The following is a 135316-nucleotide window of genomic DNA, read 5'->3' as shown; positions in this document are numbered from 1 at the left end:
TTGGCTGCCAGGCACTTGGAGGCACGAGCTGGCACAGAGGATTCTGCTGGGCTTGTGCTGGGAAGGCACAGAACAAGCCCTCTGGAAGCTCCAGCGTGCAGCACTTATTAATTTGTCTGTCTCCAGCAGCGGGGAACCTGCTGAGGAGCCTCAGACAGGCGCTGGGGCTCAGCCACCAGGGTGCATTTGATAGCACCACCAGTTAATTAAGGAGGAATTAGAGAACAGCCAGGGAAATCCTGCTGCAGGAAGAGGCAGGAAGCCCAACTGCTTCTCCTCTCCCACCAACCTCTGCAGCTTAGTCTGCTCTCTGATTGCCTCCAGTGTAACCTGTGGAGGGAGCCGGTGCTGGGCTCCTGCTCTTCCCTTGGAGCAATGCTTCCTGCGGCAACCTCACAGCAGCACACCTGAGCTCCCGATCATGGAATCATTAAGGCTGGCAAAGCCCTCTAGAGTCATCAAGGCCAACCATCAACCCACCCCCCCTGTGCCCACATGTTGCAGAACTGCAGGGGTTGGAAGGCACCTCTGGAGACTGAGCCCAGCCCCCCTGCCAGAGCAGGGCACCCAGGGCAGGGCACCCAGAACACAGCCAGGTGGGGCTGGAAAGTCTGCAGAGAAGGAGACTCCACAACCCCCCCTGGGCAGCCTGCTCCAGGCCTCCAGCAGCCTCACACCAAAGAAGTTTTTCCTCATGTTGAGGTGGAACCTCCTGGGTTCCAGTTTGTGTCCTACCCCAGGACAGCACTGCAAAGATCCTGGCCCCTGCTTCGTGCCCCCCACCCTCCAGCTGTTTCTAGGCATTGAGCAGAGCTCCTCTCGGCCTCTCCTGAGAGGTGCTGCTCAGAGGTGGCTCTCCCCTGGCACCAGGGAAGGAAAGCTGCAGTGCTGAGGTGTCTGTAGCCACAGTGGTTCCCAGGAGTGCTTTGCTGAGAGTTCCTCAGTGTTTGCTAAACCATTTCCTTTGTTTTCCCCCTGGAGCTGCTGTGTTTGCCCACACACACTTGCTGGGCAGGGCAGCAGGGCTCTCCTCACGTGGCTCTTCTGTCTTGTTTCCCAGGGATGTTTGCTTTTTGGGTATCTACAAAGCAGGGGTTTCTAGCAGCATCTCCTGCATACTGCTGCTGCCTCCAGAGCTGTGGGCACCCAGAATGTGTCCTCAATTAGATGTGTGCCCTGAGAGTCACTGCTTGCTGTTCCATTTGGGCTGAGCTGGGGGTGAGAATGTGACATGGCAGAGAGGTAGAGGTTGGAAGGGACCTCTGAAGATCATCTGGTCCAATCCCAGCCTGCCAGGGCAGGGTCACCCAGGGGAAATCACCCAGGAACACATCCAGGTGGGTTTGGAATGCCTCCAGAGACAGAGGCTCCACAGCCTCTCTGGGAGCCTGCTCTAGGCCTCTGGCACCCTCAAAGAGGAATTCTTTTTCCTTATGTTTATGTGGAGCCTCCAGGGTTCCAGCTTGGGTTCCACTGCCCCTGCTCCTGTCCCTGGACACAACTGAGAGGAGTCTGGCCCCATCCTCCTGACACCTCTGTAGGTATTTACAAACCCTGAGCCCCCTCCTGCAGCCTCCCCTTCTCCAGGCTGATCAACCCCAGCTCTCCCAGCAGTGCTTCTTGCTTTCTAGGCAGCAAAGTTTCCAACCCTGCTGTCTAAAACTTGTCCAAGCAGCAAAATGAGTTTCTGCAGCCTGGTTTGCTCTGTGGCCCTGCAATCCATCCAAACTCCTGCTCCCTGTCTCCCCTTCACTCCCAAATGGGTTTCTCCTGCTGTGCAGAAAGCTGCTGCCTTTTGTTTTACTCTAGTCAAGCCTGGTGCCTCCTTTGCAGACAAGTGGTCTGAAACCAAACCCATCTGGGTGCTGGCAGAGCACCAGGGCCCCCTGGGCAGGGAAAGCACATCCTGGACAAATGCTCCATGTCACAACCAGGGACTGAGCCACTTTGTCTTGAGAAGCTCCCTGTGGCTTAAGCACATATTAATGGCACCAAAACCCCCCTCAAGCAGCCCTGAGCTCTGTTGCTAGGCTGCAAAGTGACACTTCTCAGGGTGCCCACACTGCAGTGCCCCCTGTGCCCCACGTCTCTGGGGACCTTCTGTGCTGCTGAGACCCCCCCCCCCCCCAGCCTGGTCCACTCAGCCTCAGACCCCCCCAGCTCCAGGGCACCTTCCACAGCAGGGAAACTGCTGCTGAATGCAGACAGCTGCCTTGGGAGAGGGAGCAAAGGACAAAGGCTGGGGACGGGAGGGAGGGGGTGGTGGGAGGGAAAGGTTACACAATGGGGCAGCAGCAAGAGGAGAGGCTGCAGGGGGAGCTGAGGGCACCGAACCACTTCTGGTGAGCTGCAGCAAGAGCACTTTGCACTTATCTGCTCTCTTGCACCTCAGGCTCTCACAGCTCTGCAGAAATATTAGCTAATTACACCTCCTGTGTTAATTAACCACACTTTGCTGGATGAGAACTGGGTCTGGAGAGCAGCTGCCTGTTTTCCAGACGCTGCCATGGCCTCATTGTGCTTTCTTGCAGCGAGGAGGACTCTGATGGGAAGGATGCAGCAGTGTCCTGGTGTGGTGGTGCCTTCTGCTCCCACCTTGTCAGCACCAGGCTGGAGGTGCTGGGGCTTGGCTGCTGGGCAGCCTTTTTCTGCTGGGATAGAGCAGATCCCAAAGTGCTCAACTCCATGGTTTGCTTTCCACCCATTTGGCCTCTTAGCAGCTTTGGTAATGCAGCAAAAACCTGGAAAATAGGCAAAAAAAGAGGTGTAACCTGAGAGTGGGGCAGGTCCCTGAGGGCTGGGAAGCAGCTGGGATAATGTTGGGCCCAGGGCTGTGGCAGGAGCTGCAGAGCTGTTGGTGCAGCCACAGGAAAGCTCCAGGAGAAATCAAGGATGGCACAAGGAAGCCACTCTTTGAGGAGCCCTGCTCTGCCTCCACAGAGGACCCTGCCTCCTCATGCTCCCCAGAGTGCTCCTGCTAGGAGCTTTGGTACCTCTGGGGCTTCCCTTGCCCTCCTCTCAGAGAAAGTGGAGGTCCTGTGTGGCTCAGCCCAGCTGGAGCAGGAGCAGAGCCCTGCAGCTGGATGGGAACATCCCTCCAGGTGATCTCTTGATCCCAAGTTGATGCTCTGAAGATATTTAATGAGATCAAAACTGGATGCAGGGTAAGGGCCTGGAGCAGGTGGTTAGGAGGTCATTTGTAGGAGGTCATTCTGAGTCTGGTGACTTCTCTCTCTCCAAGCTCGAGGCTTGGGATGCAATGATGTGAGCTCTCCCCAGCTCGGGGTTCTCCCTGCTGCACCTCCAAATGTCAGGTGAAGCAATGGGATCCAGCAGCTCTGCACTGCCCTGCAGGTCTGCTCTTGCCTCCAGCCATGCTGTGACCTCATTTGAGCGCCCTGGGTTTGGCCCCTGGATGTGACACAGAGCCCTGCTCCTTCCCTCTTGCGCTCTGCCCTTGGCAATAATTACTCTTCCTCCCCAAACAGTGTTTTCCTCTTTCTGAGAGTTTGCCCTCATTCCCATTTCCAGGCTGGAAGTGCTGCTTTCAGTGTGATTTGTAATTGCAGGGCTGGAGGGCAGAAGCAATCAAAGCACAGGGTGTGAACTGCAACTTGCAATGTGGTGGTGGGGGGAAAGAGGCAGAAAATCACCTTGCCACTCTCCAGTGACTTCTGGGCTAACCTGGGCTCCATCAGAAGTCCAAGTTTCAGTTCTTGTGATCAGAACAAATCCCAGAGGGCTGGGGGAGTACATGACTCAGGGAATGGTTTGGGTTGGAAGGGACCTTAAAGCTCATCCAGTTCCAACCCCCTGCCTCGGGCAGGGACAGCTCCCCCTGGAGCAGCTCGCTCAAGGGCCACATCAAGTTTGACCTTGAATGTCTCCAGGGGTGGGGCCTCAACCACACCTCTGGGCAACTTGTTTAGGATTTCCCTCCCCCCCTCACTGTGAAGAGCTTCCTCCTGATGTCCAACCTAAGTCCACCCTGCTCCAGTTTACAATTCGATGATCTTTCGAATCCCTTCAACCCGAACGAGTCCACGACTAAGGCTTCAGGATCAAACCTCTCCAAACCTGCTGTGTGGTGGGAGCAGAGGGCAGCTGGGGGGAGGATGGAGGGACCTGGGATTATTGCTAATAGAGGGGATCAATGGTATGAAATGTATCATCCCTCTTCATTTGCTCATCATGTGGAAATCAATACCCTGCCCGGCTCGGGGGCCGCCGCAGGCTGAGCTCCTTCGTTACGGCACAAACCTGCTGGCTGTACAGCAAGGGCTGCATGCCTCCCACCCTGTGACAAATAGGCTACCTGTCAGGGCTGCTGATAGCCTCCTGGGCTCCTCACCCCGGAGCAGCTGCGCCACAGGAAATCATTGCTGCCTGCAGCGGTGATTTGTCCTGCAGGTCCTCTGCTCTCCTGCGCTGCCCTGGGGCCGTTTGTCACTGCAGAGCAGGGGAGGAGGCTGCTGCCCTGGAACCCTGCACCTCCATGGAGGGCAAGTGTGGAAGGGAGAGAGCTTTAAATAGTTACTGAGGAATGAAAGCTTGCTAAGCACTGGGGTAGAAGGGCATCCACGGAAGTCACTGCACCAGACTCCTGCTCAGCAGAACACACAAGGGCTGGGACGTGCCTGGGACGTCGCAGAGCTGAAGGGCAGCGCCAGGACAAGAGCAAACGGCTCCAGGCTCTGCCAGAGGAGGCTCAGGTTGGATATTAGGAACAATTTCTTCCCAGAAAGGGTTCCCAGGCACTGGCACAGGCTGCCCAGGGAGGTGGTGGAGTCACCATCCCTGGAGGTGTATAAAGATGTTTGGAGGAAGGGCTTAGGGATGTGGTTTAGTAGCAGCAGCAGCAGTGGGACTGTGAGCTCCAGGGTGGACTTCTTGGTCTCAAAGGACTCTTCCAACCTCTGTAGTGGGGAAGGGCCCTGTGGGAGTCAGGATTAGGTGAGTGTGGGTCTGCCAGGGAATGAATTGGAGCTCCAGCAGCAGGGCACAGACCCCCACAGCTGGCAACATCTGGACACCTACAGAACAGGAACTGTAAATCCACTGTGCCCTTTGCATGCTGCTTCCACCCCTGTAGGAAGGTTCTGCTGTCCTCACTGCTGCCCAAGGCCTCATCCCCTCCTGCTTATCTGGGAAGTGGGGGGGGGAAGTGTTTGTTAAAGCTGATGTATTGAAAGGAGGGAAACAACTTCTGCCCCAAGCCCTTTTGAAGGGAGAGGATGAAACCTGCTCAGGGCTGGGCTGGGATTTGGGCACTGAAAGCTTCAACTTTTTTTGCTAGCAGCAACTTCTTCCCTGCTTTAATTGCTCTCCAGAAGCAAAGCTTCTGCAGGAGAGGGCTCCTGCAGTCCTGGCTGTCTCCCCATCACTCTTATCTGCTTGCAAATGAGTTTGTTCCCTGGAGAGATGTCTCTGGGCTATGGACAAGGCACAAAACAGGGAGACAAAGAACTGTCTTGTCCATCACTTGTCTTCCCTGCTCCTGCTTTGTGTGAGGGGAGGCCAGGACCTGCATTTCCAATGAGCACATTCCAGGCCTGCTGTCAGGAGGCTCTGCTCCTGGTGGCTTCCAGAGCCTGCTGCCTGCAGAGGTGCAGCTCTGGCTGCTCAGATGCTGACTTCTTTAGCCCAAGTTAATTACTTTTATTCCATAAAACTGACCACAGCAAAGGTTTGAGAACTGCACTTCCTTGATAAGGATTCACTTGTAATACCTTGCTGCTCTCCCACTTCTAATTATGCCTATCAGGCCATGCTGATAATTAGCCCTGTGTGCAAGGCAAGCACTGGTGTGGTGCTCAGGAACCAGATGGGAATCTCTCCCTGTTGAGGCTGGAGGGACCTCCAACCCTCCTGCACTGAGCAAGGACATCCCCAACTAGATCAGGCTGCACAGGGCCACACTGAGTCGTGCTCAGAGGGCTGCAGAACCTCCCCTATGGGCACAGGCTGAGGGAGTTGTGGCTGTTCAGCCTGGAGAAGAGAAGGCTGCAGGGAGACCTCAGAGCAGCTTCCAGTACCTGGAGGGCTCCAGGAGAGCTGGGCAGGGACTTTGGACAAGGGCTGGGAGTGCCAGGCTGAGGAACAATGGCTTTGAGCTGGGAGAGAGGAGACTGAGACTGGAGAGGAGGAAGAAATTCTTTTGAGTGAGGGTGGGGAGACTCTGGCACAGGCTGCCCAGGGAGGCTGTGGCTACCCCCTCCCTGGAAGCGTTCAGGGCCAGGCTGGATGAGGCCTTGAGCCACCTGGGCTGGTGGGAGGTGTCCCTGCCCATGGCAGGGGCTTGGAGCTGGCTGAACTGGACTCTGGAAGCCATTTGTTGCTGGGTGTGCAGCAGAGGCTGCATCCTGGATTACTGCAGGCTTTGGGGTGACTTTCCAGGGGCATTGAAGCTTTTTACTCTGCTCCTGGTGTTAGGTCTCTGTACCCCTTACAATCAACCTGCTAGCACTGTGGTTCAGAAAAGACAAACCCAAACAAGGCCCCAAAACACTCAGCCAAATAAGAAGAATCATCTCATTGAAGAACTGTGGGAACTAAGTGCAGCAGGAGAAGCAGAGACAATAAAGCCCTGACTGCAAAGCCTGGGTGATGCCTTATCACAGGGCTGCAGGCTGGAGTTGGAAATGGACTGAAATAAATACGTGGAGGATAGAAGAGTCACAAGATGCTGTGCACAGCCTGGGCTCCTGCCAGAGCACAGCAGGCAAGGCAGGCAGAGTTGCCTGAGCTCAGCACCCAAGAGCGTGGCCAAGCTGCAGCCCACTCGGCTCTGCCCATGGTGTGCAGCTCGGCTGAGCAGGGCTGAGCTGGGCTGGGAGACCCTGCGGGTCCCAGCGCTTTGGGTTTGCTCTCCCTTGGATGCCCTGTGTGGAAGGTGGCAGCAACCCTCTCTGCTCCTTGTCCCCCAAGGCTGAGGAGGGCTCTCTGTGCCCCTGGATCCCTCTCCCCCAGCATTTGCTGTCACTGGGTCCAACGGCTGCAGGCTTATGAGGAACAGCTGAGGACCTGGGGTGGTTTAGCCTCAGCAGAGGAGGCTGAGGGGAGACCTGATCACTCTCTACAACTCCCTGAAGGGAGGCTGGAGCCAGGTGGGAGCTGATCTCTTCTCACATGCAACAAGTGCCAGAGCAAGAGGAAATGGCCTCAGGCCGTGCCAGGGGAGGCTTAGGTTGGCCCCAGCAAGGGCTCCCAGGCACCGGCCCAGGCTGCCCAGGGTGGAGTCCCCACCCCGGAGGTGTTCCAGAGCTGTGTGGATGTGGTGCTGAGCGATGTGGCTCCGTGGCTTAGCAGCAGTGGTTCTGAGCTCCGGGTTGGACTTGATGCTCTCAAAGGTCTCTTCCAAGCTCAGCAGCTCCACGGTTCTGTGGTGCTGCAACAGCAGCAGGAGCTGCCTGTGGGGCTGCAGTCTCACCTGGGCTGTGTGTAGCCCCTGTGTTCCTTCGCACGTCTGTGCTGCTCTGCACTGCCCTTTCATCCAAGCGAAGCCTGGGTATCCATCCTCCAGCTATTAAGATCAATCTCTGCTGAGAACGGAAGGCACAGCAAAACTAATTAAATAACATCCAAGAGCTTGGGCGCTGCCATTTGTTACCATCCCCGGACGCATTAGCCTGTGAGCGATGGCTCCTTCAGGCTCACGGCAGGGGGCTCACAAGCAGCTCATTTCTCCTGTGATGGAAGCTCCCCTTCAACACAGCAGTCAGGAGAGAGCAAGCTTGTGGATGGAGCCCCACAGACTGGACCCACCCCAGCGAGGCCAGGGTCTGAGCAGGGATGTGCCGCGGGAAGAGGCTGATCTACAAACCCCGAGGGCACACAAGGTGCGGGGGACGCAGCCTGTCCCTGCCAGAGCCCAAATGTGGTGTCCTGAGCTGCTCTGACCTGCTCCCATCAAACCTCTTTGCCACTGCCACTAACTCTTAGAGGAACAAAACCCAAAGGAAGAGAAGGGGCAGCTGTGGGGGGAGCTGTGTGCTACAAATGAGCAATTCCATGCAGAAACCTCCTGGATTTCACAGGGGGTAATGGCTTAAACGAAGTGGAAAGCAAGGCATGAAGTGGAGATTTGCTGTGCTGGCTAATGCAATTAACCTCGACTGAAATAATTAGGCCTCCAAAGTGGTGCTGCGAGAGCACCACAGCCGAAAGGACAGGTGGAAGCTGGACCCACATCAGCTGTGGCCACCTCCCTGGGCAGCCTGTGCCAACCCTGACCAATTTTCCCTCTTCTCCAACCTAAGCCTCCCCTGGCACAACTTCAGGACATTTCCTCTCCTTCTGCCACCTGATCCTAGGGGGAAGAGACCAACCCCCAGCTCACTCCAGCCTCCTTTCAGAGAGCTGTAGAGCGCAAGGAGGTCTCCCCTCAGCCTCCTCTTCTCCAGACTGAACCCCCTCAGCTCCTCCTCCAGGCTGAACACCCTCAGCTCCCTCAGCTGCTTCTTCCCAACCCTGTTCTCCAGACCCTTCCCCAGCTTTGCTGCTGAACCTCTCCCTGCACAGGTTGCTAGCAGAGTTCTGCAGAACAAGAGGCAGCAGAGGCAGCTCTCCACTGCCCAGCAAGCCCCAGCCCCAGCCCCTGCACTCCCTCTTTACTTCTGCAGCAGGATATCAGACCCAGGCAGAAGCAAACGGGGTTCTGACCCAGGAGTGAGTTTGAGCTCATTTAGATCTCAACAGGTTCTTGTTCCTGGTTTATCTCTGGCTGCAGAGGTGCACAAGTAATAAGCTGAGGCTGTTAAAATCTTTGGTAGCAGCAGATAATACAAATCTGCTATCTTTGGCATCTGGTTCCGAGCCCTGCTAGGCTGAGATTAAACAGCAGCAAGAGCCCAGAGGGAAAGTCCAGGTTTGGGGACAGCAAAAGCAAGCAGCCAACCAAAACCAGTTTAGCCAAAAGGGGCTGCAAGAGAAGTGTCTAATCAGCATCTGCAGCCCCAGGAAGGTTCTTCACATTTAATGGGGACAAGGAAATAGAACTGAACTACAACAGTTCCCCTGGGACACAGCCCATAGACCAATGCTTTGCCTTTGCCTCTGTGCTGAGCTCACTGCTCTGGCAGCTGCAGGAGCATCAGAGGGTGTTCAGCACCCACAGCTACACAGTGAGAGATCTGCAGGCTCCCAGGAGCCATGGCAGGGGGATGGATGCTCCATCTCGAGGGCTCCTCCTGATGCTGTGGTGAGCACAAGCCCTGAGGCACTCCAGGGTGCTCAGGCTGGAGAGGAGCAGAGAGAGAGGAGAAGCTTATTGAGGGTGGGGGGCAGGAAGGGGCCAGGCTCGTTTCAGTGGTGTCCTGTGACAGCACAAGGGGCAATGGACATAAACTGGAACCCAGGAGGTTCCACTTCAACAGGAGGAGAAACTTCTTTGGTGTGAGGGTGCTGGAGGCCTGGAGCAGGCTGCCCAGAGAGGTTGTGGAGTTCCTGCTCTGGAGGCTTTCCAGCCTCACCTGGATGCATTCCTGGGTGACCTGCCCTGGGTGGCCCTGCTCTGGCAGGGGGCTTGGCCTCAGTGAGGTCTCTTCCAACCCCTGCAACTCTGTGATTCAGAGCCTCAGGGCTGCTCTGTGCCTACAGAGGAGCAGGCTCCTGTCCCAGCTGGAGCAAGCACCCAGCCAAACCCATCACAAAGGGTTTGAACTCTTTGCTTGAGCTCTGCCTCCAGAGCAGTGCCCCCTTCACTAATTTACATTCTGGCCAAGCCCTGTGGTGATGATGATGATGATGATGATGATGATGATGATGGAGACATTTAATGACTGCAAGTGACCACAGCCCTGCCTGCCTCCTTTGCTCCCCTCTGGCTCACACAGCCACCACTTTGCTGCAGTTTGTTAAGCAGGAGCTTTCCCATCCCTCACTGCTGTGAGCACAGCACAGGGGGAGGGTTATGGATGCTTTGCTGCCCTCAGATGAGTGCCAGGAGTTTCCTAAAGACAAAGTTGGATAAATAGGAGCCATCCAGAAATGAAAGCAGTATTTCACAGCAAACAAAGCCCAGGTGCTGGGGCACTCAGAGCAATTTTTGCAGCATTAAAAGCTCACCAATTGCACAGAGAGGATGAAGGAGTGGGGAGATCAATTCCCAATTACAAATGACTAATCCTCACTTCTTATGCCAGGACATATCTGCCACGTGCAGGCCAGCACAGCACAAGGCTTTGGCTTTGTTTTCTGATAAACCTTCTGCTGACAGCACAAGGCTTGGGCTCTGCTGAGCCCCAGTGCAACCCCCAGGCACAGGGGTTGAGCAGCCTGGGCTGGTGGGAGGCAGCCCTGCCCGTGGCACAGGGGGTTGGAACTGGATGAGCTCTAAGGTCCCTTCCAACCCAAACCATTCCCTGGTTCAGCAGCCCAGGCCAGGGAGGAGGATGATCTTTGGCTGATGGCTTCTGCTCAGAAACTTACCCCTGGGGCAGGGTAGATTAAGGCTGGACATCAGGAGGAAGCTCTTCACAATGAGGGTGGTGAGACACTGGCACAGGCTGCCCAGAGGTGTGGTTGAGGTCCCACCCCTGGAACCAAGCAAGGTCAACCTTGAGCGACCTGCTCTGGTTGGAGGTGTCCCTGCTGCCTGCAGGGGGCTTGGGCAAGATGCCCTTGGAGGATCCCTTCTGACCTGAGACATTCTGTGATTCTGAGCTTTACTCAGGGCAGTGAGCCACAGGCTCCTGAGGAGGCCCTGGGGACACTCACTGTCTCCTGAGCCCCTCTGGCCTCCCCCTCCCTCAGCCTGACGCCACCAGCTGGTTGGGAATGCTGGCAAATGAATGCTGTCAGCACCAATTGCCGAGGGGGGGAGGTTTATGCAGTCGTGCAGCCCAAGTGTCCAAATCCTCCCTGCTGACATGTGCAGGGGGGGAGTGAGACAGCTCCCACCTGTTCAGCTCTTCTGCAGCTCGCTGGGGTAGCTCTATTTTTAGCTGCAGCTGCAGCTGAAGGAATAAACTTGTAAAGTCCACCAGAAGGCACCAGCCAAAGGAGGTCACTCTTTCAGCTGCAGATCTGTCTGGTTCAGTAAAGATGGTGCAGGTTTTCTTCAGCAGAATGAGTGCCTCTCAGGGTGCAAGATACAGACCTGCAGCAACGGGCAAGGCTGCTCTCCGTTTCCAGCCTCGTCATTAGCGTTTTGCCGTCATTAACCTTCACAGGAGACACTGCCTGCAGGGAAAAGAAAACAAAAGAGGTCTCTTTGCTGGGCATTGGCAGCTCTGCTTCTGGGCAGGGGTGTGGGAAGCAGGCTAGGGAATCCTGCAGGCATGAAGCATGTGTGGTTCTGAGATGGGAGGTCTAGATGGGAATCAGCCTGGATTGAGGCTTAGGGATTTAAAGCTGTTCTTGGGTGTTCACTCCAGCTGGGAAGCAATCAGCTCCTGGCCTGTCAGAGGAGGGGCTGGCCAGCTCCGTGGGTCTGTCCCACCGCTGCTGCAGGCAGAGACCTCTCCAGCACCTGCCCCGAGGCTGGGAAGTGACTCTTGCTGGCAGGGAAGGCTCTGACCTCTTTCCTCTCCTTCCTTACACTTTCCCTCTGGTCAGGGCTTTATAGATGCTGCTTGTGCACTTTTTGTCCATGCAACACGTCCCCATCTGCCACTGGCACCCTGCTGGACATGCTGGGGCAGCAGGAGCTGAGCACATTTCCCCTGGCCAAGGTTCCAGAGTAGCTGCTTGTGCACTTTCTGCCTGTGGACGTGTCCCCATCTGCCCCTGGTGACAAGCTGGGGGAGCAGGAGCTGAGCACATTTCCCCTGGCCAAGGTTCCCGAGATGCTGCTTGTGCATTTTTTCACCCATGCACACGTCCCCATCTGCCCCTGGCACCCTGCTGGCCGTGCTGGGGGGTGGGAGCTGGGCTGGGCCGGTCTCTGGGAGGCCGGGCTGGGCTGGGAGCGCCGGAGGGGCAGGCAGAGCGCTCCGGCTGCCAGGAAATCGGCTCCGCGTTTATTTGGGGCTCTGTAGTACACAAATCACTTTAATAACCATCTTCATCTGCAGGCTGCAGCGGTGGCAGTCGTACTGCCTGTTCCCTGTTGAATGCCAGTTAGTGGGGAATGCTGTTATTAACATTTAGCAGGAGCTCCAGGTCACCTTGATATAATGGAGCTAACACACATCCTAATGGCTGCTTAATTAGATTTACCGGGGAGGGGGGAGGCCGTGCGAGGAGGCTGCATTCCTGCTCGCACTGCTCCACAGGGGGCCTGCATTCACACCAATGCAGATGAAAGTCTGCCAGCCTTAGACACAGGTGAGGGGGAAGGGGTTTTTTGCCTTGCCCAGGATCATCTGGGGGGTTGGGTGGAGGTGTTTGCCGCTGCAGGGGGCAGGATGCTGCCCGTGGGACGAGGCCGTTTCTGCCTGCAGCAAGGCCTTGGGGTTACTCCTCGAGGGGTCCTTTGCTGGGAGGGTGACTCAATCTTTGAGCACCTTGCTGTGAGGCTCCTGCTGGACCAGCAGTGGAGAGCCTGCCCCTGTGCCTTAGCAGGGCTGAGGCAGGGGGGAAGGAATCCCTCTGGTTTTCCAGTGGCAATTTCTGGCTGTTATGGCAAACTGGTCCCTGGATTAGAGAGCAAACAGCTCATGTCCATCTCCCATCAATTCTGATCCCTTCATGAGGCTATGGGAAGCTCTGAGGAGCATTTTGTACAGCTGCCAGCTGCTGCTTCACACAAAATAAAACATGGAAACATATTGCTGTAAAAGAGATGACACTTCCCTCCCTGGATTTATTAAGAAGACCCCCAGAGTAAAGGGCTGTAAAATCTGATCAAGTCAGCAGCTCCAGCCCTGTAATTGAGATCCATTATTTCCTATTGACTGCTGTGCAGGGCTTCATTTTCTCTAGCATCAACACATTCCTCTCCTGCCTGCTACAGAGCTGCTGGGGGCTTCAGCAGGGAACAAGGCTGATGGCAAACCCAGCGCTGGGATCCCATCCTAGGGCCAAGGTGTCTCTCCTCAACTGCTTCCCCTGAGTGCTCAGCTTCACCCTGATCCACTCCCACTCCTCAAATTGCTTCCTTTGCAGGGAGCAGTTTTGCACACAGGCTGTGGCTCTGCTGAGGAGCTGAGACTAAGAGAGAGGTGTTTGGGTCTCCCCCTCCTCCCAGCTGATTTAATTCTTCTCACCTGCCCCACTTGATGGGAATTGTCTGGTGGACTGAAGCAGGAGGATTTGGGTTCCCTTTGGGAACTGTGTGTTGGGCTGAAGCAGGAGCATTTGGGTTCCCTTTGGGACCTGTGTGTTGGGCTGAAGCAGGAGCATTTGGGTTCCCTTTGGGAACTGTGTGTTGGGCTGAAGCAGGAGCATTTGGGTTCCCTTTGGGAACTGTGTGTTGGGCTGAAGCAGGAGCATTTGGGTTCCCTTTGGGGACTGTGTGTTGGGCTGAAGCAGGAGCATTTGGGTTCCCTTTGGGGACTGTGTGTTGGGCTGAAGCAGGAGCATTTGGGTTCCCTTTGGGAACTGTGTGTTGGGCTGAAGCAGGAGGATTTGAGTTCCCTTTGGGAACTGTGTGTTGGGCTGAAGCAGGAGCATTTGGGTTCCCTTTGGGGACTGTGTGTTGGGCTGAAGCAGGAGCATTTGGGTTCCCTTTGGGAACTGTCTGTTGGGCTGAAGCAGGAGCATTTGGGTTCCCTTTGGGGACTGTGTGTTGGGCTGAAGCAGGAGGATTTGAGTTCCCTTTGGGAACTGTGTGTTGGGCTGAAGCAGGAGCATTTGGGTTCCCTTTGGGAACTGTGTTGGGCTGAAGCAGGAGCATTTGGGTTCCCTTTGGGAACTGTGTGTTGGGCTGAAGCAGGAGCATTTGGGTTCCCTTTGGGGACTGTGTGTTGGGCTGAAGCAGGAGGATTTGAGTTCCCTTTGGGGACTGTGTGTTGGGCTGAAGCAGGAGCATTTGAGTTCCCTTTGGGGACTGTGTGTTGGGCTGAAGCAGGAGCATTTGGGTTCCCTTTGGGGACTGTGTGTTGGGCTGAAGCAGGAGCATTTGGGTTCCCTTTGGGACCTGTGTGTTGGGCTGAAGCAGGAGCATTTGGGTTCCCTTTGGGGACTGTGTGTTGGGCTGAAGCAGGAGGATTTGAGTTCCCTTTGGGGACTGTGTGTTGGGCTGAAGCAGGAGCATTTGAGTTCCCTTTGGGGACTGTGTGTTGGGCTGAAGCAGGAGCATTTGGGTTCCCTTTGGGGACTGTGTGTTGGGCTGAAGCAGGAGCATTTGAGTTCCCTTTGGGGACTGTGTGTTGGGCTGAAGCAGGAGCATTTGAGTTCCCTTTGGGAACTGTGTGTTGGGCTGAAGCAGGAGGATTTGGGTTCCCTTTGGGGACTGTGTGTTGGGCTGAAGCAGGAGCATTTGGGTTCCCTTTGGGAACTGTGTGTTGGGCTGAAGCAGGAGCATTTGGGTTCCCCTTCTGCTGAAAGAAAACAGAAAGAAGCTGTCCCCAGGAAATGCAGCACAAGAGCTGGCTTTGGGAGCACTTCTCCAACCAGCAGCCCAGGATCCCACTGGGAATCATGGAATAATGGAATAGTTTGGGTTGGAAGAAGCCTCTAACATCACCCAGTCCAACCAGCAACCCAACCCCACCATGGACACCAAACCGTGGCCCGCAGTGCCGTGGGCACGTGGTTCTTGCACAGCTCCAGGCATGGGGACTCCATCACCTCCCTGGGCAGCCTGTGGCAGTCCCTGACCACTCTTGCAGCTCAGAAATTGTTCTTCATCTCCAACCCAGCCCTCCCCTGGCACAATTTCAGATCATTTCCTCTCATTTTGCATATTCCAGCTCTAGAAACACTTTTGTCTCCCTTCTCTTGGTTGCTGCTCATCACCAGCCTGGGGGGGTTGTGTTCCACCACCCACCTCAGAGCCCCACAGGTGGTGGTTCTGCTGCACCCTCTGCAGCTCTGCCCAGCTTTTGGGCTGGCCTTGTGTCCCTGGCAGCCTTCTCCTGCTTCCCAGGGCAGTGCCAGGCAAAGCAGCCACTTGTCCTTCTTATTATTTAAAGCTTGGCTGTGCCATTGACCTCCTGCCCCTTCCTCCTGCAAATCATTTGCTTTTCCTGATGTTTCAGTCTTAACTTGAGCCATTTGCTCTCTTTTTCTCCTTCTCCTTATTTTTTCCCCTCCTCTCCTTATCTCACCTCAGGAAGCAGAGGGATTACCTCATTCCCACCACCTCAGAAATAAATCCTCATTATGGATTTGTACCTGGGGAGGACAAAACTGATTTCCACTCCCAGCCAGTTCAGAACAGATATGTGAAGGTAATTGCTCAGTCCAGGGACATTTCACACATCTAATAACCATAAAGAGAGCTTTCATTAGTGCTGAGCTGGAGGCTGGGACTACTGAGAAGATATTTATGGGGCAGACATGACTGCAGGAAACTAGAAGGTGGGCATCAGATTTATGAGTTTGCTTCCAGGTGGAGCAGAGGGGAAGGACCTTTTGCAGAGAGATCCAGACAGGCTGGCTCCATGGGCTGGAGACTCAGCAAGGTCAGCTGTTGAGTGCTGCACTTGGGCCACGACAACCCCATGCAGCACTACAGGCTTGGGGCAGAGTGGATGGAGAGCTGCTTGGTGGATGAGGACTGATGGTTGGCTGACCACGAGCCAGCAGAGTGCTCAGGTGGCCAGGAAGCGCCACAGCATCCTGGCTTGGATCAGCAAGAGTGTGGCCAGCAGGTCTAGGGATGTGACTGCCCGCTCCACCCAGCACTGGTGAGGCCACACCTTCAATTCTGGGGTCAGTTTTGGGTCCCTGACTCCAAGAAGGTCACTGAGGGGCTGGAGCAGGTCCAGAGAAGGACAACAAAGCTGGGGAAGGGCCTTGAAAACAAATCTCATGAGGAGCAGCTGAGGGAACTGTGAGAGTGGTCAGGGCAGGCTGCCCAGGGAGGTGGTGGAGTCCCCATCCCTGGAGGTGTTCAAGGAAGGTGAGGCCATGGCACCTGGGGCTGTGGTTTAGTGGCCATGGTGGTGGTGGGTTGAGGGTTGGGCTGGATGCTCTTAGAGGCTTCTCCACCCAAACCATTTCTATCACAGTATCACAGTGTCACAGTGTCACCAGGGTTGGAAGAGACCTCAAAGATCATCGAGTCCAACCTGGCACCACAGATCTCAGGACCAGACCATGGCACCAAGTGCCACATCCAATCCCCTCTTGAACCCCTCCAGGGATGGGGACTCCACCACCTCCCTGGGCAGCACATCCCAATGGCAAACAACTCTCTCAGTGAAGAACTTTCTCCTCACCTCCAGCCTAAACCTCCCCTGGCACAGCTTGAGACTCTGTCCTCTTGTTCTGGTGCTGGTTGCCTGGGACAAGAGACCAACCCTCACCTGGCTACAACCTCCTTTCAGGTAGTTGTAGAGGGCAATGAGGTCTCCCCTGAGCCTCCTTCTCTCCAGGCTAAGCAACCCCAGCTCCCTCAGCCTCTCCTCACAGGGCTGTGCTCCAGACCCCTCCCCAGCCTTGTTGCCCTTCTCTGGACACCTTCAAGTCTCTCAATGTCCTTCCTAAACTGAGTGGCCCAGAGCTGGACACAGGACTCAAGGTGTGGCCTAACCAGTGCTGGGCACAGGGCAGAATGACCTCCCTGCTCCTGCTGGCCACACTGTTCCTAATGCAGGCCAGGATGTCATTGGCCCTCTTGGCCACCTGGGCACACTGCTGGCTCATGTTTAGGTAGCTGTCAATCAGCACCCCCAGGTCCCTCTCTGTTTGGGAGCTCTCAGCCACTCTGACCCCAGCCTGTAGCTCTGCATGGGGTTGTTGTGGCCAAAGTGCAGCCCCTGGCACTTGGCCTTGTTGAATGCCATCCTGTTGGCCTCTGCCCATCTGCCCAGCCGGTCGAGGTCCCCCTGCAGAGCCCTTCTGTGGATGGGGACCTCTTTGGCCACAAGCAGGGTGGGATGGAGGAACCCAGAAACTCCAGGCCTGGCAGCCTGACCTCAGTGCCAGGGAAAATGATGGAGCAGATTATCCTGGCAGCAACAACTGCACCTGAAGGATGGCCAGCTCTATGATTCCTGCTTTGCTATTGTCAGTGAGGCAGCTCAGCAGCTCTGCTCCTGGTTCCAGCTGCAGGTTCCAGGCCAGACCCAGCAGAAAGCACCTGGCTGGTCCCCGCTGAGCTCCTCGCTGAGTCTGCTCTGGGGAAAGACTTTAGTCCTATTTTTGTGGTTGTTTGGGTTGTAATTTTCCTGTTTAAAAGGTCCCTGGGAGGGAGGGCAGATGATGGTGCCATGAATGCTCCTTCGTGGTCTCTTTCTTTTACCAGTGGCCGTCAGGGCACAGCCCCAGCCCAGCCTGCCGTCCCTGCAAACCCACGTAGTCCAGCTCCACCTGGGGGCAGACGGTCAGAAAGCTTCAGCGACCGACTCCGCCGTGGCTGGAGCTGGGACTGGGACCTAGATGGGGACGTGGGACCTAGATGGGGACGTGGGACTGCGGGAGAACTGAGTTTTGGGGAGGAGAGAGGTTGGGGGAGAGCTGAGGCTGGGGGAGAAGAGAGGGAGGCTGAGTGTGACCACTGCTGGCAGTGATGGGCTCAGGGTTTTGTCACGGGCTGACAGCAGAGCAGTCTCACCGCATGCTGAGGGTTCTGCAGCAGCTGAGCAGAACTTGTGGTTCTCTTTCTGGTGTCACTTGGCTCTGCTGGTTTAGCTGGGCTGCAGAACCTCCCCTGTGGGCACAGGCTGGGAGGGTTGTGGCTGTTCAGCCTGGAGAAGAGAAGGCTGCAGGTAGACCTCAGAGCAGCCTTCCAGTACCTGAAGGGGCTCAAGGAGAGCTGGGCAGGGACTTTGGACAAGGGCTGGGAGTGACAGGATGAGGGATGATGGCTTTGAGCTGGGAGAGAGGAGATTGAGACTGGAGATGAGGAAGAAATTCTTTAGAGTGAGGGTGGGGAGAGACTGGCACAGGTTGCCCGGGGAGGCTGTGGATGTCTCCTCCCTGGAGGTGTTCAAGGCCAGGCTGGATGAGGGGGTTGGAACTGGATGATGCTTAAAGTCCCTTCCAACCCAAACCATCCCATGGTCTCAAGCTGCTTTGCTTCTGGTGGTCTCCTACCCCAGAGACAAGCCCCAGTGTGGACTCTGCTGCAGTGCCACAGGTGCCCAGGAAGGGAAAGGCCACACAGACATCACGACCTGCCTGTGGGGCCCCAGCCAGCTCAGCAGCTCTGCAATTAAAGGCCACCTTCTGCTGATAGCTTCCTAATGGGGAATGGTTGAAGGAGAATTAAAAGAAGCAGGGGAGCAGGACACAATTAAAAGCAGCAGCTCTGAACTGGAGCCATGAATTGGCCATGCCTGAGCCCAGTCATGGTTGAGCAGAGCTATTCCACTCAGTGCTGGATTAACTCATCAGCAGAGAGCCCAGAATCTGATTCAATTTGAAAGGCTACAAAATTATATTTCTCAGCTGATTTTCCAGGTGGCAGGATTAGATGTGGAGCTTTTAGTTTTGCCACTACTTCCTTTTAACTTAATTTGACAGGAATGGCTCCCTGCACAAGGCAATATTTGATGGGCACTGCAGCAGGGCTAATGGAAACGTCAGGGAAATGGCAAAGCAGGAGGGGGGAGCTTGTTTTCCTCTCTCTGGGAAGGCTCTGGGCTGGATAAACCATGGAGGAAAAGTTCCTGGAAGAGCAGAAACCAGGGAAAGGTGCAGCTCTGGTGGGATCCTGGGTGGCCCACCAGAGCAGCACCCCTCTCTGGGGAGGTTTTGAGGGCCAGGCTGGATGGGGCTCTGAGCACCCTGCTCTAGTGTGAGGTGTCCCTGCCCATGGCAGGGGGGTTGGAGCTGGATGACCTTTGAGGTCCCTCCCAACCCTGGCAATTCTGTGAGACGAGGAGAGGCCAAGAGCTGCAGCAGCATCTTCCACGGTGGGCCACGGGCAGGAGGTTTTGCCCAGGTATGGTCACAGCCATGGCAGCTGGAGGGGAAGGAAGGGTGGTGGACAGGGAGAGGGGTGGCCACAGGGCCTGGGAGCTGCCCTTCCTCCTGGCTTTGCTGATTAAGGAGCTCCTTTTTTGGCAATCTGAGCAGGAATTAAAATGTGGTTGGGAGGGAGACTGGGGGGGGAGGGGGGACACAGGCGAACAGCTTGTTCCCAGCTGGCTCAGCACTTTCCTGTTTGCAATTCCACCTACCAGAGCTCAAAAAAGGCTCCTTGAAGGTGGCTGGGTGCTGAGCTGACAGGTTCCAGTGGGCCCCAGTGCCTGGCAGACTCTGATGCCTTTGCCTGGGCTCCATCCTGGGCAGCTCTGCTCATCCCTCTGGGAAGGCAGTGGTGCTCCCAGGGCGCATCCCGCTGGAGAGCGGCAACGGAGCAGAGGTGGAGGCAGGACAGAGCTCTGCCCAGGCTGCTTTGGGAGTGGTTGTCTGAGTGCTGAAGCCAATGAGCCCTTCTGGCAGATGGTTTTGCCTTAGGAGTTCAGTTCCTGGTGGTAGTTGAAGCACCCACAGGTGTGGGAAATGAAACAAATTCCGTGCAGACACTGCCGGCGATCCGGGCTGGGGGCCACAGGGCCCCCACCAGCCCTGCTTCGTGACCTCCAGACAGCCTTTGGCTTGCTCATGCTCCGTGGGCACATCAGATCCCACCCAGAGACCTAGTTCTCAGGTAAACACAAATGCATGACAGCCACCAGCTGGCAGAGAGCAACCTGCAGGCAGAACACGAGGCAGCATTTGGGGCACCTACTCTCTTTTGGGAAACCATTCTGCCTCTGGGACAGTTCCAGCCCCAGGTAACTTGATCCCTGCACACAAACCCCACTGCTCTTTCCTGCCAGCCCCTCAGCAGAGCACTTTGCCTGGCAAATGGTTTGGAAATCTGCAAGCCATGTGCTTACCAGAGGCAGCTTTCCCCAACCTGAGATTTTCTCCCTGTGAATGCAACTAGGTCTCAGTGTCCCTGATTAGCTTCTTGTGATGAATTCCATCTGCCTGCCTGGGATCCACACAGACCTAAAAACCCTCAGCCCCAGCCGTGCAGCTCACTGTTTTCATGCTGAGCTCTGTTCATGATGGGAAATCACTTAGAAAACAGGAAGCTCTTCCCTGTTCCACTCAATTTCTTGGGCTTATTTGCCATGAAATGTCACCTTCCCAGATGAAAGGCTGGCATTTATCACAATTAAGGGAGGCTCTGGCACATCCCTTTAAGTGAATCCAGGGTGCTTTTGATATTGAAGCTGCAGAGGGGTTTTGTTGCTGCAACAAAGCTCCCTTGCAATCTATAACCCTCATCAAGCACACACAGGTTCCTGGGCAGTGGCTGCGTGATTCCTTCCAGCACTGCTGGCTGCAGAGAGCTGCTGCCTGTGGCCCCAGGATTTGGCCCTGGCAGAGCCCAGGCGGGGCTGCAGCTGTGGGTTCATTGCTTCGGTGGTGCTGCATCAGGATTGTTCTTTGCAGCCCTTTCCATCCCGACTCGAGCAGCCCTGCGGCCACGGGAGGGCGGCACCGCCGCAAGCTGCGGCAAGGCTGCTCCCAGCGTGCCCACAAAGCTGCTCTGGCTGGGCAAGAAAACTTCTGAGCAGGAGGGAAAGGGAGGAACCCTCAGAGGGCCCTTCACGGCACTCAGGGCACTCAGGAAAGCCTTTTGGCCGCCGTGCCCAGGTTCTGCTGCTTGCGTTCAGGGTTGGTGGAGCAGAAGAGAGCTGGCTGGGGCTGTCTCGCTTGGAGAAGAGGAGGCTGAGGAGGGATCTCATCAGTGCTTACGACCAGCTAAGGGGTGGGGGTCAGGAGGATGGGGTCAGACTCTCCTCAGAGGTGTCCAGTGACAGGACAAGAGGTAATGGGCACAAACCTGAACAGGAGAAGTTCCATCTAAGCATGAGGAAGAACTTCGTTACTTTGAGAGCAGAGCACTGCAGCAGGCTGCCCACAGAGGCTGTGGCTGCCTCCTCCCTGGAGGTGTTCAAGGCCAGGCTGGATGAGACCTTGAGCAATTTGGGCTGGTGGGAAGTGTCCCTTCCCATGGCAGGGGGTTGGAACTGGAGGATCTTGAAGGTCCCTCCCAGCCCAAACCATTCTTTTGATTCTATGAAAAAGCAAATTGTGGATGTGGAGCTCTGGGGGCCTGAGGAGCTGGGTTTTGCTCTCTGGCTCCAGGATGCTCCAGCAGCAGCTCAGGAGCCCCCAGGGATGGGGTTTAAGGACATCCACACACAGTGCTCCTGCTTTAGATAAATAAAGTGAAAAATGATGTAAATGAGATGGAATCTGCAGTTTCTGGCCAGGTGCTGTTGTGCTCAGCAGAGCTCAGTACCCAGCTGATGTTTAACCTGAATTCTTGCCCAGGTAAATGGGACTTTGCCTGGGCAAGGGGTGTGTGAGGGTAAGGCCAGGCCAGATTCAGGGATGTTTTTCTCAGCTAAAGATAATTTGAGTTTGCTCAGTCGAAGCTCAGTCAGCAGCAGAGCAAGGGAGCTCTCTCCCAAGGTTTGTTTGGACAGCTCAGATGAGCTGTTTCTGAGAAAGGTCTCTGCAAGCAGCTGGGGCAGGGTGGGTGCAGCAGTAGGCTGAGGAAGACCCAAGCCCAGGGATGTGTGGCCATGGAAGGAGGAGAAAGAGAGCTAGGAGTCCTCAAGGCTAGGCAGAGAACTAAAACAGAGCAACATGGAGCAAGATGTGGGGGACACATTTGACTGAACCAGCCCAAGCCTGATCAAACAAGCCCCAAAGTGGAATTGCTTTATGAGCTTTCCCTTGGCATTGATCGCTGAGGACTTTCATCTGCAGCTGCGTGGGAAGAGCTCAGGCTGCAAATGTGACTCCCCTAGGATGGGACTTTGAGCAATGGGTTAAAGGCCTGTGTTTGAACCTCTGAAGAAGGACCCAAACATGTTGATTACACAATGGGTTACAGAGAATCATGTTACAGCAGAGATGGACACGATTAGAGGGCTGAGAGGAGCACTTGGCCTAAAATAGTCCACAGAAGGGCTGAAGTGTGTAAATTTGCAGTAAGCAAAACCTGCTGTGTGCAGCTGAGAGCAGAGGGGAGGTCAAGGCCAGGCTGGGAGACAGCCTCAGCAGGTCTGCAACTGAGAAGCTATTAAAATACCCAAGGGCACTGGTGTGGGGTCAGGTAATACCTTGAACAGGCACTGGAAGAGGCTGCCCAGGAAGGTGGTGGAGTCCCCATCCCTGGAGGTGTTCTGGAAACCTGTGGCCACAGCCCTTGGGGGCCTGGTTTGGTAGCCATGGTGGTGTTGGGTTGCTGGTTGAGAGTGGATGACCTTTGAGGGCTTGTCCAGCCAGAACAACTCCGTGATTCTGTGTCCCCTCCTTCCAGGGGTGTGTGTTACAAACCTTGGCATGCTTGAGTGCAGGGCTTGCAGCGTGCCCTGAGTAAGTACATGAGGCATAATGTAATAAGTGAGTGTGAGATTCACTGTGCTGTTGCTCCAGCTTCTCCGGTGGGTGCTCAGGAGCTGCGCTCGCTAACGAGCTCCATTAACTCCGCAGCGCGCAGGGCTCCGGCTGCCGGCTGCCGGCCGCGGCGGCACCGCCTCGGGAAGCCTCCCACCGCCTCCAGCCCGATCCCTCTTTTCCTGCTGTGGGGGTGAGGAATTGGCTCTCTCCGGCTTTAAGGAGGCAATTACTGCTCTTTGCCAGTAATTAAGGAGCAGAGGCACAGCCACCTGCCCCATCAAAGGGCAGGGTTCAGAGTCACCTCACAAACCCAGGCTGCTGTGGCACAAGCCCCAACGGCCATCCGAGGTCTGCTGCTCCAGACCAAGCTTTGGCTTTGCTGTTCCCTTTGAGACTCTTTCCTCTGGAATAATGTGAATTGGTTTTGTAAGATCCTAGAAGCACAGAGCCCAGCTCCCTCAGCTGCTCCTCCCCAGCCCTGTTCTCCAGACCCTTCCCCAGCTCTGTTGCCCTTCTCTGGACCTGCTCCAGCCTCTCAATGGCCTTCATAGTATCATAGAATCCGTCAGGGGTGGAAGGGACCACAAGGATCATTCAGTTCCAACCCCCCTGCCATGGGCAGGGACACCTCACACTAGATCAGCCTGGCCAGAGCCTCATCCAGCCTGGGCTTAAACACCCCCAGGGACGGGGCCCCAACCATCTCCCTGGACAACCCATTCCAGGGCTTCACCACTCACATGGGGAAGAACTTCCTCCTCACCTCCAGCCTGAATCTCCCCACCTCCAGCTTCAGTCCATTCCCCCTAGTCTTATCACTGCCTGAGATCCTGAGCAGTCCCTCCCCAGCCTTCTTGTAGCCCCCTTCAGATACTGGAAGGCCACAATGAGGTCACCTCAGAGCCTTCTCTTCTCCAGACTGAACAGCCCCAAGTGGAGTGAGGGGCACCAAATCGACCCCATATGGGACATGTGGCCTCACCAAGTGCCCAGGACAGGGCACAATCACTTCCTTGGTCCTGCTGACCACACTGCTCCTGATCCAGACCAGGATGCTGGTGGCTTTCTTAGCCTCCTGGGCACAGACTGGCTCATGTTCATCTGCTGTCACCCAGCACCCCCAGGTCCTTTTCTGCTGGGCAGCTTTCCAGCCACTCTGCCCCAAGCCTGGAGCATTCATGGGGTTGTTCACCCCTCAGAAGCCTGCTGCTTCCTGAGGACAGCCAAAGGGAAAGGATCAGCCTGGCAGGGACACACTGCTGCAGCTGCTGCAAGCGTGGTCAGGAATGGCTGGGGGGGGTGGTACCCAGCCCCAAACAGCAAAGTGGGGACGGGGCTGCAATGCTGCAGCAAGCAGGGCTGTACCTTGTGGTTTGGTCTGCATGGATCAGGGGGAGCTGGTGCAGGTGTCAGGGGTGGGTTTTTTCCTCCTTCTCCTGCTGATTGCTGTTTCCAGAAGCAGATCAGGGTTTAGTCACTTGCAGGTTTATTTTTTTTGCCAGGTAGCCAGGGGAAAATGTGCTCCTTGACTTTGATGAATGTCTCTCTCCACCCTCATAAAGCATTTTTACAAACTCTTTTTTATAGCTGCTGAACCACTCAGTGTTTAGGAAGAGCTTGGTGGTTGGAATCAGGATAGAACCAGTTTGTGTCTGGCAGCTCTTGCTGCAGAGTGGAGTCAAGGTTCTCACTTCCCTACAACATCCCTCAAGTCTCCTGGATTTTTTCCATGGGCTGAGCTTGGGTCAGGATTTTGATGTGGCTTTGAGCTGTGGGTTTGCCCTTGAACCCTCTGGCAGCCCCCAGCAATGGGCTCAGGAAGCAGTGCTGGGGTGGGGGTAAATCAGCCTCCCCAGAAGCCTGGCAGGGGCTGCAGTGGCTTCCCTGGCGTGGCTGGGAGGTGATAAATCCTGTCCTGTCCTTTGGAGAGAGGGGGAGAACAATCACATCTGGGTTAGAACTTTGTTAGTGTCCAGGATGGCAGGTGAATTCCAAATGGGAATCCAGCTGGGGAATACAGAATCAGAGAACTGCTCTGCTTGGAAAAGGCCTCATCCAGTCCAGCCAGCAACCCAACCCCGCCAGGGCCCCAGGTGCCGTGGCCACAGGTTTCCTGAGCACCTCCAGGAATGGGGGCTCCACCACCTCCCTGGGCAGCCTGTGCTTGCTGCCGTCCCACGGTGTGATCGGGTCCTGGCTGAGGGTCACAGCTGGAGGGTGGCCCCCAGCTCGGTCTGGCAGCGTGGGAGGGAGGCAGGGAGCAGGGCTCAGCAGGAGCAGCACAGCTGCTGGAGCTGCTCCCTGCTCTTTCCAGCGGCTGTTTTGGGAACCAATTGCTTGAGTGTGAGTCAGCGACCCCCTGGCCCCGGGCCCGTGCTCGGTCATCCGACGGAAGCGGCTTTTCCACGGAGGAGGATTCCCACCAGTCCCAACAACAGCGGCGGCAGTTGCCGGGTTACCGGAGCCTCCCCGCGGCTGCTGCTCCCTCTGAGTGGGCGCTCCGAGGAGCCACAGTCCGGGAGGTGACGCTGGCTGCCTCAGCTCTGATTCACTGCCCACACCCTCCCCCCAGCGCCACAGAAACCTCCGGCCTGTGAGTGAGCCTCTCTGCCAGCCCTCCCGGCCCCACACCACTCCGTGCCCCGCTGCAGAGCCCTCCTGAGCCCCCGTGCAGAGCAGAGGGGCGATGGGGGGCAGATGAGGGGTGATGGGGGCTGATGGGGGCTGATGAGGGGTGATAGAGGTGGATGAGGGGTGATGGGGCGTGATGGGGGCGGATGAGGGGTGATGGGGGCAGATGAGGGGTGATGGAGGTGGATGAGGGGTGATGGGGGTGGGTGAGGGGTGATGAGGGGTGATGGGGGCAGATGAGGGGTGATGGGGGCTGATGAGGGGTGATGGGGGTGGATGAGGGGTGATGGGGGTGGGTGAGGGGTGACGAGGGGTGATGGGGGCAGATGAGGGGTGATGGGGGCTGATGAGGAGTGATGGGGGTGGATGAGGGGTGATGGGGGCTGATGAGGAGTGATGGGGGTGGGTGAGGGGTGATGGGGGGTGATGGGGGTGGATGAGGTGTGATGGGGGTGGGTGAGGGGTGATGGGGGGTGGATGAGGGGTGATGGGGGGTGACAGGGGCAGATGAGGGGTGATGGGGGGTGATGAGGGGTAATGGGGTGGATGAGGGGTGATGGGGGGTGACAGGGGCAGATGAGGGGTGATGGGGGTGGATGAGGGGTGATGGGGGGTGATGAGGGGTGATGGGGGGTGATGGGGGCGGATGAGGGCAGATGAGGGGACTGGAACATCTCAGATGAGGGAGGGCTGAGAGAATTGGGGCTTTTATGTCTGGAAAAGAACAGCCTGAGGGGAGAGCTCATCAATGCTGATCAATACTTCAAGGTGGGTGTCAGGAGGATGGGGCCAGGCTTTTTTCAGGGGTGCCCAGTGACAGAACAAGGGTAATGGGGACAGATTTGATCATCAGAAGCTCCACCTGGACATGAGGAGAAACTCCTTTAATTTAAGGGTGAGAGAGAGCACTGGGAGGCTTGAAGGCTTTTTCAGGTCTGGCTGTTAAGATTCTGGTCACAGCCTGACTCTTATTTTCTAGCAAAGATATATGGCAGCTGTGCCAGCTCCTGTTGGCTACAGCATTTCAGAGGCTTTTCTTCTCATAAACAGCCTTGGCTGTCACTTCCAAGTGACACTGCAGCATCATTTTGCTGCATGTGAGGCATTTGTGCTTTGAAAGCTCAGATCAGCTTCTTTCCACTAACCCCAGCCTAACCCAGCCATAAATCCTTCCAGCCTTACAGCTCCTCACTCACATTTAACACCTTTTATAGCAGAGGTTTTCCTTCTGCAGCAGACTTTGTGTGTTTTCCTGGGAGCAGTGGGACCAGCCTGAGCTGGTGCTGAGCTGGGTTTGCCTGCCTGGGCACCACTGCACTCACACTCCTTAGAATCATGGAATTGTTTGGGATGGAAAAGGCCTCTGAGAGCATCCAGTCCAACCAACAACCCAACCCCACCATGGCCACCAAACCCTGGCCCCAAGTGCCATGGCCACAGGTTCTTGAACACCTCCAGGGATGGGGACTCCACCACCTCCCTGGGCAGCCTCTGCCAGTCCCTGACCACTCTGGCAGCAAAGAAAATTTTCTTCATCTCCAACCTAACCCTGCCCCCTGACACAATCTCAGGACATTTCCTCTCCTTCTGTCACCTGAGACCAAGGACAAGAGCCCAACCTCCATCTCACTGCAACCTCCCTTCAGGGAGCTGTAGAGAGCAATGAGATCTTCCCTCAGCCTCCCCTTCTCCACACTAAATACCCTCAGGTCCCTCAGCTGCTCCTCCCCAGCCCTGTTTCCCAGTCCCTTTCCCAGCTTTTCTGCCCTTCTCTGGACCTGCTCCAGCCCCTCAGTGTGAGTGAATCTTGTGTCTGGTGGAGGCTGAATAGGTCCTGCTGCCTCCAGAGCAAGGCTGCACCACCTCCATCCCAGACACTCTCCAAGCTTGGGCCTTCCCAGGCTGTAGTGGGAGGCAGGGTTTTGCCCAGGCCCTTGGTGTGCCATGGCAGTGCCCCAAAGCTGGTTGGGTCTGGCACCAGCTGGGTGTTGTTGCTGCTGGAGTTTCGCCACGCAAGCAGAAAATCTTTCAGCTTCCTGCTCGGCAGCGAGCAGAGCTTGGGAGCTGCCAGCCTCCAGCATCTCCCCTTGTGCTGTCCAGGGTGGGGGGCAAGCCAGGGAGGAGCTGGCCTTGCTCTGGACCAGCAGACACTTGCCCATGAGTGCCAGCTTCCCTGGGTGCACCCAAGGTTTGCAGAGGAGAGTCTGTACCTTGGGGCAAAACAGCTGCAAGCCTGGCCAGGGAGTCAATGTTTAACCTGCCCCATTGCTCAATGGCATGGAAGGGAAGCTTGCCCAGGAGATATTGCCCTTGGCTTGGAGCACCCTGTCCCTCCACACACAAACACTGCCATGTGGGGTCTGGCCCAGCTCCACGTTGGACTCTGCTCCTGCTGTGTGGATCTGGTTCCAGCAGGAACCAGAAGGTCACAGCACTGCATGTTCAGACCCTGGGGAACATCTCCAGCTCTGAACACGGCAGACAGGCTGAGCTGTTCCAACAATATCTTCTCATCAGAGACACAGAAGGGTAGGGGATGGAAGGGGCCTCTGGAGATCATCAAGTCCAAGCCCCCTGCCAAGGCAGGGTCAGCTAGAGAAGGTCACACAGGAGCACCCCCAGGTGTGTTTGAATGCCTCCAGAGATGGCAAACCCACCACCTCTCTGGGCAGCCTGCCCCAGGGCTCCATCACACTGCAACTGGAGTTGTTTCTCCTCATGTTTAGATGGAACTTCTGATGTTCAAGTTTGTGTCTGTTGCCCCTTCCACTCTCACTGGGCACCACTGAAGACAGCCTGGTCTCATTCTGACACCCACCCTTGAAGTACTGACCAGCATTGGTGAGATCCCACTCAGCCTGCTCTACTCCAGACTAAACAGCTCCAATTCTCTCAGCCTGTCCCCATCAGAGATGTTTCAGTCCCCTCAGCATCTTTGTAGCCCTTTGCTGTCCCTGTCCTTGAACCAGAGCAGTTTTCTGGAGGGATGGAGCTGGGTGTTTGATGGGGGGACAGAGATCATGGGACCTCTGTGCTGTCTGCTGTAACTGACCCCTGTGTTGCTCTGGGCTACACGTGAGCTGCTCCTCACCTTCCCTGGTCTGTCAAACCAGAGCTTGGGAAAAAGGCTTCTACTCAGTTTTGGTCCTGGCTTTCTGTGACTTCTACTCATCTCTGGTCCTGCATTTCTGTGGCTTCCACTTACTTCTGGCCCTGGGTTTCTGTATCTCTCCGCAGCAGCAGGGAGCCCATCGGCATGCTCTGGGCACAGCCGCCGAGCTGGAGGCGCCCAGCAGCCGCTCCTGCGCTCCTCTCTGCGGCAGAGCATCAGTGAAGGTAGATAAAATTAGCTGCTCAGACGCATGTTCCTCAGGATGCCGGGACAGAGGGACACCCAGTACAGCCAGCTTGACTCACGGAGAAGAATTAATGGAAACGCCCGGCTCCTGGAGGGAGGAAATTCCCTGCACAGCCTTTTCCTCCGTTTGTTGCGTGGGGAGGCTGACAATGGCCCCGCGTCTGGCGGCAGCGCTGCCGGGCGGCCGCAGGAATGCGGCACCCGCGGCACGACAGACAGCGAGTCTGCGGCACCCAGCGCGCAGGAAGGGCCAGGCACGCCCCGGGGACCTGCCCCGCACCTCTCCTGCACGGATCCTGGATGGAGTGAGGGGCAAGGCATGGCGTGGCACCTCTCCTGCACGGATCCGGCCGTGCCTTGCTCAGCCCCAACCTCTGCAAGCCTTGGGGTGAGCAGGCTCTGGGCGGGTGTGAGGAGCCACAGGTCGTGGTGTGGGTAGTGCCCTGCTGGCAGCCTTGTCTGTGTCCTGCCAGGAGTCCACCCCTCCCCAAGCAACACGGAGTGCTGGAGCCTAAGTCCTTCCCCCAGCCCAGAGCTGGTTTGGGATTGAGGACCAAGAGGGCGACAAGACTGTGACAAAGCACGTCTGGCCCTGGCACAGAAGGAGCATCGATGGCCAGAGCAGGGCAAAAGGGGGAGCAAAGCCCCAGCAGCAGGGTGAGGGCTGTGGAAAGCAGCAGTGCACCACAAAGCTGATTTGGTACCCATGGGGGGCTCTGAGAGCATCCTCTGGCAGCAGGGCTGTTGGATGCCCTCACATAACACACCCCAGAGGAGCAGGGGGTTGGTGGTTGCATCACCCTGCTCAGCTGTTTGCAGTGTCACAGGAGAAATGGCTCTGATGGGAAAACCTGCTGGGGGGGTGTCAGCAGGAGGGGAAGCAGCAGTGACCCAACCATGGAACAGCCCTGTGTGGCCTTTTTTGGACACAGCAGTTTGTGTCACTGGGGATGGCTCCGTGGGGATGTGTCAGGAGTGGGACACTGCTCTGCAACAGGTCAAATGCTGGGGAGCAGGGAGCTGCCTCTGGAGCAAACCCCACTCCAGCAGATCTCTCTGAGCAAGGGCAGCTCTGAAAAGCCTTTGGAGGCTCTTTCTAAAGGGTCCATCCTAGACCAGCTGTGACCCCAGGTCTCTCTAGGGTAGCCTCCTGGGAGCAGAGACCACCCTGCCCCACCATCCCTGCCCCAGCAAGGTCTCTGCAGCTGATGCTGAGTGTGGAAGTGCTGGGGAACCCAGGATGGGGACACCCTAAAGTGCCCTCCTGCTGCCTGCCAGCTGGTTCTCTCATCCTCTGGGCCACGGAGAAGGCTCCAGATGCCTCCTCCACCTCCTCCTGCTCTCGGGACGCTGGAGCTGTGCTAGGTGGCCACACGCTGGGCATCACATCCGTGGGGGCAGAGAACCAGAGAATTGTTTTGGCTGGAAAAGCCAAGTCCAACCTTCGACCTAAGACCACCATGGCCACTAAACCACATCCCCAAGTGCCCCTGGTGCTCTCAGGGAACGCTTGGCTGTGCCTCACCACGCTACAAATCATTGCAACTCTCCTTCCCTGAAGTGATCTGAAGGATTCTTCCTGCTGTCCCTGACTTGCAGGCACTGTGCAGCTTTTACTGTAGGCAGCCACCCCCCCGCCCCCTGCAGCTGCTTTATCTTTCTTCTGAACCCTTTCTTCTGAACTCTTTTATCTTTGTTGCTCTAAGCAGAGTCATGGGAATGTTGTGGGGTTTGTTGGTGGCTTTTTCCCTGAACCAGCAGGTTATTAGAGGCCATTTGTATAAATAACTGCTCTTGGCTATTTTTAGGCATTTTCAACACAGTCCCTCATGATAGTATGGCACAACCTGCAGAAAAACTCACTCCAAGCCCACTGCCAAAGTGTCCATAACTCACTCCTGGTTCTTTGGGGCCAAGCCTGAGTTCTGGGACGTGCCAGCTGAACCCACCACCCGCTGCAGGATCGGATGTTAGGAAGAACTTCTTCCCCATGAGGGTGGTGAGAGCCTGGCACAGGTTGCCCAGGGAGGTGGTGGAAGCCTCCTGCCTGGAGGTGTTTGCAGCCAGGCTGGATGTGGCTGTGAGCAACCTGCTGCAGTGTGAGGTGTCCCTGCCCATGGCAGTGGGGTTGGAACTGGATGATGCTTTGGGTCCCCTCCGGCCCTAACAACTCAAGGATTCTGTTTGCTAAGCTGGAGCAAGAGCTGGAATTCTCCTCTGTGGCTTTGGAGGAACTGACATCTGGGTTTGATCTGCACTACACTTGGTGGGGATGTCAGAATCACCACACACCAAACACTGGTGCTGCTGGGGCTGGCAGGTGGGGCTGTGGGGAAGCCAAGGCCACTGCAGGCTGGAAGCACAGGGAGTTAAGGAGAGGTGCAGGCAGTCTGCTCTTAAACCAGAATGAAACTATATGAAATTACCCCCCCAAAAAAAACCCCTCCCACGTGTAACCCCACTCCTGCAGGAGGATTGAGCATTTCAGACAAGAGAATTTCTATTTACTCCATAATTTATTCCATTCCAAATCACCATAGGCAATAAATTATCACTGCTATCATCATAAGGCTCTCATCAGGTATTAACCACCAAGCAGCTGTCTCAGAGCTGTTGTCACCTATACAAACACAGACTCTACTTAGGACATTTCTCTTTTTCTGTGGTTCTTTTGGTTTTTTTTTTTTTAGTGGTAATGGGAAGTGAACAAATAATATTGAGGAACTTCACAGTAAATTCAGGGAACTAGGTCATTATTATTGCTTCTGTGCAACCAGTCTCTCCTGCACACATACAGCTTGAGAAGGAAAAGGCAGAGTTGCATGGTGGTGCCTCTAGAGCAGTCCCTGAAGCTTGGGCTCTCTGCACCCCCGTGGTGCATTGAAGGCGTTCTAACAAACGCAGAGTGGTCTCTGCTCAGTCTCCAGAGCCTCCCTCCCAGCCGCCACCGTGGGGCCTGGCGAGGGCTTTGGGGAGTCAAGTTTGGAAAGGCGAAGCCCGCAGGCAAAGCCAGCAGACACCGAGTCCACCAGAAGGTCTCAAGTCATGCTCAGGCGCGGGGCGGGGATGTCCCCATGGCTCAGTCCCACTGCTGCCCTGAGCAGCCTGGCTGCATCCCCCTGGGAGCTGCTCACCCACCGCGATGCCACCGCCGGTGGGTGCCGCCGCGGTTTGCTGGGTGCTCGGCCGGGCTGCAGCCCCGGGGAGGGCTTGCCGTGTGCCCTGTCCCACCGGCAGCTTGCCGGGCAGCAGCTGGTGCCGTGCGTGGCAGAAGGTCCCAAAGTGTTCTCCTCCATCGCCGCTCCCCGGCCGGCTCAGTGGACTTTAATGAAGTATTTCCGAAGCGTCAGGAACTGCAGCAGTTTGTCTTTCCTCCTCTGCTTTAGAGCCATCAGCGCTCTGGTTTTCTCCTCCAGGTCCTGGTCGGTGGCGAGGATGATCTTGGCTCTTTCCTCAGCTTTCTTGTCCCCGGAGTTTTTGAAGAGCTTCTGCAGGGACTCTTGGTTGACGCTTTCGAAGATGTTGGGCACAGCTTTCTTGCGCAGGGCGGTGTCGAAGCGGTAGCCGTGGACCGAAGGGCTGACGCGCAGGGAGCTGGACATGGCTGGAGCTCCGCAGCAGCTTCTCTTCGCTTTCATCTATGTGAGGTGCCGCCGGGTCGCCTCGGTCTGAGCAGAGGGATCTGTGCTGTGCCGGCTCCCCGGGCCGGTATTTATGGGCAGTCCGGAGGAAAAGCCTTCAGGCTCAAGTTACAGCGCTGAGCTCACGCTGATGTCAACACCCAGCGCTCGCAGGGCAGTTTAACAGTTGAGCTGCCAACCTGCCTCTGCCGTGTGCAGCCCAGAACAGAAGTTTTCTGGCTCTGCCATGGCAATAGTTTCCCAGAGTCACTGAATTAAGCAGGTTGGAACAGACCTTCGAGATCGCCAAGTCCAACCTATCTATTTATCATCTATTCACCTAAACCATGGCACTAGGCTCCTCATCCAGTCTTACTTCAAACACCTCCAGTGATGGTGACTCCACCAGCTCCCTGGGCAGCACATTGCAGTGGCCTGCCTCTCTTTCTGTGAAGAATTTCTTCCTAACATCCAGCCTGAACCTTTCATTTGACCTGCTGCACAACAGGCTTTGTGCAACTTCAAACCTCACCACACTACTTGGAGGAGGTGCAGCTCAAAGCCTGCTCCTTGCTCTGCTGCCTGTGGAAAAGCTCTGAACCTGGAACAGGCAATAAAAGAAAACAGTTCAAGTGCAGGTGGGAGCCAGCACAGCACTGCCAGGAGCTGCTGGCTGGAGCCTGTGCCTGCAGACTGCACTTGGCTGTGTCTTGGTCAGGCAGAAGTTACCCAGGGAGGTGGTGGAGTCCCCATTCCTGGAGGTGTTCCAGAAACCTGCAGCCATGGCACTTGGGGCCATGGCTTAGTGGTCATGGTGGGGTTGGGTTGTTGGGGGGACTGCATGATCTTGAAGGTCTCTTCCAATCAAAACAATTCTGTGATTCTGGAAGTGCAGCCAAAGCTGCTCAGGGCTGGGCATGGGATTCTTGCTGCTGCTTCCCAGCTCGCACACCTCACGCCCTGTGCTCACAAAGCTCTGCCAGGTGGTTACCAAAGGCAAACTTCTGCCTCTGCTGTCCTTTTCCTTTAATTTCCAGCTCACTGGTGCAGCAACTCTGCTCCAGAAGAGGTTGTGCTCTCCACCCCACCCTTGGCCAACGCCAAGCCCTTGGGCTGGGAGGCTTTGCCCTTAGTCATATGGATTAGTTGTAGGTAACCCTGTGAGGAGCAGGGACTTGGGCTCCATGATCCTTATGGGACACAGACACAGTGGTCCTTACGGAGCCTGCTGAGCCCCTGGGCTGTCCTGCTGGGCTTAGACATCTGCTGCTCCTGAGCGCAGCTAAGCCTGGCCCCGAGTGGCAGTGGGCAGAGTCCCTGGGGCTGGGGAGCCAGAGATAAGAGTGGTTTGGGTAAAGGCTCAGAGGCAGCCGGATGCTGCAGGGGCAGTGTTTGGAGAGCCAGCAGCTTGTTTATGGGATGTGTTTCTGACCCTTATTACTCATCCCCACTCCACAGCTCAGAAACAGAAACTGTTTGAACCAACCACCCCAGGGCTTTCCCGGAGGGCTGGGGAGGTTGGTGGTGTTCTCCTGCACTTCACTCTGGGGCTTTGTTTCCTGTGTGCTAAAGACTCCTCAGCCTTTGGCCTGGATATTTTTATTGCTGTTATTGTTTTCTCCCTCACATGTTTCCCTGCCACTTCTGCATTGCTCTCATGGTGTGGGCGTTTTTCTGTTAGGAGTCTGTCCAGACCTCTGCTGTGTGTGCTGCTGTTAGGTGCTTTGGTGTACAAACAACTGCTTTGCAACCCCCCTGTGATCCTCCTCCTGACAGCAAGGCTTAAAAGCCTCTCATTTTCTCTAGTCTTGCTGAACTGGTGAGAATTATGCATCAGCTGCTCTTTGCTCAACATTTGCAGGGCTGGCAAAGTCCACCCTGGAATGAGGAGGCTTTTGATGTGGCTGCCTCCTGTGTCTCTGTCTGTGAAAGAGCCTCATTTTTATACAGACACCCTTGGACATGGAGGGCAACCAATCTGGGGAAGGGTCTGGAGAACAGGGCTGAGGAGGAGCAGCTGAGGGAGCTGGTGGGGGTTCAGTGTGAAGAGGAAGCTGAGGGAGACCTCAGTGCTCTCTACAGCTCCCTGAGAGGAGACTGGAGCCAGCTGTGTGTTGGTGTCCTCTCTAGTATTAGCTGACAGAGCAAGAGGAAATGGCCTGAAATTGTGCCAGGAGAGGCTTAGGTTGGAGAGGAGGGAAAATGTCTTTGCTGCCAGAGTGGTCAGGGACTGGCAGAGGCTGCCCAGGGAGGTGGTGGAGTCCCCATCCCTGGAGGTGTCCAAGAACCATACAGCCATGGCACCTGGGGCCATGGTTTAGTGGCCATGGTGGGGTTGGGTTGCTGCTTGGACTGGATGATCTCAGAAGGCCTCTCCAACCCAAACCATTCTATGACTCTATGAGGTCCAGGGGGAGCAGGGGGAGCAGGGAGCACACTCACCCCCCCCTGCATGGGATGCTTGCAGCTGCCTGGAGCACTGCGTGAGGGGAAAACCTGCCTGGGACAACGCACACCTGCCCGGCAGAGCCGCTTTGCTTCAGCGGACAGATCATAGGGCTTCAGAGTACTGAGGGCAAGAAAACATGGCCAGAGCACCTGCCATGATCTCCTGTCTGCAGGGAATGAGCCCTGCTTTTGCTCCCCCTGGCTGCAAGCGCGGGCCGAGCCTTGCTCACAGCGGCAGGTTGGCACGGCTCGGCTGGCGCTCGGAGCTGCTGCAGGTATTTGCAGAGCCATGGGCTGGGGGAATACATTAGCAATATTTGTGGAAGGCACAGAGCTCAGAAAAGGATCTGCCATGGAAACCGAGGCTCAGGCTGATGCTTTAGGAGGAAGACATCAGGGAGCTGCCAAGATGAAGCATGCCTTTGCCTGTGAGCTCATCCTGCACCCAGCAGTAACAAATGGCTTTGCCCCTTCAAGCTTCTCTGCCCACTTTGTATAAATTTAGTTGCACTCAGCTCTGCCTGAGAGCTGGAGCAGGGCTCATCTGCCTTTTCCCAGTCATTTTTGTTTAGATCACTCTTTTAATGCCTCCTTCCCAGCAAGCCCTCAGAAGAATTATTCATGGCTTGGACTGGAGCAAAACTTCAGAGGAGAAGTTGATTTCTGTCGTGGCTCTCCTGCTATTATTGGTTAATTGCTTTGGGAGACACAAATGCTCTGTCCCACCCACCACTGGCAGCATTCATTTCTATCCAGCACATCCCAGCCTGCACTCTGCTTCTCACCATGGGATGGAATCAGAGCCTCCAGCTGCAGGGACCCTGCTCTTGGGGGGACAGGCCCAGTTCTGGGGTGTGGGGACCCTTCTGAGGCACCTTCTAGTGCTGCTTGCTGAGCACCCCACAAGCACAGAAGCATGGAATGGGGTGGGTTGGAAGGGACCTGTAAAGAGCAGGGACATCTGCAGCTAGAGCAGGCTGCTCAGGGCCCCAGACAACCTGACCTGGAATGGTTCCAACATCTCAACCCAGGCTGTGGCCACAAAAGTTTTGGAGATGAAGCACTTGGGATTTGTTCTAAGCTAAACCAAACCTCTTGGCATCAGAGCAAACAGTGCCCAGAGGGAAAGACTGGGGAAGATGGAGGGAAGGACTGGGGAAGATGGAGGGAAGGACTGGGGAAGATGGAGGGAAGGACTGGGGAAGATGGAGGGAAGGACTGGGGAAGATGGAGGGATGGACTGGGGAATATGGAGGGAAGGACTGGGGAAGATGGAGGGATGGACTGGGGAAGATGGAGGGATGGACTGGGGAGGGGTGGAGGGAAGATCTGGGGAAGGATGGAGGGAAGGATTGGAGAAGGATGGAGAGAAAGACTGGGGAGGGCTGGAGGGAAGGGCTGGGGAGAGCTGGTGACTGGGCAGCCAGGACTGTGTTCTGCTGACAAGGCCAAGCCTGTTTAAACAGACCCAGAGGCATCTCTGGCTGAGTGCATCCCACCTGCCCTCTTGTAGGGGAGAGGCAGGTAAAGCAGGGAAGAGGGGGAAGCCCCCAGCCCTGAGAGCAGGAGGTGGAGGGGAGGCCAGGCTGCCTCCCACCGCAGGGGCAGCTGGAGGAGCTGCTTGTCCTGCAAACCCTGGCCGGGAACGCGGTCAGCATGTGTGTAACCATCCAAAAGCTCTCCAAAGAAGGCCATCTGGGATGCCTTTGCATTTTGCTGGGGCATGTTTTGCATAGCTTTCCTTTCACTAGCCTGCCTCAGCCTGCAAGCCTTGGAGCTTCCCTTGGCGCTGGGAGATGCAGCAGTGGCCCAGGAGAGCATCGGCGCTGCAGAGACCTTCCAGCCAGCTGGGAAATACTGCGAGACTGGGACTTGGGAAGGGCACCCAGCAGGAGAGGAAAGTTAAATGGTTGCCTTAAGGATGTATATATATATGTGTGTGTGTGTGTGTGTGTGCTTTGTCTTGAGTTTGTTCAGTGGAAAAACTAAGAATGTGAAATGTCCAGGAGCCTCAGGGCCTCTTCCCAGCCTTTCCCTCCCTACGTGGGCTTGACCTCTGGCTCACTCACAGCCTTTGAGTCTCCAGCTGGAGCATCCCTGCCCTTCCCTGGTGCCAAAAACACACACAAAATGCTGCTCCTTGAGTTTGCTCTTTGCTGGGAACTGTATCCAAGGTGGAGTGCTCTGCAGCAGGCACAGCTGCAGGGGGGCTGGAAGGTCAGAGGAACCAGCTCATCATTCCTGCTGGGATCCACATTCCTGGGCAGCTGCCAGACACCCAGGTCCTGCCCTGCCTCTCCAAACTGCCCCCAGCCTCTTTCCCCGGAGCACAGGCTCCACCTGGGCTCTTCTGTTTGGGTGGTGGGTTTGGGGTGTTGCTGGGGTGGTGGTTTCCTCAGCAGAGCATCTGGGAGCACTTGTCCCAGGCCTCACGGCAGGATGTGGTGCCCTTTGCCTGCGAAGCACAAGAGCCTGGCTTGGCCATGTGTGGTTCCCTGGGACTTGTCCTGTGGTCCCCAGCTCAGCTGTGCAGTGCAGTGGGAAGTGTTTGCTCTGCTGCACCTCAGTTACTGGGAAGGCATTTCTCAGGCAGTCCTGCTCCCAGCCTCTTGCCTACCTCCAGGGGAAAAGCTCCTGGCTTTCAGGCAACGCCAGCAAATTCCAGCTGGAAAGTCTTTAAAGGTGGGGAGGGAAGCACTGTGTCTGTTCAATGCTTTTCTTTATCCTGCCTGGGAAAGCTAAATTAGAGAACAGAGTCACAGAATTCCTTGGGTTGGAAAAGGCCTCTAAAAGCATCCAGTCCAACCAGCAACCCAACCCCACCATGGCCCCCAAACCATGGCCCCAAGTGCCATGGCCACAGGTTTCCTGAACACCTCCAGGGACGGGGACTCCACCACTGCCTCTGCCAGCCCCTGACCACTCTGACAGCAAAGAAATTTTTCCTCCTCTCCAACCTAAGCCTCCCCTGGCACAGTTTTAGGCCTTTCCTCTCCTTCTATCACCTGATCCTAAGTAAAAGACACCAACCCCCACCTCACTCCCACCTCCTTTCAGAGAGCTGTAGAGAGCAATGATGTCTCCCTTCTGCCTCCTCTCTTCCAGAGTAAACCACCCCTGGTTCCCTCAGCTGCTCCTCCCCAGCCCTGTTCTCCAGACCCTTCCCCAGCTTCATCACCTTTCTCTAGACCTGCTCCAGCACAGGACTGCTGTCCCCACTTAGGCTCCACATCCCCAGCCCCTGTGAGCAGAAGCATCTGGTGCAGAGGTGACCATGTGCTCAGCTCAGCTCTGCTCGCCCTGGGGCTGCTCCCAGAGGGTTCTGCCCCTCAGAATTGCCAGAAGTTTCTGTTTCTGTTGTGCTTCTCAGTGGGCATGATTTACTCCCTGTGACTGGCTATCCATTATGTCCTGCCCTGCGTTATTAGCTCGGTGATCACACAGTTAGCAGAGAATTTATGGGAAGTGAGGAGCCATCCATTATCAGGAGCACCATGGATTTACTCTTATATGGTCTCCCTGCACAGAGCCCTGCTGGGCTCCTGCTCACAGCCAGCCAGCTCCAGAGGCTTCCTGGGGCTAGTGCTGCAAAGCTCCGAGGCCACAGCTCCTCTCCTTCAAGCCACCCCAAGCTGCACCCATGGTGTCCCCGAGCAGGGGTGGACTTGCCCGCAGGGACAGCTCAAGGTTCTGCTCTCCCTCTGCACCCCAACCTGTTCTACCAACTCCTCCTACTGAGCCCCCATGGGAATTTGTTATTTAGATTGGAGAGGAGGAAACATTTCTGTGCTGCAGGAGTGCTCAGGGACTGGCAGAGGCTGCCCAGGGAGGTGGTGGAGTCCCCGTGCCTGGAGGTGTTCAGGAACCCTGTGGCCATGGCACCTGGGGCCATGGTTTGGGGGCCATGGTGGGGTTGGGTTGCTGCTTGGACTGGAGGATCCCAGAAGGCTTTTCCAACTCAAACACTTCCCTGATTCTGCTGCTGAGGCTTCCCAAGCTGCCTTGCTGAGGGAAACCCAAAGCCTGGTGCTCCCCACTTGCAGTGAGAGACAGTGCCTGGAGAGGCTGGTGGCAGGGTGCCAGCCGGAGCACGCAGAGCAGCCAGCGCCAAGCTGGCAGCAGAGCAGCTGTGAGCTGTGTCTGGCAGGGGTGTGACAGCTGGCAGATGATGCCCTCAGAGCATGTGGGCAGCACAGCAGTGAGCTGGTTTGCTGGGACCCAGCTGGTCACTGGAGAGGCCTGGGGTGACCCCACAGGCAGGCTGCTGCGTGAGGTGGGTGCCATGTGCCAGCATCCTGAGCTGGCACCTAGCCCTCGGGACTGCAGAGCGGCTCACCACGTCCTGCTGTGCCCATGGGAGGCAGGGAAAGTATCTTCATGTCCTGACTTCAGCATCTTCCTCTGGGGTCAGCCAGGCTGGGCACGGCAATGAAAGTTTAGACTTCCAAGCACGAACAGCCTCGCTCTCTCCCTGCTGAGCTTCCTGTTTGATCTTCCGGAGGGTCCCCGAGTACCCCTGGCGGGAGAAGGGCGAGGGCAGCGCTGTCTCCAGCTGTCAGACAGCTCATTGTCTGCTGCCGAGGGGACGGGCTCACGGGAAATCCTGCCCCGGGGCTGGGGCGCGGGGCTGCCCAGGGTCATTGTCGCAGCCCAGCCCACGGGCGACAGGACCAGACACACGTGCTCCAGTGCCCCCCTCGGCAGCCCTCTAATCTCTGCCGAGCTGCTTCCTCTGCTGCAGAAGGGCTGGCAGACAGGATGTGTGCCTTTGTGCTGCCGCAGCTTCGGGGGCCTGCGGTGCCCCCCAGCGCTCCTGGAGACACAGCGGCTCCAGCCGGGGGCTGGGGAGGGGCCAGCGCCAGTAACGCATCCCTGAACCAGTACAGCATCCCTGCTGGTACCAGTACAGCATCCCTGCACCAGTACAGCATCCCTGAACCAGTACAGCATCCCTGCACCAGTACAGCATCCCTGAACCAGTACAACATCCCTGCTGGCACCAGTACAGCATCCCTGCTGGTACCAGTACAGCATCCCTGAACCAGTACAGCATCCCTGCACCAGTACAGCATCCCTGAACCAGTACAGCATCCCTGCACCAGTACAGCATCCCTACACCAGTACAGCATCCCTGCTGGTACCAGTACAGCATCCCTGCTGGCACCAGTACAGCATCCCTGAACCAGTACAGCATCCCTGAACCAGTACAGCATCCCTGCAGGTACCAGTACAACATCCCTGCTGGCACCAGTACAGCATCCCTGCTGGTACCAGTACAGCATCCCTGCACCAGTACAGCATCCCTGAACCAGTACAGCATCCCTGCACCAGTACAGCATCCCTGAACCAGTACAGCATCCCTGCACCAGTACAGCATCCCTGAACCAGTACAGCATCCCTGCTGGCACCAGTACAGCATCCCTGCACCAGTACAGCATCCCTGAACCAGTACAGCATCCCTGCTGGTACCAGTACAGCATCCCTGCACCAGTACAGCATCCCTGAACCAGTACAGCATCCCTGCTGGTACCAGTACAGCATCCCTGCACCAGTACAGCATCCCTGAACCAGTACAGCATCCCTGCACCAGTACAGCATCCCTGAACCAGTACAGCATCCCTGCTGGTACCAGTACAGCATCCCTGAACCAGTACAGCATCCCTGCAGGTACCAGTACAACATCCCTGCTGGTACCAGTACAGCATCCCTGCTGGCACCAGTACAGCATCCCTGAACCAGTACAGCATCCCTGAACCAGTACAGCATCCCTGCAGGTACCAGTACAACATCCCTGCTGGCACCAGTACAGCATCCCTGAACCAGTACAGCATCCCTGCTGACACCAGTACAGCATCCCTGCTGACACCAGTACAGCATCCCTGCTGGTACCAGTACAGCATCCCTGCACCAGTACAGCATCCCTGAACCAGTACAGCATCCCTGCACCAGTACAACATCCCTGCTGGCACCAGTACAGCATCCCTGCTGACACCAGTACAGCATCCCTGCTGACACCAGTACAGCATCCCTACACCAGTACAGCATCCCTGCAGGTACCAGTACAGCATCCCTGCTGACACCAGTACAGCATCCCTGCTGACACCAGTACAGCATCCCTACACCAGTACAGCATCCCTGCAGGTACCAGTACAGCATCCCTGCTGGTACCAGTACAGCATCCCTGCTGGTACCAGTACAACATCCCTGCAGGTACCAGTACAGCATCCCTGCAGGTACCAGTACAGCATCCCTGCAGGTACCAGTACAGCATCCCTGCTGACACCAGTACAGCATCCCTACACCAGTACAGCATCCCTGCTGGTACCAGTACAGCATCCCTGCAGGTACCAGTACAGCATCCCTGCTGACACCAGTACAGCGTCCCTACACCAGTACAACATCCCTGCAGGTACCAGTGCAGCATCCCTGCAGGTACCAGTGCAGCATCCCTGCTGGTACCAGTGCAGCATCCCTGCTGGTACAGCATCCCTTGAGGTGTTCAGGTAACCTGTGGCCATGGCACTTGGGGCCATTTTTTAGTGGCTGTGGTGTGGCTTGGTGGTGCTGGTCTGGAAGGTCTCTTCCAACCCAAACAGTTCTGTGGTCCTGGTGCAAATGTCCAGGCAGCTCCACTCCAGTGTGCTCAGCCTGGAATCTGCTTGTGAGCTGCATCTGCTGCTATGAGGCATCAGCTGGGCAGCAGTAAGGCTCTTTGCCAGCTCAGGGACATGGGCAGTGAGCAGTCCCTCACACCTCCGAGGCACAGTGCTAGAAAAGCAGTTGCCTATCACCAGTGCCTTCACCAGGGTGGCTCTGCAGCCTCAGGCCCTGCAGGACTCTGCCTGCACCCTGCCTGAGCTCTGCCCACAGCAGTGGTGGCCAAGCTGCAGGGGCTGGTGGCTGCCTACAGCTTTTTGGGGGTGGGTTTGGCATGCTGAGGTCCTGCTGCTGCTTGCCCCAGGGGCTGGCCATGCCCCTGCTGTCTGGGGGCCAGGCATGGTTTGGGGACCTGTGCAGTCACCAGAGCCAGGCTCAGGCTGTCCCCAGAGCCTCTGTGGCAAGGAGCTGAACTCCTGGCAGGAGCTGCTGGCCCCAGCCAGCCGTGGTGGCAGCACAGACGTCAGCTCCCCTCCCAGCAGCAATCTGGGGCTGTAAAGCCTATCTCTGGGGCACAGGTGGGGCACAGGCTGGGCACAGGCTGGGCACAGGCTGGCGTCACCTGTCCCAGTTGAGCTCCGTGCCAGGCAGAGCTGGAGCTAGGAAGACCTCACCACCACCAAAGCACAGAGCACAGCAGGACATGGACCTGTTCCAGGCTTCCTGAGCATCAGCCCTCAGAGCTCTGCTCTCAGACCTGCTCCTGCTTATCTCCTGCAGCGAAGCCTTCTGGGTGTTGCCCAGCCCTCAGGCCGCCCTGCTCCAAGTGCCCGATGCCTTGTTTACAAGGAAACCTTCTCTTGTCCTCCACATCTGCCCTTGAGTCCCTGCAGAGCTCAGCACTGCTTTATGGCTCTCTGAGTTGGGTTATTGAGCCAGGCAGAGCCAGGCAGAGCCAGGCAGTCCCAGCCAAAGAGAACCAGTGCAGAGCTGCAAGTTCGTTAGACATCAGAAGCTCCATCTGACATCAGAAGCTCCATCTGACATCAGAAGCTCCGTCTAGACATGAGGAGGAGATCTTTAGGGCTGCTGGAGGCCTGGAGCAGGCTGCCCAGAGAGGTGGTGGAGTCTCCATCGCTGCAGACATTCCAGCCCCACCTGGATGTGATGCTCTGGCAGGGGCCGGACTCGATGACCTCCAGAGGTCCCTTCCAACCTCTACCATTCTGTGATTCTGTGACTGGGCTTCATGTGGGAGGGGAGGGAGAGGGGCAGGAGGTGATGCTGGTGGCTGTGCCTAGGGATGGGAACCTGGGGGGGCTCTGATCTGAATCCTCCTCAGTGTCTGCAGTGCTCCAAGCTGCTCATTTTTGCTCCACAGAAGCGTGAAGGAGCAAAAGCTGAGCAGTGAGGGATGGGAGGGTGGAGCAGATCCTGCCCCTGTGGCGGGCAGAGAAGAGGCAACTGGGATCCTAGAGTCATAGAGCTGCTTTGGTTGGGAAAGGCCTCCAAGCTCATGCAGCCCAACCAGCAGCTGAAGCCCACCATGGCCACCTAAGCATGGCCCCAGGCGCCATGGCCCCAGGGTTCACAGTATAACAGTCTCACAGTATAACCAAGGCTGGAAGAGACCCCAAGGATCATCAAGTCCAACCTGTTCCAACAGACCTCACGACTAGACCATGGCACCAAGTGCCACGTCCAGTCTCCCCTTGAACACCTCCAGGGACGGTGACTCCACCACCTCCCTGGGCAGCACATCCCAATGACGAACGACTCGCTCAGTGAAGAACTTTTTCCTCACCTCGAGTCTAAACCTCCCCTGGCACAGCTTGAGACTGTGTCCCCTTGTTCTGGTGCTGGTTGCCTGGGAGAAGAGACCAACCCCCTCCTGTCTACAACCACCTTTCAGGTAGTTGTAGAGGGCAATGAGGTCACCTCTGATCCTTCTCTTCTCCAGGCTAAGCAACCCCAGCTCCCTCAGCCTCTCCTCACAGGGCTGTGCTCAAGGCCTCTCCCCAGCCTTGTTGCCCTTCTCTGGACACCTTCAAGTGACTCGATGTCCTTCCTAAACTGAGGGGCCCAGAACTGGACACAGGACTCAAGGTGTGGCCTAACCAATGCAGAGTACAGGGCACAATGACCTCCCTGCTCCTGCTGGCCACACTATTCCTAATACAGGCCAGGATGCCATTGGCCCTCTTGGCCACCTGGGCACACTGCTGGCTCATGTTTAGGCGGGTGTCAATCAGCACCCCCAGGTCCCTCTCTGTTTGACAGCTCTCCAGAGCTCCAGGTTCTGGAGCCTGTGGCTGCTGACTCAAGGTCTGGCTGCCGTCACGGCTGGGGGCGGTCACCGCTGCTGCTTCAGTCACCGGTCGCTGCTGGGATGGTGGCCAAACCTCGGCCAGCTCCGTGCAGGAGGGGCTGGAGGAGCTGCTGATGCACTGGGGGCCCTGTGCAGGCTGTGCTGACGTGGGGCAGGAGCACGGCTCTGCCACCTTGCCCCCGGGGAAACGGCCTGGGGCTGACGTCAGCCCGAGCTGGCCACCGAGCTGGGCTGCAGGAGCCTGCTCCTGGCAGGGAGCTGACTCAGCTCTGACCACCAGGAGCTCCACAGGAGGAGCATTTCCCACAGCTCTTTAGGCAAATCTTAACAGAGGAAGTAAACAAAACCCAGCAGAAATCTGGCCCCAAAGCCCTGCCCTTCCCCAGGCACTGCAGCAGCAGCCAGGGAAGAGAGGAGCTGCTGGAGAGGGGCTTTGGACAGGGGCTTGTAGGCACAGAGCAATGGCTCTGAGCTGGGGGAGGGGAGACTGAGACTGGAGATGGGCAAGGAATGGAGAGTGAGGGTGGGAGAGCCTGGCACAGGCTGCCCAGGGAGGCTGTGGCTGCCTCCTGCCTGCAGGGTTCCAGGCCGGGCTGGATGAGGCCCTGAGCAGCCTGGGCTGGGGGAGGTGTCCCTGCCCGTGGCAGGGGGCTGGCACTGGATGAGCTTTGAGGTCCTCTCCAACCCAACCCCTGCTGTGATTCCATGAGCTGGATGCACAGAGGGGATGCTGCCTGCCCCCCTGGCAGGCAGGGCTGCACCCACCAGCCTGGGGGAGGCCGGAAGGGAAGGGAAGGGAAGGGAAGGGAAGGGAAGGGAAGGGAAGGGAAGGGAAGGGAAGGGAAGGGAAGGGAAGGGAAGGGAAGGGAAGGGAAGGGAAGGGAAGGGAAGGGAAGGGAAGGGAAGGGAAGGGAAGGGAAGGGAAGGGAAGGGAAGGGAAGGGAAGGGAAGGGAAGGGAAGGGAAGGGAAGGGAAGGGAAGGGAAGGGAAGGGAAGGGAAGGGAAGGGAAGGGAAGGGAAGGGAAGGGAAGGGAAGGGAAGGGAAGGGAAGGGAAGGGAGCTGCCCCAGGGAGGGGTGCTCAGTGGGGTGACCAATGTCCCTTGCCCTCATGCCACCATCCACCCCTGAGCCAGCCTGTCTCCCAGGTGCTGTGTGTGGCCAGCATGGGGGCAAACCCCCAGCTTTTGTTCAGGCAATTGGTTGGGTACAAAAGCTCTGCCTGGCTTTGCTGGCAGGCCCTGGCCATGCCCAGCCCTGCCCCAGCCTGCCTGTCTGCTCCTGGGGCCCCCTGCTGCCCTGGGGCTCCTCAGGGAAACAGTTTCCTCAGGGATGTCTTCTCCTCCCCAGGGGCCAGGGGGTCCTCTCTCTTGGGGAAATGTCTTTGATCAGTAGAAATGAAAGGAGGGAAATATTTTCCATTTGTGGCAGGATAAAAATGGCTGAGGCCAGGCATGATTGATGGATGGATGGATGGATGGATGGATGGATGGATGGATGGATGGATGGATGAGAGAAACCCCCGAGCAGCACCAGTGCGGCTGGGGAGGCTTCCTGCTGCTCTTGCCTGCAGTAACCAGAGAGCAGATTGGCAGCAGAGCCCAGCAGGAGCCAGCCTCTCACTGCCATGACAGCACTGCCTCCACTGCTTCCCCTTCCTGGGATGCCTTTGTTTTTTTCACAGGATCACAGAGTTGTTTGGGTTGGGAAAGGCCTCCAGGAGCATCCAGCCCAGCCCCACCGTGGCCACCAAACCCTGGCCCCAGGTGCCACGGCCACAGCTTGCTTGGACCCCTCCAGGCACTCCACCACCTCCCTGGCAGCCTCTGCCAAGCCCTGAGCACTCCTGCAGCAAAGGCATTTTTCTTCCCCTCCAACCTAAGCCTTCCCTGGCACAGTTCAGGCCATTTGCTCACCTGATGCTAGGGAGCAGAGCCCAACCCCCACCCCGGCTCCAGCCCCCTCTCAGGGAGCTGCAGAGAGCAAGGAGGTCTCCCTCAGCCTTTTCTTCCCCAGGCTCAACACCCCTAGCTCCTCAGCTGCTCCTCCCCAGCCCTCTTCTCCAGACCCTCCCCCAGCTTTGTTGCCCTTCCCTGGCCACACTCCAGCCCCTCAGTGTCCTTCTTGGAGTGAGAGGCCCAAAAGTGAGCCCAGGACTCGAGCATGGCACAGGTGTGCTCATAAGAAAAGGTCTGCAGGAGTGGGGGTCTGCCCCCCCCCAGCATCACCCCCTGGAGTCTGACCTTGGGAGTCCAGCAGAGCCACAGGAAGAAGCAGGCCAGAGGAAGGGGCTGCTGGTCTGCTGCAGATCCTGGTGTCAGACACTCCAGGCAGCACCAGCTGGGTGAGAGCCATTCCCTGGGTGTTCATCCATGCACAGAGCAGCCATGATTTATTTCTTGGGAGCCTCACAGCTCATCACAATGCACTTTCTGCCTGGTATTTGTTATTCAAATGGCTGTAGCACGTTGTCATAAAGCAGGCACCTGCTGTGCTCCTCTGCAAGGCAGCACAGAAGGCAACCCCAGCCCCAGGCAGCTCCTGCTCCAAGCCTGGGGGCTCTACCACCGCCCCTCCTGGCTGCTCTGCCAGCCCAGGAGCTGCTCTGCCAGCCCAGGAGCTGCTCTGGCTGTGGGTGCAAGGGCAGCAGAGCCAAGCAGGCTGGCAGGGGGAACAGGACAGGGAACCCACAGCTGCCCTTCCCCAGGTGCACAGGGACCACATCTGCTCCCTTCATCCCATTAAGGATGTCCAGAGTGGGGAATCGAGGCCACTGCTGCTGGGTTGAGGGCTGGGCTGGATGGTCTTGAAGGTCAATCCCAGCCAAATAGATTCTGTGCCTCTGTGGCTCTGAGGCTCTGTGACTCTGTGGCCCTGTGGCTCTGTGTCTCTGTGTCTCTGTGTCTCTGTGTCTCTGTGTCTCTGTGTTTCTGTGTCTCTGTGGCTCTGTGGTTCTGTGGCTCTGTGGCTCTATGGTTCTGTGGTTCTGTGGCTCTGTGCCTCTGTAGTTCTGTGGTTCTGTGGTTCTGTGGCTCTGAGGCTCTGTGGTTCTGTGGCTCTGTGCCTCTGTGGTTCTGTGGTTCTGTGGCTTTGTGGTTCTGTGGCTCTGTGGCTCTGTGCCTCTGTGTTTCTGTGGCTCTGTGTTTCTGTGGCTCTGTGGCTCTGTGGCTCTGAGGCTCTGAGGCTCTGTGGTTCTGTGGCTCTGTGGCTTTGTGGTTCTGTGGCTCTGTGGCTCTGTGGTTCTGTGGCTCTGTGGCTCTGTGGTTCTGTGGCTCTGAGGCTCTGTGGTTCTGTGGCTCTGTGGCTCTGTGGTTCTGTGGCTCTGTGGCTTTGTGGTTCTGTGGCTCTGTGGCTCTGTGGTTCTGTGTTTCTGTGGCTCTGTGGCTCTGTGTGTCTGTGGCTCTGTGGCTCTGTGGCTCTGTGGTTCTGTGTTTCTGTGTTTTTGTGGCTCTGTGCCTCTGTGGTTCTGTGCCTCTGTGTTTCTGTGGCTCTGTGGCTCTGTGTGTCTGTGGCTCTGTGGCTCTGTGGCTCTGAGGCTCTGAGGCTCTGTGCCTCTGTGGTTCTGTGCCTCTGTGGCTCTGTGGCTCTGTGGTTCTGTGGCTCTGTGGCTCTGTGGCTCTGTGGCTCTATGGTTCTGTGGTTCTGTGGCTCTGTGGCTTTGTGGTTCTGTGGCTCTGTGGCTTTGTGGTTCTGTGGCTCTGTGCCTCTGTGGCTCTGTGTTTTTGTGGCTCTGTGGCTCTATGGCTTTGTGGTTCTGAGGCTCTGTGGCTCTGTGGCTCTGTGTTTCTGTGGCTCTGTGTTTTTGTGGCTCTGTGGCTCTATGGCTTTGTGGTTCTGAGGCTCTGTGGCTCTGTGATTCTGTTTCCTGCTGCTGTTCCTAGGCACTAAAAGCTGTTTCCAGCTGGTGATGTACTTTCGCTGCAGGGCAGGGGGGGTCATGATGTTACCCCTTCATTTGGGGGGGTGTCCTAAAGCTGCTGACCCAGTCCCATGTCCTGCCATGCTCTGTGTCTCTGCTGGACACCTGATGAGCAGGGAAGTGTCCCAGAAACCCACAGCACTCTGCCCAGGGAGACGCTGGAGCAGCTGGCAGGGCTGGGCACAGGGCTGCAGGCACTGCTGCTGCAGGCTCTGGGATCTTCACAAACCTGAAAGCAGGTCAGAGACCTTTGTCAGGACCTGCCTTTGGCTTGTTGACAAACTCTGCTTGCCCCATCAAAGCTGCTTTTATCTTCATGTTTTGGTCTCTTGTTTCCTTCTATTGCCAAACAGCAGCAGCAGAGCGAGGGTCGATGAACCCTGGCTCTGCATCAGGGCTGGGGAGGAAGCCCTTGGAATGGTAGAGGCTGGAAGGGACCTCTGGAGACCATCCAGTCCCAGCCCCCTGCCAAAGCAGAATCACTCAGGGCAGGTCACAGAGGAACATCTCCAGGAGGGGGTTGAAAGTCTCTGGAGAAAGCCTCCACAGCCTCCCCGGGCAGCCTGCTGCAGGGCTCAGCACCCTCACACAAAGAAGTTTCTCCTCCTGTCGAGGTAGAGCCTCCTGGGCTCCAGTTTGTGTGGGTTTGTGTCACAGGACACCACTGAACAGAGCCTGGCCCCTGCTTCTTGACACCCACCCTGCAGATATCTGCAAACATTGACAGGATCTCTGCTCCAGAGGAGCAGGCAGTGCTCGCAGTCCCAAGGGGTTTCCTCCCCAGAGGTCCCTCTGGGTGTCCCCCCAGCTGGCTGGTGATGGAGAGTGGGCATGCAGCCTGCATGGCTGGAGGGGAGCAGAGCAGGAGAGGGATCCTTGTGCCTGGTCTAAACCAGTTCTAAATGTGATCAAAAGCTAAAGCACAGGAAAACCCCAGAGCCTGGCTGGAGGTCACAGGGGGAGCAGAAACAAACCCATCCCTTCCCTGCCAGAGGGGCTGGTGGGGCTGGTGGGCAGGTCCCAGGGACACCTGGAGAAAGAGAATTGCCGGTAGGACAGGATGATGCAAGCTGCAGAGCCGAGACAATGCTGGCAGCACATCAGTGGCTGCCTCGGGGCTCCGCGTCCGGAGCGTCCCCAGCCCCGCGGTGCCGGTGGCCAAGGCCAGCCCAGCCCCGTGCTCAGCAGCCCTGTGGTGATGACTTGCCAGGCTGCCCCTGCCTCCCCTGGCACTCAGCAGCTCCCTTCTCCTCCTGTGCTGCCAGGAGCACTTTTTTGTCCCGCCTGAGTCACGTCCTTTAGCCCTGCCTGGGCTGCTGCCCCTCCTGCCAAGGCACTGCTGAAGCCCTCTGCCCATCTTGTGCCTCTGCCCATCGAGTGCCAGAGGGACAGGGTGCTCTGGGCATGCACCCAAGGCACCAGCAGGTCTTGGGCAAATGGCAGCGCTGGCAAGGAAGTGTCTGCAGTTCTGTCCTCACTGCAGCCTCCTCTCAGGGAGCTGTAGAGAGCAAGGAGGTCTCCCTCAGCCTCCTCTTCTCCGGCTCCCTCAGCTGCTCCTCACCAGCTCTGTCCTCCAGACCCTTCCCCAGCTTCATTGCTCTTCTCTGGAGCTGCTCCAGCCCCTCAATGTCCTTCCTGGAGTGAGGTGCCCAGAACTGACCCCAGCACTCGAGGTGTGGCCTCACCAGTGCCCAGCACAGGGACACCATCGCTGCTCTGAGCAATCCTGGCACAGACCTGAGCAATCCTGGCACAGAACAGAGCACGTGGGGGGCAGCAGCAGCCACGCTTCAGGCTGGAGCAGGCAATGGCTGGGATGGGACCTGCAGGGCTCTGACGGCAGCCAGGGCATCCTGAGATGGGGCTTCAGACCTCCTGGGCACTTAAGGAAGGTTGATTATGAAACATTTTATAGCTTCTGAGGAGCTCATAAGGCAGCCAGGCCCTGGGTAATGGGGGGATTTTAATTAGCTGGCTATTGATGGACATAATAAGTGTGCAGCAAACCACAAAGGGAAACCTGTGGCTGGAGGGGAGAGGGAGATTGATCTGCAGGCAGCATGTTAAATAACTGGAATCGTTCAGAGCCTCCTCTGGCCCTGCTGCCAGGAGCACAGCCAAGTATGATAAACAGGGTCGGGGCTGGGAAGTGTCTGGAATCCAAATGTTTGTGCTCTTGTTCGATTTCAGATATTCAGGAGGACAAAAGCAGCAGCGGGAGCCGCAGCAGAGCACTTGGCCGTGTCTGCCCCGGGGCCCTGGGGAGCAGCGCCGGCAGCCCAGCGCCGGCCGGCAGCCGGCAGTGCCCGCAGGCGTCTCAGTGCTGGAAGGTGACCCGGGTGAGACCCGGGCCGGAGGAGCAGGGAACCAGAGGCTGAAGCAATCGAGGAGCAGGACGGAAAGTCTGAGCAAGCGGCGTGGGTGGGCTGGCGGCCGCGGGCTGGGCACGGCACCGGCAGCAGGGCACGGCAGCGGCAGCAGGGCACGGCAGCGGCAGCAGGGCACGGCACCGACAGCAGGGCACGGCAGCAGGGCACGGCAGCGGCAGCAGGGCACGGCACCGGCAGCAGGGCACGGCAGCGGCAGCAGGGCACGGCAGCGGCAGCAGGGCACGGCACCGACAGCAGGGCACGGCAGCAGGGCACGGCAGCGGCAGCAGGGCACGGCAGCAGGGCACGGCACCGGCAGCAGGGCACGGCACCGGCAGCAGGGCACGGCAGCAGGGCACGGCAGCGGCAGCAGGGCACGGCAGCGGCAGCAGGGCACGGCAGCGGCAGCAGGGCACGGCAGCAGGGCACGGCACCGGCAGCAGGGCACGGCACCGGCAGCAGGGCCCGGCAGCAGGGCACGGCAGCAGGGCACGGCACCGGCAGCAGGGCACGGCAGCAGGGCACGGCAGCGGCAGCAGGGCGCGGGCAGGGCGGGCTGGGGACCACACCAGGGAGCAGGCAGGGCGACAGGGATGGGGTGCTGGGCGCTGCTGGGGGCCTGCAGCCAGGGCACCTTCCCTGGGTGCTGCTGCGAGCTGCAGCTGAGAGCTGGAAACGCTTCTGTGCACCCTAGGTGCTGAGCTTGGCTGCAGCAGGAGGGCAGAGGCTGAGCTGGGTCTGGGGACAGCCCCTGCAGAGCAGGAGGGGGATTTTGTCATTAGGTACAAAAGAGGCTTGCCCGGGCTGCAGAGGGAGAGGTGGCTCTTGGGCAGCTCTTTGTGTGGACGCCTCAGGAGCCAAGGGCAGCCCACGGAGCTCCTGAGAAGTTTGATGGCATCTAGAGTGTCCCGGGGCAGGGTCTCCTTCCCAGGGGGCTTCCTTCTCCACCACATGGCTCAGAGCCTCGGACTCGATGGTGAAAATAGTAACAAAAGAGGTTGAGGAGGGGTTGAGGAGGGGTTGAGAAGGTGGAGCCCCCAGAGCCGCGCTGGGAGTGCCGCGGCCGGGCGGCTCCCGAGCCGTAGGCGGCAATGGAAAGCTGCAGTCATCAGAGCTGCGGGGCAGGGCCTCTGTTTGCAGTGATAGAGAGAGTTTTCCCTGAGGGTGGTGCTAGTCCGGGGCTGGAGCTGCTGGGCTGCTTGTGGCTGAGGGCTGTGACAGCCCTCCCGGGTGTGCATCAGCTCCCAGCTGCCCCAGGAGATGCTGCTGGCCAGGGAGATGCTGCAAAATCCTGCTCAGGAACCAGCTGAGCTCTGCTGCAGGTGTCTGGGGGTCCCCTGCTCAGGAACCAGCTGAGCTCTGCTGCAGGTGTCTGGGGGTCCCCTGCTCAGGAACCAGCTGAGCTCTGCTGCAGGTGTCTGGGGGTGCCCTGCTCAGGAACCAGCTGAGCTCTGCTGCAGGTGTCTGGGGGTCCCCTGCTCAGGAACCAGCTGAGCTCTGCTGCAGGTGTCTGGGGGTCCCCTGCTCAGGAACCAGCTGAGCTCTGCTGCAGGTGTCTGGGGGTCCCCTGCTCAGGAACCAGCTGAGCTCTGCTGCAGGTGTCTGGGGGTCCCCTGCTCAGGAACCAGCTGAGCTCTGCTGCAGGTGTCTGGGGGTCCCCTGCTCAGGAACCAGCTGAGCTCTGCTGCAGGTGTCTGGGGGTCCCCTGCTCAGGAACCAGCTGAGCTCTGCTGCAGGTGTCTGGGGGTGCCCTGCTCAGGAACCAGCTAAGCTCTGCTGCAGGTGTCTGGGGGTCCCCTGCTCAGGAACCAGCTAAGCTCTGCTGAAGGTGTCTGGGGGTCCCCTGCTCAGGAACCAGCTGAGCTCTGCTGAAGGTGTCTGGGGGTCCCCTGCTCAGGAACCAGCTAAGCTCTGCTGCAGGTGTCTGGGGGTGCCCTGCTCAGGAACCAGCTGAGCTCTGCTGAAGGTGTCTGGGGGTCCCCTGCTCAGGAACCAGCTGAGCTCTGCTGAAGGTGTCTGGGGGTGCCCTGCTCAGGAACCAGCTAAGCTCTGCTGCAGTTGTCTGGGGGTGCCCTGCTCAGGAACCAGCTGAGCTCTGCTGCAGCTGTCTGGGGGTCCCCTGCTCAGGAACCAGCTGAGCTCTGCTGCAGGTGTCTGGGGGTGCCCTGCTCAGGAACCAGCTGAGCTCTGCTGCAGGTGTCTGGGGGTGCCCTGCTCAGGAACCAGCTGAGCTCTGCTGCAGGTGTCTGGGGGTGCCCTGCTCAGGAACCAGCTGAGCTCTGCTGCAGGTGTCCCCTACTCAGGAACCAGCTGAGCTCTGCTGCAGGTGTCTGGGGGTGCCCTGCTCAGGAACCAGCTGAGCTCTGCTGCAGGTGTCTGGGGGTCCCCTGCTCAGGAACCAGCTGAGCTCTGCTGCAGGTGTCTGGGGGTGCCCTGCTCAGGAACCAGCTGAGCTCAGGCCTGGTTGTCCCAGGCAGGTCTGGCAGTGCCTGTGGCACAGCAATCTTTCAGCAGTTCAGAAGGGCTGTGCCACCCCACGTGTCCCCCCCAGAGCCTGCCAGAATGCATCCCCCAGCCCGGAGCAGGGCCTGTGGTGCTGTGTGGCTGTGGGCAGCGCCTTGCAGCGCGGCTCCTGCTGGCAGCGCCCCAGAGCACTGCCAGGCCCGGTGCTGTTCCCAGCCAGGCTGAGGCATTCTGAGGTGCAGGCATCGATTATTTCCCTGCAGCGTGCTGCCACCTGAGACCTCCCATGTCTGCCTCCTGTCAGCAGCAGCAGCCAGCAGAGCTTTGGAAACAGAGAGAAATCAAAGCTCCTGTCCCGGCCTGCCAGCACGGGCGATGGGGAGGGTCTGAGCATCACCATGCCTCCTGCCTGGCTGCTGGGACTGTGCCAGCAGCCTCCCTGAAGCCAAACTTAAAGGAGCTGAAGCTGATTCATGCCTGAGCCACTCCCAGAGCGTTTGGTAAGAGGGACCTCAGGCGTGGGGAGCGCTCGCTGTGCCCTGTGCCACCCTGGCGATGCCATGGGCTGCCTGGTTCTGTGCAGCTTTTGGGGCACCTCCTTCATCCCCTGAAAGCTGTGTGCTGAAGGGCTGTGTGCCCACCAAGGCAGGGCTGTGTGCCCACCAAAGCAGGGCTGTGTGCCCACCAAGGCAGGGTTGTGTGCCCACCAAGGCAGTGCTGTGTGCCCATCAATGCAGGGTTGTGTGCCCACCAAAGCAGGGCTGTGTGCCCATCAATGCAGGGCTGTGTGCCCATCAATGCAGGGTTGTGTGCCCACCAAAGCAGGGCTGTGTGCCCACCAAGGCAGGGCTGTGTGCCCACCAAGGCAGGGCTGTGTACCCATCAATGCAGGGTTGTGTGCCCACCAAGGCAGGGTTATGTGCCCACCAAAGCAGGGCTGTGTGCCCACCAAGGCAGGGCTGTGTGCCCATCAATGTAGGGTTGTGTGCCCACCAAAGCAGGGTTGTGTGCCCACCAAGGCAGGGCTGTGTGCCCATCAATGCAGGGTTGTGTGCCCACCAAAGCAGGGTTGTGTGCCCATCAAGGCAGGGCTGTGTGCCCACCAAAAGCAGGGCTGTGTGTCCACCAAGGCAGGGTTGTGTGCCCATCAATGCAGGGCTGTGTGCCCACCAAAGCAAGGTTATGTGCCCACCAAAGCAGGGTTGTGTGCCCATCAAGGCAGGGCTGTGTGTCCACCAAGGCAGGGTTGTGTGCCCATCAATGCAGGGCTGTGTGCCCACCAATGCAGGGTTGTGTGCCCACCAAAGCAGGGCTGTGTGCCCACCAAGGCAGGGCTGTGTGCCCATCAAGGCAGGGCACCTCTTGGCTCTCCAGAGCCCTCCAGCATCTCTTCTGCTTTCCCAGGTCCCCTTTTCTCTCCTGGGCACCATGAATCCATCCTTCCTTGGGAGTGTTCAGTCTGGAGCAGAGGAGGCTGGAGCTGGGGGTGGGGTGGGGTTGGATTCTTCTCCATAGGCTCAGGGGATAGAAGGAGAGGAAATGGCCTGGAGTTGTGCCACGGGAGGCTTAGGTTGGATGTTGGGGAAAATTTCTTTGCTGCAGGAGTGGTCAGGGACTGGCAGAGGCTGCCCAGGGAGGTGGTGGAGTCCCCATGCCTGGAGGTGTTCAAGGAACCTGTGGCCATGGCACCTGGGGCCATGGTTTGGTGGCTGTGGCGGTGCTGAGCTGGTGCTGGACTCAATGACCTTGGAAGCCTTTTCCAACCCAAACAGCTCCATGGTTCTATGATTCTGCTGGCCTGAGGCAGGGGCAGAGGGTGTGGGGAAAGGACCCTGGGGCTTCAGGAGGGCTTGCAGCAGGAACAGAGCCCTGCTGGGGCCCTTTTACCCCTTCCTAGCACCAGCATCACTCCTGATCACACTGCACAGGGAGTGCCCTCTGCAGTGCCAGCCTGCACCAGCTCCCTGCCAGTCCTGGTGGTGTTTTTCCTTTAGCTGAACTGTTTGGGTTGGGTTGGTTTGGGGTTGGCTTTTTTTTTCCCCCCCTCTCAAAGTTTTGCTGCTTTCCTGAAATGGTCTGAAATGTGTTAGAGCAAGAGAATCAGCAGGATGAGATCTTGCCTGCATCAAATATGCAGCAGCTGCTGAGAAACGGAGCTGAAGTGGAAGGAGGGCTGCCAGGCAGAGATTTAGAGGTGCTGACACCTTCCCTGAGGTTGTTTACTGAAGACATCTCCTCCCAAGCCCCAGTTTTAAGAAGTTGCCTTTCAAAAGAGGGCACAAAATAAAACTTAGCAAGGAGCTTGAATAATTCAAGCTGCTGTGTGCCGAGGGCTCCTTTGTTGGTGGTGGTGTTGTTGCCCTCATGGGAAGGGAGCCTCATTTCAAAGGGCCTTGACTCTCTCTGATGGTGCAGGAGAGGTGGCACTGCCAGAGCTATTTTTGCACCCAGACACTGATTGGGTGTGAAACCTGTCTCGGGTGGCAGTGCCAGCAAAACACCCAGCCATATGGCCTGCTTTCCCTCAAGATGCTGATTCCCAGGGATTTGGGGGTGCTCTGGCTGTGAAAGGGCATCTTGGGGCACCTGGCTCTTGGCACAAAGCTCTGCCCACCCACCCCGGCACGGTGGGGGTGAGAAGAGCTCAGTGCTACAGCCCCAGGCCAGGGAGTGATGCCAGGGAGCAGGCAGCAGCCCTGGCAGCTGTGATGAGCTGCAGGGAGGCTTCCTTGCTGCCCTTGCTTCATCTGCTGCAGTGTCTGGGTTGTGGGAACCTTTGTGTTACCTCCTGGGCTGAGCCCAGCACTAGGCTGGGTGTTGATCTGCTGCAGATAGCTGGTGAGGACCATGACTTGGTCTGAGCTGATGTTTTCCCTTGCTGGTCCCTCAAGCAAACTCTATCTCCACATTCCCTGCCCCAGCAGGGAGCTGCTCCTCCAGCCTGAAGAAAGTGAAGCCTGGGCATGCCCCAGCGCTGCAGCTCTGCCCCTGGCACACAGCCTGAAGCTGTGCCAGGGGAGGCTTGGGTTGGAGAGGAGGGAAGATTTCTGTGCTGCAGGAGTGGTCAGGGCCTGGCACAGGCTGCCCAGGGAGGTGGTGGAGTCCCCATGCCTGGAGGTGTTCCAGAAACCTGTGGCCCCCTCCGCAGTCCCCCTGCCGCCCCCTCCGCAGGTCCCCTGCCGCCCCCTCCGCAGTTCCCCTGCCGCCCCCTCCGCAGGTCCCCTGCCGCCCCCTCCGCAATCCCCCTGCCGCCCCCTCCGCAGTCCCCCTGCTGCCCCCTCCGCAGTCCCCCTGCTGCCAGGGAGAGGCAATGGAGCCAAAAGCAGGTTTCTGTCGCCACCTCGTGGTGGGGAGGCGCAGTGCTGTCGCGATAGGCCGCCCGGGGACAGAGCGGGGCTGGATTTGAGAACCTTGGTTTTATTTATCCCTGGAAGCCCAATCGCGGAGCCCGGACCGCGCCCGCAGCCCCCGGCACAGCCCCGACCCCGGGAGGTGCGGGCAGCAAGCTGACGGGCACGGGGAGCAAGGCAGGGGCGGGCACGGCGCTGCCTGGCACCGTGCCGGGGTGCTGCCCACATACAGCTTCTGTGGGAGGATGCTGTGCTCCTCCTGGTGCCAGGGAAGGATGCTAGGCCAAGGTGCTGTGCCCCTCCTGGTGCCACGCAAGGATGCTGTGCCCAGCCTGGTGCCACGCAAGGGTGCTGCCCACTGTGTGCCCTTCGGGGGCTAGCAGCAGCAGTGCCCTCCTCTCTCTAGCCCGGAGCACATTCCCTGTGTCCCAGCTGTGCACCAGCAGGAAGGGTGCTGCTGGGAGGAGGCTGTGGGTGGCTGGGCTGTGGCAGGGGCCCTGCAGACACACACTGGAGCCCTCTGGTCTCCTGCACCCCCTGAGCAGTCCCTCGCAGCCCCTCTGGGCAGGTCAGGCCGGGATCAGCCCTTCCCTGGTGCTGTCCCTGATGCTCTTCAGGAAGAGGAAGATGTGGGAGCCGCCGGTGCCCTTGGCCTCCAGCGCCGATGGAGGCTTCCCCAGGGCGGGGCCAGCCCTGGCCCCCAGCTCTGCCTGCCTGGCCTTGGCTGCAGCCAGGGTGATGTACTTGGTGACAATGGCGATGTGGTAGGACCTGAAGTCCACCAGGGCCGAGACGCAGCGGTTGAAGGCTGCGCGGAGCCGCGGGGAGCCCGAGCGCAGCAGCAGCTGCCTGAGGGAGGGCCCGTGCTGGATCTCCTCCACGAAGGCTCTGTGGGCTGGGGGCATGTAGTCCCTCATCCTGTGCAGGAAGGCAGCTGCAAGACACCAGCAAAGCAGGAATGAGTGGTGGGCAGCTGGCTCAGCGCAGCCGGAGGGGCTCAGAGAGAGGCCGGCCTGGAGCCCTGGTGCTGGGGCGCTCCACAAGGACCTCGGGGTGGTACCCAGAGACCCTGCAGCCTCCTGGCCTCCACTGCCTGCAGTTCATTGAGAAAGAAGCCCCAGAGCAGGTCAGGGCTTCCTTAGGGCCATCTAACGCCCAGGCAGGCAGGGCTGAGCCCCTGCTGTCAGTTGCAGGTTTGGGGTTATTTGGGGTCCTTTGTTGGGCCGGTTTGCTTTTAGAGCACTTGGCTAATTTCTGCTAAGTGCCTTCTGCTGTGGGCAGGACTCACCCAAAGCTCAGTGTATGGAGGAGCCAAACCAGGCAGGCTCAGCACTGGAGCTGGGGCCTCCCCACTGCCCAGCCCCGGGGCACCACCCCTGCCCCGCTCCTGCTGCCCACAGCGTTGCTGCCCCAGCCCAGGCTGCTGTGGCCTTCTTGGCCAGCCGGGCACAGAGTGGCTCATGTTCAGCCGCTGTCAGGCAGCACCCCCAGGGCCTTCTGTGGCAGGCAGCTTGCCCCAGAGCGTGACTCACAGCTCTGCTGGCTGTGCTGGATGCCCAGCAGCTCGTCGAAGGCGTGCAGGGTGCTGCTCTGCGCCGCGCTCCCGCCCGAGTACTCCAGGGGCTCCTCGGCTACCCCTTCGTAGATCAGCCCGTCCGGCATGGCAGGGTTGTCCTTCCAGCTGAGGGGGACACACAGGGTCAGGCAGGGAGGGATGACAGGGGGGGGATGTGGGAAGAGACCCTGTGCTGGCTGAAACCTTTGCAAGCCTTCCTGACCTGGCCCATGGATCTCCTCCTCCCGGCTCAGCCTTGTCAGCTCTCCTCAGACAGGAGCTAACCTTGGGAATCAAGCCCTGTGCCAAGGTCTGTGCCAAGGCCGTGGGTGTAGGGAGGAATCATAACATTACAGAATGGTTTGGGGTGGAAGGGACCTTAAAGACCACCCTCCTTAAAGTTCCAGCCCCCTGCCATGGGCAGGGACACCTCCCCCCCCAGCCCAGGCTGCTCAAGGCCTCATCCAGCCTGGGTTTGACCACCTCCAGGGAGGGGGCAGCCACAGCCTCCCTGGGTAACCTGTGCCAGTGGCTCCCAGTCCTCACTCTAAAGAATTTCCTCCTCCTGTTCAGTCTGAGTCTCCCCTCTCCCAGCTCAAAGCCATCACCTCTTGTCCTCTCGCTCCCAGCCCTTGCCACAAGTCCCTCCCCAGCTCTCTTGCACGTTGGGTTTTCCTCTGTTCCCCTTCCTCTCGGGCTGATGTCTCCAGAGGAGGCACAGCAGAGCCTGCCTTTAGGTGCCTCAGCAGAGGACAAGCCTGGGAGCTGCTCTCCTCAAGCTGCTCATCCTCAGCCAGCCCAGGGCTGGGGCAGCTCTGGTGCCCTCCCTGTGCACTTAGCTCCCTCCCAGCTCCCAGCTCCGTGCTCTGCCTGTGCAAAAAAGGACAAATGCTGGCACACAGATGGGGAGAGGAGGCAGAGCCTCAGAGAGATAAATGTGCCTGGCATAAAAATATCTCTTGACCTTCTGAAGAATGCAGCATTTGATGGGGCTTTGGGGGCTGGCTGCTGAGGCTGTTGGGCTGCTGGAGCAGATTCTGCACGAGCTGCAGAGAAAATAGATCCAAGAGCACAGCCCAGAGTATTTTTAGCTCTCCCAGGGATGTATTTATAGTAACCTTTACTAGTGGGAAGCTGTTGTAAGTGGAAGGGAATTTAAGAGGCAATGTTTTTCCAGGCTGATGACCATCAAGACAAGGTCAGTGTGGATAAAAAATAGGCAAAATGAGAGAAAGCAAAGCAGGATTCGTGGAGCCTTTTGATTTAGGAATGCTGAGATATGCTGAAGAGAAACAGAAATAGAAGCTCCTGAGAAGGCCTGGAGCAGAGCAGGAGGGATGCTCACAGCCCCCCGGGGAGCTGAGGCACAGCAAAGCTCAGTGCTGGGCTCTGGTGGCCGTGGTTCTGCCTCGCCCGGGAGAGCCTTTCAGCGTTTGAGGGGGGACTGAGTGTTTTAATGAATGGGATTGGAGTGGAGCAGCAGCAGGGGGTTTGCTCTGGATGTTTCCTGACCGCGCAGGGGTAGGAGGCCCTCTTGCAGCTTTGTGCATGCAGTGTGCAAGGAGGAATTCATCTTCTGAACTCCAACTTCTGCTGTCAAAGCTGCTGGGGCCAAGAGCAGGGATGATTCATTGCTGCACAGCCACGGCTGTTGCAGTGCAGAGCCCATGCCAGGCTGAGCTGAAGTGCAGGAGGGAGAGCAGGGGGTGGGAGGCAGACCCCAGCCCTCTGCCATGCTCCTTGCCGTGCAGCTCTGGCACAGGACTGTGCCACCCCTGGGGCCACCGCTGCTGGACATGGTGCTGGCTCCTTCCCCACCCCAAGGACACAGTTCCCTCTCTGGGCTGCCCCTTCCCAGCTCATGCCCTGCTCCTGCTTCTGGCAGGTTGGCTTTGGGGGGGAGTGTGCTGCACTCACCCCGAGAGGAAGATGCGGATCACGGCGTAGAACACTGCTGGATCCACGTGGTCTAGGAGGAAGGCAGAGCACAGATGTGACTGCAGCTCTCTCTCCCTGGCACTCCCATGTGCCACTGCCCCCTGCCCCAGCCAAGGGCCCTGAATCCCTGCAGGAGGGATCAGGGTGTTGGCTTCCCCCAGTGGGCACCGCTGTGAGCAGCACGGCTGGAGGGCACCCAGCGCTTTTACCCCTGGCACATGTGGGTGCCCAGGCCCCATGGCATCACCCTGGGAGCGCTGAGCTTCCTCTGAGCTGCTCCTGCCTCCACCCTCTGCATCACTCCAGGGCTGCTCTGTGGGCCCAGGGAAGCACTCTGGCACTCATGCAGCCGGCGTGCTGAGGGGGGCAGCGTGGCAGGGCCCCCGGGCCGCCCTGCGGCTGTTACCGTGCATCCGTTTCAAGGCCTGGCTCATGCCCCCGATGGCCTCTGCCAGCTGCTGCAGGGCTCTGTGCAGGCTCTCCTCATCCTGCTGCAGGATGGCATGGGTGGCCTGGACGATGGCCTGCCAGAGGAGAAGAGAGGATGGAGAGTGAGGAGGTCAGGATGCCTGTGCCCGGCGGCTCCGCCACCCGTGCCAGCCGTGCCCCTCCCCCAGCCTGTGAGCAAGCAGGCAGGTGATGGTAGACCTTGTGGGTGCTTCCAGGGCAAGCAAAGAGCTGCAGGGCAAGGCAATGCCTACCTTAATGCCAGGCACAGCTGCCTTCTCCACCAGGAAGGTGACCAGGATGAAGCCTCGCAGGCTCTCCCCTCCAGGCAGCGAGATGATGGTGTCCAGGTTGCTGCAGGGACAAGCAGCTGCGTGCTGGGGCTGCCAGGGGGCTTGCTTGGCATTCCCCCACACCCCAGCACCCAGCCCCAGGAGCTCTTCACAATGAGAGTGGTGGAACACTGGGACAGGTTGCCCAGTTTGGTGGTGAGGTCCCATGCCTGGAGCCATTCAAGAGCCTTGCTGTGGCCCTGGGCAGCCTTGCTCTAGCTGGAGGTGTCCCTGATGGCCGCAGGGGCAGTGGGCAAGGTGCCCTTGGAGGGTCCCTTCCTACCTGATGCAATCTGTGAGTCTGTGAGCAAGGGGAGAGAGGCTGCTCTGGTTCTGAGGGACCCTCAAAACCCTGCCCATGCACTTGTTGGGCCAGGCTGGCCTGGGCAAGAGCAAGGCCAGGGCTCAGCCCCGGGCTCAGCACTTTGCTGCTGTTGCAGCGGCATTCGTGTGCCAGCGACTGAGCTGCTGCTGCTGTGCTCATGCAGCAGGAGAGGAGGCTCAGCCTAAGCAGAGCCCTGCAGTGCTGAGTGCTAAGCCAAGGCAAACAAAAGCAGTGCTGCTAGGAAATAAATCAGCAGCTGAAATACTTACTCCATTTCCAGAGGCCTGAGGGCATTTCAGTTATGGCCAACAAGAGAAGGAGAGAGAAAGAGAGACGTTAGGAGTTGTCTGAGCAGCTGAGCTTGCTTGAATTGCTCCTGGGGCAGTGTCAGCCCCCGGGGGGATGCACCCAGAGGGGCTCAGCCCCAGGAAGCATCGCTCCCCCCTGCCCAGCAAGACCCTCCCCCAGACCTCCTCCATGAGCCAGTCCCCAGGGACGGCTTTAAGGACCCCAGGAGTGCTTTGGGAACCATTTGTCCACACTGGGCAGGGCAGGGCAGGAGCTGCCCAGGCTCATGGCTGCTGCCCACCCCCCCCCCGCCTGTCCCTTACCCGCTGGGGCTCCTCCTCCTCCAGTTGGCCAGCACGAAGTCAGCATGGCTGAGGATGGGGGGCAGCCCGAGGCTCTGGGACACCTCCCAGAAGGGCACAGCAAGGTTTCGGGGCAGCACCTGCCGGGCACAGAGCGCAGCAGATGATGGGGACGGTGCCAGGCTGCTGGGAGGTGCCCAGTTGTGGACACCCAAGCAGGCAGGAGGGGCCAGGCTCCTGCTCCAGCCTCAGGCAAGAGGCTTTGCTCCCATGGGCAGAGTCCCAGAGGAGCTGCACCAACCCCCAGACCCCAAGGAGCAGATGAACCTGCCCCATGTTGCTTTTACCTTCACAGTGCCCTCCTCTCCCTCCTGCCAGAGGTAGCCCATGGTGATGAAGCTCAGCACCAGGTGTGCCAAGTGCAGCTCCTCGTGCCCTCCGAGCTGCTGGGTGCTCAGCTGCGGCATCTGCCAGGGAGAGCCTTGGGAGCAAGGGGCACCACGGGCAATGCCAAGGGGCCCCTGCACTGGGGGCTGCCCCACCAGCCAGGAAAGACCCTCCCTGTGCCTCTGCTGCCCTTGCCCAGGACCCTCCCAAGCCCCTACCACTCTGTGATTCCTTGCACGTCATAGCAGCTGATCCCTGTGTGCCTGAGGGGCTGAGCTGAGCGGGCTCCTGGAGTGCCCAGGCTCCTTGGCATGGGGCATGGCTGGGGCCCTGTGTGCCTGAGGGGCTGAGCTGAGGGGGCTCCTGGAGTGCCCAGGCTCCTTGGCATGGGGCATGGCTGGGGCCCTGTGTGCCTGAGGGGCTGAGCTGAGGGGGCTCCTGGAGTGCCCAGGCTCCTTGGCATGGGGCATGGCTGGGGCCCTGTGTGCCTGAGGGGCTGAGCTGAGGGGGCTCCTGGAGTGCCCAGGCTCCTTGGCATGGGGCATGGCTGGGGCCCTGTGTGCCTGAGGGGCTGAGCTGAGGGGGCTCCTGGAGTGCCCAGGCTCCTTGGCATGGGGCATGGCTGGGGCCCTGTGTGCCTGAGGGGCTGAGCTGAGGGGGCTCCTGGAGTGCCCAGGCTCCTTGGCATGGGGCATGGCTGGCATCAGCCAAGCCTCTCGTGCCATCGGCTCACAGGATGCATTGGCTTGGAGAGGACCCTCAGAGGGCACCTTGTCCAACCCCCCTGCAGGCAGCAGGGACAGCTCCAACCAGAGCAGGTTGCTCAGGACCCCATCGAGCTTGGCCTTGTGTCCCCTGTCGCCACCTGCTGCTCTCGGAGCCCCAGCCCCGCTCTGTGCTCATGGCTCTGCCCTGGGAGCTGTCGCCGCAGACCTTGGGGCTTTGCTCCTGCTTGCAATTAATCCTGGCTGGGAGTCCTCGCTGAGGACTTGGCTCTGCTGCAGCTTTGCAGCCGCTGCTGTGTCAGCCCAAGGCTTGAGAGAGCTCCAGAGGCTGCTGAGACCCCCGGGGGGTACCTGGTGAACTCGGGAGCGGAGCTGGTGGCTGGCAATCAGCTGGGGCAGGTCCTGGGCAATCTCCATCCAGGGAGCATAGGCTGCTGGCAGCTCTGTCTTGGGGAGAGGTGAGAGGCAGAGGCTTAGTGCAGGGGCTGGCTGCTCACAGTGCCACAAGGCTGTGGATCTTCTCCCACCCTGCTCCCCGAGCAGAGCTCAGCACTGAGGCAGGAGCAGAGGTCGTGCAGGGCTCAAATCTGGTGCCAGCAGAGCTGGCAGTGGGGCTGGGCGAGAAGCAGCCCAGGGAGGGCTGTGCCAGGCCTTGTCCAAGGTTTTTCTGGGGCTGTGGGGAGGGGAGAAGCTTCCACCAGCCCAGCAGCCAGCCAGCCTTGCAGGTGACAGCTCGCGTCCCCCCCGTGCAATCCCGGGCTGCAGGGTGGCAAGGGCCTGCCTGTCCCTGAGCAGCCAGAGCCCGCTGAGAGATGGCAGAGCTCTCTGCACCGGAGATCTGCAGCCTGGCTGCTCCCCCCAAACCCCAGCAAAGCCAAGGCCAGCCTGGGGCCTGCAGACCTCCTGCTGCCCCCTCCCTGCCGTGTGCTGCGGGCAGCTTAAGCCCCCGTGCAAGGAAGCCGAAGGAGCAGGGCTGCCTCCCTCACTGCTCTCCGCAGCCTGCCCGGGGTGCGCTTCGATGCCAGCCCCCTCAGGGAGCTGCTCACCAGCCCCTCTGTTCCTGTCCCCTGTAGCACGCCCAGGCGGCACGGCGTCTCCTACCAGCGGGTGGGGAAGAAGGAAGCCGAACTCCTCGGAGAGCTGGAACCTGCTCAGCTCCAGCGGCAGCGAGGTCTGCTCCGGGCCATCAGCACCAGGCTCCATCACGGGGTGCTGGCTGCGGGGCTGGGACAGCTCCGCGGGGGTGGCTGCCCTGCTCCTGCTGTGTGCTGAGCCAGCGCCGCTGCCCAGCGCCGCCAGCCGGACCTTGTCCTGGGGAGCCAGGGGCTGGCTGGAGGGCCAGGCAAACACGGGTAAAGGTTGCTGATAAGGCCCCGTTGTGGAGCAAACATTGCTCCCCATGCCTGTGGGCATCCACCTAGGCAGAAGGCTCGGGGAAGCTCCCTTGCTCCCCCCAGGACCTCCCCTTGGAGCTGCAGGGATGCTCCGGGCTCCCACGGGAGGCTGCAGCCAAGTGGCCACGGGGTGGGTGGCAGCTCAGGGGTGCTGGGGCTGCAGCTGGGCTTCCCAGGAGCCTGGCAGTGCCAAATCCATGCCCTGCCTGCTGTGCTTGCTCGGCAGGAACTGTGCAGGAGCAGGGAACTGTCCACGTCTGGATGCAGGCTGCAGAGCCTGGGCACAGCCCCACACACAGCCTGGGCACAGCCCCACACACAGCCTGGGCACAGCCCCACACACAGCATGGACCCACAGCCACGGGCACCAGGCATGGCCCAGGGCAGCTGGGGGCTGGGGGCTCTGGGAGCTGCCCACAGCTCCCATCAGACTGTGTGGGACCACCCCCCGCTGCCAGGGGGCATCAAGTTGCACCAGGGGAGCTGTAGGCTGGACATGAAGAGCAATTTCTTCCCCTTGAGGGCTGTCAAGGCCGGGCCCTGGTGCCCAGGGCAGTGGTGGAGTGCCCAGCCCAGCCCCGTGGGTCCTCCCCATCCAGCGGGGGCCTGGCAGGGAGCTGAGCAGAGCCAAGAGAGAGGATTCCTGGGGGGAAACAGCACAGGGATGGAGATGCCAGGGGGGCAAGACTGGGGGCACTGCTGGGGGGGCAGGGCTGGGGGCGCTGCTGGGGGGGGCAGGTCTGAGGGGGGCACTGCTGGGGGGGCAGGTCTGTGGGGGCAGGCCTGGGGGCACTGCCATGGAGGGCAGGTCTGGGGGCACTGCTGGGGGGGCAGGTCTGAGGGAGGCACTGCTGGGGGGGCAGGTCTGGGGGCGCTGCTGGGGGGGGCAGGTCTGAGGGGGGCACTGCTGGGGGGGCAGGTCTGGGGGCACTGCTGGGGGGGGGCAGGTCTGGGGGCACTGCTGGGGGGGGGCAGGTCTGGGGGCACTGCCGGGGGGACAGGTCTGAGGGGGGCACTGCTGGGGGGGCAGGTCTGGGGGCACTGCTGGGGGGGCAGGTCTGGGGGCACTGCTGGGGGGGGGCAGGTCTGGGGGCACTGCCGGGGGGACAGGTCTGAGGGGGGCACTGCTGGGGGGCAGGTCGGGGGGCACTGCTGGGGGGGCAGGTCTGGGGGCACTGCTGGGGGGGGCAGGTCTGGGGGCACTGCCGGGGGGACAGGTCTGAGGGGGGCACTGCTGGGGGGCAGGTCGGGGGGCACTGCTGGGGGGGGCAGCTCTGGGGGCACTGCTGGGGGGGCAGGTCTGGGGGCACTGCCGGGGGGGCTGGTCTGAGGGGGGCACTGCTGGGGGGGCAGGTCTGAGGGGGACACTGCTGGGGGGGCAGGTCTGGGGGCACTGCTGGGGGGGGCAGGTCTGGGGGCACTGCTGGGGGGGCAGGTCTGGGGGCGCTGCTGGGGGGGGCAGGTCTGGGGGCACTGCTGGGGGGGCAGGTCTGAGGGGGACACTGCTGGGGGGGCAGGTCTGGGGGCACTGCTGGGGGGGCAGGTCTGGGGGCACTGCTGGGGGGGCAGGTCTGGGGGCGCTGCTGGGGGGGGCAGGTCTGGGGGCACTGCTGGGGGGGGCAGGTCTGGGGGCGCTGCTGGGGGGGCAGGTCTGGGGGGGACACTGCTGGGGGGGCAGGTCTGGGGGCACTGCTGGGGGGGGCAGGTCTGGGGGCACTGCCGGGGGGACAGGTCTGGGGGCGCTGCTGTTTGGGGCAGGTCTGGGGGCACTGCCGGCCACATGGTGGCCCCCTCGCTGGGGCAGGGGTGGAGGGCAGGGGCTGAGGTGGCTGTGCTGCATCCCTGCCACCCCCAGACAGAGGCACAGCCCCCGGCTCCAAGCAGCAGCTTTATTAGCAGGCAGGCCGCGGCCCCAGCCCCCGCCCCGGGCCGGGGTCCGTCCCTGCGTGGTTTGTGTCCCTCCTGGCTGCAGGGCTGCAGAGACAGAGCAGTGCCTCAGCCCCAGGCAGCACCTCACGCCCCCTCGGGGACCGGCCCACACCTCCCAAGGGCACACCACGTCCCCACCCCACACCCTCAGGCCCCCACACGGGACCCCCACCCCACTTACCCCTCCGTGCCTGGGGGCTTCTGCCTGCAGCAGCGGTAGAGGCCGAAGGTGATGGCGATGGCGAGGAAGAGGAAGGTGCCCAGCAGGGCTGAGATCACCTTAGTGTCCTTCAGCTTTTGCAGCAGGAGGAAGCCTGGCAGGGGACAGCTCGGTGGGCAGTGGCATGGCACAGCCACCCAAGGGGGTCCCCCCCCGTGGGACCCCAGCCCGGCGCCTGTGCCCACCCCTGCTGCAGGCACTAACCACCGGCTGCCTCCTGGCTGCCGCCGCTGCCCCGCAGCCTGGAGTCCCTCCGCTGGCAGTTGGGGGGCTGCCAGCCAGGCTGGCAGTGGCACTGCCCCCTGTTGTTGCACACCTGGACAGCCCAGGGGTGGGGGGGGAAGTTTGCAGTGAATTCCTGCAGCGGGACCCCCCCTGCCCTGCCCTGGGCAGCGCCCCCCGCCGTGACTCACGCCGTGGCCGTGGCACTGCACTGCGCTGGCACAGTCCTGCCCCAGGGCCGCCAGAGGCTGGCAAGTGCTGTTGATGCACAGCTAGGAGAAACCACCACAGCTCCAGCTCAGCCTGCGCCACGGCAGCGCTCAGCCCATCCAGCTGCTGTCCCCACGCAGTGACATTCACCCCCTGCCCCCCAGGGGGCTTTGAAAAGGGGGCAGTGAGCAGCGTGGGGCTGGGGGGCGTCCAGCGGTGCCAGCTGAGCCAAGCCTCTGCCGTTGGCGTCTGTGTAAATGCCATGGCCACTCCTGCTCCAGGGAGCAAGGGCTTCTGCAGCCTGGTCAGTGTCCACCAGGAGCATGGGCCCAGGCTTGGGTCAGGGGTGGCACAGAGGAGAACACCAGAAGTTCTTCTGAGCATGAGGAGGCACCCCTTGACTTGAAGGGTGATGGAGCCCTGGGGAGGCTGCCCAGGGAGGTGGTGGAGTCTCTGCAGACATTCCAGCCCCCACCTGGATGTGTCCCTGCGTGCCCCTCTCCGGGCGCCCCTGCAGGGGGGTTGGACTCGGTGGTCTCCGGAGGTCCCTTCCACCCCCTGCAGCGTTCTGTGATTTCTGCCTGGCAGATGAGATGAGCAGCAAAGGTTTCCTCACCTTTCCAGAGCCACACTTCGTGCCTGGGGGGACCAGCAGAGGGTCTCTCTGTGCTGACACGTTCAGGTAGTGCAGGGAGATGCAGAGGTGGTGCCGCACTCGGGCGTACGCCACGGCAGCAGCCTCCGAGGGGTAGGGAAGGTTGGAGGGGTAGGTGCAGACCAGCTTCCCACACCTGAGGTCCCTGCAGAAACAGTGTCCACGGGGTGCAGAGCACACAGAGACACAAACACAGAGTGGTAGGGATTGGAAGGGACCTCTGGTTCCAGTTTGTGTCCACTGCCTCTCACCCTACCACAGGACATCGCCGCACAGAGCCTGGCCCCTTCTTGCCCCCCACCCTCCAGACACCTGTGACCATGCTCAGATCTCCTCTCAGGCTGCTCCTCTCCAGACTGACCAGCCCCAGGGCTCTCAGCCTCTCCTCCTAAGGCAGAGAACTGCCCTGGCCCAGAGCATACCTCCAAGCACAGGACTGGTAACCCCTCCTGGGGTGGAATCCGCAGTGCCCAAACCTGTCCTTCTGGCTGTTGAGCTCCTCGTAGCAGGCCATGGGAGCATTCCTGGACTCTGCAAAGTTCAAGATCATCCCATGGGCAGGGACATCTCCCACCAGCCCAGGCTGCCCATCCAGCCTGGCCTTGAACACCTCCATGGAAGGGGCATCCACAGCCTCCCTGGGCAAGCTGTGCCAGTGTCTCACCAATGTGAGCATCGGCTCTGCCGCAGCCACCTCCTGGCAGCAGCCCTGCCGCCAGAGCAGCCTCTGTTACCTCTCCCATAGAGCTTCTGGCACTGCAGCTCTGGAGACTGGCAGCGTCCCTTGTAGCAGTAGCCGGTGCCACCCGCACAGATGTGCCCATCCTGCAGGTAGAGGTCAGGGGGGCAGGAGGCGGAGGAGCCGCTGCAGACCTCGGGCAGGTCACACTCTGGGTCGGCAGCCGGGCGGCAGGGGGAGTTCTGCTGCCGGAACTGCGGGAGGAGGAGGCAGGGAGGAGCCTTCCCTCCATCCTCCCGCACCCACCAGCACTGGGCCCCCTCTCACAGAGCCACAGAACGACTCAGGTTGGAAGGGACCTCAGAATCATCTACCCCAACCTCCCCCCTGCCATGGGCAAGGACACCTCCCACAGCCCAGGCTGCTCAAGGGCTCACCCAGCCTGGCCTTGGACACCTCCAGGGAGGAGGCAGCCACAGCCTCCCTGGGCAGCCTCCAGCATCTCTCCAAACTACTCCTGAGAGACCTGGGGAGCTAAGCTGGAAAGCTCTACCCCAGGAACCACTCTGATTAGACAGAGCTAAGTTGGTCTCCATCCTTCAGCATGAGAACAGAGCCTTTCTCCAAGACTAAATGAATGATCTTGTGGCAATTAGAGAGGTTCCTCACCTGGCAGTCACTGCAGCACGGCCCAGAGGAACATTTCACTCCTGGCTTGAAGCGGCAGGATCTAGTACAGCATTTATCCTTTGAGCAGGCCTGGGGACACAGCAAAGCCACAGCAATTCACCTTTCCTTTCTTCCCTCCAAGGGTTTCTTTACTTCCAGAGGTTGCCCTCCTCCTCCTCCTCCCCCAGAAGCTACGCCTGGGGCAATATCTAGCAGAAGGAAGTGGGCAAAGCTGGCATCAGATGGATGCTGGCACAGAAACCATCTAAAACCCAACACTGACTCATCTTGGGCTGGCCTCTGCTGCAGCTGGCCCCTCAGAATCACAGCAGGTCTTTGCTTGGCAGAGACCTCACAGCTCATCCAGCCCATCCTTCAGCCCAGCACTGAAAGGTCACCACTAAACCATGGCCCTGAGCACCAGGTCCCCGTGGGGCTTCAGCACCCCCAGGGACGGTGACTCCAGCACTGCCCTGGGCAGCCTCTTCAATGCTTGAGAACCCTTCCAGGGAGGAAATGTTTCCTAAGGAGCCTCAAGGGCTTCCTTCTGCTTCCTTATTCCAAAGACACCAACAGGACTGCCCCTGCCCAGCCCCAGGCCCCACACTCTCACCTCCCCAGCGCCGCAGTCGCACTGCTCCCCAGGCTCCACCTCGCCGTTGCCGCATTTGGCTGTGCCCAAGGAGGGTCTTCTCCACCTGCCAGTGTGGAACAGGCAGCTGCTCCTCTCCTGCTTCAGGAAGGTCTCAAAGTCCTTGCTGCTGCAGTTGCTGAAGGCTTTTGTCCCACCTGTGAAGCTAGAAGCAGGCAGTCAGCCCTCGACGCCTTGACGCAGCTGCTGCCGCTCGGTGCAGGTCAGGAGCCTGCCCAGGTGCTGGCAGGAGCACTCTGGGCCCCTGGGGGTCTTTGAGGCCCTTGGCCCTAGGACTGGCAGAGCCAGAGAACAGCTTTGGCTGGAGAAGACCTTTAAGATCCTCCAGTCCAACCATTCTCTGACTCTGCCCAGGCTGGGGCTAAGCCATGGCCCTCAGCACCACATCTCTGCAGCTTTGAAACCCCCCCAGGGGTGGGGATTCAGCCACCCCTGGGCAGCCTGGGCCAGGCCTTGACAACCCTCTGAGGGAAGAAATTGTTCCTCGTGTCCAGCCTAAGCCATTTCCTCCTGTCCTTTGCTTGCTCCTGCTGAGAGACCAACCCCACCTGGCTCCAGCCTCCTTCCATCCCGGGGGTTGCAGGGAGCCAGGTGGCCTCCCCTCAGCCTCCTTTTCCTCCTTCTGTTGGGAATGGAGGCTGAGGAGCATCCAGAAAGGGTTTGCAAAGGTCTCTTTGCTGCACACCCAGCACTGCAGCACTGCACACCGAGCACTGCAGCACTGACTTCACTGCACACCGAGCACTGCAGCACTGACTGCACTGCAGACCAACCACTGCAGCACTGACTGCACTGCACACCGAGCACTGCAGCACTGACTGCACTGCACACCGAGCACTGCAGCACTGACTGCACTGCACACCGAGCACTGCAGCACCGACTGCACTGCAGACCAACCACTGCAGCACCGACTGCACTGCACACCGAGCACTGCAGCACTGACTGCACTGCACACCGAGCACTGCAGCACCGACTGCACTGCACACCGAGCACTGCAGCACCGACTGCACTGCACACCGAGCACTGCAGCACTGACTGCACTGCACACCGAGCACTGCAGCACTGTCTGCACTGCACACCGAGCACTGCAGCACTGTCTGCACTGCACACCGAGCACTGCAGCACCGACTGCACTGCACACCGAGCACTGCAGCACTGTCTGCACTGCACACCGAGCACTGCAGCACTGACTGCACTGCACACCGAGCACTGCAGCACTGACTGCACTGCACACCGAGCACTGCAGCACTGACTGCACTGCACACCGAGCACTGCACACCAAGCACTGCAGCACTGACTGAGCACTGCAGCACCGACTGAGCACTGCAGCACCGACTGCACTGCACACCGAGCACTGCAGCACTGACTGAGCACTGCAGCACCAACTGCACTGCACTTTGGCTGCTTGAAGGAGGACCAAAAGCAGATAGCTGAGGTTTGGTGCCACTTTTGCAACAGGCATTCATTGAGGACCCCCCTGAGGAGAAGACCTCCCCCCTCCCCAGGGAGAACCCCCTCCCATGACGAGCCCACCTCCCCCTGACGAGCAGACCCCCCCAGTCACCCCCACCACGGTGGCACTGTGCCCACCCAGCCAGGCCGTGGGTGGCAGGTGGCTGGCTGGGCACCGGCTGTGGCCGCAGGACAGGCCCTGCTCCTCCCCAGCCTGTCCTGCCCAGCCACCCTCCTCAGCCTTCCCTGGCGCCGCTGCCCCGGGCAGGGGTGGCAGCTGCCCCACTCACAGAGCCATCCTGTCCATGATGCAGGTGGTGGTGCGGCACTGGCAGCTGCGGGCATCGTCGTACCTCATGCCCAGGCTGTGTGCCAGCAGCTGGGTCACAAGGACAGAGAAGGACTCCAGGGTCATGAAACTTTGGTACTGGAGAGAGCAGAGAAGAGGGCAGTGCCGTGCAGAGGTCCCAGGTGCATAACCCAGCTCCGGCCAAGGATGCTGCCACCCATGCTTGCTGCTGCCCATTGAGCTCCAGGGCACTGGGCTGGCAGGGGACAGGGACAGCTGGCACCGTACCACAGCCACTGCTCCAGCACCATCTCTCTCACAGACTGCCCCCTGCATGGTTGCTCCCATCATGGCTCTTCGGGCCTTGTACCTGGAACGTGGAGGGGTGGCCATGGGGGCACTGTGGGCACCTGGGGATTCCTGGCTCTGTCCAGCCAGAGTCCCCCTTGGTCCCTCCTGCTGTCCCCTGGTGTCCCCTCCCTGGCCCAGGGAATCAAAGAGTGAATCACAGAACAGCAGGGGCTGGAAGGGACCTCTGGAGGTAGAGGCCAAGCCCCCTGCCAGGGCAGGGTCACCCAGGGCAGGTCACACAGGAACACATCCAGGTGAGGCTGGAAAGCCTCCAGAGACTCCACAGCCTCTCTGGGCAGCCTGCTCCAGGCCTCCAGCAGCCTCACACCACAGAAGGTTCTCCTCCTGTTGAGGTAGCACCTCCTGGGTTCTAGAATCTTCCCAGAGGAGCCAGGACTGAGCTTAGGACATCAGCAACCATTCCTCCCAGCAAGGGCTGCCAGGCCCTGGCACAGGCTGCCCAGGGCGCTGGTGGAGTCCCCACGCCTGGAGGGGTTTCAGAGCCGTGGGGATGTGGCTCAGGGGCAGGATTGGGAGCTCCAGGTGAGTGGCTGGACCTGGGGATCTCCAAGGTCTCTTCCAACCTCAACAGCTCCCTGTCTGTGCTCTGCACCAGCTGCCCCTGCAGGAGGGAGCAGAGCTCCACTCACAGCAGCAGCAGAGACAAATCCTTCTCCTGATGAGCACGGTGCAGCCTCTTCCACTTTGTGAAGCTTGTCTGCAGCTCAGTAGCCTCCAATGCTGTGGAGATTTTGTTCTCCTGTGTCCACACCTCCAGGGAGGACAGCAGGATGATGACATTGAGAGGCTGAAACATCTGGAAGAGGAACAGAGGAGCTCCTGCTCACACATCTTCCTTGGCAGCAGGACTACAGCTCCAGACACAATCAGTCCCAGGGCAGCTCCCTGCTCCTCTCAGTCACTGCAGGACATCTGCAGGGCAGAGGCAACAAACCTCCAAGAGCAGGGAGATACCAAGAGGCAGGAGGTCAGAAGCTCATCACCTCCCAGGAGTCATTTGGCATTATCCAAGGGGATTGTAACAGCACCAGGTGAAAACCAGGGTGGACTTGGAGACCTTGGAGGTCTTCTCCAACCAGAGCAATTCTGTGACTCTAAGGGCAGGACTGGAGGCTGCTTCTAAGCCCCTGAGTTCAGGACTCCCCTCAAGCAGCGAAGCACAGCCCCAGCACAGTGCTGCTGCAGCTTCAGGAGCCTGGCTTCACAGCACTAACCTTTCATGAGGCCACTGGGACTGCAGCCCTCACCCACCCTGGCTGCATCTGGACCAGGCTGCTGAGAAGCTCAGAGCTCCTGCCAGGCCATGCCCAGGGCTCACAGCCAAGAGCTGCAGCTCCAACCACAACCTCCTCCAACACCCAGAAGCAGCCAGGAGATGGGAGGCCCCTACCAGTGGCAACCCACACTGGGGTCTTACTACAACACAAACCAGGCTCTAGGATCCAGGCTGCCAGCTTGGATAGGACCCCAGGGATCATCAGCTCCAACCTTCCCAGGTCACAGCAGAGCTGCAGTGAGCTGGGCCCAGCACCCTGGCAAGCTGAGGCTGCAAAGTGCCCAGGGGAGAGGACTCCACTGCTGCCCTTGGGAGGTGACTCCAGTGCCCAGAACTTACACTGTTGATCAGATTGAAGGCCTGGATTATCTTCTGTGCAGCAGTGTTGGTGTTTGCCCCCATGTAGGAGTACTGCAAAACAACCCAAGGGGACACAAGAGCAGGCAGGGAGTCACCCAGGACGGATCAGAGGGTGGGACACAGAGGAATCCTTGACCCACACCCAGCCTGGGAGCTGAGGATGTTCTCCCTCCCTTACAAAGCCCTCAGCACCTGGAACTGTGCAAAACCCACCCCAGGTCCCTGCCAAAGCTGGGTCCTGGCCTCGTTCCTCTGCTCACAGGAGGCAGCCGACCCCAAGGGGAAGCTGGCTGCCATGGACTTACCAAAGCCTTGTCCACCACCACCGAGACTCTGAGGGTCTTGGGGGATTGAGCTGCACCTGGTAAGGGCTGGAAAAGGCAAATGGTGCCCAGGGTGTTTCTGTGCTCCACACTCACCCTGCTCCTCAGCTGCGCTGTTCAAGAGGCCCTTCAACAGCTCCAATGCTGTCTCCAGAGCAGCACAAGGTAGAAGCTGCTCCAGCTGGGCCATTTCTGCCTTTTGTAGAAGCTGCTCTACCCCTGGAACTGCCTCTCCCTGGGCACTGGATGAGTAGTGATCCAGCTGACACCCCCACCCCCAGCAGCACCACTCCTGTCCCCCCCCAGCAGCCTCTGCCTGCAGGGCCAGAGCCCTCCTCGCCTGATGGGGACCCCAGCACCCCACAAGAGCAGGCAGCCACTCACTTCCTTATCTCCAGGTGCTTGGGATGCCATCTCCTCCACCTCCACCCCCACTGCCTCTCTGTCTCGGGGGCTGCTGGCCAGGAGGGTGCCTGCTGTGTCCTGGGCACTCACTGGATACACGAAGTGCTTGAAGCCAGCAGAGTAAGCCAGGGGCTCAATCCCATAGCTGATGTTGTCAAACTGCAGCAGGCCCCTGCCAAGGTGACAGCCCCAGGCACATGCCCCCAGGAGCTGGCAGCTGGGACACCCCCAGGCTGCCCTGTGGCAGTGCCACACCACCAGCACTAACCTGAGCCCTGAGCAGGTGCTGAGGGTCACAGCTGAGCTGGGGAAGCCCTCGATGAAGCCCTGGTAGTGGCAGTCCCCCTGTGCCGTGGCAGAGGGCAGGAGATGGCTCCATGGCCCTCAGCTGCCACCCAGGGAGCTGCACTGCAGGCACCACACAGCAGCTCTGCACTGCCAGCCCCCCACAGCTCCCCAGGTTACCTTGATCTGGACTGCATCAGGGTGCAGAGGTCCCTCCTGCTCAGAGACATAAAGCCTGAAGTCATCAGACAACAAGGCCCTGCAAAGGCAGGAGCAAAGGGCAGCACTCAAACCAGAGCTCTCAGCCCACTCCCTGAGCCTGGCTCCTGCAGCCTGTGCTCTCACACTGGCAGTGCCAGGGCTTCTGGCAGCTCCACACCCTGCTGCCATCTGGGCTCTTGGCCATGAACATCCCTCAGACCCTCCTCCAGCCTTCTGCCTCCCCTTGGCACTTGGGCATGGGGCAGATGCACTCAGCTCTGGTGAGACCCTACCTGGGGCACTGCCTCCAGTTCTGCAGCCCCCAACACAAGGACATGGAGCTGATGGAGAGGGTCCAGGGGAAGCCAGGAGGATGCTCAGAGGGCTGTGGGGACAGGCTGGGGAGTTGGGGCTGTTCAGCCTGGAGAAAGCGCTAGGAAGAGCTCAGAGCAGCCTTCCAGCACCTGAAGGGGCTCCAGGAGAGCTGGGGAGGGACTTTGGACAAAGGCTGGGAGTGACAGAGCGAGGGACAGTGGCTTTGAGGGGGGGGAGAGGACACTGAGACTGGAGAGGAGGAAGAAATTGTTGCCAGAACCCACGGCCCAGCAGCAACAGAAGCAGGGCCTGGGTCAACTTACTGCTGCTGGAGGTGAATGGTGAAGAGCCTCCCCTCGATGGTGAGGACATAGGACACTGAGTCCTTGCACGTGTGGGAAAGCAGAGAAAGGGACAGTTAGGGACAGCAGCTCCAGAAAGGTCTCCCCAAGGGCGAGCACGAGCACAGGAGGCCAGCAGAGGAGCTCAGCACCGCCCCAAGGAGCTCAGCACCGCCCCAAGGAGCAGGTACAGCCCTGGCTGGCTGCCAGCATGGCTGCCACAGCTGGCAGCACATCTGTACCTCCCCCCTGCAGCTGGACACCAGGGTCCCCTCCGCACCCACCCCCAGGAGGGACCTGCCTGCTGCGCTGCCACCGCCCCGGCGGCGCTGGGGGGCAGCCGCACCGGCACCGTGAGCTGGGCCAGCCCTGGAGAGTCTGGAGGGGAAGAGAGAGCCAAGGGGTGCTGAGCCCAGCCCCCCAGCACCGTGGGGAGGCCCAGCTCAGACCCACCTAGCAGCAGCAGGAGCAGCAGCAGCACCTGGTGCAGCTCCATCCTGCCCGGGCTGCAAGAGCCCAGTTCCACCCTGCCTGGCAACGCCTGCCCGGCGATGGTTCCACCCCCCCAGCCCCAGCCCCAGCCCCAGCCCCAGCCTGGTCAGAGAGCAGAGGCAGAGGCAGCTGTACAAAACTGGCATCTTTTATTGCTCTGTTTCTTACAAAGGGGGTGGGGAAGAGCCCTTTCGGCAGCCCCCGGTGCGCCGCGGAGGCCTCACCGCCACGGCCGCCAGCCCTGCCCGGGGCAGCGCACACTTGAGAACCAGACCTGACAGGAAACCCCCAGACAAACACAGAAGAAGGTCAGTAGTAGTCTTCAGGCCTGAGCAGGTGGGAGGCTGGAGCCATTCACCTCCCACAGCTCGCTGTTCCCACCCCCCAGGTACAAACCACTCTGCCTGGAGCTGCGGGCAGGCAGCAGCTCAGCACAGGCTTGGTTCCTGCACCCAGCCTCAGAACCAGCTCAGGACATCTCTCTCTCTCTCTCTCCCTCTCTTTCTCTTTTGGATGACTTCCTCCCTTGGGTTCCCTCCTCTGTGTCCCCAGCACCCCGGAGCAGGCTGGGGGCTGAGCGAGGCTCTCCCCAGGCTCTGCTGCTGGCTGCAGCCCCGGAACAAGGACAGACCTAGGAAGTGATTATCCTGCAGCAAGGAGACCTCCACAGCACTGCTCCTGGGGACACTCTAGCTGCTGTCTCACACATGGAATAGTCTGACAAACCTAAGTCTAGGGGAAACCACAGGAGTTCAAGTCTTGGATTACTGCAGAGGCAAACACTACATAGAGCTATCTGATAGATGTATATACAGAAGGGGGCAGGGGGCTTGGCAAGGTTAGAGGGGGGGTCTGACAGGCTGAGCTGGCTCTCAGTGGCTGGCACAGAGGGGAAAAGCCAAGCTCTCTTCTCAGGGCTTCACTATGAGCAGGTTTGTGCAACAGGTTTCTCTGCTGGGGCCCAGCAGCACCCAGGTCCTGCACCACAGCCCCAGGGGCTCCTGGGCTCCCCTCAGCCAGCACAGCAAATGCTGAAGGCTCCTCCCCAGGAAGGCTTCCAGAGCCCAGCAGGGCCAGGGGGGCAGAAGCAGGCTGGCAGCAGCCTGGCACTGCAGAAGCTCAAGGGCTGCATGGGTCAGACTGGTTCCTGCCTGCAGTGCTCAGAGGGGCTCAGAGATGGTTTCTTGCTTCCAGTGCTGTGCAGGGACTGCTGCCCAGGCTCTACAGTCACTGAAGCACCTGGCTTGGAAGAGACCTCTCAGATCAAGTCCAACCATCAGCCCAGCACTGCCAGGGCACCATAAACCCTGGCCCTCAGCACCACATCTCCACAGCTTCGAAACCCCTCCAGGGATGGGGACTCCACCACTGCCCTGGGCAGCCTGGGCCAGGCCTTGGCAACCCTTTTGGGGAAGACCTTGTTCCTCAGCTCCAACCTAAACCTCCTCTGGGGCAACTTGAGGCTGTTTCCCCTCATCCTATCCCTTGTTCCCTGGGAGGAGAGACCAACCCCCCCCTGGCTCCAGCCTCCTCTCAGGGAGTTGTAGAGAGCAGTGAGGTCTCCCTCAGCCTCCAGGCAGAGCTCAGCATTCCCACTCTCTTTTCAAGCCCAAAGGCCACTTCCCCCTCACCTCCCCCACAGAGCTGACTCAAATGAAACCCTAGCAGCAGCCCAGTGGTTAAAAAGCAGAAGCAGAGGCCCTGTCCTTTCGTACCTTTACCCTGGTGGCCCACTCAGGGGGTTAGTGGCAGTTAGTAGAGAGTCTGCTTCAGCAGCTCACAATGGTTAATGTCCAACCATCAAGCTCAGTGCTCAGGGGGCACAGCTTAGTGTCAGTCAGCATCAGAGCAGGGATTTAAGTGCATTGTTACACACCAACACAAGGATACACATGCAGAAACATGTCTACACCATCGTGATCTTCCCCTGGGAAGGTACCACCAGTGCCTCCCTTCACTTTGCCCCTCCTGTGTGGATGGGGAACAGCTTCCAGTCCATGCAAAAACCAAACCCCCACAGGCCAGGTTCCCTTGCTGGGACAAAGAGCAGAAGGGTTCCCTCAGCAAAAACCAGAGCAACCTCACCCCTGGGGCTCATCACAGAAGTGAGGAAACCAAAAGCAACTCTCCAGGTGCTGAGCTTCAGAGCTGTGCTGGGCACAGCCCTGCTGCAGCTGGCAGGGCCCCAGCAGGGGCAGATGTGGCAGGGGCTGGGTGCTTGCAGGTCCTGTAGCTTTGGTAGAGGTATTTAGTTTCAAGTTCTGCTTTCCTCCTTGGGGTTGCTCACTTGCCTCATCCCAGCAAGCTGTCCTGGGATCACCACATGGGGAGGAAGAGGAGGAGGAGCAGGAGGAGGACTGCTGCTGCTGTGTCTCCATGAGCAGCTCAGCTCATGCCAAGGCCCCAAAGAAGCCAGAAGCTATTTGGGAGGCAAAGGTGCAGGTCGAGAGGGGAAATACTGTCCCTGAGGTAAACCCTTCTGCTGGGCTGGAGGAGGTCCCTGAGGAGCACATCTCTGCTGGGGAGGGGGTGGCCTGCAAGAGAAGAGCAGCAGCTGCTGTCAGCACAGGCCACAGCACCCCCTGACAGCTCCCTGCCCCCTCCTGCTGGCCCTGGCACTGCTCTCAGCCTGGGCTGCCACACCAGCTGCAGGCTCACTTCCAGCAGGCCATGGACAGGCTCAGCTTGCCCCCACCTGAGAGCCCCAGGGAGCCCCAGCTGCTTACACACAACCTGCCCCACACAGCACACACTCAGGGAACTGTTTGGCTTGGGAAAGGCCTCTGAGGTCACCCAGTCCAAGCTTCAGCCCAACACCACCACACCATGGCCCCAAGTGCCCGGGCCCCAGGGGCAAAAGGAAGGAGAAGCTTCCTCTTGCTGCAGAGTCCTGGAATGCTCTGGGCTGGAAGGGAGCTCCAAAGCTCATCCAACCCCACTGCACTCAGCAGGGACATCCTGCACTGGATCAGAGCCTTGCTGAGCCTCACCCTGAACATCTCCAGGCATGGGGCCTCAACTACTTCCTTGGACAACCTGCTGCAGAGTTCCAGCAGCCTCCTGGTTGCAGAACTTGTTCCTCACATCCAACCCCAGTCTGCTCTGCTCTCATTTCAAACCATTGTCCCTGGTCCTGTCCCTGCAGGCCTTTGGGAACAGTCCCCCTGCAGCCTTCCTGTAGCTCCTTCAGGTCCTGGCAGGCTGCTCTGAGGTCTGCCTGGAGCCTTCTCTTCCCCAGGCTGCACAGCCCCAGCTCCCTCAGCCTGTCCCCACAGCAGAGGTGCTCCAAGCCCTCTGATCCCCTTCGTGGGGATGAAGGAAGCCTGCAGCTGCCAGGGCTGGGGGCAATGCCCACAGCTCTGCCCCAGCACAGCTGCCAACAGCTGTTTGCAAGAGCTCAACCAACCTGGTGGGCAGCTTCTGTGGCTGTGGTGCCTGGTAGGGTGGGGCTGGGTAGTAAGGCTGGTGGTAAGCCTGCTGGGGAGGCTGCTGCTGGTGGTAAGCCTGCTGGGGAGCCTGGGGAGCTGGGTATGATGGCACAGGGTAGGTGTTTGGTTCCATAGCCTAGGAAGAAAGCACAGTGAGAAGGTTCCCTGACCTGCACTGAGGGAGTCAGAACCACAGATTTGGTTGGTTGGAACAGGCCTCTGAGCTCATCAGGTCCAAGCATCAATCCAACACCAACCCATGGCCCCAGGTGCCATGGCCACAGGTTTCTGGAACTCCACAGCCTCCCTGGGCAGCCTGTGCCAGGGTCTCCCCACCCTCACTGTCAACAATTCCTTCCTCCTCTCCAGTCTCAGTTTCCCTCTCCCAGCTCACAGCCACTGCTCCTCACCCTGTCCCTCCCAGCCCCTGGCAAATGCCAGAGCTGCTCTTTCCCTCTGAGCAGCTCAGCAGCAGGAAGCAAGAGCAGCCTGCAAACTCCCTTTGGGGAAAGCAAACCCAGCAAGGGCTGACCCCAGCCAGTGTCTGATGTGTTGCAAGTGGTGTGCAGAGGAGGGAGGTCAGGCAGCTGGCAAGGGCTGGTCCCCTCCTGGGGTGGGGCAGGGGGTCCAGTGCAAGGGAAAGGGGCAGCAAGGCAGGTGAGCTGCTTGCCAAGCCAAGCACAGCCTGAGGAAAAGCTTCACCAGCAGGAAGCTGAGGAGCTCCAGACACAGCCTGCGGGAGAGAAGTCTTCTCTCTGCCCCAGAGCAAGGAGCAACCTGCTGGGTGGAAGTGAAGAGCTAAGAGGAACAGCAGAGCTTTGATTAAGGCAAATGAAACCTCCACAAACTGCCTTCAGCTGTTAGTCAGAGCCACAAAGAGCAGCCAGGGTGGTGCCAGGTGGCTATTCCTACCATGGGAACACCTCTTGGAGCATAAGGCATGGCCTGGGAGAAGCCTCTGTGCTGGTAGTCTCTGGAGTCAGTTTCCGTCCGCGGAGCTGGGGACTGAAGAGACCTGAAATTCACAGCAGCACAAAGGGGTTTGGCTTGGAAGAGACCTCTGAAAGCCACCCTGCCCAAGGCCCTGCAGCTGCAGGGACAGCTCCAGCCACAGCAGGCTGCCCAGGGCCACTGCAAGGCTGAGCTTGAGTGGCTCCAGGGATAGAGCCACAGCCCTGGGCAGCCTGTGCCAGGCTCTCCCCAGCCTCCCTGTGCAGAACTTCCTCCTGGTGCCCAGCCTGGCTCTGCCCTGCTCCAGCTCCAAACCACTGCCTCTCATCCTATCCCCACAGCCCCTTCTGCACAGTCCCTCCCCAGCTCTCCTGGAGCCCTTCAGGTGCTGGGAGGCTGCTCCAAGGTCTCCCTGGAGCCATCTCTTCTCCAGGCTGAACAGCCCCAACTCCCCCAGCCTGTGCCCACAGGGAGGTTCTGCAGCCTCTGCTCATCCTGGTGGCCTCCTCTGGGCCCACTCCAGCAGCCCCAGGTGCCTCTTGTGTTGGGGTCCCTCCCCACCCCCCACCAACAAACATGGCAGAGAAGGAAGCTCCCCCTCAGTGCAGGCTGACTTCAGCAACTCTGCCGCTGCCTGGGGCACAGCACTTGTGCCAGCACTTGCCTGGCATCCTGGGCCTGGCTATCCTCCCTGGCTTGTGAGAACAACTGTCTGAGGGGCTTGGAAAGGGCAGAGGAGAGGGGGCAGGAGCAGGAGGGACTCACGAGTGGCAGCGTGCCTTCAGCCTTCTCCAGCACCTCTTCAGCCTCTCCCTCCTGGCAAAGGCCAGGCCAGCAGCCAGCAGCAGGGGCAGCACCAGGAAGAAAAACACCAGCAGCCCATCCCTCAGTGAGGTGTCCTTGTCTGAGGGGACAACAGGGAGGAGAGCAGCATTACAGGGAGGCCCCAGCTGGCTGGGTTGGCTCTGCAGCTTCTCTGCCAGAGGGAAGAGCATCTGGGAAGGCTGCAAGATAAATGCCCAGATGCAGTCTGCTGCTCTCTTCACAGGGGTGCTCTGCCCCAGGGTGCAAGAACTGAAGGTGCCAGCATGCCCTGGGCCAGCACATTGCACTGCTGGATCAATGTCTCACTTCTCTTCCACTGTGAAGATCTTATGAGCTCAGCTGCAAGAGAGGAAAACAGAGCTGCTGCCCTCTGCTCTGCTCCTCAATCTTCCTCCCTATGGATGCACAGAATGGGTTGGGTTGGAAGGGATCTCATTCAGCTACAGCCCCCTGGCCGTGGGCAGGGACTCCTTTCACTAGGCCAGGGTGCTCCAGGCCCCATCCAGCCCTCAACACCTCCAGGGAGGAGAATTCCACAGCCTCCCTGGGCAGCCTGTGCCAGAGCCTCAGCACCCTCCTACTGAAAGATGATTGCATTTTACTCCTCTTAATGGATAAAACATCCTCTGAAATCACAGAATGGCCTAGGCTGGAAGGGGTCCCAGAGATCATCTACAGCAACCCCCCTGCCATGCCCAGGGACACCTCCCAACTAGACTTGGTTGCTCAAGGCCTCACCCAGCCTGGCCTTCAACACCCCCAGGGAGAAGCCATCCACAACCTCCCTGGGCAGCCTACTCCAGAGCCTCAGCACCCTCCTACAGAAGAACTTCTTCCTCAGCTCCACTCCAACCCTGCTCTGCCTCAGCTTCAAACCATTCCCCCTTGGCCTGGCTCAGACATCCTCAGGAAAGATTCCTCTGCAGCCTTCCTGCAGGATTCCCTCAGCTATTGGCAGGCAGCTCTGAGGTCCCCCTGGAGTATTCCCTTCTCCAGGCTGAACACCCCTGAGCCTTGCAGCTCACAGGAGGCACCACACCATCCCCTCTGCAGACTCCCCGTGGCCATGGCCCTTGCACAAGGCCTTCTCCACATTACAGCTTGGATTTGGCTTCCTCTCCCATCCTGAGGCTGAGGAGTGAGCTTAGAGCCTCCTTCTGTTTGCCTTCCCAAGGCACAAACTCTGCTCCCCTGCCCCAGGCACCACCTTCCCCCCCTTCACAGTCAGCACAGCCAGAGGTATCTTCCAACACCACCCTGTCAGGTCAGCAGAGCATCTTCTCAGGCCAGACCCTGGCCTGGGGCCCTTCCTGGAGGAAAACTGATGTGAAAAGCCCCAGACAAGAGAGCCACAAACCTCTGCATCTCCCAGAGCCTCTTCCATGCTGCCAGTGGCTTGGGTCAGGAACTACTTCTGTCTTTCCTACCCAATGGAGCAGGCTCTCTGCACTCAACTAATCAACAGCTTAATACAGGAGTGCCCTGCCCCAGCCCACCCTGGCCAGGGCTTAGCCCTGCCTGCCCCTGGCTTAGCCCTGCTTGCCCCTGGAGGGCAGCTCCTCAGCTCTGCCACCACTGCCAGCAGCAGCAGGTCCCTGTGGAAGAGCAGATTCACATCCCTGGCTCTGAGCTCACATCCTCAGGCCAATGTCATGGCTTGGTCTGGATCTGAGAAGGGAAGGGGCTTCAGTTCCCAGGCCAAGAGGATTCTGGGTCCAAGGTGGCAGGCCTTCAGCCAGCCCAGTCTCTGCAGAGACCCCCAGCAGCCCCAAAGAGAGGAGGCACAACACTGACTGAGCCAAACCCTCCTCCAGAGCTGTTTGCTGATCACAGCTGGTGAAGAGCCAACCAGCAGCCCCTCAGCCACCACACACCAGCTGCTCCAGAGCCACCAGGCAGCTTGCACCCAGCCCAGCAGCCCCTTACCCAGGCAGGCCCAGCCTGCAGAGCCTTCAGCTACTTGCCATTGTAGGGAGGTCCACTGTCCACACTGCCCCCATAGCCTTTCCTGTCACAGTAGGGGGGGGCCCAGCCTGCTTCACAGTGACAGTTCCTGTTGCTGTTGCACACCTGGAGTGACCACAAACATCCCAGGAAGAGCAGTGAGCACCTGCAGGTTCCACTTCAGCCACAGAGGGGGTTGGGTTGGGTTGGAAGGGACCTTGAGCATCATCCAGCTCCAACCCCCTGCCATGGGCAGGGACACCTCCCCCCAGCCCAGGCTGCTCAAGGCCAAGTGCAGGCCAAGTGCCAGGGGCTGCACTTTGGCCACAGCAGCCCCAGGCAGAGCCACAGGCTGGGGGCAGAGTGGCTGAGAGCTGCCAAACAGAGAGGGACCTGGGGGTGCTGATTGACACCTGCCTAAACATGAGCCAGCAGTGTGCCCAGGTGGCCAAGAGGGCCAAGGGCATCCTGGCCTGCATCAGGAATAGTGTGGCCAGCAGGAGCAGGGAAGTCATTGTGCCTTGTGCTCAGCACTGGTTAGGCCACACCTTGAGTCCTGTGTCCAGTTCTGGGCCCCTCAGTTTAGGAAGGACATTGAGAGACTTGAAGGTGTCCAGAGAAGGGCAACAAGGCTGGGGAGAGGCCTTGAGCACAGCCCTGTGAGGAGAGGCTGAGGGAGCTGGGGTTGCTTAGCCTGGACTCAGGGGAGACCTCATTGCTGTCTACAACTACCTGAAGGGAGGTTGTAGCCAGGTGGGGGTTGGTCTCTTCTCTCTAGCACCCAGCACCAGAACAAGAGGACACAGTCTCAAGCTGTGCCAGGGGAGGTTTAGGCTGGAGGTGAGGAGAAAGTTCTTCACTGAGAGAGTCATTTGCCATTGGGATGTGCTGCCCAGGGAGGTGGTGGAGTCCCCATCCCTGGAGGGGTTCAAGAGGGGATTGGATGTGGCACTTGGTGCCATGGTCTAACCCCGAGGTCTGTGGTGACAGGCAGGACTCGATGATCCTCGAGGTCTCTTCCAACCTTGGTGATTCTGTGAGACTGTGAAGGCCTCATCCAGCCTGGCTCTGAACACCCCCAGGGGGGGCACAGCCACAGCCTCCCAGGCCAGCCTGTGCCAGAGCCTCCCCAGCCTCACTGCGAAGAACTTCTTCCTCCTCTCCAGTCTCAATCTGCCCTCCTCAGCTTGCACGGCCCCAGGTGCCTTGGGCACAGGGTTCTGGAGCCCCCCCAGGGATGGGGCCTGCACCACCCTCCTGTGCCAGTCCCTGAGCGCCGCCGCAGCTCCTCTGCCCCACTCACCCCGTGGCCGTGGCACTGCCGCTGCACGTCGCAGTCGTAGTTGAGCACAGAGGCACTCACGCACTGGAAGTGTCTGCAGATCTGGGGGGCAGGGGCAGAGGGATGGAGCACAGCACCCACTGAGCCCCTCCCCCCCTCCCCACTGCTCCCCACTGGGCTCTGCAGCCCCTCTGTGCCGACCGCCAAGCCCCAACCCCTCTGCCCTGCAGGAGGCTCCGGAGCAGAGACCTGAGCTGGCCCTGGGAGCCCTCGGCCCCGGCCGGAGAGGAAGCGAAGGGAGCAGCAGCTGGGGGGGCAGGGCTGGGGGGCAGGGCACAGGGAGGGCCGGGGGGGGGTGCTGGGCACAGGGGGGATGTTGGGGGAGGTGCTGGGCACAGGGAGGGCCGGGGGAGTGCAGGGCACAGGGGGTATGCTGGGGGAGGTGCTGGGCACAGGGAGGGTCGGGGGAGGTGCAGGGCACAGGGAGGGTCAGGGGGACAGTGCGGGGCACATTCCTCTGCTGGTGCTGAGCTCCCAGGCTCTTCAGCTGAGCTGGGTTTTAACTGAGGGCTCCCTTCAAGCCATTTGTGTGCCCCTGGCTCCTCCTGCTCCTTGAGCACAGCAAGATTCTGGCTCTCCAACTCCCATCCCAGTGGCTTCATCTCGAGCTGGAGGCTCAGTGCCTGTCTCATGCCCTTGGCACTGCAGTCCCAGGCAGCGTGGGGGAACCCAAGAGGCTCAGCTCTGCATGAAGTGGCCTCCAAACCCTCCCCCCACCCCCCCCCCATAATTAATGGCCATAAATATGCAGCTGAAAACTGGATCCCCACAAAACCTCCACTCCTGGCTCCAAGCAACCACCTTCCCCTGCTCCATTACCTTCCCATCACCACACTTGGTGCCTTCATTCACCATCCCCGGGTCTGGAACGTCAGAGCCCAGCTGGAAATCCACCCCCCAGCAGGTGGTGCCTCTGATGGGAGTCTGGATGATGGCAGGCTTGATGCCAAACACAGGCATGGCCTTCACATTCTCACACTGCAGCTTCCCACACATAGCATTCCTGCAAGAGAGAGGGGAGGGGGCACTGCAGTGACAGCTCCAGGAGCCCCTCACATCTCAGCTGGAGGGGAGAGAGAGCGAAAAGCTGGACCCCAAACCAGCCCCAGGTGGCTTTTTGGCTGAAGTTTTGAAGCTGTTCTGAGCACTTCAAGCCCCACACTGAGGCAAAGCCTCAGTGTGGGGCTTGAAGTGCTCAGAACAGCTTCAGAATCCCTCTCCCCACTGCACCTGCTGAAGGACCCCAGAGCTCCCTGAGGCCTGGGCTCACTCCACTCACCAGCTGGAGCATTTCTTGTAGTCATGCCCATGGAAGCCACAGTTGCCAAATCTGTCACCTTTGGAATTCACCTCAGCAAAGCAAATGTTGGGAGCTGCTTTGGCCTCTGCAAGGCAGACAAGGGGAAGAAAAGTCAAGGGGGACAGCCAGAGCTCTCTGCCCACCACACCTCCTCCAGCCACAGCAATCATCCTGCTGCACCCATCCAGCACAGAGGGCTCAGGAACTCCAGCACAGAATGGGTTGGGTTAGAAGCCACCTTCAAGATCATCCAGCTCCAACCCCCCTGCCATGGGTAGGGACACCTCCCACCAGCCCAGCTTGCTCAAGGCCTCATCCAGCCTGGCCTTGGACACCTCCAGGGTGCTGCACAGCCTCCCTGGGCAGCCTGTGGCAGTGTCTCCCTACCCTCACTGTCACTGACTCTTCCTCATCTCCAGTCTCAATCTCTCCTCTTCCAGCTCAAATCCATTCCCTGGGCCAAAGTCCCTGCCCAGCTCTCCTGCAGCCTCTTCAGGTACTGGAAGGCTGCTAACAGCATCACTCAGCTTGAAAAGGTCTTTAGGGTCACCAAGTGCAAGACAACAAAGAGGTGAAGGTGTCAGCACTACAAGGTTCTAAGTTTCAAAGGAGGCAGAGAAGAGGTCCCTGAGCACTGAGGCAGTTATGCCCTTGGCTGTCTCCTCCTGGCTTCCTTCCAGCCCTGTCTCTTGGATGTCCCTGCTGTAAGGGGAGTGAGCAGTGCAAGATTCACTCCTGCTTCACTCACCAGCCCAGCATCAAACACAGCACAGGAAGAGTCATGGAATCAATGAGGAGAAAGACCTCAGAGCTCATCAAGTCCAAGCTGTCAGCCAGCACCTCCTGACAGCTCACCCATGGCTCCCAGTGCCACATCCAAGCCTTTTTTGAGCCCCTCCAGGGACAGGGACTCCACCACCTCCCAGTGGCCAATCCCTCTTGCTGGGAAGAACTTTCTCCTCCCCTCCAGCCTCAACCTCCCCTGGCACAGCTTGAGACTGTGTCCTCTTGTTCTGGTGCTGGGGGCCCGGGAGAAGAGCCCAACCCCCCACCTGGCTCCAAGCTCCCTGCAGGGAGCTGCAGAGAGCCACGAGGCCTCCCCCGAGCCTCCTGCTGCCCAGGCTAACCCCCCCCCAGCAAGGGCCTGAGCAGCACAGCTCCGGCTGCGCTCCCTGCCGGCGGAGGAGCGGCCCCGTGGGAGCCGGCCCCCGGCGGCCCCCGGCGGCCCCCGGCCTTACTGGAGCCGAAGATGTGCTGGCACTGAGCGTCGTAGTGCTGGCAGAGGCCGTTGTAGCAGTAGGCCTGCTGCCGGCGGCAGGGGTGGCCGTTCTGCACGCTGGCGTCGGGCTGGCAGAACGGGGAGCTGCCGTTGCAGTACTCGGGCAGGTCGCACTCGCCGCCGCTCGCCCGGCACTCCGTGCCGCCGGGCAGGAGCTGAGGAGAGCGGGGAGACCGCGTCAGACCCCCGGCCTGCCCCCCCGTCCAACCAGCGACCCACCCTGCACACCCCAGGCGCCGAGGCCAGGAGCTTCCCAACCCCTCCGGGCATGGGCACTCCACCACCTCCCTGGGCAGCCTCTGCCAGTCCCTGACTGCTCTGGCAGCGAAGAAAATTTCCCTCATCTCCAAGCTAAGCCTCCCCTGGCACAACCTCAGGCACAATCTCAGGCACAACCTCAGGCACAACCCCAGGCACAACCTCAGGCACAACCTCAGGCACCACCTCAGGCACCACCTCAGGCACAACCTCAGGCACAACCCCAGGCACAACCTCAGGCACAACCTCAGGCACAACCTCAGGCACAACCTCAGGCACAACCTCAGGCACCATCTCAGGCACCACCTCAGGCACAACCTCAGGCACAACCTCAGGCTCAACCTCAGGCACCACCTCAGGCACCACCTCAGGCACAACCTCAGGCACAACCCCAGGCACAACCCCAGGCACAACCTCAGGCACAACCTCAGGCACAACCTCAGGCACCACCTCAGGCACCACCTCAGGCACCACCTCAGGCACCACCTCAGGCACAACCTCAGGCACAACCTCAGGCACCACCTCAGGCACCACCTCAGGCACAACCTCAGGCACAACCTCAGGCACCACCTCAGGCACAACCCCAGGCACAACCTCAGGCACAACCCCAGGCACAACCTCAGGCACAACCCCAGGCACAACCCCAGGCACAACCTCAGGCACAACCTCAGGCACAACCTCAGGCACCATCTCAGGCCATTTCCCCTCTTCTATCACCTGGGAGAAGAGACCAACCCCCACCTGGCTCCAGCCTCCCTTCAGGGAGTTGCAGAGAGCAATGAGGTCTCCCCTCAGCCTCCTCCAGAGGACAATGAGGTGGGTGCTGGGCACACAGGATGATGCCCTCCCATGGCTCTCCTGCTGCCTGAAGCAGCCTCCAGAGCACACAGCTGAGCCTCTTACCCTGCAGTTCCTGCAGCAGTCGCCGTAAGCACATTCGGCTCCGGGGCGCAGCCTGCACGTCCCTGGCTCGCAGCAGGGATCACTCTCACACTCCTGGAAAGAGAGAAGCTCTGGGTGACAAGAAGCCCACCCCTGCAGCCCCCTCCCCAGCCAGGGCCGCAGCAGGCCAGCCTGTGACACACACACACACCTTTGGTGAGCCACAGTCGCACTCCTCGCCGGCGTCCACCAGCCTGTTCCCGCAGTAGGGGACGCTGTAGGTCTCGTCAGGCCTGGGCACGTTGAGCAGGCAGCTCCCACCTTTGTTGAGAGTCAGCTTCTCAAAGTCCTCTGCACTGCAGCTGCTGAAGTTCCTTGATCCTCTGCAACAGAGAACATGGAGCTTGTCTTTACACCAAGCCACCCCACAGGCACTCCCTCAGTTTGCACCCCTCTGCTTTCCCCATCAGCTGCAGGGGTGAAGGACTCAGAGGGGTGAGGGGCTTGGAGAGCAGATCTTGTGAGGAGAGGCTGAGGGAGCTGGGATGGTTTAGCCTGAAGAGGAGGAGGCTGAGGAGAGACCTCAGTGCTCCCTACAGCTGGTGGCTGCAGAGAAAGGAGGTAGGCAGGAGGCAGGAGGGAGGCCGGTGCTGGCCTCGAGAAATTAGCAACAGCACAAGAGGAACTGGCCTCCAGCTGCAGCAGGGCAGGGGTAGCCTGCAGGTGAGGAAATAGCTCTTTGCTGCCAGAGTGGTCAGGGGTTGGCACAGGCTGCCCAGGGAAGTGGTGGAGTGCCCATGCCTGCAGGTGCTAAAGAAGGAGCAGATAGAATAGAATAGAATAGAATAGAACAGAACAGAATGAACCAGGTTGGAAGAGACCTTCAAGGTCATCGTGTCCAACCCATCAACCAATCCAACACCACCCAAACAACTAACCCATGGCACCAAGCACCCCATCAAGTCTCCTCCTGAACACCTCCAGTGATGCTGACTCCACCACCTCCCTGGGCAGCACATTCCAATGGGCAATCACTCTCTGTGTAGAACTTCCTCCTAACCTCCAGCCTAAACCTTCCCTGGCACAGCCTGAGACTGTGTCCTCTTGTTCTGGAGCTGGGTGCCTGGGAGAAGAGACCAACCCCCACCTGGCTACAACCTCCCTTCAGGGAGTTGTAGAGAGCAATAAGGTCTCCCCTGAGCCTCCTCCTCTCCAGGCTAAGCAACCCCAGCTCCCTCAGCCTCTCCTCACAGGGCTGTGCTCCAAGCCCCTCACCAACTTCGTTGCCCTTGTCTGGACACGCTCCAGCAAGTCAACCTCCTTCCTAAACTGAGGGGCCCAGAACTGGACACAGGACTCAAGGTGTGTGGCCTGGGGCCACAGAGTTGTTAGGTGGAAGGTTGGACTTGGTCAGCTCTGAGATCTTTTCCCACCTTAATGATTCTGTGATTCCAGGAAGAGAAGGAAGCAGTCTGTGGAAGCCCTGGGGAGCTCTGAGCCCAAGCCCTGGGGAGCCCTGAGCCCAAGCCCTGGGGAGCCCTGAACCCAAGCCCTGGGGAGCCCTGAACCCAAGCCCTGGGGAGCCCTGAGCCCAGCCCTGGGGAGCTCTGACCCCAAGCCCTGGGGAGCTCTGACCCCAAGCCCTGGGAGCCCTGAGCCCAAGCCCTGGGGAGCCCTGAGCCCAGCCCTGGGAGCCCTGAGCCCAGCCCTGGGGAGCTCTGACCCCAAGCCCTGGGAGCCCTGAGCCCAGCCCTGGGGAGCCCTGAGCCCAGCCCTGGGAGCCCTGAGCCCAGCCCTGGGGAGCTCTGACCCCAAGCCCTGGGAGCCCTGAGCCCAGCCCTGGGGAGCTCTGACCCCAAGCCCTGGGAGCCCTGAGCCCAGCCCTGGGGAGCTCTGACCCCAAGCCCTGGGGAGCCCTGAGCCCAGCCCTGGGAGCCCTGAGGCCCTGCTGTGAGGACTCACGAGGCGCCGGAGCTCATGATGCAGCTGGCGGCGCCGCAGTGGCAGGGCCGCTCGTCGTCGTGGTTCATGCCCAGGTTGTGGCCCAGCTCGTGAGCCATGATGGATGCAAACATCTGGATGCTGATCCTGCCAAACTGCACAGAGCAGGCCAAAAGTCAGCAGCAGCTCTGTGCTGAGGCAGCTGCTGGTTAGCCCTCTTCTCTCACCCCCGCTCCGCATTAGCAGGACCTGCAGGCCAGCTGTGGCTGCTTCCCAGCCCTCTGCCTGACCCTTGTTTAGCAGCAAGAGCCTGCAGCACCCTCCCTGGAGGTGTCCAAGGCCAGGCTGGATGAGGCCTTGAGCAAGCTGGGCTGGTGGCAGGTGTCCCTGCCCATGGCCATTAGTCAGGAACTGGATGATCTTTAGGGCCCTTTCCAACCCAGCCCATCCAGGGGTTCCATGACCACGCTGGGACACTGCCTGACCACCTCCCCCTCAGCTCTCCACACCAGCCCAAACCTCCTGAAACACAAACTCCACTTCCAGACCTTCTGTCACCAGTCCAGGAGCACGAGGTGACTGGGACTGGCTCATTAGCACTCTGAGCTCACACAAGGAGGGCACTCAACCAGCACTGCCCCAGGAGTTGATGACTGGGCCAGGCAGGCAGACACCAGAGCACAGAGCCACAGCTCCCACATGCTTCCAATCCTGTCCCCTTCTCACCAGTGCTGCACCCTGAGGAGGAGGAGGCTGAGCAGGTGATGCAGGCTACAGAGAAGCTGTGCTGCAGGTATCACAGAAGTACCAGAGATGGTTGAGGGCCACATAAAAGCCTCCACTAAGCCACCTCAGGCTTCATATTAAAGATTCTGCCCTTCCAGGAGGGCTGGAGGGCAAAATCTCTGATCCTGGTCACATTCACAGCATGAGTGAAGCTCTCTCACCACATTGATGCCTCCTGCATGGCTCTTGGAGCACACTGTTCCAACATAGGCCATCCCAGCTGTGCCACCAAACCCCTTCTTCCTGCAGGCAAGGGGAGAAAGAGGAAGGACAATCAGCCTGGGGGCACAGAGACACAGCCCAGCTGCTGCTCCTGCTGGTGGGACACAGGACACCCCTCCTGCAGGTGTCCAGTACAGGGTATGAAGGGCAGTGCCAGGAGCTGCCAGTTCAGCTTTACCCTTCTGCTCATGGCTCTTTGTCCAGGTAAGAGTTTGCAGAGCCTCTCCCACACCTTCCAACAAGGCCAGGTTGGGCAGAGGGCCTTGAGCAAGCTGCTCTAGTAGGAGGTGTCCCTGGCCATGGCAGGGAGTTGGAACTGGATGAGCTTTAAGGTCCCTTCCAACCCACCCCATTCTATGAACCTGTGGCAGAAGGGCCTTGGTGGCCTGGCTTGACAGCTGGAGTCCTTTCTAGCATTCTCTGACCCCTCTCAATCTGAGGAGCTCCTGGGTCCACCCTTGAGCCCATTTTGTCCCCACTGGCTGTTGGCTGCCTTTCCACTGCTGCCCAATGCAGAGATTTCTTTCCTTGTCAGCTTCCTCTCACTGCTCTTGGCTCCCACAGAGCCCTCACAGCTCAGGCACTCAGCACAGTGCACCACACTTCACTTCCAAGGGCTTGAGAAGCTTTTTCAGCCATTTCACTCCCTGCACCTGGACCCTGATGGAAGGCAAGGGGAGCAACCCCCCTGCCAAGGGCAGCTGGGCTGTGACCCTCATTCCAGCCCATTCCCCGTTCCCTGCCTTGGGCAGTGACTTCCCAAGGGCTGTGCTGTCTGCAGGAGAGGGAAGTGTCCAGGGACACATGTCCTGGGAGGAGGGCAGGGATGACAGCTCAGGAAGCTCCCTGCTGGTTTAAGGACACAGGGCAACATTAATGCCACATCTCAGGAGCTCAACCTGTGCAGCTGGCTCCTGCATTCCAACTGCAGGATCACTTCCCCCATTCCAAAGCCATGCCCTGCAGCAGGCAGAGAGTTCAAGGCCCTGGAGGGCTTAAATCCAACCAGATGACCCTGGCCAGGATCTAGCTATTGGTTGGGGAAAAGGATTCTCTCGTTTGGTTCCTTTCCTGTCCCACCTGCCCTGCAAGGCTTTACGCTGTGCTGGCTGCAGCCCCCGCGGTGCATGCAGCCCCCGCGGTGCATGCAGCCCCCGCGCCGCAGTGCATGCAGCCCCCGTGGTGCATGCAGCCCCCATGGTGCATGCAGCCCCCGCGCCGCAGTGCATGCAGCCCCCGTGGTGCATGCAGCCCCCGTGGTGCATGCAGCCCCCGCACCGCGGTGCATGCAGCTCCCGTGGTGCATGCAGCCCCCATGCCGCGGTGCATGCAGTCCCCATGGTGCATGCAGCCCCCGTGCCGCGGTGCATGCAGCCCCCGTGCCGCGGTGCATGCAGTCCCCGTGGTGCATGCAGCCCCCGTGCCGCGGTGCATGCAGTCCCCATGGTGCATGCAGTCCCCACGGTGCATGCAGCCCCCGTGCCGTGGTGCATGCAGTCCCCGTGGTGCATGCAGCCCCCGTGCCGCGGTGCATGCAGTCCCCATGGTGCATGCAGTCCCCACGGTGCATGCAGCCCCCGTGCCGTGGTGCATGCAGTCCCCGTGGTGCATGCAGCCCCCGTGCCGCGGTGCATGCAGTCCCCACGGTGCATGCAGCCCCCGTGCCGCAGTGCATGCAGTCCCCATGGTGCATGCAGCCCCCATGCCATGGTGCATGCACTTTGCATTCAAGCAACCCTGACAGAGGAGCTGCATGAAGTCTCCTTGTCACAGTGCATGAAGTTCCCATGTTGCATGCCATTTGCATGTCGTGTTGCATGCAGTTTCCATTCAGATAACCCTGATGAAGGACTTGCATGGAGTTTCCATGGTGTGTTACACCAAGCTTCCCTTCCCTTCCCTTCCCTCCCCATCAGGGTTCTCTGGGTGGAGCCTTCCCCCAGCACACCACAAGCACCGCAGGGCAGGTGGCAGAGCAAACCCAAGCCCTCAAATCCTCCTTGGCAAGAGAGCAGCAGGGCCCCGAGCCGGAAGCGCCACAGAGACCCTCCCAAAGCCGCCGAGGCCGGCAGCTGGCAGCAGCAGCTCCAGGCTGCCTGCGGGCAGCAGGGCAGCCGGGCTGGGAGCTGGGGCACTGAGGAGGGCAGGGGAGGTGCTGAGGACAGCAGGGGAGGCACCGAGGAGGGCAGGGCGGGCGCCGGGGAGGGCACCGAGGAGGGCAGGGCAGGCGCCGGGAGGGCAGGGCAGGGGAGGCACTGGGAGGGCAGGGCGGGCGCCAGGGAGGGCACCAAGGAGGGCAGGGCAGGCGCCGGGAGGGCAGGGGAGGTGCCGGAAGGGCAGGGGGGGCGCTGGGGAGGGCAGGGGAGGCGCTCACAGGACGAGCTGGGCGCTGTCGTGGCGCCGGCGCAGCACCAGGTTCCTCTCGCGCCACTGCACGAAGTTGGCCAGGACGTCGCCGGCCGCGCCCGCCGTGCTGATGCTGTTCTCCTGCTTCCAGATCTCCAGCCCCACCAGCACGATGCGGATGTTCAGCGCCAGGTACATCTGGGAGCCGAGCGGAGAGCGGCGTCGGAAGGCGCAGCCGCAGGCCGCATCCCTCCTGCGGCGGCAGGGGCAGCTCCAGCCACAGCAGGCTGCCCAGGGCCACTGCAAGGCTGAGCTTGAGTGGCTCCGGGGATGGGGCCTCAACCACAGCCCTGGGCAGCCTGCTCCAGTCTCTCCCCAGCCTCCCTGTGCAGAACTTCCTCCTGATGTCCAACCCACCCCTGCCCTGCTCCAGTCTCAAGCCATTGCTCCTCATCCTCTCACTCCAAGCCCTTCTATACAGCCCCTCCGCAGCCTTTCCCCAGGCCCCCTTCAGATACTGGAAGGCTGCTCTAAGGCCTCCCTGGAGCCTTCTCTTCTCCAGCCTCAGCTCTCCCAGCCTGTCCCTACAGGGGAGGTGCTCCAGCCCTCTGCTCATCTCTGTGGCCTCCTCTGGGCCCTCTCCCATTCTCAAGGCTGATGACCTGCAGGTGAGTTTAGAGCTGGAGCAGCTTTCACAGCAATGCACTGACCAAAGCCCAGCCAACAGCTCCTGCACCGCTCTGCAGCCCTGCTCCTCGGGCACGACTCCAGCAGGCGGCAACACAACAGCCAAGGAAGAGCTTTGGCTCCTGGCTTGCTCAAATCCTTCATCTGACTCTCATCAAAGCAGTGACAGCAGAGGGGAGGTGGAGCTTCCCGAGGTGGAAGTTGAGCCAAGTGCCCAGAGCTGCAGGGTGCTGCAGGGTAGCTTTGACTTACACTGTCCAGGAAGTTTGCCAGCTGCACCATGTGCTCTCTTACTTCTGTTTCACTCTTCCCAAAGTCTTCAAACTGCAAGACAAAGAAACTCAGTCATGGAAAAGATGAAGACAAGAGTTAGGGAAAAGGGAGGAAAAGCCCAAACTGCAAAACCAGGAACATGCCCACTGCTCTGGGCTGCCTCCAGACCTCCTGTCGAGGAGATGCTGCTCGAGGGGGCTGCATCCTGGCTGCTACTGCTCAACAGCTCAAAACTCAGGCACAAACCACCAGCCCAAGAGGTTTTCCTCACATGGTTACTCTGCCTCTCTGACAGCTGACTCTCCCCATGGACAGCACTGCACAGAAGGTGTTTGTTGACCTGCAGGCTGGCAGATCTGCACAACCTTGGCTGAAGCCTTTCAACCACTCATGAAGACCCAAGGACTTCCCAAGCCACCCCCTGGGGAGAAGGAAGGGAAAGCAGCACCCAGTCCTCACCTTCTCTTTGTCCACCACTATGAACAGCTCCACATATCTTGTTTGGTGCAGGACTGCTCTCTTCCTCTGCAGAAAACAGCAAAGCATTTCAGCCAACTTCAGTTTGCATTCAAAGGTAAACAAAGAAGCTCCAAGACACTGTCAGATTTCACTTGATCCAAGGCATGGCTTGGGACACACCCAAGGAACACCCTGCCAAGATGACAGGAAGCCAAAAGCAAGACTCCCACACAAGGATGGCTTCCCTGTGGTTCACACTCAAATTCAGCTGTACAGAGCCTTCTCCATGGCACAGCACTGTGCCCTTCTGCCCCAGGAGGTCCATGGGCTGCATCAAGAATTGTGGCCAGCAGGTTCTCCTCCTTTACTCTACCCCAGTAAGACCACATCTGGAGTACTGTGCCCAGTCCCAGCTTCCCCAGTTCAAAAGGGACAGGGATATGCAGGAGGGGGTCCAACAGAGGCTATGAGGATGATGAAGGGCCTGGAACATCTGTCTGAGGAGGAAAGGTTGAGAGCCCTGGGGCTGCTTAGTCTGGAGAAGAGAAGGCTGAGAGGAGATCTTAGTGATGGCTACAAACATCTGAAGGGTGGAGAGCAAGAAGACGCCAGGCGCTTCCTGGTGGTGTCCTGTGACAGGACAAGGGGCAAGGAGCCTCTCCAGTGAGGGAGGTGCTCCTGCCTTCAGAAGCTCTGCCCATGACCATCCTTGGCTGCCCCAGGTGCTCCTCGGGGTCCCTGGTTCCATGGCCCCGGCCCACCGCCCGCGCCGCGGTGCGCAGGAGCAGGAGGGAAGTGCAGCTGCTCCCTGGGGGCAGCTGAGGTCTGCAGCAGCACAGCAAACCCTCTGAATCCCAAAGCTTTGAGGTATGTGTTAAGCCCCAGGGAAGCTGATAAGCTGCTTCCAGCACTCCCAAAATGCATGGTGGGGAGAGAACAGTGGAGCACTCACCCGCAGCAGCTGGGTCATGCTGGGGTGGTGACTCTCCTCTGCATGGTCCTTTGCCTGCTCTCCAGTGGCCACTCCACAGGTGCTGGGCTCCTGCCTGACGTCCTCCAGTCGATACAAGATGTGTTCAGAGCCAGCAGAGGAGCCCATGGGCTCAATTCCATAGGTGATGCTCCCTATGGTCACCAAACCCCTAAGATGGGGGAGAGTGTGAGAGAAACTCTTGCCTTAAGCCCAGAGGGAGGTCACCCAGATTCGTGCAGCAGAGAAAGGAGCAATTCTTCTTGGCTAACCAAAGGCATGGCTCACTCTCACTCCTTGCAGCATGATGTGCTTCATGTCAAGCCTCAGCACAGCTGCTCCCAGGGCAGGGCCTTCCCAAACACACTGAATTGTTGAAAGAGCCTGCACTGCCCAAAAGCTCAGCCCCAGGCCTTGAGCAGAAATGCCTCAGGTCAGCTCCTGCTGCCACTGTGGTGCCTGACATGGCACTGCCAAGAAACCCCAAGCCTCCAAAGACAAAGAAATTAGCTGAAAGCAGGGGAAATTGCCCAGCAAACTGCATGTGCAGGAGCTCAAGGGGCAAAAAGTGCAGCCTGGGCTGTGACTCTTCATGTTGACACCACGTGCTGCTCCCTGGAGTGAGCATCCATCCAAGGCAGAAAAGCAGCCAAAGCTTGTGTCAGAGAACAGCTTCACCCTGCTGACAAACTGCAGCTTGCTTAATGCCACTGCAAGTGGCTCTGAGCTGTGTGAATAAAGCCACCACAGACAGGCTGCACACAGGCACAGCCCACTGCAGCCTGGCCCTGGCCCATCCCTCCCTGCCTGGCTGAGCAGCAGTTAAACATCAGAGCAGGAGTTTTGTTTCAGGCTCAGCAAGCTGTGACTCAGGTGACAAAGGGAACACAAAGGAGGAGTTGTGCTACCTGAGCCCTGAGCAGGTGCTGACAGCAACCACAGAATCCAGGCTCCCCTCCACATATCCCTGGTAGTGGCAGTGATCCTGGATGGGAGAAGAAGGGCAGGTTACACACACACCTCCCACAGGTGTCTGCACACCCACTGTGAGCTCTGGCTGGCTGCACCTCCACCCTGAGAGCCACAGAACCACAGAATGCACTGGGTTGGAAGGGACCTTTAAAGGTCATCTACTGCACCCCACTGCAGTAAGCAGGGAGACTCTGGCACAGGCTGCCCAGGGAGGCTGTGGCTGCCCCCTCCCTGGAGGTGTTCCAGGCCAGGCTGGATAAGGCCTTGAGCAGCCTGGGCTGGTGGGAGGTGTCCCTGCCCATGGCTGGGGGTTGGAACTGGACAAGTTTTAAGGTCCCTTCCAACCCAAACCATTCTGTGAGCCAGTAACTGCATTTCTTGACTGTGAGCCACCCAGCTCTGAAGTTCTGTCCTCCACCCTGCCTCAAATATTCTGAGGCCAGCCCCTCCCTACTGCTCTGGGCCAAATCACCACACTCAGTCTGCTAGAAAACAGCCCTGCAAGGCTGACTCGCACATGTCCTCTCCCTGGCAGGGACATGACAGGCACCTGCCACAGCAGCCAGAGTGTGGCCAGCAGGAGCAGTCCCCATGCCTGGAGCTGTTCAAGAACCCTGTGGCCATGGCACCTGGGGCCATGGTGGTGCTGGGTTGCTGGTTGGCCTGGATGATCTCAGAGACCTTTTCCAACTCCAAGAGCTGCATGATTCTGTGCCTCTGTACCTGACAAGCAAGAGAGCATTTCCTTCCCAGAGAAAAGCAGCTTTTAACCAGGCAGCAATCACCTCCAGCCAAGCAAACTCAGGCCTGTGACAAGCTCCAAACTCAAGGCTCCTCAGCAGCAGGAGTGCAGAGGTCTAACAGTGCTGTCATGTCCTGACTCCCTCATCCTGCAGGGATTCAGAGCTCAAGGCACCTTCAGTAAGGGATCAAAAGAAAGAAATCCTACCTGGACATCTGGATAGTCAGATTGCAACTTCCCCTCCTTGCTGTAGGTATAAACAGTGAAATCTTTGGGCAGCAGTTCTCTGCACAGGAGGGGAGAAGGAAGACAAGGGCAAATCACTCCCTGCCTGGGGCACAGGGCAGATCTTATAGCCTCATCAATATGTCAATGCAGCTGGACAAGGAAGCAGCCCCAGGGAAATCCCTTCCAAATTAAGAGAGGAGCTGTGCTTTCCCCCAGCAAAGTCCAAGGGATCACAAGTGTGGAACTGGCAATCTCCTGAGCCCAAGCCCCTGCCCCTGGCCAAGTGAAACAAGCCTCAAACCTCTCTCAGCTGTGCTGAAGCTTTGCTGCCATGCAGAATAAAGCATGACATAAAGAAGAGAGGCAGCACTCAGCCCTGCTGCATCTGACCTCTCTTCCTCCCTCGGGAAGGAAGCCTCCCACGGCCCAGCCTGCTGGCCCCCGTGGCACAGCCACACAGGAGCTGCCTTCCCACGCTGCTGAGGGGCAGGCCTTGCCAAGAGGCAGCTGGAGATCCCCAGGGGCTTGTCCATTCCTCTGGTTCTGCCTCCTGTCTGTCAGGAGGGCACTTTGGAGAAGCAACAGCCTGAGGAAGGGTAACTTGCTGCTGCTGCAAGCAGCTCCTTCAAAATGAAGCTCAAGGCAGACAACTCTGTTTTGTCTGGCATTTATGGGTGTCAAGGCCTGGGATATGAAGTCAGCTTCCTCATTTATGAAGTGTTCCTCTGCCACTGAGACAGGAAAAAAACCCCAACAAAACAATAAACAAACTCCTGAAGAAAGCAAAACTGTTTGCTTGCAGTGCAGCTGAGTTTGTTGGCTTTCAGCTGTGAGTGGAGAGAGTTAGCCCCAGGTCCCCCTGAGCAACCTGCTGCTTCCCTCTCTTGAGGGGATCACCAGGGCTGGCTGCAGCACTTCAGCTTCCTGGCTGCTGGCCAGGCCCCAGGGACTCAATCCCCAGGGACTCAATCCCCTTCTGCAGAGCCAGCAGGGAGCCACACTCCTCACAGAGCCTCCAGAGCCACAACTCTCCCTCCCAGCTCCTGATTTGGCCAGGAGGAGCAGGATCTGATTACAGAAAGCAGTTCAGCACTCACTTGTTCTTCTGCAGGTGGATGGTGTACTCCTTCCCCTCTACCTTGATGGCATAGGACACCTGGTCCTGAAGACAAAAAAGGATTGCATTTTACTCCTCTTAATGGAAAAAACATCCTCTGAAATCACAGAATGGCCTAGGCTGGAAGGGGTCCCAGAGATCATCTACAGCAACCCCCCTGCCATGCCCAGGGACACCTCCCAACTAGACTTGGTTGCTCAAGGCCTCACCCAGCCTGGCCTTCAACACCCCCAGGGAGAAGCCATCCACAACCTCCCTGGGCAGCCTACTTCAGAGCCTCAGCACCCTCCTACAGAAGAACTTCTTCCTCAGCTCCACTCTAACCCTGCTCTGCCTCAGCTTCAAACCATTCCCCCTTGGCCTGGCTCCAGACACCCTCAGCAAAAGTCCCTCTGCAGCCTTCCTGGAGGATGCCTTCAGCTATTGCAAGGCAGCTCTGAGGTCCCCCTGGAGCCTTCTCTTCCCCAGGCTGAACACCCCCAGCTCCCTCAGCAGAGCTGCTCCAGCCCTGCCAAACAAGAGCACATCTCCAGGAGCTCCAGCCCTGTGTGACCTCAGCACTGGGAGCACTGCTGCCACCTCCTGCAACTGGGGACCAGTTGTGCTCTGAGCCTTTCCAGGTACAGGCCCAGCTGCTGGAGCTGCAGCTGACAGCCACAGACTTCACAGCACCTCCAAGAGGGATGCAGAATTCTCTCAGCCTGAGCTGCCTCTCCCAGCTGGTTCTCGCTGGCAGCTCAGTGCTGGCCCCAGCAGCAGCCGCTCCCAGGACACTGAGCCCCGGAGGCCTCACAGGGAGACACAGGCCACAGCCACCAGGATTTGCTCTGGTTCCTGCCAGAGCAGAGCCAGGGACTGCCATGTCCACACACTGAGCTGATAACCTTTCCTTTCCCTGGCTTGCTGCTTGCAGCAGAGCAGCAACAGCCACACGTGGCTGAGCCTGAACTGCCCCTACCTCAGGAGCCTGGCACCTGCTCCTGAGGGCCTGGGGGAGGGCACATGAAGGAAGCTGCTTCAAAACAGCTTTGTGGCTTTCCTACTCCTTGTGGCTGAGCCTTCCAGAGACTAAAAACCTCTCTCAGTTACTGGAAAAGAGCAATGCAGTTTCACTGCTGAACACTCTCAGTGAGCCACCACCTCCAAGCTCTACACTCTGCAATCAGAGTCCTCAGGTCCCGTGGGGAGGAGCTGAATGGCCTAAGCTCTATGCTCAGTGCTCCAGCAGGAGCTGGGAGAGTGCCAGGCATTCCTGCTACCCTTAAATCCTGCCAGTGCTGGGAAGATTTGTGACTAAAGCCAGCAGGTCTGACCCAAGTCCTTTGAAAGGTGCAGTCTTTAGTTAGGTGGCTGCAGCAGAGGAGTTGGGAAGTCCTGCTGGAGGTTGTTTCATCTGCCCCCTGCTCAAAGCAGGACCAGCTGCAGAGCTGGCACAGGCTGCTCAGGGCCTCCTCCAGCCAGACTTTGAGCATATTCCAGGCTGATCATTCCACCACCTCTTCATCTCTCACTCCAGTGCTCAACAACCCTCAGCATGCAACTTTCACACCTGGGTCACAAACCCACTCTGGCAGCTTGAGCCTCTGGAGCAGGGAGGGCTCTACCATCCCTCAGCTCCAGGTGGATGGACAGGTTCTTGTTTGTTACTAGAGGAGAGAGGTTTGTGTTTTGTCAGAGTTTCAGGTCAGGTCTGGGTGGACCTCAGCAGGAAGCAGCTCCTAAACTGAAGGCACTTCAAGCACCTGTGCCGAGGAGACGTTGGAGGCCTCTCGCCGCTCCCTCCCCAGCCTCTGAGGGATGACAACTTCATAGGAAGCCAACTCAGAGACCTCCTGGAAACCTGCAGAGCAGAACAGAAACAGTGGGGAAGGAGCAAAGCAACCAGAAGGATAAAGCTCAGGGAGGAAAGGGCTGTCTCATGACAAGCCCCTTCAGCAGGAAGGAGGCAGCCCAGGACTGCAGCTCGGGTCTCCAGCTCATCCCTGGGCTGCTTGCTGTGGCTCTGCAGCACAGCACAGGGCAGGGTCCTCATCACACACTCACAGGAGACAACACAGCCCCGAGGAGCCAGAGGCAGTTACAGACCTGTAACCCAAAGAGAACAAGCCAGGGGTCCTGAGGCACACAGGAGGGGCACAGAGCAGATCTCAGAGCCAAGCACACTTGGATTGCTTTGCCAAAGGCCAAAGAAAACAGCACACACACAGCACAGGAGGGCAGGGGATGGAAGGGACCTCTGGAGATGGTGGAGTCCAAACCCCTGCCACAGCAGGGTCACCCAGGGCAGGTCACACAGGTGCTCAGCCAGACCTCCAGGTGGTTTCAATTGACAGCTCCAAGTGCTGTCTTCCAAGCACCTCTCTGCTACACCACCAGCAGCCTTCAGCAGCAGGAATCGGAGCACTTCCCAAGCAGGTCAGCACAGAGCTTGCTCAAGGACACAGAGGCAGTGCCAGGAGCAGGTGTGCTGCACAGCAAAGCTGCAGAACCACAGCAGCTCCTGTCCCCCCTGCCTGGCTGAGCTTCCAGAGGCTCCAGCAGTCCTGTGCTTCCCAGAGCAGAGCTCAGGCTCACGCCCTCGCCCCGCAGCCAAACCTCTGACACAAGGCTGCTGCTGCTCAGGAAGGTTCTTAGAGAGCTCTTAAGGGCCTCAGAAAAACAAGGGGGGTGAAACAGAACTCCTGCCACAAAGCAGCCTCTCTGCAGATCACTTGTTTAGGAAGGACATCGAGACACTTGAACGTGTCCAGAGAAGGGCAACAAGGCTGGTGAGAGGCCTTGAGCACAAGCCCTATGAGGAGAGGCTGAGGGAGCTGGGATTGTTTAGCCTGGAGAAGAGAAGGATCAGAGGCGACCTCATTGCCCTCTACAACTACCTGAAGGGTGGTTGTAGCCAGGTGGGGGTTGGTCTCTTCTCCCAGGCAACCAGCACCAGAACAAGGGGACACAGTCTCAAGTTGTGTCAGGGGAGGTTTAGACTCGAGGTGAGGAAAAAGTTCTTCACTGAGCGAGTCATTCGTCATTGGAATGGGCTGCCCAGGGAGGTGGTGGAGTCGCCGTCCCTGGAGGTGTTCAAGGGGAGATTGGACGTGGCGCTTGGTGCTATGATCTAGTTGTGAGGTCTGTTGGAACAGGTTGGACTTGATGATCCTTGGGGTCTCTTCCAACCTTAGTTACTGTGATACTGTGATACTGTGATACTTCCTAAATGCTTTGCATGTGCAACATCAGCCAGAGCCTCCGGAGCAAACAGCAACCTGCAGCCAAGCTTCCCTCCCAGGGCAGCAGTCCAGTGCCAGCCACAGCTGCCCAACACCACCACACTGCACATGGACCTCCCCTGCCCCATCCACAGCCACTGCTGCCTCAGGAGCTGCTCCCCTGGCAAGCAGGAGGTTGCTCACCCAGGACTGCAGGAGCAACAGTTTGGCTAGCTCATGGCAATGGAATCAGTGAGCTCATCAGTGGAGCCTCAGCTTCCTGACTGCAAGGCAGGGGGAAGAGAGCAGCCAGCCTCCTGGCACTGGGAGCCTGCAGCCAGCCTCCTGGCACTGGGAGCCTGCAGCCAGCCTCCTGGCACTGGGAGCCTGCAGCCAGCCTCCTGGCACTGGGAGCCTCCAGCCAGCCTCCTGGCACTGGGAGCCTGCAGCCAGCCTCCTGGCACTGGGAGCCTCCAGCCAGCCTCCTGGCACTGGGAGCCTCCAGACACAATCCCCAAATCCACCCTCCCTGGAGGTGTTCAGGGCCAGGCTGGATGAGGCCCTGAGCACCCTGGGCTGGTGGGAGGTGTCCCTGCCCAGGGCAGGGGGTTGGCACTGGAGGATCTTTAAGGCCTCTCCAAGCCAAAGCAGCTCTGCTGGGGGGGGGGGGCAGGGGGCTGCCCAGCAGCAGCTTCATCACTTCCAGGGACTGTTGGACACAAGGGATTCAGAGCAGAGCTAAAGCTGCTGGAAAGAGCCCTCCTGCTGCCAGGCTGCAGAGAGCAGGGTGCCTGCAGGCAGGGCAGGCGGGGCAGGGCGGGGCGGGCGGGGCAGGCGGGGCAGGGTGGGGCGGGGCAGGGCGGGGCTGCTTCCTTCCCCAGCAGCAGCACAGCTCTCCTCTGCGCGGCGCTGCTCTGCACCTGCTGCTTCCCCACGACAGCCTTCACTGGGGGGTAGTGACACCGGGACACCGGACACCATGGCACCGGGACACCATGGTACCGGGACACCGGAACACCATGGCACCATGGCACCGGGACACCATGGTACCGGGACACCGGACACCATGACACCGGGACACCATGGCACCGGGACACCATGGTACCGGGACACCGGACACCATGACACCGGGACACCATGGCACCGGGACACCATGGTACCGGGACACCGGAACACCATGACACCGGGACACCATGGCACCGGGACACCATGGCACCGGGACACCGGGACACCATGGCACCGGGACATCATGACACCATGACACTGGGACACCATGGCACCGGGACACCGGAACACCATGACACCGGGACACCATGGCACCGGGACACCGGGACACCATGGCACCGGGACATCATGACACCATGACACTGGGACACCATGGCACCGGGACACCATGGCACCAGGACATCATGACACCATGACACTGGGACACCATGGCACCGGGACACCGGAACACCATGACACCGGGACACCATGGCACTGGGACACCATGGCACCGGGACACCATGGCACCATGGCACCGGGATACCGGGACACCGGGACACCATGGCACCGGGACACCATGGCACCATGGCACCGGGACACCATGACACCATGACACTGGGACACCATGACACCGGGACACCATGACACCATGACACTGGGACACCATGACACCATGACACTGGGACACCATGGCACTGGGACACCATGGCACTGGGACACCATGGCACCGGGACATCATGACACCATGGCACTGGGACACCATGGCACTGGGACACCATGGCACCGGGACACCGGGACACCATGACACCGGGACATCATGACACCATGACACTGGGACACCATGGCACCGGGACATCATGACACCATGACACTGGGACACCATGGCACCGGGACACCATGGCACCGGGACACCGGAACACCATGACACCGGGACACCGGAACACCATGACACCGGGACACCATGGCACCGGGACACCATGGCACCGGGACACCAGGACACCATGACATTGGGACATCGGGACACCATGACACCATGACACCGGAACACCATGACATTGGGACACCAGGACACCGGGACACCAGGACAGGCCTCTGGAGGCTGCCTCAGGACGTGCTCCAGCAGCAGAGGGCAGGGGTAAGCTCGGCAGTGCTCGGAAAGCAGAGGGGCTCCCCGGGAGCCGCCTGCAGGCAGAGCAGAGGGCAGTGAATCATCAGCAACGCTGGGAGGGATTTCTGGGAAGAGCTGGGACTCGGAGAGGCTTCCTCAGAGCAACAGCAGCAGAGCACAACAACTTTCAGCAGTTGCTCTCCAGCAGTTCTCCCTCTGCTTTCTGCTCTCCTTCCCTCCCTTCACCACCCCCCAGCCCAGGAGGTGATTTTGGGTGCAAGACTTTGTTCTTCCCTTCCTCGTGGTACACCCTGGCTCCTGCTCAGGTGGCTGTCAACCAGCACCCCTGGGTCCTTTCCACATCCCACCACCAGCCCCCCCAGGCCAGCAGCTTGTGTCCAGCAGGAGCACCCACGGCAGCTACCCTCCCCTTGCAGCCAGCCTGCTCCCAGCCTGCCTGCCCGCTGGCACACGGCAGCCACCGCTGGCCGCCCTCGGGGGCGCCAGGGGGAGCCAATGAAAGGGACAAGTCAAGCAGAAACCCTGCCCCTCATCATCCTCCCACCTTCCAGCGAGGGGACAGCCTCTGCCCTGCCCAGAAACACAAATCCTGAGAGATGCTCAGAGGGCTGAAGAACCTCCCCTGTGGGGACAGGCTGGGAGAGCTGGGGCTGTTCAGCCTGGGAGACCTCAGAGCAGCCTTCCAGTACCTGAAGGGGCTCCAGGAGAGCTGGGGAGGGACTCTGGGCAAGAGCTGGGAGTGACAGGGTGAGGAACAATGGCTTTGAGCTGGGGGAGGGCAGATTGAGACTGGAGATGAGGAAGAAATTCTTGATAGTGAGGCTGGGGAGACTCTGGCACAGGTTGCCCAGGGAGGCTGTGGCTGCCCCATGCCTGAAGGTGTTCAAGGCTGGATGAGGCTGGTGGGAGGTGTCTTTAAGGTTCCTTCCAACCCAGACCAGCTTTCCTGGAGCCCCCCCCAGGCAATGGAAGGCTGCTATGAGGTCTCCCTGGAGCCTTCACTTCCCCATGCTGAGCATGCTGCCTGTGGTCCATCCCTGGGTGGACCCCAGCTGAAGCATCTCCAAAGAGAGGGGAAAAAACAACAGCCAAACCAACCCAAGTGCATCTGCTAGGTTTATCTTGTCTCATTGCAGCCTGCCTTTAATTGCCAGGCACATAGGAAGGTGGCAAATAGGAAGAGGTGAGTCACCTTCCCCTCCCCACCCCAGGTCCACAGGAGGAATTCCGTGGCGTGTGGGAGCCTGAAAGCCACCAGGAGGCTGCAGCTCTCCAGACACTGAGGTCAGCTCTCAGCCTGCTTGCTGCTGGCAGGTGAGGTCTGTGCTCAGCAGAAGCCAAGCTGCAGCTCCTGTCTGCACAGAGCCTGACAGGCCTGCAGGTTTGTTTCACACTCAAGCAGGGTGAAAGGCACTTCTCTGAGTGGCTTCCTGGGGTGCTGGGCATCACTGAGGGTGCTGAGCTGCTCTCCAGAGCAGCTAGAGCTAGAGCCTAGCAAAGCTCTACCTCCCTCCTGCTGAAATCCTGACCTATGCTGTAAGTGTTTCCTGTCTAGACTCTCACTACTGCTCCTGCCCATTCTAAAGCCACAAGAGAGCAGCTGCTCTGGTCCCCCCAGAAGGAATCCCTCTCCTCTGGCACTCTCTCAGCAGCCAGATCCTCAGAACCTTCTTGCAAGGAGAGACAGAGCCAAGCCACACTGTGCTCTGCTGCAGGGCACCTAACCTGCCCAGCACACCCTTCCTCCTGGCTCAGTGGCCCTGGAGCCACAGAATCACAGAATTGTTTGGGTTGGAAAAGGCCTCCAAGATCACCCAGCTCAACCAACAACCCAACACCACCATGGCCACTAAACCATAGCCCCAGGGGCCATGGCCACACGTTTCTTGACCACCTCCAGGCATGAGGACTCCCCTGGGCAGGCTCTGCCAATCCCTGGCAGCAAAGACATTTTTCCTCATCCAACCTGCATCAGGAACAGTGTGGCCAGCAGCAGCAGGGAGGTCATTCTGCCCCTGTACACTGCACTGGTTAGGCCACACCTCGAGTCCTGTGTCCAGTTCTGGGCTCCTCAGTTCAGGAAGGAGGTTGAGTTGCTGGAGCGTGCCCAGAGAAGGGCAACAAAGTTGGTGAGGGGTTTGGAACACAGCCCTGTGAGGAGAGGCTGAGGGAGCTGGGGTTGCTTAGCCTGGAGAGGCAGAGGCTCAGGGGAGACCTCATTGCTCTTTCCAACTCCCTGAAGGGAGGTTGTAGCCAGGTGGAGGTTGGTCTCTTCTCCCAGGCAGCCAGCACCAGAACAAGAGGACACAGTCTTAAGCTGCACCAAGGGAGGTTTAGGCTGGAGGTCAGGAAGAAGTTCTACACAGAGAGAGTGATTGCCCACTGGGATGGGCTGCCCAGGGAGGTGGTGGAGTCACCATCACTGGAGGTGTTCAGGAGGAGACTTGATGGGGTGCTTGGTGCCATGGGTTAGTTGATTAGGTGGTGCTGGAGGATAGGTTGGACTGAATGATCTTGAAGGTCTCTTCCAACCTGGTCTATTCTATTCTATTCTATTCTATTCTATTCTATTCTATTCTAAACTTAAGCCTCCCCTGGCACAATCTGAGGCCGTTTCCTCTCCTATCACCTGACACTAAGGAGACCAACCCCCTTGCACCCCGGCAGCCTTGCCCATGGGAAGCAGCTCTTCACACACAGCCCACTCCTTCCTCCCCTCACAGCTGTGGGGATGTCAACTTGCCTCACCCAGGGGAGGCTCATGGGAAAGCTTCTCCTTGGAGATGTCACAGCCTCTGCGCTGGCCACCAAAGGAGGCCAGGCAAGAGAGACTCCATCACAGACCTCTCAATGGAGCTGAGCAAATAAACTTCTCTTTTTAATCTGAGCTTGAGAATGCCCCAGACCAGCACAGCCACAGAAATCAACTTTCCAACTTCCTTTCTGGGGAAACAAAGCTCCACAAGAGGCAGCGTCAGGGCCTCTGAAATTCCTTTCCTCTTCTCACTCTTCACATGGAGGAAATAGCCACAAAAGCCTCTTTGCTGCATGATTGTCCCAGATCTGGGGAAACAGGGCTGAGGCAGTGCTGGGTCTTTCATGAGCTTACCAAAGGCACTAACCAAACAGCAGCTCCCCAGGACCTCAAACCCAAGCGGTTGGAGGAGTCCCCATTCCCAGAGGTGGCCAAGCAAGGTGTGGCCATGGCACCTGGGGCCATGGCTTAGTGGCCACGGTGGGGTTGGGTTGCTGGTTGGACTGGAGTTCTTTTCCAACCCAAAGAACTCAGTGATGCTACAAAACTGAGAGTGGTGACTTGCCTCTTCCCTCTCCTTCACACCCAGACCCAAGACGCAGGAGGCTCATCGCAGATGCGGCATCGCCAGCTGGGACAGAGGCTTCAGGAGGCAGGGAGCAAGAGCAGCTGGAGCCACTCAGGAACCTGCATGTCCTCCTGCCCATGGGTAGCAACCAAAACATCCCTCCTCAAAGCACCACCCACTGCCCTGCAAGCACAAACAGCCACAGTGCTGGAGAGGCACCACCAAAGGCTTCGCTCCTGGGCTCGCTGGCACCACAGCCTCCAGCACCAGGAGCCAAAGCCACCTTCCACAGCTGGGCTCCTGTCTAGCACGCAGCTCACACCTACCAGGAGCAGCACAGCAAGTGAGAGGCAGGAGACTGGCAGCACAGCACCCCTCAGGGAGAGATCCTCACCACAAGAGCACTGCTGCTCAGCAGGAAGCATCCACAGTGGTTTGAGGAAAGGCTCCTCCAGGAGGCAGCCCTGGCTGTGCGTTAAGGACAAGCACAGGAGTGCCACAGGGCACCTAGCCCGTGGGGAGGAGGTAAACAACAGCAGAGAAGACATTTCTGCCCATCAGGCACGCAGCACACCAGAGTCAGCAGCAGGCAGCCCATTAGCAGAAGGGTTCCAGCTCCTGCACAGCCTGCTAAGAGCCCACAGAGAGCACGGTGCCCGCTGGCTGCCCTGTGCAAGGGCACTGTGCTGTGCCCCAGCCTCATCCTCCTGAGGGTGAGCTCTGCCAGGGCCCTGGCACCGCGGTGGCTGAGGCCACCCAAACCGAGAGGGGCAAGACACACACAGCCCTGCATGCATCCCTGGAGAGGCAGAGGGCACGATGTGGGTGTCCTGCCACCTCAGCACAGCAACACAGCATCCCCTGGGCACTCCAGTTCCAGCGCTGTGCCCAGGACCTGCTCACACCCACAGTTTGGGGAGAAGCTGCCCACCCCAGCACAGGCTTCAGAGGCTCTCCTGTACGTGGACTGTCAGCTGATAAGATCTGGGCAGCAGTGCCCGGCCTGGCACAGGAGGGCTGGGGCAAGCCAGCGTTCCCAGGCACCCACAGACTCCAGCAGGTGTGCGGGGACACCCCCAGCCCCGCGGCCGGGGTGGCCTGCTCCAGTTCCAGGGTTCAGACTAAGGTCCTGCTGTCCTCTCGACCCCTCTGTCGAGCAGCAGAGCCGGTCCCGCCCAGGGCCCAGGCTGTGTCACCGCCTGCAGCACCCTGCCCCACACCCCTGCGACCCCCGCGGCACCGGGGGGGATCCCCCTGCTCGCCCGGCCCCGCACCGGGGGGATCCCCCTGTCCGCACAGCCCCGCACCGAGAGGGGGATCCCCCTGCCTGCACAGCCCCACACCGGGGAGGGACCAACTGCCCGCACGGCCCCGCACCGGGGGGGAACCCCCTGCCCGCACGGCCCCGCACCGGGGGGGATCCCCCTGCCCGCACGGCCCCGCACCGGGGGGGATCCCCCTGCCCGCCCGGTCCCGCACCGGGGGGAGATCCCCCTGCCCGCCCGGTCCCGCACCGGGGGGAGATCCCCCTGCCCGCCCGGCCCCGCACCGGGGGGAGATCCCCCTGCCCGCCCGGCCCCGCACCGGGGGGAGATCCCCCTGCCCGCCCGGCCCCGCACCGGGGGGAGATCCCCCTGCCCGCACGGCCCCGCACCGGGGGGAGATCCCCCTGCCCGCCCGGCCCCGCACCGGGGGGAGATCCCCCTGCCCGCCCGGCCCCGCACCGGGGGGAGATCCCCCTGCCCGCACGGCCCCACACCGGGGGGAGATCCCCCTGCCCGCACGGCCCCACACCGGGGGGGACTCCCCTGCCCGCCCGGCCCCGCACCGGGGGGAGATCCCCCTGCCCGCCCGGCCCCGCAGCGGGGGGAGATCCCCCTGCCCGCACGGCCCCGCAGCGGGGCCGGCCGGGGGGGGCCGGGCAGGGCCCCAAGCGCTCAGCAAAAGGAACCGGGGCGGGGGGAAAGCTTCCGCTCCACCTGCAGCCCTGGGGGCCAGGCCGGGCCCTGACAGCGCCGAGCACAGCGAATGGGCTGCGAGACCTCCTCGGGCGACGAGGCGAGGCCGGGGCCGGGGAGCGGGGCCGGGGCACTCACCCGCGCGGAGCGGCTGCCCGGGCACGGCCAGCAGCAGGCAGAGGCAGAGGCAGCTGCGGGCAGCCCGGGCCCAGGCCCAGTCCATGGCGGTCGCCGTCCGCATCGCCCCTCCCGGCTGGGGCGCTGGGTCCGGCCGGCGGCCCGCGGCCTTATGGGGCCGGCCGGGGCCTGCGCTGCGCCGCCCCGGGGCGGGGCTGTGCCGCTCCGCCCGCAGCGCCGCGGGGCCGGTACCGGCGACGGCGCTGCGGGGGCCCCGGGCCCGGCGCGGCCGCCCCGCAGCCCACCCGGTCCGGGGCAGCGCGGAGCGGCCCCAGGCCACCGAGCCGGGCCGGCAGCGGTACCAGGCTCAGCCGCGGCGTCGGGGAGAGCGCCGGCGCCACCCTCTCGGTGCCAGGGGCTGCGAGGAACCCAGTGGCAGGGGCTCGGAGCTACATGGTCTTTCGAGGTACCTTCCAACCCGAGCCATTCGGCTCCCAGAGCTTTCCGAGAGGCACATGAACAACCAAAGACATCCCGAGAGCGACGCCCGCAGAACACAGCAGGGGCTGAAGGCAGCTGGCGTCACCACAGACCTCAGACCACCCCTCTGGCCCCCCGAAGGGAGGCTGCAGCCAGGTGGGGGTCGGTCTCTTCTCCCAGGCACCCAGCACCAGAACAAGAGGACACAGCCTCAAGCTGTGCCAGGGGGAATTTTAGGCCTGACCTTAGAAAGAAGTCCTTCCCAGGAAGAGAGATTGGCATTGGAATGGGCTGCCCAGGGAGGTGGTGGGGTCACTGTTCCTGGAGGTGCTTAAGAAAAGCCTGGATGAGGCACTCGGTGCCATGGTCTGGTTGATTAGATAGGGTTGGCTGGTCGGTTGGACTTGATCTTGGAGGTCTCTTCCAACCTGGTTGATTCTGTGACTCTCTGTGGACCTTTCCCTCCCAAACCAGACCTGACCAACCGGAAGCACAGGGAAACAGAGCTGCACCTCGGCACTCCGCCTCGCCACCCCCACAGCACACCGGTGAGTAAGAGGAAATCCCTCCAGAACGACCCACTGCCACGGGCTGAACCCTCCGTGGCTTCCTCTGCCCTGACTCTGGCCGTTCAGCACCCACTCAACAGCCTCCCTGGGAGCAGAGCACCTTCCTCTGGGAGAGGCACAAACAGGCTGTGACACATCGGCCGCATGCCGGAGCGGGCGGTGAGACATCCTCACGCTGCTGCTGAGCAGCAGCCTACAAGAGCCCAGACAAATCACATCCCGAGCTCACAACAGCCCTGGAGACTGCTTGCTGTTAAAGTGAGGATGTCTGAATTCTTTTGGAGGCTTAAAACAGCAGCGATGCTCTCTGAGACAGAACAGGCAGAAACGGGAAACGGCTCCAAGAAGTCAACTTACCGAGGGGGAAAAAATAGTACACAAATGGAAAGCAAATCGGTGTGCTGGCCACCTCCTCCCCACGGGGCACTGGGAGCCAAGCCAGGCAGCACAGCAGCCCTGCAAGCCTTGCTGCTGAGCCAGAGAGATGCAAAGGCAAGGCAGCATCTGGCAGGGTAACAGAGCTTGCGAGATAGGTGCTGCAGAGGAGCTCACTGGGTGCCTGGGGAGGGGAAGGCAATTGGGTGTTCTTCAAGCAAAAGCCTTCCCACAGCCTTTGACAGAGAAGGGACCTGGTGGTCTCTTGCTGGTGGCTGAGGGTGGCCTCGTTTCCTCAGCAACACAGTGAGAGGACAGTGCAAGGCCAGAGACATAAGCAAGTAAGTGGAACCTTTGCATCTGCCCTGCAGTGATAAGAACAGCCCAGGCCAAGGGGGTTTGGTCACTGCCAGTCCCCTCTGGAGGCTTTACCAGGTTTTTAGACTGGGATTCAGTCTGGTTTCCAAAGGGAGCAAGGCTGATGCACCAGACAAGCAGCAGCACTGTACCAGGGGGTAAGTCTTGTACCTGTGGCGGCTTGGTGAGCTGGAGGACAGTGGTTTAGTAACCCACTGGAGCTGACAGGGCAAGGGGAGAGGAGGCAGAATGAATCCCCTAACAACATCTCCTCTCTCAATATCTTCACAGCTCTTTATAGCAAAGCTGCAGAATCAGCAAGAAAAGAAGTGGCTCAGCACCCCTCGTGCTGGGGCTGGCTGCTGCTCTCCCTTTCCCTGGGAGTGCAGGAGAGGTCTCTGCCAGACTGAGCCATGCAAGGGCTGCAGCAAGCAGCAGCAGTTTGAAAGAGCAGAGTCAGACGTGTCACGTTCTCCCTGCTGGCTCCACATCCTCTCCACATACCACGTGTGGTGTTTGCCTGTAAATAAGACAGGCAAGGGATCCGGGATGCAGTCACTGACATCACCAGCAGCAGGCCAGCTGGCTCAGGACGGCAGCTCGTTAAGGCTGCAGCAGTTAACGCTGGCTGCTGGGCACCCGGGGACACTAATGGCCCTTTCCCAAACACATTCTTAGGCAATTACAGGTTTTGCCCAGCTCGCAGCTGCAGCCAGGGAATGCCACAGACCTGCCTCACACTGTGCCTGGCACCTCCAATCTAATGGCCTCAGGACACCGCAGGGGGGAATAGCGAAAACGAGACAGAAGAGCACTGATGGAAACAGGCAGCAGCATGCCCAGATGTGGGGAGCTGATAGCAGGATTCCAGCCTCCAGCCCTCTACCCTCATTCAGCTAAGTGCTCAGTCACTGAGTCCTGCCCGCAGAGGCAGCTCTGTACAGCTCTCCAAGAGCAACAGGGCAGAGCCAAGGCTAGGCAATGGGGGGTCCCTGCTGCCACTCTGTACCAGGGGCAGGGCAGTTACAGTAAAAACATTCTCTTGCTTGACTCTCCAGGCAGGAGAAGCTTCTCCTCTAGGCAGAGACTTGGTCTAGGCAACTCCTGAACTCCCTTCCCTTTTAATAGGAAGTTTGCTCAAGGGGTCAAGTCCTATTTATTTCAAAACACTTCCCGAGTGACATTTCAAAGACCTCAAGGGAACAGAGATGGTTTCACCCCTCCTGGCACTCAGCCTCCCTCCAGCCTGTGACCTGCTGCTGCCCTGGCTGGTATTTCCGTGCTGCTGCCTGTCACATCCAACAGCATTCCCAGCCCCTCTGGGCACGATCTTTACCCCAGCAATGAACGTGATAAAGCCTGGAACACCAGTCCCTAAAGAAAAGCACACTTAAACCCGTTCCAAAGATGTTTTACACTGCCAGAATGGAGTAAAACAGACACTCGATGTGATCTTTGCCTTCCTTAGTGCCCCAGACGAAATCCCATCACCCAGCCCACACACTGTGCAAGCTTTAAGCTATTTCTGAAGCTGCTTGGAGGCCTCTTAATCATTACTAAAGGGTTTAATGAGGCAGCTGGCCACACATCCACCAAACCGATTCCTGCTGAGGGCAGAGGAAATCCAACCACAACACAGCTCTCCAGGCTGACCGCCAGTGACCAGGCTGAAGTCCCAGCTCGCTCGGGAAGGTGGTGTCCCTCCACCAGGCACGGAGCGACTTCCAGTCCAGCTCCAGGGGCGCTGCTTGCCCTAACCCTTGCTCCAACGGGGAGGAGCAGCTCCCTGCGCCTGCCGGAGAGTGCTGGGCTGCTGCCTCGGTGCACAGCCGACGCTCGGAGAGCTGAAGACTAGAGCTGGAGTCTGTGGAGCCCCGGCCACCCGGGAAGCCTCTCCCTGCCGCTGCCTCAGCCGAGCTCTCCGCTCGTTACCATGCACCGCACCAACGCACGGGAGCGCAGCCCGGTGCTACCCGAGACGAGGCGCCTGGGGAACACGGAGTGCTTCCACCTGCACGGAGAGGCCCCCGAGCACCGAGGCGGTCACCACCAGGCAGCCAGAGGCGCCACGGCCGCCCTCCACCGGCAGCCGGCCCGGCCCGGCCCGACCGGGCAGCGGACCGCGCCCCACCATACGGCGGGAAGCCGCACGGCTCCCACCAGGCCCTAGCAACTCACGCCGAGCGAGGCGGCGCGTCCCAAGCCGCACCGGCGACGAGCGCGGGAGCGCAGCTGCCGCTCACAGCCTAGCAAAGACTGAGCAGGGGCGGCAGCCACCCTCCGCGGAAACGCGCCCAGCACTCCTGGCCCGCCCCTACTCCTCGCCCATTGGCTGGCAGGCATCCCAGGCAGCCAATCATTTCCTTGCCTGACGTACACTTCCGCCTCACCTCTTGGCACCGCCCCCCGCAGCGTCTTCCGCCTTCGCTGATTGGTTGGGGCGGCCGTTCCCCGCCCTCCGCGGGGAAACGGTGGGCACCCATTGGTTGACGGCGGCGCAGTGGCCGGGGCGGGCGCGGCGTCTCCTAGCAGCGGCCGCCGCCATGGCGCCGCGGCGCGGCGGGCCGGTGGGGTACGCGCTGCTGTGCGGTCAGGCCGTGCTGCTGCTCGGCAACTTGCTGCTGCTGCATGGCGCTTCCCGAGGCCTCCCCAACAACGGCACCGAGCCCGAAGGACCCGCGCCGGGCTCGCCCGCCGCCGCCTGGGCCTACACCGACCCGCAGTCGCCTCTCGTCCTCTGTACCTACCTGTGAGCACCGGGCCCAGGGAGTAGGGAGGCGGAGCGGCCGCCTCGCCCTTCCCTCACCGCTTCCCTCCTTCCGCGCAGCCCCGATGAGTTCGTGGAGTGCGAGGAGCCGGTGGACCACGGTGGGAACGCCACGGCGCAGCAGGAGCTGGGCCACGGCTGCGTGAAGGTGAGGGAGGGGCGGGCGGGAAGGAGCGGCTCGGCCGGGCCGGGCTGGGCCTCGCTCGCTCGCCGGAGGCCTCCGGGCCCAGCCTGCGGCTGAGCGCGGCCGCGCTGCCCGCAGTTCGGCGGCCAGGCCTACGGCGAGGTGGATCACACGCGGGTGCAGTGCCGGGCGCTGGACGGCATCGAGTGCGCCGAGCCGCGGAGCTTCCTGCGGGGCAGCCGGCCCTGCGTCAAGTAGGATGCGTTCTCCCCCCTCACCCGGCCCCTGCACCGCTCCCGGGCCCCGCCGGAGGGAGCCCCGCTGCAAGGAACGGGCCGAGGCCGGCGGGGCTGGCGGGGGCGGCCCCCTGCCCGCAGCCCCTCCTGACCGGCGCTCCCCTTGCAGGTACACCGGACACTATTTCATAACCACTCTGCTCTACTCGTTTTTCCTGGGGTGCTTTGGAGTGGATCGGTTCTGCCTGGGCCACACCGGGACGGCCGTGGGGAAGCTGCTGACCCTGGGGGGCCTGGGCATCTGGTGGTTCGTGGACCTGATTCTGCTCATCACCGGGGGGCTGATGCCCAGCGACGGCAGCAACTGGTGCACCGTGTACTGACCCCACGGGGGCCCTGCGGCACTGCAGGCCTCCAGCACGGACAGACTCTGCCCAGCACGGCCTGGGACTTCCACAGCTGAAGGTGCAGAACCCTTATCCTTCAGCTGTACAAACATCAGACACTAAACTGTTCCCTATCCCTTGGGCTTATTTAAAGTAATCTGGATTCTTGCCACCCCCACCCCCCCAAGAGGTGGCAGCTGAAGAAGTCAGACCTTGCAACCAAGGTGGTCAAACAAAGCCTGAGGCAGCTGACTCCACAGCCCTTTGGAGTTAGCAGAGCAGAGGCAGGCCCCCCGGGGTGCAGCCCCTGGTGTGGGGGGTTGTGCTGAGAGGCTTTGCAAAGCTTTAAGGTCAGGGAACCCAACACAGCCTTGGAGAGACTCTGGCAGAGGGCTGGGCTCCAACTCTGCATTGGCTGCTGGGGCAGAGCTGGGAGAAATCCTGTGGAGCCCATGGCTGTCTCCTCTGGCAGGGGGGAAAGCCACAGTGCAGCAAATAAAGTTACTCTTCAGGTGTCTCAGAGCAGCACTGGGCTCTGCTGGTGTCACTCTTGTGCCCTGCTCATGATGCACAGACAAGTGCAGGGCACTCAAGCACTCCACAGCACACAGGTCAAAGGGACTCGTTTCTCCTGTCCCCTGCCCTGCATCACACCTCAGGGTGTTTTCCAAACACCTCCATCATGCAGGCCTGGCAGCAGGTGTCACTGGCCAGCAGGACAAGGGAGGGGATGCTCCCTCTCTACTCAGCTCTGGGGAGACCCCACTTGGAGTGTTGCATCCAGCTCTGGGATCCTTCTCACAAGTCCCTCCCCAGCTCTCCTGGAGCCCCCTTCAGGTACTGGAGGGCTGCTCTAAGGTGTCCCCAGAGCCTTCTCCAGGCTGAACAACCCCAACTCTCTCAGCTTGTCACCACAGGAGAGGTTCTCCAGCCCTCTGATTATCTTTGTGGCCTCCTCTGGACCCTCCCCAACAGTTCCAGGTCCGTTTTCTGTTGGGGGCTCCAGAGCTGGACACAGTGAGAAAGAAGTGGGGGCTTCCAGCCACCTTGCATCCAAAAGAGGAAGCCCCAGCAGATGCAGCCTGAAAACTTACTGAGCTGAATAAAAATGGGAAAAGGAAGCTGCAGAGAGTCAGAGCCAGGCACAAAGTCCCTGCATGCAAATCGCTGCTCAGGTCTGACACAAACCACAGCCAAGATCCCCTCTGCTCTCACATGGCTCTGCAGGACCCTCCTGCCCTTCACAGTTCAATCACTTGGCTGATTTCTGCCTCTTCACTTCCACTTCTGCCCTCCCTGGAGCTGCAGCAGGCTTCAGCTGAGCTGGGAGTTCTGCCTATTCCAGTTTGGGATTGTGGTTTGTTGCAACAGCTCTCTGGGGACCTGGCTTTGTATCCCATTTAGGTCACGAGGAAGCTGGAGCTGGCAGCTTCCAGCAGGGCTCAGGGCAGCAGGGTGGGGGGAGGCTTCATCATGGAACTACCACATTCTTCAGAGCAGGGGAACAACAGGGCTGAAAAGCCCACAGGGGTGGGAAAATGATGCAGTGAGCCAGAAGGAGAGAGAGAGATAAATAATAACCCTGTGTGCAAAAGCCTCTCCTCATTAACTGCTCCCCAGGGCCTCAGCCCAGCAGCTGCCAGCTAGCAGCAGGACCTCAAATTCCTTCCATGGATGAGGCTGTCATGGCCTATGCTGAGGAACACCAGGGGGCTGGGCCCACAGCTTTCCTCCTGCCTGTGGATGCAGGCAGGCAAACAGAGCAGTGATGCCCCTGCCACCACCACAGGCTCAGCCCCAGGGAGCCCCAGGGCTCTCTGCCCAGGAGAAGCCACTCCTCACTGGGCAGTGTGACCCTAGCAAAGTGTTCCACCAGGAGTGTTCCTGGGACACTCACCCAGGGCAGGGCTGCAGAGGAGCAGTGGCTGGACAGCAGCAGCAGTAAAATTCAGCCTGCAGCCAGGGCTGGGAGGACACAGCCCCTGGAGAGGGACAGCTTCTGCCTGCCTGCATGCTCCTCACCAAGCACACCCTGGGAGCAAGGGCTGCTTCCTGCCAGCTTAGCCTCTGCCTCCCGTCTTCCAGCAGTGACAGACAACATCCCAAACCTCCCAAGTCCTTAGCCCTTTGCCTTCCCCTCTGTGCTTCTCCCCACTGAGGCTGGGGGGGGGGGGGGGCCATGGGGCACGGGGGGGGGGGCTGCAGGGGTCTCCAGCTCTAAGTTGTGGCACAAGAGAGACCAAGGAAGACTTCAGCAGCTCCCTGCAGCAGCCCTCAAGCTCCCCCAGCTCCCTTGGCAGTGCTGGGCCCTGTTCCCCCACCCCCAGGGGGATGCTGTTCAGGCCCACCAGCAACCATTGCCCAGCACACAGAGCCTGGGAAAGCCACGGGGATGTCCTCCTTTATTCAAAACCAGAGGGAGCAGAGAGGTTCCAGCTGCAGGCAGCACACAGCCAGGGCTGGCAGGGGGGAAACCCACCCCAGAGCAGCCCTGACCCGAAGAGCACTTGGGAGCCACGGGCAGGGCTGAAAGCGCTGGGGCCCTGCCCTAGCAAGGAGCAAACCCCTCCCTCACACCACCCTGCCCCCAGCAGGCTCCCCCAACCCACACAGGTCCCTGGGGAAGCCGGAAGGCTGCCAGCACAGCTTCCTGCTCCCAAGGGAGCGGCTCCGGGGCTGCGGGAGCGCCGGGAGGCAAAGGCGGAGAGCAGGGAGGAGCCCCAAAGCTCCATGCGGGGCCGGCTGCATCTGCCTGGGCCTTGGGGAGAGGAGGAGGATTCCTCCCCCCAGCACCTCCAGAGGGGTCTGGAGGCCAGCCCAGCTCTGCACACTTGTCTCAGCCTCACGTTCAGCCCTGGTGCTGCCCCGGGGATGCAGGAGGGTGGGAATGAGGACAGGAATGTTGCAATCCCGCTGGAGCCGCTGCTAGTTTCTGCTCCTGGATAATTAACCCTAGTTGTGCAACAGAGCTTCTGCTTTACCATCCCAGGCCTGAGGAAACTTTGCAATCATCAAGCCACGAAGCCTTTGGTCCTCCCCTGGTTCTGAAGCCTTGCACAGAGTAACCACAGCCCCTCTGCATCTGATGTGCTGCAGAAATGAGGTCAGAGCGCTGTCACCAGGTGCTGAGAGCGATGGACAGGCTCAGCCCAACCGTCTGAGACACTGTGGGAGGAGCTAGGCAGCCGCTCAGCCTGAGCCCAACCCTGATCAGCTCAGAAAGCAAAAGGGAGAAGCAAAGAGGAACTGCTGCTCTGGGCTTCCTCACTTAAATAGCAAATATGAACACTTGCCCCGGACCTTCGGCACCAATTCCTGCTCATTCCCTTCAGCACCCTCCACACAGCCCTCTCTGAGCCACTTACCCCCAAGCCCGGGGGCCACCTCCCCCGGGCTGCACTGAGGCTGCAGGAGCAGCTCCTCAGAGCCGGGGAGGTGCACTTGTGTTAAGCTCAATCAGTGCTCAGAGCTCCACTGAGCTCCACTGGATCCTGGGCTGAGCTGGAGCACAGCTGTCACACAGCTGGAGGCCTGGAAAGGGCAGGGCCAAAGCAGCTGTGTTTTGCTCCTGGGGAGCACACTGAGCTGATTCTGCAGAGCAGAGGACATGGAATGCCAAAAAAGAAGGGGGGTGGGGGGAATCAGGAGAAAGAAGGGAAGCAGCTCGGTGCCAGGGGGCTTCACTTGCTCCTGTTCCAGCTGAACAGTTCCACCCCATCCTGTGCTGCTGTCCATGGGGCATGGGCACTGCCCTGGCCAATGCTCCTCACTTGGGCACCCCAGGTCTGGGCAAGAGCCCTCAAAGGGAGGGTGAGGCAGCACCTGGCCCTGGCCGCAAGCTCAAAGGCTGGCAGCAGGCACAGAGGGCAGGGAGCTGTGTCCTCACTCGGTACCTAGGGCTGGCACACACTGTGGGGTGAAGATCCCAACCAGGGAGCCCCTGGGCTGTCCATTTGCTTTTTATCACACCTCCTGCAGGAGCTGATCTGGAAGAGTTCACCTTGCTCCAGCAGCTTCTGCTCACTTCCATGCCAGGGCAGGCAGCACTGAGTTTCCTGGAGCAGTCTTCCCAGTGCCACTCAGCACTCTGCCTTCACTGCCTTCTGCCACAAGCACTTCGCCACCTGGGCACAGCCTCCTGGAGCACAAATCCAGCACCATCCTGGAGGGCCCACCTGTCCCCAGGAGCCACCATCACACCTGCCCAGGCAGGACTGAGAAACCTTCTGGAGGGGCTGAGCAGGGCCCCTGCCAGGGATGGGGTTTAACAGGGCTGAAAAGACCATCAGAAGCCAACAGATTCCTTGATGCAGAGCTGCACTCCCAGGGGAAAGTCACCAGACAGGAAGGTGCAGAGGTGCAGCACGTCCCTTGTGCAGGCAGCTGGAGGCTGGCATCGCCCTGGCTCTGCCCAGGAAGGCTGAGCAGCATGGAAGGGGAGGAAAATGTTTCTGCAAAGAAGGCCACAGTGCCCTTGGCGCCTCCAGGACAGCCTGCAGCTTCCCCCGGGCTCGGCTCTGGGGCAAACGAGGCAGAGGATGCTCCTTCCCCAGGCCGAGCTGGGGACAGCTCCCACGGCACAGAGCCCAGGCAGGAGCAGGCAGCACCCTGGCACACAGCTGCATCCTGCATGGGAGCGCTGGAGGGGAAGGGCAACTTCACCCCCAGGGTGAGCTTGGCCCGAGCCGGGGCCCAGCCCTGAGCACCCTGCGGCCTCCCAGCAGGACCCCCGCAGCCGGGGAGCCGGCAGGCGGAGCGGGGGGCGCTGGGCGCCCGCTCAGACGTCGGAGGTCCTGATGCTGTCGTCGTCCAGGTCGAAGGCAAAAGGCTTCTCCTTGAGCTGCTGCGGCTCCGACCTGTGCCGCTGGCGCCCGGCCGGCCGGGCCGGGGCCGGCAGGAAGGCAGAGTCCCTCAGCGCCGGCAGCGCCTCCTGCCCCGGCTGCCTGCCCTCCGCCTGGGGCACCGGCGTCCAGGGCTGCCAGGCGGAGCTGCAGGGAGCTCTGCACGATCCCCTCCGCTCCTCCGCCGCCTGCCGCTGCTGCGCCGGGGCCGAGGCGCCGCCGCTCCTCGCCAGGGAGCTGCACCTCGTGAAGGACATCTCCTGCGTGGACAGACACGGGCTGAGCGCTGCCCGGGGCTGGGCTCTCAGGGGCAGCGCTTCAGAGAGCTCTGGGCACCTGGCCCGGGCCCTCTCCACGCCCTGGGAAAAGGCAAAGCAGCCCCAGGCGAAGTGAAAACCCAACCCAAGGAGCCCTCGGCCACGGGTCAGGCTCTGGCTCATGCCACGGAGCAGAGCAGGCTTCCTGCAGCTCCAGCCCAATGCCTCAAGCCCACTTTGCCATCTTTTTCAAGCAAACTTTCCCAATGAGTGGCAAAGACACCATGAGAGGGCAGGGCCCTCCCCCTGGCATGGGCTGCCCCTCCAGGAACCCCTTGGCCGTCGGCACCACCTCCATTTGACAGCAGATAGGAAGCCCAAAGGATGTGACCTACCCTGGGACGGGTTCTGAGGGCCTGCACTGCCCCTGTGATGACCTGGATCCAGCTGTGCATGTCCTCAGGGCTGTCTGCCTGCAAAGCACACCAGCACCAGTCAGACTTTGCCTCCTGGGAGCCCCCAGTGCCCGGCACAGCCCAGGCATGGCCATGGCTGGGCTGCCAGCTTCCCAGGATGCTTCCTGCTGATCCCTGCCTGCAGCTCCCTGCCTGCCCCCAGCAGGCCCTTGGGAAGCCACTCTGCACACTGCTGCATTTTCACATCAAGAATGCAAGGAGGAAGAATTGCTGGGGTGGGACCAGCCCTGCTCCTACAGCAGCCCAGGGTCTGCATCCTGCCATGAGCCTGCCTGGGGCTGAGCTGTCTGGGCAGCAGGATCTAGGGGGGTTTGGCCTTGCAGATATGCACCCAGGGCACATCACACTGCACTGACTGCTCTGTGGGGCCTCACAAGTGCTGAGAGCATCATGCACAGCATCCCCTGCTGCCTCCCCCTGCCCAGCTCAACCAGCAACAGGGAGACCAACTTAGAATCACTGAGTTGTTTGGGCTGGGAAAGGTCTCTCAGCTGATCCAGTCCAACCAGCAGCCCAGCCCCACCATGGCCACCAAACCATGGCCCCCAGTGCCATGGCCACAGGCTTCTTGAACACCTCCAGGGGTGGGGACCCCACCACCAACTTAAGGTCCCTCTCCAGTGTGTGAGAGCTCTGGGGTAGTGGAGCCCCCTGTGCTCCTCAGCTCACCCTGTGCCTCTGCTCTGCTTTTTCCTGCTCACACAAATAGCTTTTATAAATAAGCCCAAGGGGAGAAGTGAAACCACTTCAGCAGCTCTCCCTGGCCACAGACCCAGCTGCTGGTGCCTGCTGGGGAGAGCTGACCCTGCTGCCCAGCACAGCAACTGCTCTCAGCTGCCTCACCTGGATGTAGAAGGTCCTGGAGCTGGTGATGATTTCAAAGAGGTTGTCTCGCATCAGGAGGTCCCTAGGAGCAGTGACAAGGAGGAGGTCACAGCCCAGCAGTGCTCACGGGTGGAAAGATGTCACTCTGTGTCTGTCCTCATCCCTAGAGCCTGCTGGGGGCTTCCAACACATGCTGCAGGCAAACCTGGGATCCCATTGGGATTTGGAGAAGACTCCAGCTCCACAGAGACCTTCAGCTCTGCACACAGCCCCCGGGGCAGGCAAAGCCCTGCCCCTTCCCAGGCCCCCACTCCACCTCAACCCTGAGCTGTCTATCACTTCAGGACAAACAGCTCAGAGCTGTATCAATAAATTCTCCACTCCCTTTAGCTGAAGAGCTCTGTCTCCTCAGCTCCTTCTCCCTTGCAAGCCTTCAAGTCACTTTGATTGTATCAGTGCTGGCTGCAATGAATGGTTCCCAGGACACTGTGCAGCTGCCTGCACGTTTAAGGCCAACACCTCCAGCAGCTCTGGGAACAGCTCTCTCCTTGCACCATGCCAAGCTGGTTACTGTGCCCCACACTCCCTAATCTGTGGAGATAAGGAGCTGCAGGAGCAGCCTGCCCAGCAGAGATGGCTATCAGCAGCGTGAGAACGGAGGGTGGACAGCATCCTGCAGCCAGCCACACACTGCCCTGACTGCCCCACGGGGCTGGGCCAGAACAGCAAGGGGCAGCAGCTGCTCTTTGAGTCCTTCCAGGCTCCCTGTCGGAGGCAGCTGGGTCCCCTTCCTGCCCTCCTCTGGGAGCTGCTCCAGGGCAGGGAAACAGGGATGGGAGCATTACCCAGACTTGACCAGGCACTCGTGGGTCTTGCACACATCCTTCAGCAGGATCGACCGCAGGGGCTCCTTGTCCTGTGGGGACCAAAGGGGCAGCGCTGGGCTGTGCCTGCCCTAGAGCCCCCAGCGCTGGCACAGCAGCCCCAGACCTCTGCTTGGGAGCAGCTGGTGCCAGGCAGGGGCAGGGAGGTGCTGGGGGCCCCTCACCTGCTCACACTTGTAGTAACTGATGGAAAGCTCATCCAGGACGAAGTACCTGCGCTTCCAGCTCTTCCTCTGGGAAGCAGGGAGGGAACTGCTTGGGGCTGCACCCAGAGCACCCCTGCAGCCCCCCTGCACCTCCCCCCGCCGGGTGCCCCCCCTGCCCCTGCCCCAGGGACCCCAGCACTCACCACGTTGCCCTGCTTCACGCAGTAGCCACTCTTGAGCACTGGTGGCCCAGCAGGCGGCTTGGTGGCCGAGGTGGGGATGTAGCTCTGGGATCGCCGCAGCAGGGGGTGGGCAGCAGCATCACTGCACTCCCCCCCAGCCCCCCCGTTCTGCAAGCAGAGAGCACAGAGTCATGGGGAGCCAGGAGAGGGCAGGAGGATTCCCTGCTGGAAGGGAGGAGCAGCTGAGGGCCCTGGGGGTGTTCAGTCTGGAGGGGAGGAGGCTGAGGGAGACCTCCTTGCTCTCTGCAGCTCCCTGAGAGGAGGCTGGAGCCAGAGGGGGGTTGGGCTCTGCTCCCTAGGCTCAGGTGACAGGAGGAGAGGAAATGGCCTGAAACTGTACCAGGGGAGGCTTAGGTTGGAGGTTAGGAACAATTTCTTTGCTGCAGGAGTGGTCAGGGACTGGCACAGGCTGCCCAGGGAGGTGGTGGAGTCCCCACCCCTGGAGGTGTTCAGGAAACCTGTGGCCATGGCACCTGGGGCCAGGGTTTGGTGGCCATGGTGGTGCTGGGCTGATGCTGGACTGGATGAGCTGAGAGGCCAAGATCTCCCCAGAGGACTGATGGTTGGGGTGCAGCCAGGCAAACCATGCCTGCCCCAGCCCCAAGCTGCCTCTCCAAGAGCACAGCACTCTCAGATGGGCACAGACAGGGTGCACACATGGCTCTGCACCCAGCACCCGGCCCCTGGCTCCTCCCAAGTACTTCCCAGTGCATCCCAAGGGCCGAATCCTGCCCCAGTGCCAGCATCACCCCCTCTGTGCCACCCCATCCTGGGCAGCAGCCTCCCTTCCCCCTCAGCAGCGCAGAGGATGGTTGGGAGCTGAAACATCTGCACTCATCTCCTTCCCCCATCCCTCCAACCCCTTCCTCCAGCTCTGTGCTGAGGTTTGAGAATTGCCATGGCAGCCAGGGTGGCTCTGGCCACCACCAGCCTTATATGGCACTGGCACCGCTGCGACTGCCGCTGTGGTTAACCAGCGACCTCCAGCACCTTCAGCAGCCTGCTCTGCCTGCTCCAGGACAGAGGAGCAGCTCTTGGGCTGGCCCCAAACTGCCACCCTGCACCTCCAGGGCACAGCCAGGAAGGGGAAGCCACCAGATCCCCTCTGCTGGGCTGCACCAGCTCTGCTGGGCTGCACCAGCTCTGCTGGGCATGTGGGACATGCCCGGGGCTGGGCATGCTGCTGCAAGAGGCAGGGTGGCAGCAGGAGCTGGGGGATGCTGCTGGCCAGTCCTGGGTGCAGGTGGAGCCTGGGGCTCCCCTCTGTGGTCCCAGCAGAGCCAGGAAACCACAGACACACCCAGGAAGCTGCAGGGGAGGAAAAGCCATTGCACAGGGGGCAAGCTGCAAGGGCACAGAGGAGATTCCAGCAGCTGGTGCAGCACCTCTGAAACCCCCCAGGGAAAGAAAGACACCAGGCAAAGGCTGAGGATGCAGCTTGGGTCTGGGGAAGTGGTGGCTGGGGAGGGAGAAGGAGCCAGAGTCAAGAGCTGGGAAGAAAGAGTAGCTTTAACTCAGCCACAGGGCTGGCTGCTGCCACTTGCTGGCACCCAGGGAGCCTTGGCTGCCCTGGGCACAGGGTGGGGAGGCACAGCCTGCCCTGCCCCAGCCCACACTCTGGACCAAGGGTCCAGCAGCACCCCTCAGGAACTGGCACCAGGAAGGGATGGCTGGAGCCCAAGCAAGCCCCTGGCCAGGGCAGTGTCAGCCCCTGCCAGCAGCCCCTGCTGCACTGATCTCATTCCTTGCTCTATCTTTAGTGCTGCTACTGATAAGAGCTGAAGTGAGACCCAGAGCAGGACCAGCACCAGAAGCTGGCAGACACCAAGAGCCAGGTGTGTGCCAGCCTCATGCCAAGGGGGTGCAGAGCCACAGAGTGGGGCCAGCCAGCCTCTGTCCCAAGCACCTCAATGGCTGGAAGGGATCCTCCAAGGGCATCTTGTCCAGACCCCCTGCAGGCAGCAGGGACAGCTCCAACCAGAGCAGGCTGCCCAGGGACACAGCCAGGCTCCAGGGATGGAGCCTCCACCACCTCCCTGGGCAGCCTGTGCCAGTCTCTCCCCAGCCTCCCTGTGCAGAACTTCCTCCTTGGTGTCCAACCTGACTCTGCCCTGCTCCAGCTCCAAACCACTGCCTCTCATCCTATCCCCACAGTCCCTCCCCAGCTCTCCTGGAGCCCTTCAGATAGTGAAATGCAGCTCTGAGGTCTCCCTGCAGCCTTCTCCAGGCTGAACAGCTCCAACTCTCCCAACCTGTGCCCAGCCCTCTGCTCATCTTTGTGGCCCCCTCTGGCCCCCTCCAGCAGCTCCAGGTCTTTCCTGTGCTGTGTCTGGGCCCAGGACAGGCAGTTGGGTAGTGCAGGCTGGCCAGGAAGGTGAGGGGAATTCATGTCCTCCTCCTCCTCACTCCCACTCATCTCATCACACTTCAGAGCAGACAAAGGAGAGGTGCTGCAGGGTGCTAAGTGCAGCTATTTATACAGCCTGAGTGGGAAGGGTTTGCAGGCACCAAGCTGGATTCCACAAATGAAAAGTGCAGCTCAGCCTCCTCACAGCCCAAAGCAGCAAGAGCCTCCAGCCCCCTGCCCTGGACCCCAGCCCTGCCCCCAGGAGCTCTGCTGCTCCAGGCCTGGGCCAGAGGGCAGCAGATGGTGCAGGGCTCCTGCCAGCTCACCTGGTTGATGGAGATGGGGGTGTGCACCACCACCCCTCCTATGATCTCTGTTTTGTAGGCCACCTGGGGCTTCCTCTCCTGGGCCTGGGGCACCACTGGAGGCTTCACTATCTCTGTGGCTGGTGGGATGCTGCCACCCTTTGGGACCTACAGGAGAAGGAAAGGGGAGAAGGGCACAGGCATGACCTTGCCAGGCAGCCCCAGGCCAGCATTAGGTCTCTGTCCTCCCAGCCTCAAGGCAGCTTTGTTGCCCTTCTCTGGCCACTCTCCAGCTCCTCAAAGGCCTTCTGGGAGTGGGGGCACAAAACTGAGCACAGCACTCCAGCTGTGGCCTCACCAGTGCCAAGCACAGGGGGACAATCACATCCCTGCTCCTGCTGGCCACACCATTGCTGATCCAAGCCAGGATGCCATTGGCCTTCTGGGCCACCTGGGCACACTGCTGGCCCCTGTCCAGCTGCCATCAGTCAACAGCTCAGGGATGGAGCTGCATCCCTGCAGGCAGCAGTGCAATGGGGGCAAGAGCCAAGGCTGCCACCAGCTCCAGCCTCCTGGTGCAGGAGTGAGCAGAGTCCCTTGGCACAGCCACAGCAGCCAGCTGCACACCTCCCACCCTCAGCCCCTGAGCTCCTCAGCATGCAGGGTGAGGAAACACAGGAACTGATTTGCCAAGAGCAGAAGAGAGCTCTCTGTGAGAAGCAGAAGCTGAACCTGCACCAGGGGCAACAACCCCAGCCCCTGCCCCACCGTGGGACTGCCCAAGCCCAATCCCCAGCTGCTCCTCAGCAGCCTGCTGTGCAGGCAGCTCAGGGGGTGAGGAGCTCTCCCCCCAGCAGCCAAGCAGCAGGGCAGCAGCACAGGGCCTGGCACAGCCCTGCTGGCACTGCGCACCGGGGGTACACAGAAGCCTGCAGAGCTCCTGCCCCTCTCACAGGGACCCTCCCCCAGCACAGGGCAGGGGAGGAAGCTGCCCTACAAGGCCCCCCCCAGGAGGGCTGGCACAGAGGTGCTGCCAGCTGAGCTCCAGGGCCGGGTTCCGCTCGGCTGCGTGAGAGCGGCAGAGTGGCACAGCCCCCACGGCTGGCAGCAGTGGGCAGCTCAGCAGCACAGGCTCCAGAGTTGCCAGGTCAGTGCCCATCAGCTCACGCTTCTGTGAGCACAACAGCCAGAGCAGGGGGGGCTGGCAGGGAAGCCTCTCCACAGCCAGGCAGAGCAGAGCCCACCCTGCCGTGGGGCACGGCGCCGGGCACCGGCTGTGCCCCCCAGGAGCCCCGCGGTGCCAGGGAGGAGAAGGCAGGGAAGGAGTGAAGGACAAGACAGCCTTGGAGAGCTGCTGCCAGCAGGGAGAGCAGGGCAGCGTCCCCACAGCAGGCAGGGACCACAGGGTGCTGGAGTTGCTTGGGCTGAGAAAGCCTCCCAGGACCATGCAGCCCAAGCCCCAGCCCAGCACCCCCACGGCCACCAAACCACGGCCCCAGGTGCCACAGCCACCAAACCACGGCCCCAGGTGCCACAGCCACACCTCTCTTGAACACCTCCAGGAAGGGGGCACCCACAGCCCCTTGGGCAGCCTCTGCCACTGGCTCTCCCCCCCTCAAGAATTTCTTCCCCATCTCCAGCCTCAGTCTCCTCTCTCCCAGCTCAAGGCTGTTCCCTCCCAGCCCTTGCCAAGTCCCTCCCCAGCTCTCCTGGAGCCCCTGGAAGGCTGCTCCCTGGAGCCTTCTCTTCCCCAGGCTCAAGAGCCCCAGCTCCCTCAGCCTGTCCCCACAGAGGGGGTGCTCCAGCCCTCCAGAGGGGAAGTGCAGCTCTGCCAGGCCCTTCTTGAGCAGCCAGCAGGGCAGGAGCCTGGCAGCAGCAGGGGGAGCTCGGGGCAGCCTACCGTGATCTTGCTGGCTCTGTTCAGAGCCTCCACCCAGTCCTGCAGGTCCTGCTGGTCGCTGGCTTGCAGGAAGTAGCGCTGAGAGAGGGCATTGATCACTGCCAGAGGAGGGACCCCAGTCAGGGCTGCACAGCGGTGCAGCAAAGCGAACAACCAGTCCCCGAGACAGCATCTCCCAAGCCCCAGTCCCAGCACCCTCTGCAGACCTGGGCCCCCCCTAGCCCCCCTGGCACAGAGCAGCAGCTGAGGGGTGTGCAGGGGACGTGGCAGCTGGATGCATCCTCACACCAGAGCCCAGGGAGGGCAGGGCTGAGGGCTTGACCCAAGGCTGTGGCATGGTCCAAAGCAGGACTTAATCCAGGGCTGAAGTTTACCCCTTGCACAGGGCACCCAAGGGCCCCCTTGGGACCTTCAGAGCTCAGCACTTTGGGCTTTGACTCCCCCCAAGCCTTGGTGTGGAGCCCTGCGTGGGGATGCTCCAAGTGCTCTGCCCTTGGGATCCATCCCTTGAACTCAAGCATGGCCAAGGCAACCTCATGGCCTTGGGACTTGCTTGTGCTGTCCCTCCTGCTGCTCCCAACCCCAGCCCCTGGCTCTCACAGGAGAGGTCATGAGGAGGGCAGCTGAGGTGGGGAGGAGCTGGGGACACAATGCAAACTGCCCTTCCCTGGGCCCCCAAGAGGGCCAGGAGCTCATGGGGGCACAAAACCCAATTGCATTGCAGGGGGCAGTGGAATGGATTCAGGAGCTCAGCAAAGCAGGAGACAGCCACAGAGCAGTCCCACAGGGCCCTGCCTGCCCCACCAGGCTCTGCCCACAGGGCCAGGGCCACCCCAGGGCCAGGGCCACCCCAGGGCCAGGGCCACCCCAGGGCCAGGGCCACCGCCTGGCTCCCCTCACTCACCAAAGCAGAAGGGAGTTTTAGGCTTCTGTTTGGGGGTGGCGATGCTCACCTGCAACAAAGCAAGGGAGGGAACATGAGAGGGGACAGCACCTGCTGGTGGCACACACAGAGCTGGCACTGCCCATCCACATGCCCATGTTGGAGGGGAAGCTGTGCTGATGGGCAGCATGGTCCTGGGAGCACTGGCACGACAGTGCTGGGCTGACTGGCACCTCCAGCAGCAGAGATGCTGTGCTGATGGGCAGGGTGGCACTCAGGGTGCTGAGTTGACTGGGCACCTCCAGTAGCAGAGATGCTGTGCTGAGGGGCAGGGTGGCACTCAGGGTGCTGGGCTGACTGGGCACCTCCAGCAGCAGAGATGCTGTGCTGAGGGGCAGGGTGGCACTCAGGGTGCTGAGCTGACTGGCACCTCCAGCAGCAGAGATGCTGTGCTGAGGGGCAGGGTGGCACTCAGGGTGCTGGGCTGACTGGCACCTCCAGCAGCAGAGATGCTGTGCTGATGGGCAGGGTGGCACTCAGGGTGCTGGCACATCAGGTGCTGGGCTGAGCCTGTGCCCACGAGGCCAACACATGCCCAGCTGAGCCCAGGGGCCGGCTCGCGTGGGCACAGGGCGGGCGCCACATGCAGCACCAAGCGCCTGGTGCCAGGGCAAGGGCAGCCTAGAGATGGAGCTTTCATCTCCTGCTGTGCCCCCTGGCACTGGCTGCCCTGCAAAGCAAAGAAAGGGGAGCTTTCAGAGGGCTGGCAGGGAGGAGCTGCTGCTGGGCTCACAGGGCTGCTCTCGTCGGCAGTGAGGCACTGGGGGCAGCAGCAGAGGCTGCTCCCTGCCGAGCAGAGGGAGGCTCCCCGGGGCTCCAGGCACAGCACTCCTGGGGGATTTACTCTGACAGGCTCCCTCCTCCAGAGCCAGGCTCTAATGCCTGAGCTCTGGGGTTTGGGGCTGTACTCACTGCTGGCACAGCTCAGCCCTGCAGCCCAAAGCCTGGCCTGCGGCGGCTCCCGTTCCAAGCAGGACCTATAGAATGCAGGCTGAGGCTCCCCCTCTGAAATGGGGAAGGTTCAGCCTCCTGAGGTTGCTTCATCTGTGCTTAATTTGTAAGTCCTGATTCAGCAGGAACAGAGATCTGCCCAGCTCTCCCTCCTGCTCCAGCTGGGAGCTGAGCCCAGGGGGCAGCCGGAGCCCCCCACGTCCCAGCACAGCTGAGGGGCAGCTCCTGGCACAGGGATGGTGCCAGCTCCGCTGTGCCACAGCTCCACACGGCCCAGGCTCCTGCCCTGCCACTGCTCACTTAGTGCTCTGCTTCTGCTGCCCATGGAGGCCAACTGATGCCATCAAGACACACAAAGGACTGAGCCCCCAGGACTCATCCTTCAGGGCGATGCCCTCCATGCACTCCCCAAATCCAATCCAAGAGGGACTTTGGGACTCCATCTCCTCATCTTCGTGGGGTCTGATAAGCCCCCTCAGGGGAACCCTCACAGGAGGCACCACACCAGGGTGCCAAAGCAAGGGGCCCCATGGCATGAGCACAAGCCCCAGCTCAGGCTGGCACTGTGCTGGTTGCCAGCTCCACGTCCAGCTCACACCACCACTGTGCTCCTGGCCCTGCTCAGTCCCAGCTGCCCCAAGTCCTTCCTCATGGCTGAGCAGTTCCTCTTCCTCCTGTGCTCACAGCCTGCCCTGGCTCACGCTGAGGGGATGATCCCTCCTTCCCACAGACCCACGCAGGCTGCTGTCCCAGGGAAGCCATCACAGGCTCAGGCAGGACCATGACCTCAGGCAGGCCCAGGTGAGTCACTGCCTGCCCCAGGAAAACCACCGAGATGGGGACAGGGAGCACTCATTTTCCCTCCACCCCACCCCAGCATTACCTTGGAGATGTAGGTCAGCTGCAGAGATCCCACAGCGCCTGCACCGATGGCCAAGTTCTGCAACAGGCCAGGAGCAAGTCAGGGACAGGGACAGCACCAGGAGGGGAGCAAAGCTGCCAGCAGTGCCAGCAGGTCAGGCAGCAGCACCCACAGCCAAGCTGCCAGCCTCAGCTGCTGCCCTTCTCTCTGCATCCACTTCACCTGGCACCCCAACAAGCAGCTGGCACCAGCCACGCTGAGCTGCACCCCGGCACCACTCGCTGCCCTGTGCAGCAGCACCACAGGTACACAACAGGCTCCAGCTCCCACCCCCCAGCCCCAAGAGCCTGAAGTGGTGCCAGCACCAGCCAGGAGGCAGCTGGGCACTTCCCCTTGCACCCAAGCAAAGAAGAAGCTGCTGCAGGATGCTGGCACCCCCAGATGCTCTGCTCGGTCACGGTCACCCTCAGCCACGGCAGCCCCCCAGGGACAGCCCTGGCAGCAGAGCCCTCCCCAGGGGCAGCCCAGAGACTGACAACCAACCTCCAAGGCCGTGGCCCTGCAGCTGGCAGGCAGGTGGGAGGCACCTACCTGAGGGTTGTCCATGTACCAGAGCAGGCAGTTGGCCTGGGTGTCCAGGATGAAGTAGCGCCGCAGGAACTTGCCGCAGGTCTCATTCTCCTCGATGTCCAGGAAGCCACAGATGCGGTTCTGGCGGTCCAGGTACGGCATGCCGGGCTCCTGCGGGCATCACCCTGCAGAGGGGCACGGGCAGGCAGGGCTGGGTGCTCCTGGCTGCCCCAGGGAGCTGCTCCTGCACCCACAGCCATCCCGAGCCCAGCCGCGCCGGGATCCAGCCTGCGCCTGAGCTCCCCGGGAGGGAGAGGGAAGGGACGACCTGCCAGGGCTGCTCCAAGCAAGCACTGAGCTGAACACCCAGGCACCTCAGAGCACCTTCCTGCCCACAGAGGTGCCCATCGCTCCCCAGCCCCGCCAGCCACCAACCCCAGCGCGGTCAGGGGGCCCAGGAGCTGTGAATGCCCACAGCAGGCTCCAAGCAGGGGCTGGGGCTTTGCTCCTCATCCAGCTCCTTCCACCACATCCCACACCTGAGCAACCTCCAGATCCAACCTTCTGAGCTGCCCAAAGCCCCTGATGCCTCTCCACGGCCCCTGGCAAAAGTCAAACGGCCGCTGCTGCGCGTTCCCAGCGCGCCTCGGTGACGAGGAGGGTGCCAGTGTGCCAGCCCCGGGCGCAGGCAGGAGCAGGGCAGGTCAGACCGGCAGGCAGGACCGAAATAGCTCAGCAAGGAACTGCAGGGCTTTGGAAACTCCATCACCACCACCACACACTGCTGAACAAAAGCTTCCCGGCCCAGCGCCGAGGCCGCTGCCGGCACAGGGCAGCGCCAGGGCGTCCCTCGGAGTCAGCCTGTCGCTGCCTGCGCTCCAAACTGCCCCCACAGCAGGGTCCTGCCCCTCCGGGGCAGCGTGGGGCAGCCCCACGGCACAGCTGGGCCAGGGCAAGAAGGCAGAGCAGCCTCAGAGGGATTTGAGGAGAGGCTCCAGGTCCCTGGGAACTAATCCCGGAGCAGGCTGCGAGCTGCAGAGAGCCTGAGCACACTCCCAGGAAATGGGAAACAATCTGCAACTCCAGCAGAAAATCTCTGCAGCCAGGATGCCAACTCAGCAGGGAAAACAATGACCCAGCCCCGCGGGGCCCAGCGGGGCACCGGCTCTGCCACGGGCAGGGACCCTCCCCAGAGATGCCCCCCAAGCCTGTGGGAGCTGGGGGATCACCCCTGAGCTCAGCTCGGCCATGGGAGCTGTGGAGGAGCTGGAACAGCAACCTCCTGGGCAGCCACCTCTGCAGGAGCTGGAGAAACTCCCTGCCCAGCTGGCACAGCCTGAGCATGGCACTCTGAGCAGCCAGGCTGGAAAGCATGGCAGCCACAGTGCCCCTTCACTGGGCTTTGTGCCCCATGGGCACAGGACGTGGTGGACCTCCAGCACTGCTCCCAGTCACACTGCAGAGGCAGCAGCCACTGAGTCAGCAGGAGTGGGTGCTCAGTGCCACCACCTGAGTTTGTGGGTGCCTGGTTCCACCACTTGAATTTGTTGGTGCCCGGTGCCACTGCTTTCCTCTGGCAGCAGCTCCCTCCCACCCTGCACAGCAGAGCTGGCTGCAGAGCCACGGGGAGGGGAGCTCCTCAGCACCCCTGCAACGGGGCTGAGGGGCTCTGCACCACCACTTCCAGCCCTGTGGCAGCAGCAAAAGCGGCACCCGGAGCTGTGGGTGGGCAGGGGACAGCCCTGAGCCCGGCGGAGGCACGGGGCAGGGACGGAAGCAGGAGGACAGGAGCTGTACCTGGGGTGGGAGAGGGGTGACTGTAGGTGGCAGGAGGGGAGGCTGCAGAGCCACATGAGCTGAAGCAGAAAAAAGGAAATACTATTTTGAAGCTGAAGAGCTGCAGCAGAGTGGGGCCCTGGGAGGCAAAGGTTGTGCAAGAGCTGTGGCGCAGCTGCGGAGGTAGAGGTGGCACCAAAGGAGGCAACCTGCTGGCAGGACCTCAGGTTCAGCAGCAGCCTCTCAGAGATGGCTATCAGGGCTCTGCTAGGAGGGAGCTGCTCTGCTCCAGTAGAGGAGTTGGTTTAGAGCAACACCTCTGCCCCTGATGCCAGGCTTCTGTGGGCACCCCATGCGCTGCTGCTTGTTGTTTGTGGTGGGGGAGGCACACAGAAAGCAGATTCCTGAGGGCCTTCAGCCATGCCAACAGCTTCAGGGCAGGCTGCAGAAGTTATCTCTGCCTCCTCCTGCTAATGGAAGTCAAAAGGCTTCTCCTTACAACAGGGAAGATCTGAGGTGTGCCACAGGCAGGGCAGGGATCAGCGCTCAGGGCTGTGGTGCCAGAGCCGTGGACACCTCCTGGGGCTCCCTGCATCCCCCCTGCCAGCCTCAGGCACTGTGGCTCAGCTGAAAGCCAACCACTGAGCTCCAACTCCTCTGTGTGAGCTGACCTCAGACTGCACTTGGATCTGCAAAATCCTTTGGGAAGAGGAAGCTTCAGCTGCTCCAGAGCCACCCTGCAGACCCTGATGGCAGCCCCTCAGGTCCCACTGCCCACAGGGCACTGCCTCCCTCCTTCCAGCCCCTGAGAGCTGAACTCTTCCATAGGGAAAGGATAAAACCAGCACAGAACCACAGAACTGTTGGAAAAGGCCTCTAAGCTCATCAAGTCCAACTGTCAAACCAGCTCCAAGGCATCAATATTTCTGTGCAGGGACACAGACCCAACCCGAGCAGGACAGCAAGAGAGCTGTCACAGAACTCAGCATCCTCTCAAAGCAGGATGAGTCCCTGGTGGCCTCACAGCACAGAGCTGCTCCAGAGCCTCAGAGGACATCCCTTATGGAAACAGGATGGACATCAGCCATGTTGGCAGTGGGCACACCTGACCCATGGCAACCTGCCCCTTCTGAGCAGCACACCAGGCCCTCAGCACCAGACCCTGCTCATGCATTGTGCCATTTCCTGGTGAAGCACAGCAGAGTTCCAGGACCTTTTCCTACCTCTGCTGCACCTCACTTCCCAGCTTTGCCAGGGTCCCCATACCCCACCAAGCATGACAACCACTTTCTGGCTCAGTTTATGAGCTGACAAGAGCAACCAGGCTGCAGAAGCCCTCCTGAGGTCACTGCTGGCTCCAAGGCCTCAAGTGCAGCCACACAGACTTTCCAGGAAGAACCTCCAGGACACCACTGCTCCATCCCCCCCCCAGCCCTGCTGCTGTGCCCTGCTCCCAGCACTGGCACCACCATGGCAGCACAGAAAGCCAAGGCAAGAGGAGAGATGATGTTCAGAGCATGCCAGCAGAATCATTTGGAATGGTTTGGGTTGGACTGGACCTTAAAGATCCTCCAGTTCCAACCCCCCTGCCGCAGGCAGGGACACTTTGATCAGGCTGCTCAAGGCTCAGAAGCATCTCCTCAGCACCACGTCATGGCCCACTGCGCCTAAAAGCAGCCACAGCATCCTCCTCCTCCTCCCCCACACCTCTGCCCGAGCTGCCCCAGGGCCAGTTGGGCTGCAGGTCGACCCCCCCTGGTTTCACAATGCCCACAGCCCCCACGCAGCCCCAGGGTGACCTCGGCCACACAGGACGAAGGCTTCGAGCCACAGGGGGTGCAGCTCCACTTCCTTTTACCTGGCCTTGCAAAAGGAGTTACCAGAACTGGCAACTGGCAAAGCCCCTCCCGGCAGAGCCCAGCGGCCAGCGCCTGCCACTTGCCTTGGTGGAATAAGGAACCTGTTGGACCTGGGGCTGGGAGCAGGAGGATTCTCTTCATCCCACCACAGATCAGTCCGGGAACAGCCAGGGAGCAGTCGGACGAGCTGCCGATCCCAGATCCTCCCAGCACATTCGCTCCCACGGACCCCCAGCCCGTGGGAAACCCCAAATCTCCCACCGGGACCCCGTTTTCCCCACGCCACGGGGCCATCCCTGCAGGAGCGACCCCTGCTCCCTCCTGCTCCCCGCACACACACACTCCCCTCCCCGCAAGCACCGACGTGCAGGAGCCGCTCGCTCCGCCGCAACCTCCCCTCCCACGCTGAGACTCGGGTGGCAGCTCCCGAGCATCCCCAGCTTCGGCCCCATCCCTGCACCCACGGAGCAGCCCCACGGAGCTGCCGCTCCAGCCTCGCAGCCGTCCCCCCTGCCCGCTTCCCCGGGGTGGGGGCTGCAAGGTATCCCCCCACGGCGTGCCCGGAGGATGGGGTCGGGGCAGCGGAGGCTCCCCACGGCTCCGCGCACACGCGTGGCCCCAGCACTCACCCCGCCGCGTCCCTGGGCTGCTGGCCCCGCGCATGGGCCGGGCGGCCGAGGAGGTGTGCCCCAGCCTCCGCTTTTTTCCGGGTTAATTACCGCCTCCCATTAGCAAACCCGGCCCCGGATGTGAGTGCGGGGGCGGCTCCGTGGGGCGGTGGGTGTCCCTCTGTCCCTCTGTCCGGCCCTTCCCCGCGCACCTGCAGCGGCAGCGCCTCGGTCCGCGCCCCCGGGCAGCCGCCGTGGGGGTCCCGCTGCGCAGTGGGGTGGGAGCTAAGCTACCCAGCCTGAGCTTGGCACCCTCGCTGCGGGGTGGGAGCTCCCCTCGGACAGCTCCTGCCCAGCCCTGGGGTCGGGACCACCAAAGGCATCGCTTCTCCCCAAACACCAGGAGTTGTTTTATTCCCCAGATTTCCCGCTGGGCGCTGAGGGATTTTTGCTCCGTGCTTGTTCAAGAGTTTGGCAGCACGGCACAAACGCAGCCTCGTGGCTGCTCTCCTCGCCCCGGCCAGCCCGCCGCGGCCCCGTGCCAGCGGAGCAGCTGCCCTCCCTCATCCCATCCCTCCAAGGTTTCCCCGCGGGGGGACAGAGTGCAGCCCCACGCCCAAACCACATCATCTGTGATGACCTCAGGAGTAAAGCCGAGAGGAGCTGTCCCCGGAGCTCCTGGCAGCGCTGCTGGGGAGCCCCAGCAGGACACCGCAGCTCCAAGCGTGCTGGGGGCTGGCAGGACCCTGGCTGTCCCTTTTGACAGAGCAGGATGTGGCACTCCCCATCGTGTGCCCGTTGAGGCAAGGCTCATCCCCCAGGGCAGCTGGAGCCTTGCTCCTGGCACTGCCCATCTGCCCCCCCGCACAAACCCTGAGCCCAGCCTCACCCAGCTGCAAGCACCACCGGAGCCAGGGGCTGCAAGTGCCAAGCACCTCCTGAAAGTGCTAAAGGGGAACCAGACTCTGAGGCATGAAAAGTCCCCAGAGGTGGAACACAGGCCACAGCGACTGGGCTGAGCTTGGAATTAAATAGAAACAGCAAAGAAAGAAAGAAAGGCAACAGGGAGGTTGGAAAAGAGCCTGGAAGCAGGGCTGGCCACGCTGCTGGGGGAGGACAGGGCCATGTCCAAGCTCTGGGTGGTGGACACTCACCTGCCTGCTGCAGAACTTGCCCTCTGAGCAGGCTCAGCACAGGCAGGGAGCAGCACACAGACTGAGATGCAGCTGCAACAGCAGAGCAGATCCAGAGCTGGGATCCCAGCACAGCCTCACCCACACCCCTCACCCATCCCACGTGTGTCTTCTCCACCCCCCTGCTCCATCCACTGCCTCCCTCCCAGCATTTCCTGCTGGAGCTCTCTGGCCTTGCCCTGTTAACTGCTGTCCTTTCCCCCCTCCCCATCCCCGGAGCTGTGCAGAGACTAAGCTGTTCCATGGAGCATTTTTGCACCGGGCAGCTCTTGCAGACCTTGTGACCTGAGCCTGGCTCCGAGGCAGCTCTGCCTGCTCTGGGCACAGTCACACGGCAGCAAGTCACACCACTGCCCTTCCTTTATTCCCAGAGCCTTTTGGTCTCACCAGGCTGCTGGTGGCTTTCTTGGCCACCTGGGCACAGCCTGGCTCGTGTTCAGGTGCTGTGAACCAGCCCCCCCCCACACCCCGGTCCTTTTCTGCCTGGTATTCCCCAGCTCCTCTGCCCCCAGCCGTGGGGTTGTTGAGGCCCGAGGGCAGGGCCATCCTCCAGCGCCCCCTGAGCTCTCAGTTTCAGTAGCACCCTGCAGCAAGGAGCTCCAGGGCTGGATCCCAGCATGTTGGATTATTTCTTTTCTCTGTTCAGATTTGCTCTTTTCAGTTTCAGGACCTGTTCCTTTTTTTCTCCTGCTGCCACTAAGGGAAACTCCCAGCAGCTTGCTTTGCCTCCAGGGCTTTCAGGCAGCACTTTGCTGCCCTGCAGTCACATTCCCACTGTCCTCTCCACACTCCTGGCCATCCTTCTCTCTCCTGCCTTCATCATTCCCCTTTCCTTCCTCCCC

At 60.2% G+C, this 135316-nt stretch overlaps 6 protein-coding genes across 6 annotated transcripts; 1 reads left to right on the top strand and 5 right to left on the bottom strand.

Annotated features, from left to right (window-relative positions):
* Window positions 1–31559: 31559 nt before the first annotated feature.
* Window positions 31560–32050, bottom strand: TCIM (transcriptional and immune response regulator). The gene has a single exon (XM_009901613.2). The coding sequence runs from the start codon at window positions 32035–32037 to the stop codon at window positions 31714–31716; it is 324 nt and encodes a 107-aa protein (XP_009899915.1). The 5' UTR covers window positions 32038–32050; the 3' UTR covers window positions 31560–31713.
* Window positions 32051–55877: 23827 nt separating this feature from the next.
* LOC104301272 (indoleamine 2,3-dioxygenase 2) lies at window positions 55878–63192 on the bottom strand. The gene is made up of 10 exons (XM_054174932.1): window positions 62893–63192; window positions 62143–62319; window positions 61027–61146; window positions 60701–60819; window positions 60359–60373; window positions 59687–59786; window positions 59392–59509; window positions 58965–59016; window positions 57025–57173; window positions 55878–56426 (listed from the first exon to the last, which is right to left on the bottom strand). The coding sequence occupies exons 1-10, from the start codon at window positions 63190–63192 to the stop codon at window positions 56062–56064; spliced, it is 1515 nt and encodes a 504-aa protein (XP_054030907.1). The 3' UTR covers window positions 55878–56061.
* Window positions 63193–65291: 2099 nt separating this feature from the next.
* LOC104301273 (disintegrin and metalloproteinase domain-containing protein 32-like) lies at window positions 65292–76436 on the bottom strand. The gene is made up of 19 exons (XM_054174931.1): window positions 76409–76436; window positions 74354–74418; window positions 74023–74084; window positions 73364–73442; window positions 73167–73243; window positions 72878–73070; window positions 72476–72541; window positions 72150–72221; window positions 71164–71330; window positions 70451–70532; window positions 70164–70300; window positions 68383–68566; window positions 67770–67859; window positions 67156–67354; window positions 66844–66952; window positions 66383–66566; window positions 65748–65828; window positions 65539–65650; window positions 65292–65428 (listed from the first exon to the last, which is right to left on the bottom strand). The coding sequence occupies exons 1-19, from the start codon at window positions 76434–76436 to the stop codon at window positions 65292–65294; spliced, it is 2124 nt and encodes a 707-aa protein (XP_054030906.1).
* Window positions 76437–76895: 459 nt separating this feature from the next.
* On the bottom strand, window positions 76896–108301 carry ADAM9 (ADAM metallopeptidase domain 9). The gene is made up of 22 exons (XM_054174930.1): window positions 108217–108301; window positions 99227–99324; window positions 97465–97529; window positions 96347–96425; window positions 95334–95410; window positions 94408–94597; window positions 93456–93521; window positions 92976–93047; window positions 92065–92234; window positions 89630–89711; window positions 88704–88837; window positions 86953–87124; window positions 86763–86855; window positions 85561–85756; window positions 84302–84407; window positions 83842–84025; window positions 82984–83064; window positions 81701–81806; window positions 79677–79815; window positions 78873–78975; window positions 77939–78096; window positions 76896–77066 (listed from the first exon to the last, which is right to left on the bottom strand). Exons 1-22 carry the CDS (start codon window positions 108299–108301, stop codon window positions 76952–76954), a joined length of 2571 nt encoding a protein of 856 aa, XP_054030905.1. The 3' UTR covers window positions 76896–76951.
* Window positions 108302–112469: 4168 nt separating this feature from the next.
* On the top strand, window positions 112470–113582 carry TM2D2 (TM2 domain containing 2). Its single transcript, XM_054174952.1, has 4 exons — window positions 112470–112725; window positions 112804–112891; window positions 113006–113121; window positions 113273–113582. The coding sequence occupies exons 1-4, from the start codon at window positions 112520–112522 to the stop codon at window positions 113484–113486; spliced, it is 624 nt and encodes a 207-aa protein (XP_054030927.1). The 5' UTR covers window positions 112470–112519; the 3' UTR covers window positions 113487–113582.
* Window positions 113583–118230: 4648 nt separating this feature from the next.
* Window positions 118231–133349, bottom strand: PLEKHA2 (pleckstrin homology domain containing A2). The gene is made up of 12 exons (XM_054175038.1): window positions 133303–133349; window positions 129060–129223; window positions 128490–128546; window positions 126617–126665; window positions 125713–125810; window positions 123834–123980; window positions 121122–121268; window positions 120937–121005; window positions 120734–120804; window positions 119907–119970; window positions 118983–119060; window positions 118231–118590 (listed from the first exon to the last, which is right to left on the bottom strand). Exons 2-12 carry the CDS (start codon window positions 129198–129200, stop codon window positions 118267–118269), a joined length of 1245 nt encoding a protein of 414 aa, XP_054031013.1. The 5' UTR covers window positions 129201–129223; window positions 133303–133349; the 3' UTR covers window positions 118231–118266.
* Window positions 133350–135316: the final 1967 nt, after the last annotated feature.

The sequence above is a fragment of the Dryobates pubescens genome, chromosome 31 (assembly GCF_014839835.1).
Source record: "Dryobates pubescens isolate bDryPub1 chromosome 31, bDryPub1.pri, whole genome shotgun sequence".
NCBI classification, from domain to species: Eukaryota; Metazoa; Chordata; class Aves; order Piciformes; family Picidae; genus Dryobates; species Dryobates pubescens.
This window is presented reverse-complemented; position numbering and strand designations above follow the sequence as displayed.

Coding starts and splice junctions, on each gene's coding strand:
- TCIM (XM_009901613.2), bottom strand. CDS start 32,037: ATGAAAGCGAAGAGAAGCTGCTGCGGAGCTCCAGCCATGTCCAGCTCC.
- LOC104301272 (XM_054174932.1), bottom strand. CDS start 63,192: ATGGGGAGCAATGTTTGCTCCACAACGGGGCCTTATCAGCAACCTTTA. Junction 60,820..61,026: donor GAGAGGAGGGCACTGTGAAG/GTAAAAGCAACA, acceptor TGTGCCCGGCAG/GTGCTGCCCCGAAACCTTGC. Junction 56,427..57,024: donor CCAGCACAGCCAGCAGAGCT/GTGAGTCACGCT, acceptor GGTGTCTTGCAG/CTGCCTTCCTGCACAGGATG.
- LOC104301273 (XM_054174931.1), bottom strand. CDS start 76,436: ATGTTTCTGCATGTGTATCCTTGTGTTG. Junction 74,085..74,353: donor CCAGCGCCGCCGGGGCGGTG/GCAGCGCAGCAG, acceptor CACACGTGCAAG/GACTCAGTGTCCTATGTCCT. Junction 73,443..74,022: donor ACCATTCACCTCCAGCAGCA/GTAAGTTGACCC, acceptor CTGCCTTTGCAG/GGCCTTGTTGTCTGATGACT.
- ADAM9 (XM_054174930.1), bottom strand. CDS start 108,301: ATGGACTGGGCCTGGGCCCGGGCTGCCCGCAGCTGCCTCTGCCTCTGC. Junction 95,411..96,346: donor CTGACTATCCAGATGTCCAG/GTAGGATTTCTT, acceptor TCTCCCATCCAG/GATCACTGCCACTACCAGGG. Junction 84,026..84,301: donor TACAAGAAATGCTCCAGCTG/GTGAGTGGAGTG, acceptor TCTCTCTTGCAG/GAATGCTATGTGTGGGAAGC.
- TM2D2 (XM_054174952.1), top strand. CDS start 112,520: ATGGCGCCGCGGCGCGGCGGGCCGGTGGGGTACGCGCTGCTGTGCGGT. Junction 112,726..112,803: donor CTCGTCCTCTGTACCTACCT/GTGAGCACCGGG, acceptor CCTTCCGCGCAG/CCCCGATGAGTTCGTGGAGT. Junction 112,892..113,005: donor TGGGCCACGGCTGCGTGAAG/GTGAGGGAGGGG, acceptor CGCTGCCCGCAG/TTCGGCGGCCAGGCCTACGG.
- PLEKHA2 (XM_054175038.1), bottom strand. CDS start 129,200: ATGCCGTACCTGGACCGCCAGAACCGCATCTGTGGCTTCCTGGACATC. Junction 126,666..128,489: donor AGCTGACCTACATCTCCAAG/GTAATGCTGGGG, acceptor GCTTTGTTGCAG/GTGAGCATCGCCACCCCCAA. Junction 123,981..125,712: donor ACAGAGCCAGCAAGATCACG/GTAGGCTGCCCC, acceptor CTTCTCCTGTAG/GTCCCAAAGGGTGGCAGCAT.